Here is a 125,407-nt window from a genome sequence, read left to right as displayed (position 1 = left end):
CTCCACTCTAGCTTTTCTCCAGATATGAAAACAAAACCAGATTTCTTAAATTTACCACACGCTATATATGAATCCATATATTGAGATTATGTATTTTCCAGATAGGTGCTGAAAAATTAAACATTGATTAAAATAGCCTGGCAATATAAATTTAGAAGTTAATTAGGACCCTAAAAATGTTCAAACAGAAAATAGGGAAGAATTATAATAATATATTAAACTTGTATGTTGCCATTGAGTTCTGGATGGTTTCACAACAATCCAGCAAAGAAATAAAAACTGGGTAAAAAGAATACATTAAAATAAAATATCCCAGGCAGTATGAACAGGCTCCACCTCTTCAAAGGCCTGAGTGAAAAGCCACCTTACAGGTCTTCTAAATGACAAGGTGTCATGTGACTACTCTCTTATGTACCTCACTTTAGTGGTTGTCATTATGCAAATCACCCGAGATTGTTAAGCAAGACATTCTGTGACCTTACAATTTTACTACTGACTTCTTCTACTGACACTGCTTATCAGAAGCTGGCAATTAAGTGCACAAAGATTAATCATGCCTGTGGAACAGTGGACTATTAGTGGCAAAGCACACAAATTTTGCTCATGTGACTGCAGAGACACTGTGCCACTCATTAAATGCAAGGACTGGTCATAAAGTTTTTCAGTACTATTGTAATTTACAGTCATTATATAAGGACTACCTGTATCCTATCTGGATGGCCTACACACTCTTGGTAGGACTTAGCTGGAGACAGTTCCTCCCCATCCAAACCTGCATAATCCTTGTCTTGGGACTATAAATATTAAAATATTGTAATGTAGATTAGCAGAATTTTCTCAGCTTGGATTAGCCCTTTCAGCGTTCCTAACCTGGAACAAAACAGGTTGTTCAAAGATATGTTCTAACATCAGGACAAAGTGAGAAACTCTCTTCAACATAAACTGTTCTTATATCCCCAAATCATTTTTTAAAATAATTCCATATCATGGAGACTTGGAGTTCAGCGCAACAAAACACAGATTGGATCTTGTGTTATTTAATAATTCTATTTGTGGGCAAGGAGAATTAGGGAGAGTTAGTTAACTACGTGTTCTGAGTTTGAGAATAATTTTGAACTGTTTGCAGAGAGATGTAAGATGGGTTGAAAATCTGAGTTTTACAAATATGGAGTCAACTGTTATCTACCCAGGTATTCCCTCCCGTTTTGCTAAAGTTATTTTTTGCTATTGTTTTGATATAAAATAACCAATTTGGTATAGAGGTGAAAGTGATAGTGTAGAAACCAGGAAACTCTGAGTTTTAGTCCTACCTTAGACATGAAAAACCAGCTGGCTACTTTTGGGTCAGTCTCTTTTCCTCAGCTATATCCACTTGACAGGATTGTTGCTGTGGGAAAAACAGGAGGAGAAAGAAATAGGTATGTTTGCTGCCTTGAGTTATTTATAAGGTAATAAAGGTAGGATTCTAAAATTCAAATAAACAATGCATATTTAATTAATTAAGAATTATAGGGAGTATTAATAAGAGAAGAAAAAACCTTTTTATCCATACTTTCCGATAATAACTCGGGGATTAGAGGGAAAAGTTTCCTTTGCTTGATTCACAACAAGATGGTAGTAAAGGGTCCAGAATGCAATTTCAAATACATTATTGTATGCAATTGCTGGTGATATCTTTCTTGCATTTGGCCAAGTTATATGAGATATTTATGAATAGTAAGACATGACACCATTATGAATTTTATCTCAGTTTCAGTAATGTCTTTGTATTTTGCTTGTCCCATTTCATGGCCAGGTGGTGGAGCAAGAAAATATCTGCAAGTGTTTTAAAAGTTTTTCTGTATATGCTTAAGTCCATCACAGTTAAACTGAATCCAATTTTGGGATGTATTTTTGAACCTATTTTTTTTAGCTTAACCGCGAGTATATACAATATATTCAAAATAAAATCAGTATTATAGAAGTATACTTCTCAGTGAAGATCACAAACTGTTAACAGGTTAAAAAAGAAAAGGCAGAGCTATCATCTAGAAATGATAGGCTATATTTGATAGGTATTAATGTTTTGCAATAAGTGTTAGAAAACTAATCGTTTGATATAGGAATTTAAAAAATGTTTACAACATTTATAAAACTAATTTCCATGGCCTCTTTTCAGCAGTTGATAGTTCTTAGTACGTACAAATCCCTTATTTAATTTATTGGCCGTATTGTGTAAAATGAGGGATCAAGGGCTTGACTTGAACTCCATTGTTCTCTATAATGGAACACTTGAACCATTTCAAGTATTGTTTGATTTGAACATAGAACACTCAAAGTATTTTGATTTTTGTTCTGCGAACATAACCTACATGAAACATTCAAATGGAATGCTCCAGTAGAACTGTTTTTTTCTCAGCTAAACTTTTTTTCTCCATTTCATGCATGCTCTACTAAAACACTTTTTTACTTATTTCAGTAATCAAAAATGCAGAAGTTGTTAATTTGATCATACCTTTTTACTAAATGTAATAACTGTTCCATGGGATAACAACTACAAACATTTATTGCTTTGAAATGAGAAAGAAATGTTTATATTGTATATGTTACTATTTTATAAAATAATACATGTTTTGGACATGAAATATGTTCTCCAATGACACAAATGTTAACACTAAATTGTACTTAGAATTCTTCCCATGCCAGTTCAAACATCACATTTTTAAATTAAAGTAATTCATAAACAAATACTAATTAACTCAGTACTGTATCTGGTCTTCACTTGCTGATAAAACATAAGGAAAAAAGAATAAAGAGACACAGTAAACTAGTCAGAACATAAGAGTACTACTGGACTCACAGTGAATTCTGTTCTTCATAAAAATGTAAATACTTGTGTTCACATTTGTAGTTATTCGAAAGTTGGGTAAAGAAAAGAGGTTTTTGCATGCTTAATGTGGGTTCTAGATTTCTGAACTAATGAAGCAACTTTATCCCAGCTTGCAGCCCACTTAAAATCTGTCTTGACAGGGATCTGGCTGTGGGCCCTCATATAAGATGACAAAGTTTGGCGTTATAACTATGGCGCCCTCAAGTACCAACTGAAAACTTACTTTCTTACAGTTCATAATCCATAAGGCATGAATGTTTCTTATAACTTTAACTTCAAGAGAAGAAGTTAGGACATGCAAAGTTCGTATATTTGCAGTTAGGTTTATGTCCTACCTTTCTGCCTAGAACACAAAATGGTATGGTAATGCAGATCTATCCTTATCAGAAGAACCCCATAAACTAAGTATAAATAAATTCTCATGGAATAGCAGACATGAGTAAAGGTTTGTTCTACATTGACTTGTTGTACAGTTGTTTAGAGGCGTAAATCATGGGGAAAGATGAATATGTATATAGGGTTTTTCCCCAAGGAAAATTGGATTTATCATTCACAGATGGAATATACTTGAAAAGTTGTACTACAGAGGACAAAAGGCCATTTCCCCCCATACTGGCCAACCAAATGCCTTGGAAAAATGGCATAAGCAGGACATTATTCTAATATCTTCCCAGTTGTGTTTCATATCAACTAGAATTTATTTTATGGAATTATTGGATTCTATTAAAAATCCTTAAATTAAATTAAATTAAATTAAAAAAAATTAAATGTTCGGAGAAATGTTTCTTTTGACCATTTTCCAGAATACTTGGGCAGTACAATCGATAGATTTTGTAAGACAAGTAAGAAGGGCTTTTCCCCCCATATGTCAGATAGATAAACTTCTGGCAGTGGGGAATCTTCACAGAAGCTTTTCCTGCTGACTTAAGTAACTAGACAGGTTCATCCTGAGAAAAACAGGCCCTAAGCAGTTTGGGGTTTTACAGGTCAACAAAAGAGCCTTAAATTGTCCCAAGTAAACAAATGGCAACTAATAAAACACTTTTAGTATAGGCATTGTATGATTTTCTGAGCTTCCAATAATATATGAAATAGGTATTACAAAAAACAAAATGCTGGATTAATAGTCTAGAGTTCTTTTGTTATAAGATCTTCATCTTTCACTTCTTAACCTGTAGTAATATAAAGATATATTAATTCAAAGGATTCACACTAGAGCTTTCATGTATAAGGCATGTTGTAGCAATAGTTTGCAATTGTCATCCAGGGTCTTTTCAAGGGGAGCCTCATGTAAAGTGTTTATAGAAATGGAATGATGAAATGCCATTTAAAGATGAAGTTTTATTCAGCCAGTGTGAGATAATATTTTTTTATTTTAGAATGTATATTAATGAAGAATGATCATAAACCTAATTGTTAAAAATATGCTGCTGATCTTGATCCTATAATTGTATGCTTTAACTCAATTCCTCTTCTCCCAATTTTTCATAATACTTGTTTTCTATTTTGATGTTTCATATTTTTCCTTATTTGTTCAATTACAAAAGCCAAAATATTTTTAAAATTCCACAGAATAGTACAGTGTTCTTTATTGTACATTAACTATTTTGTTTCCACAAAATAAGATTATTTTTTTCCAATTCAAAATATGCTTACTTGACAAAAAAACATTACTTCATTAAATTGGTCTTTTGTGTAAGCTTAATATAGAATGATTTTGCATAAGTTGTCTTAAATTTTTACTGTAAAAACTGGTCTAAGCTTATCTTTATATAATTAATCTGAATGATGTAAATAACCAGATAAAATTATTTTATATGCTGTTATAAACGATGCATGCTTTGTTCAAGTAATAACATTAAAATTCACTAAGAGTGAGTGAGAAGCTTCAATGGAAAAAGAAGTGATAATGGTGGTGGTCGTGTATGGCAAAGTTTGGCCTTAAACAGTAATGATAAAGAGTAGCAAAGTATGTGGTATTGTTTCTGCAGATTTCTTCCTTATAGCCCTTTACAGATAACCCAGACTCTTTGTAGATATACTCATTTATGTTCACTCAACAGATACGATCACTTACAACTGCTCAGCATTAGATATCAATTGGGCATAACTAGAAGTTTATAGAGTGGCATATTGAAATCTCAGGATTCTTCTGAGCTTGTAGAACTTGCATATGGCTAGGATTGGTATAGTTAGCTGGATATGAGAAGTATTTAATGCCTCTCTGAGGTACAGTGATTTTATATTAGTGTTGAAAGACATTTTAATGAGATCATCTCTTGAGCTAACCAGACTGGACAATTTCTGCCTAGTCTTGAATCTCTTGTTTTTGAGGTAAGTTGTAAGGTGTGGTGGAGAGTTAATTATCAGACTCTTGCAACTACCCTGAACTGAAAAGTGATTCCTTCCTAGCATGATTATTGCAGAATTGTTTTTAGTAATATTTACTGAAAAGAAAGATGTGGTTCAGAAATTCCAGTCACTAAATGAACAATTTCTCATTTAAAGCTAGTATACCTCCACATTTGGAGCAGAGAAATATGATGTTTAAAAACACCTTCCTTTGTTCCGGCAAGGGACAAGTCTTTAATTTGCACCTGGCTGTTTTTCATAACAAGTCTCATGACTGGTTTAATACCTATAGCATCTTATCCCTCAAGCTTTCTTCCTCTCCATCTTAGGGTCTGGAAAGTCTGTATTTCCACACTCCAGGAAAAATTACAGTTGAACCATAACATCAATTGCAAATAATCATTAGAGGAAATTGATAATCTAAATGGATGGTGAGAGTATGGTTTGACTAGATTATTCAATTCTGTTTGATGCCATCAACCATTATGACCTTCTGACAGTTTTGGGGTTGGAAACACTGTTTCTGAGGAAGGGCCTCACTTGTATCTTAGTGGCCAACTATCAGATGGTAGTAATGGAGGAAAAGCAATTGAACTTGTGTTTCCTGTATCACATGCATTAAAGCACTGGGACAGGAGATCCCTGTTAGGCATTCTCAGATATACCAAGTAAAGAAGATGACCTTGATGGAAATACGCAGGAATTGCTGCCTAGGAACAAAACTAGAGCACCTCTCTAAACCAGATAACATATGGAAGAGGCTCAGACAGATGCTACCCTAATTCATTGAACTGTATTGATGTCAGCCCCATTAAATGGGTCTTGCAAATTCAGCTCCACCATTGCAAGTACATTTATTGAAATTAATTATTATAACAGACTCTTAGAAATCTGTAAGAGTGTCTGATTGTACAACCGCCTCCTTTTGTAAGGGACCTTTGTCTAACTTCAGCCGGTGGAATTACCAGCCCTTCTAGAACTGGGAGATGCTGGAGATACGTATGTAGGTGGATTGTTATAGTTGGATCTGCATGGTAATTTTTCAGTGATGCTAAAAAGTTACAATTGGTGGCCGAATGGAACAGGCAAACTCCCAATGGACAAACCCCTCCATTACAGATTAAACAAATTTAATGGATGAATTGATTTTTTTTTTTTTTTTGCAAGGAAAAATGTAAGGTTTTAACATTTCAAGAAATCTTTATTTTTCTACTTTTTCTGAGTGGCTGAAATTGTACCGTTATTTCTCTTTGGAAACAAATGTGTTTAAAATATATAATTTGATAGCACTGAAGGAAACCTGAATATTAGTTACGCATTTGTATTTTTAATACAGGTAGTCCTTGATTTACAACATAATTGACCCCAAAATTTCTGTTGTTAAGTGAGACATTAGTTAAGTGAGTTTTGTCCCATTCTATGATCTTTTGCCATAGTTAATGTGAATCACTGCAGTTGATAAGTTAGTAATCTGGTTGTTAAGTGAATCTAGCTTTCCCAGTGGACTTTGCTTCTCAAAAGGTCACAAAAGGGATCACATGATCTTGGAACACAGCAACAGTCATAGCAATAGCAGTTAGACTTACTCACAGTGCTTTACAGCCCTCTCTCAGGTGGTTTACAGAGTTAGCATATTGCCCCCAACAATCTGGGTCCTCATTTTACTGACCTTGGAAGGCTAAGACAACCTTGAGCCTGGTGAGATCGATCTGCCAAACTACTGGCAGCTGGTCAATCAGCAGAAGTAGCCTGCAGTGCTGCACTCTAACCACTGTGCCACTGCAGTTCATCTTTACATAGCCATAAATATGAACCACTTGCCAAGTTTCTGAATGTTAATCAGGCAATCATGAGGATGGTGCAAAGGTCATAACTGTGAAGAATGGTAAGTCACATTTTTCAATGCTGTTGTAATTTGAATGGTCACTAAATGAAGTGTTATAAGTCAAGGACTATCTGTTGCTGTTTTAAGTAGTACAGGTAATTCTCAGCTTATCACAGTTGGGACTAGAATTTCTATCATGAGGTGATGCAGTCAAATGCCACACACGGATGCATCACTTAGTGATCACAATCCCTTGTCTAAGTTTCATCTTCCAACTCACACACATCTCTTACACCATCTCTGCCTTTTTTTCCCACCCTGCCTTGCAGGGTGATATGCAGCTCTAGCCCAGTCCCAGCAGCAATTGCCTTGCAATTCTGCACTCTAAGCCCCCAGCCATCCTCAGCTGACCTTTGGCATCTTCTTTCTTCTGCTGCTGACCATGCTGGACTGGCTGCTGGGCCCGGACTGGGCTTGGCTTTGGCTGAGAAAAATAGCAGCTCCTATGCAAAGAGCTTCAGGTTCCAAAAACAAACCTCAAGCAGTCCTTTTACAAAGAACAAAGGCAGGACTGGAGCAACTTGACTCAACATTTATGACGGTTGAGGTGCCCTAGAGTTATGTGATTACCTTTTGCAACCTTCTGACAAACAAAAGTCAATTGGGAAGTCAGGTTCATTTAACAACCATGTTATTAACTGAATAACTCTAGTTATTCAGTTAATAACTGTCTCACTTAGCAATATAAATTTTGGGCTTGATTGTGATCATAAGTCAAGGACTACCTGTATTCTATCTGAAATTTCATGCTTCAGTAATATATTGTCTGGAAAAATAAAATTCTTAAGTGAGAGATGAGATAGGATATTTTAGTTATATATCTCCCAGTTTTTATTATGTGTTAGAAACAATTTTGTATGTTCTTTTTCTTTAAATAGGTTGAATCATTTATTTTGGACCAAGAAGATCTGGATAACCCAGTGCTTAAAACAACATCTGAGATATTTTTATCAAGCGCTGCTGAAGGGAGCAGATCTACTTGACAGTGGATCCAGAAACACAAGCAAGATTAGAAGCTTTATTGGAAGCAGCGGGTAAGTTTTAAAAAATTTTAAAAATTGCTAATACTTACAATGTAACTACTTGAAATTAAAGCTAGGAAGAGAAATTGAATTTCTGTAATTAAGCATTTTTTTCAAAGAAGTGTTTTAAGGAACACAAGAAGTAGGAACAACTAACTTTTAAAATAGATTTTCCTAAAAAAGAAAGATATATGTGATGGCGGGCATGGCACAAAGGCAACACAATCAAATAAGCAAGAAGAGTCCCTTTAATACCTCCAACTTTACCCCCAATGTCCAGGTTACCTTCGGTTGGAAAAAAACTCTCCCCCAAAACAGTCTTTAAGTGGAGGAAATTGATCCAAAACAAAGTACATACAAACTCTAAATAAAAAATCCATACAAACCATGCTGCAGCAATGAACTTGACAGGGCAGGACAAGGAATTGCAGACTTGAAAGGTCAACAAAACACACACAGTTGGGAAGATGCCAGGAACCCAGATAAGCCCTCACAATCAAATAACTCACAATTTGCTTCCAACAACTTTGCTGTGCTTAGCTTCCCTTTTTAAACACTGTGTTCCCAGCTGCAGCTAATGAAGGGAACTTAGGGCCCTTTCTTCCCCATAATCCACACCGTTGTTCTCTTCTCAGTCCCTCCTTGCATGCCCTAGGGATGAAGGTGAGGGTGGTCGAGTCTTCCTCTCGAATTCCCTCTGCCTTGTTCCCACCTCTCCCCTGCTCCGCCCAGCCAGACTTTGCTCCTTCCCCAGTTTCTTCCACAGCCAATGGAGACACACTCCCACTCCCTGTCAGCTGCTCGGCCTCCCACTCGGAATCAGATTCCGACAGGGCATGACAATATGGCTATCTCAATTAAAATGCAGATAGCATATTTGAAATAGTGGAAAATTCTAGACCATAAAAAAGAGACATTTAAGTAATCCAATAGTATTCTTTCTCAGTGCAAGGAAACATTGACCAGTGGCTGTTCTGCAACTGGTTGAAAATATCTAGTGAAAGGAAGCTCATTACTTCTCCTTATAACTGCTTCTACTATTGAATTCCTAAAACTTCTGGCAACCTTTCTAAGATTTGATTAGAAAATACCTTTCTGTAACTTAAAAACCGTAAGTCTATAAAGCAGCAGAAAGAGACAAGAAAGGTTTAAATGCAGAGACACTTTTTAGATAGGCAAATGGCATTTTCTGAGCTTCCAATAATATATGAAATAGGTATTACAAAAACAAAATGCTGGATTAATAGTCTAGAGTTCTTTTTGTTATAAGATCTTCATCTTTCACTTCTTAACCTGTAGTAATATAAAGATATATTAATTCAAAGATTCACACTAGAGCTTTCATGTATAAGGCATGTTGTAGCAATAGTTTGCAATTGTCATCCAGGGTCTTTTTTCAAGGGGAGCCTCATGTAAAGTGTTTATAGAAATGGAATGATGAAATGCCATTTAAAGATGAAGTTTTATTCAGCCAGTGTGAGATAATATTTTTTATTTTAGAATGTATATTAATGAAGAATGATCATAAACCTAATTGTTAAAAATATGCTGCTGATCTTGATCCTATAATTGTATGCTTTAACTCAATTCCTCTTCTCCCAATTTTTCATAATACTTGTTTTCTATTTTGATGTTTCATATTTTCCTTATTTGTTCAATTACAAAAGCCAAAATATTTTTAAAATTCCACAGAATAGTACAGTGTTCTTTATTGTACATTAACTATTTTGTTTCCACAAAATAAGATTATTTTTTCCAATTCAAAATATGCTTACTTGACAAAAAAACATTACTTCATTAAATTGGTCTTTTGTGTAAGCTTAATATAGAATGATTTTGCATAAGTTGTCTTAAATTTTTACTGTAAAAACTGGTCTAAGCTTATCTTTATATAATTAATCTGAATGATGTAAATAACCAGATAAAATTATTTTATATGCTGTTATAAACGATGCATGCTTTGTTCAAGTAATAACATTAAAATTCACTAAGAGTGAGTGAGAAGCTTCAATGGAAAAAAGAAGTGATAATGGTGGTGGTCGTGTATGGCAAAGTTTGGCCTTAAACAGTAATGATAAAGAGTAGCAAAGTATGTGGTATTGTTTCTGCAGATTTCTTCCTTATAGCCCTTTACAGATAACCCAGACTCTTTGTAGATATACTCATTTATGTTCACTCAACAGATACGATCACTTACAACTGCTCAGCATTAGATATCAATTGGGCATAACTAGAAGTTTATAGAGTGGCATATTGAAATCTCAGGATTCTTCTGAGCTTGTAGAACTTGCTATGGCTAGGATTGGTATAGTTAGCTGGATATGAGAAGTATTTAATGCCTCTCTGAGGTACAGTGATTTTATATTAGTGTTGAAAGACATTTTAATGAGATCATCTCTTGAGCTAACCAGACTGGACAATTTCTGCCTAGTCTTGAATCTCTTGTTTTTGAGGTAAGTTGTAAGGTGTGGTGGAGAGTTAATTATCAGACTCTTGCAACTACCCTGAACTGAAAAGTGATTCCTTCCTAGCATGATTATTGCAGAATTGTTTTTAGTAATATTTACTGAAAAGAAAGATGTGGTTCAGAAATTCCAGTCACTAAATGAACAATTTCTCATTTAAAGCTAGTATACCTCCACATTTGGAGCAGAGAAATATGATGTTTAAAAACACCTTCCTTTGTTCCGGCAAGGGACAAGTCTTTAATTTGCACCTGGCTGTTTTTCATAACAAGTCTCATGACTGGTTTAATACCTATAGCATCTTATCCCTCAAGCTTTCTTCCTCTCCATCTTAGGGTCTGGAAAGTCTGTATTTCCACACTCCAGGAAAAAATTACAGTTGAACCATAACATCAATTGCAAATAATCATTAGAGGAAATTGATAATCTAAATGGATGGTGAGAGTATGGTTTGACTAGATTATTCAATTCTGTTTGATGCCATCAACCATTATGACCTTCTGACAGTTTTGGGGGTTGGAAACACTGTTTCTGAGGAAGGGCCTCACTTGTATCTTAGTGGCCAACTATCAGATGGTAGTAATGGAGGAAAAGCAATTGAACTTGTGTTTCCTGTATCACATGCATTAAAGCACTGGGACAGGAGATCCCTGTTAGGCATTCTCAGATATACCAAGTAAAGAAGATGACCTTGATGGAAATACGCAGGAATTGCTGCCTAGGAACAAAACTAGAGCACTCTCTAAACCAGATAACATATGGAAGAGGCTCAGACAGATGCTACCCTAATTCATTGAACTGTATTGATGTCAGCCCCATTAAATGGGTCAGATTGCAAATTCAGCTCCACCATTGCAAGTACATTTATTGAAATTAATTATTATAACAGACTCTTAGAAATCTGTAAGAGTGTCTGATTGTACAACCGCCTCCTTTTGTAAGGGACCTTTGTCTAACTTCAGCCGGTGGAATTATAGCCCTTCTAGAACTGGGAGATGCTGGAGATACGTATGTAGGTGGATTGTTATAGTTGGATCTGTATGGTAATTTGTTCAGTGATGCTAAAAAGTTACAATTGGTATCGAATGGAACAGGCAAACTCCCAATGGACAAACCCCTCCATTACAGATTAAACAAATTTAATGGATGAATTGATTTTTTTTTTTTGCAAGGAAAAATGTAAGGTTTTAACATTTCAAGAAATCTTTATTTTTCTACTTTTTCTGAGTGGCTGAAATTGTACCGTTATTTCTCTTTGGAAACAAATGTGTTTAAAATATATAATTTGATAGCACTGAAGGAAACCTGAATATTAGTTACGCATTTGTATTTTTAATACAGGTAGTCCTTGATTTACAACATAATTGACCCCAAAATTTCTGTTGTTAAGTGAGACATTAGTTAAGTGAGTTTTGTCCCATTCTATGATCTTTTTTGCCATAGTTAATGTGAATCACTGCAGTTGATAAGTTAGTAATCTGGTTGTTAAGTGAATCTAGCTTTCCCATTGACTTTGCTTCTCAAAAGGTCACAAAAGGGGATCACATGATCTTGGAACACAGCAACAGTCATAGCAATAGCAGTTAGACTTACTCACAGTGCTTTACAGCCCTCTCTAGGTGGTTTACAGAGTTAGCATATTGCCCCCAACAATCTGGGTCCTCATTTTACTGACCTTGGAAGGCTAAGACAACCTTGAGCCTGGTGAGATTCGATCTGCCAAACTACTGGCAGCTGGTCAATCAGCAGAAGTAGCCTGCAGTGCTGCACTCTAACCACTGTGCCACTGCAGTTCATCTTACATAGGCCATAAATATGAACCACTTGCCAAGTTTCTGAATGTTAATCAGGCAATCATGAGGATGGTGCAAAGGTCATAACTGTGAAGAATGGTAAGTCACATTTTTCAATGCTGTTGTAATTTTGAATGGTCACTAAATGAAGTGTTATAAGTCAAGGACTATCTGTTGCTGTTTTAAGTAGTACAGGTAATTCTCAGCTTATCACAGTTGGGACTAGAATTTCTATCATGAGGTGATGCAGTCAAATGCCACACGGATGCATCACTTAGTGATCACAATCCCTTGTCTAAGCCATCTTCCAACTCACACATCTCTTACCATCTCTGCCTTTTTGTTCCCTGCACCCTGCCTTGCAGGGTGATATGCAGCTCTAGCCCAGTCCCAGCAGCAATTGCCCTTGCAATTCTGCACTCTAAGCCCCCAGCCATCCTCAGCTGACCTTTGGCATCTTCTTTCTTCTGCTGCTGACCATGCTGGACTGGCTGCTGGGCCCGGACTGGGCTTGGCTTTGGCTGAGAAAAATAGCAGCTCCTATGCAAAGAGCTTCAGGTTCCAAAAACAAACCTCAAGCAGTCCTTTTACAAAGAACAAAGGCAGGACTGAGCAACTTGACTCACATTTATGACGGTTGAGGTGCCCTAGAGTTATGTGATTACCTTTTGCAACCTTCTGACAAACAAAAGTCAATTGGGAAGTCGGGTTCATTTAACAACCATGTTATTAACTGAATAACTCTAGTTATTCAGTTAATAACTGTCTCACTTAGCAATATAAATTTTGGGCTTGATTGTGATCATAAGTCAAGGACTACCTGTATTCTATCTGAAATTTCATGCTTCAGTAATATATTGTCTGGAAAAATAAAATTCTTATGAGAGATGAGATAGGATATTTTAGTTATATATCTCCCAGTTTTATTATGTGTTAGAAACAATTTTATGTTCTTTTTCTTTAAATAGGTTGAATCATTTATTTTGGACCAAGAAGATCTGGATAACCCAGTGCTTAAAACAACATCTGAGATATTTTTATCAAGCGCTGCTGAAGGAGCAGATCTACGGACAGTGGATCCAGAAACACAAGCAAGATTAGAAGCTTTATTGGAAGCAGCGGGTAAGTTTTTAAAAATTTTTAAAAATTGCTAATACTTAGCAATGTAACTACTTGAAATTAAAGCTAGGAAGAGAAATTGAATTTCTGTAATTAAGCATTTTTTTCAAAGAAGTGTTTTTAAGGAACACAAGAAGTAGGAACAACTAACTTTTAAAATAGATTTTCCTAAAAAAGAAGATATATGTGATGACGCGGGGCATGGCACAAAGGCAACACAATCAAATAAGCAAGAAGAGTCCCTTTAATACCTCCAACTTTACCCCCAATGTCCAGGTTACCTTCGGTTGGAAAAAAAACTCTCCCCAAAACAGTCTTTAAGTGGAGGAAATTCAGTCCGAAAACAAAGTACATACAAACTCTAAATAAAAATCCATACAAACCATGCTGCAGCAATGAACTTGACAGGGCAGGACAAGGAATTGCAGACTTGAAAGGTCAACAAAACACACACAGTTGGGAAGATGCCAGGAACCCAGATAAGCCTCGACAATAACAAATAACTCACAATTTGCTTCCAACAACTTTGCTGTGCGTAGCTTCCCTTTTTAAACACTGTGTTCCCAGCTGCAGCTAATGAAGGGAATCAGGGCCCTTTCTTCCCCCATAATCCACACCGTTGCTCCCTTCTCCGTTCCTCCTTGCATGCCCTAGGATGAAGAGGGGGTGGTCGAGTCTTCCTCTGAATTCCCTCTGCCTTGTTCTACCTCTCCCCTGCTCCGCCCAGCCAGACTTTGCCCTTCCCCAGTTTCTTCCACAGCCAATGGAGACACACTCCCACTCCCTGTCAGCTGCTCGGCCTCCCACTCGGAATCAGATTCCGACAGGGCATGACAATATGGCTATCTCAATTAAAATGCAGATAGCATATTTGAAATAGTGGAAAATTCTAGGACCATAAAAGAGACATTTAAGTAATCCAATAGTATTCTTTTCTCAGTGCAAGGAAACATTGACCAGTGGCTGTTCTGCAACTGGTTGAAAATATCTAGTGAAAGGAAGCTCATTACTTCTCCTTATAACTGCTTCTACTATTGAATTCTAAAAACTTCTGGCAACCTTTCTAAGATTTGATTAGAAAATACCTTTCTATAACTTAAAAACCGTAAGTCTATAAAGCAGCAGAAAGAGACAAGAAAGGTTTATTTGGGGAATGCAGAGACATGACTCAAATATGGTGAGAAGGGGGAAGGTGAGCTCTGCCTCTTTGCAGTGTTTGAGATGTGTTTGTGTGTCCCCAAAAGAAGCCTTCCTCTTCCAGTGCTTTGAAAAAGGGGAAGAGGGAGTCAAACACACATCTCAACATAGCAATAAGGAGAAAGGAAAAAATTGGGGGTTGTTGAGTGAAATGGTTCACTTAACAACCACCACAACTTACATCTTAATAGGCAGGTCCATTATGGTCATAAATCAAGGACTAACTATTGATTTGTTAATTTGAGCAATGGTGCACAGTGGTTAGAGTGCAGTACTGCAGGCTATTTCTGCTGCCTGCCAGCTGCCTGTAATTTGGCAGTTCAAATCTCACCAGGCTCAAGGTTGACCGAGCCCTCCATCCTTCTGAGGTGGATAAAATGAGGGCCCAAATAGTTGGGGGCAATATGCTGACTTTGTAAACTGCTTAGAGATGGCTTTAAAGCACTGTAAAGCGGTATTTAAGTCTAAGTGCTATTGCTATTTTTCAAAACCTTTAAAAATGTAGGTTTTATCACCCTCTTTATTTAGCAAAATGAAGAGACAAATTTGTTAGGTTAGTTGTAAGCTGTTAGTTAGTCTGCCAGATACAGTTAGAGCAAACTACTGTCCTACCACTTGTTAATGTTTCTGTTGTGTTTGGATAAGTGCTGGCTACAAAAATTGTCACTCAGATTTGTAGCAGGAAAAAAGTGCTCGATCTTTGATACTACAGGTAGTCCTCGAGTCATGAATGTAATGGAGCCTGCCCATTCCATTCATAACCCGAGGATTCATGGGAATGAATCTTGTACCTTGAACAGGATCACTCCCTCCTTTCGCCCACACATTCAGTAATCAAATGTGTGGCTCATTAAGTGCACATGAGGTATTGGGGTGGGGGAGGCCATGGGGGCCTAGTGATGGAACAGGCCATCTACTTCAGACCACCCAAGGCCTCCCCGACCCACAGATACCATATTTTTCAGAGTATAAGATACCCCGAAGTATAAAATGCTCCTAGCTTTTGGGGAGGAAAACAAGAAAAAAAATCTGCCTCTGCCTCCCACCAATTTGCCTCCTTAGAGCAAACAGCCAGGTCAGCTTCAGCACAGCCTGATTAGCACAAGCAACTGATTGTTGGTTAGATTGGCCTCCCAATGATCAGCTGTTTCAGGCTGCAGGGATCGCCTATTGCCGCCTCTGCGCACCCCATTTTTGGCCTCCACATCCCATTTCAGCCTCTGTGTGTCCCATTTTCGGCCTCCACATGCCCCATTTTCTGCCCGTTTCAATCCCTCTTGCCCGGACCAGACCAAAAATGGGGCATGCAGAGGCTGAAAACGGGGCATGCGGAGGCGGCAATAGGTGATGGCAATCCATGCAGCCTGGAACCGCTGCTAATTGGCAGGCCGATCCAACCGAAATCAACTGTTTGTGCTAATGAAGCTGACCAAGATGTTTGCTGCAAGGAGGCAAATTGCTGGGAGGCAGAGGCCGAAGTTGGGGCTGGTGGATGGGCAGAGCTTCAGCAACATTCACTGTATCAGACGCGCAGACATTTCCACCCACTTTGGGGGGGGGGGGAGTGCGTCTTATACACCAAAAAATATGGTACCTCATTCTCCCTACCCTCCTTTTTCATCAGCAAAGGGCTTGACGAGGCCTCAGGTGATGAAAAAGGAGGCTTGGAAGTACATGTGCAGCCTTCTGGGTCTCCTTTCTCACCAGTGATCCATTTGACGAGGCTTCTGGTGTTGAAAAAGGAGCCCCAGAAGGCCGCATCTGGCCCTCCATGCGTTCTTTCTTGTTGCCAAAGCGCTTGAGGATTGCATCCCTTTGGACTTCAGCAGCCCTTTTCAGAAAGCCTTTGCCTATAGGAACAGAGTTTCAGAGGAACACGCCCATTCCTCTCAAGGTCCACTGGTGCCAACAAAATCTTTTTGCAAAGAGTTGTCAAAGCCTACAGGAACACAATCTCCCTGTAGGCTTTGGCAAGGAAACGACAAATGGAGGGAAGGCCTGAAGAATTGGAGCCTTCCATCCATTTCCAAACATCCAGACCTCAATTTGAAGAGAACAGAGGCCTAAAGTGCGAGATCACATGAGATGAGCAGCATGAGATCTCGTGCTACTGATCTCGCATGATCTAGCGGTACGTTAGGCCTCTGTTCTTTGCAGATGCACTGAAAGCCTGAAGAATGAAGCAGGCAAAGGAAGTTTGACAGAGACATAGGTAAGTAAGTCTCCACAGGGAAAGTCCTTGTGAAGACCCGGCCGGGAGGGAGGAAATAGGCAGAACAAAAGAGCCTCTGCGGTCATTCGTAAGGGTGAAAAACTGCCGTACTGCTGTGATATTCATAATTTTGGGACTTGTTCATAAACTCTAGGGGCTGTTAATCATGTAACTTCGAACCTTCCCTAAGGGCACACTCATAATCTAGGGATTACCTGTAGTATTTATTGGCAAATTGGACATTAGTAATTGGTGAAGTTTGAAATATGGAAAATAGGGGACTGATTAAAAAGACAGAAATAGCACAAGGAAACAATTGTTTAGCTTCATCCATAAAATATATAATGAAAAATGGAGGTATTGGATTTGTTCATATTGCAGAGGAGGAATTGGAAAGTTTCCCCTCCATCACGGAAGATTTTTAAGACTAAATTGGACAACCATTTGTCTGTAATGGTATAGTCTCCTGCTTGAGAAAGGGGCTGGGTTAGAAGACCGCCAAGCTCCCTTTCCAATTCTTTTACTCTTTATTTTATTTATGCTGTCATAAAGTCTGGTGTCACCACTTAGTGACAATACTGACAATTCTATTAGAAAAATATAACATAAAATTAACATAGTCATCAAATCAGAAGTTGTGATTATGTGAGTTCTTTGCTTAAAGATGGTAACAGGGAATCATCAGAATTGTCACTAAGTGGTGCCGTCTCATGACATCACACTTTATGACAGCATTCATTAGTAATAGAAATTCTAATTATTAAAAGTGTACTACCTGTACAGTACATCTTTCTTAATATGTTAACTATTCGTATAGAGCAGGGGTCGCCAACCTTTTGGACCTCAGGAACCACCAAACTCATAATTTTAAATCCTGTGGACCAGAGACCCTGGGAAAATCCCAAAAAAAGTCTGCAGGAAAATTCCCCACCCCGTTTTCCTACCGATCGATCATTATTGGGATCGCAGGATACTGTCTCCAGCTCTGTTCTCAGGTGGAAAGAGACTTGGCTTCATGCCAAAAGTCCCTCAAATTCCACCCAAAATGAGTCTTTGTGAGATTTGTTGCGCTGGCGCAGCCTCTTGGAACAGGATGGCTTGTAGGGTCCCAAAGACTCATTTCTGGCAGAGTTTGGGGGAGAGAAAGAAAGACTTTGGCTGCTTTCCTTGCGTGTGGCCAAAAGCAGAAGAAGAAAGAAGCGGAAAGAAGCAGCCCGGTGGTTAGGCACGTGGGGCAAGTTCTCCCCTCTTCCCATACCCACCTCCTCTCACTACCTCATGGTGTTCGCAATGCAAGTGACACAAGCCTTGTGTTCCCAGGAGCCATGTGGGCGGCGCAGCCTTGTGTCCCCGCACAGCCTGTATTAATTGCTTTGGGAGTGCTTTGGGGTGACATTTCTCTGCAGACCACCAAAATTTTCTCGCGGACCACCAGTGGTCCCTGGTTGGCGACCACTGATATAGAGCAGCAGCCCCCAACATTTTAAATGGGCATCGGACTGGTTGTGTGGAGACAGTTTTTTCCATGGATCGGAAGGGGTGTGATTTCATATGCTGTTTACATCCTGTGAATGGAGCTTCGCTTGTTTGCATGGCCCAGTTTCTGGCATACAGCAGACCGGTGCCAGTCCACACACAGCAGACCGGTGCCAGTCCACACACAGGGTGGGGATCCATGGTATAGAGCAGGCGGACTTCTGGCTGGGGAATTCTGGGAGTTGAAGTCCTCCAGGCTTAAAACTGCCAAGGTTGGAGACCTCTGGTATAGAGTATTCATTTTCATTTATGGTTGTCATGCTTTAATTATATCAGAAGTGTACTTTTGAAGTGTTATTTACACGAGCTGCCTTTTCTAAAAACTAATGAAGAATTGAGGAATTTGTTGTTCTCCTGATGCTGCTGAATTTCCCCTCCCAATATTCAGAATTAACCTTACTAATAGGAACTGCAGAGAATTGTAGTTCAATAACATCCAGAATGTCATATACAGACAATTCTAGTTTCAATTGTTTAGAATGCCATAATCTGCTTGTTGAATGGACCAACTTCTCAAGATGTGAGTCCTCTAAGAAAGCCTGCAAAAGTGAAGTGTCATTTTATAATTGGTTGTTCTTACTTTTAAGATTCTAAAAGGTTTGGGCCTGTATAAGAATGGATAAACCTTCTTAGTGCATATACCTGCATATTAAGATAAGGTGGTAAATATGAGTCACAATAATAAGAATGACAGATGGATTTTAGCAAGTAATAGGAATGTGAACCTGAAACAGATGTGGTTAACATAGTTGATTTCAGCCAATGGCAACAAGGATAGAATCTTTACCCACTGTTTTATTGGCTAGTGCACTTTTTCCAATTTCACGATTTAAATGAATGAATGAAGCAAGGTAGAATGAACATCAAATATATTGATCTAATTCAGAACATTTAAAATTGATTTTTCAAGCTTAGCACATTTTGTACAAAAAGAGACAACGCAATAATGCAGACCTCTCAGATATTTTCTATGTAATTGGGATTTCTTCCAAATTTGATAGGCAAGTTGTAGTATGGACTAGAAGGAAATGTGGGGTATTAGGATTCAGGTTAGGTTGCCATTGCTTACCAATTGGCTGAATGAGGTGCGAAATAAAAAGGATATTAACTTTGACTCCTACCATTTTATTTCATGAGCCATGCATGCATTCCTCACCATAGACTTCGACTTGCTAGAGACAGATTCTAGTTTTGATCCTAACAAGGTTTCTGTATATAAATAAATAATTGCATACTTGATATCATTGTTTGAATGTTTAAAAATATTCTTCCTCTAGGGCAACTTGAAATTTAGTACAATTCTTATAAAAATTTGGTCTGGATCCCTTGTGAGATACAAGTTCAGACATCTCAGTGATTACATAATTATTTTCCTGTGGTAGTATCTCTTGAAAAGTTCCTTTTATTATGAGATGATCTACTGCAGGGCTGTTAAACTCCCGGCCTATGTGCTGGATGCATCACGCACTGGCCATGCCCGGTTTAGCGGAGGGGAAAAAAGTCCCGATATGTCACATGCTGTGACACCCCTGATCTACTGGGACCAAGGGAAATTAAAAACACTTAATTTTTAAATAAATCTTAAAAGAAATTGTAATTGTTAAGTATAAAATAAATTTGCATTTGAAAGATGTAAAATCTATCTATATTTCACTACAGTGGAAAACTTTTAATGGTGGTACACGTATGAATGAAATAAATGTATCAATTAAGAGGGGAAAGGGATAAAGGAAAACAGCTAACATGTAGTACTGCAAAAAAAAAATGGATCCATAGTTAGTTCTCCTCAGGTTTCTGTAATTACTACATAAAATCACATTAATTTCTAGCATTCAGTGTAAGTATGGCTAAGTTTGCATCCAACTCATAGTGATCTAAAATAGTTCTGATCATCTTAAACTTCTAGGAAGTGGATTAATTTATATAGGTGCATGCAAACAACTTTTAATTTAAATCCTCACTTAAATCCTTGTATTACCTGAAAATGTGGGAAATCTGTTGTTGACAAAAATAAGTGAAGTCTTACATGCCACGACACTGAGCCCTTTTCCTTTTTTTTATTTTACTGTTTAGGAATAGATATCTATGGAGATTCTCAGTCACCTAAGTCATGGTGGTCCCAACAGTGCTTTTTCAAGAGGCGGCTGGACTTTCTGGTTACCAGAAAGTCCAGTTGCCTCTTGAAAAAGCTCCTGTGGGTCTTCAGGATGAGATTTTGCATAAATGTAGCAGCTAGAATTATATGCAATCAAGATTGTCTTAGCCAACTTTAGTATTTTTTTAAATAATATATTTAAACAATTGAACATTTAGTTATTTGGCATGTTTGCTACTGGTGCTAACTAATAATGCATGTGGTTGAAGTCTAAAATAGTGTCTTTGCATTTTTTGTGTGGCTTTCATACTAATCTGATTGATGAACACACATACGCTGAAGGGATTGGTAAATTGTCCACTGCCGATGGTAAAGCCTTCGCAGATCCTGAGGTGCTCCGAAGATTGACTTCTTCTGTCAGCTGTGCATTGGATGAAGCTGCTGCTGCACTGACACGGATGAGAGCAGAGAACAATCACAATGCAGGACAAGTGGACAAGTATGCATATTTATTTATTTATGTGTTTGAGGTGGAAGAGAAGCATTTGTGTTATATAATAGCTCAGGGTTTAGAATATCTTGTAAACTTATGGTTTTGAGTTCAGCAACTAAGAACTAAGGCAGATAACTAGATTTGAATTTCAGTATAGTATAATTAGAATTACAGTATAAACTGACTTAAGGGTCTCTGGGTCATGTTTATGGTTTCAGCCTGTGCAGAAGATTTGTTCCAGAACTATGTTTATGTCATAATTACAGATGTAGGTTCTTACACTGCCACAGTGGAAATTATAAAAAAAGACGTTATCTTTACTTTCCTAATTTATTTCCTCCTAATTCTTTAGTTGTTATTTCTTCTGTGTAATGTTTTAGGGTTTCTGAATTCATATGTGTTTTTGACATAAATTTTAAAACAAATGTACACAATTTAACTTTATTTTTCTTTTTGCAATAATGTGATAGGAACAGTGCTATTAAACAACTCTTGAAATTATACAGTAGGTAGTACAATTGTGCAAGTGGACAGTCAATATTTTGTGTTTTGAAGATAATTCCACCTAGGAAAAGAAGTCAGTGTAGTGAATTTTTTTTTTTACTATTGCTAACTGTATACACTGATTAAATACCTGCTGATTTTGTTTAATTATATTAAGCTGCTATAATATAATAGCTTTCTTTCATTCAAATAAGAGAATTGAGTAATTTGAGAAATTCATCTAAACGCGAGGTTATAGCAGGTGGCTATTCTCCCTCGAGCTGCTCGGATCATCCAGAGAGTGGGAGGTGCTCCAGTCTGCGTCTGTGTAGGGAGGTGCTTCAGTCTGCGTCTGTGTAGGCTGAACTTAATTACTGAGGAACGCTCCACCCTCAGTCACGTGGTCCCTTGTAGCATTCCCCAGTTTATGCGAAGTCGAGAGAGGAGGAAAGTTGTCTAACTCTCATCTAACTAGACTAAGGTATCATTGGCTGAAACAAGGTTCCCCCAGACGGAAAAAAATTAAAAAAGGGTGGGGCTGGATGATCCTCGCAGCTCGACTAGAAATGGCGTGTCAGGTAAGACCAATGCCCATTTAGCTTCTGGTTGAACACATTTAGCAAAGGGAAGCTCACCAGCTCCCTAGGAGATTGGTTATACAGATAGTCCTCAACTTAAAACCACAATTGAGCCCAACTTTTATGATGTTGAGTGAAAAAATTGCATTTTACGATTTCTCTTGCCACATTTGCTAGGTGAATCACTGCAGTTGTTACATTAGTAACACAGTTGTTCAGTGATTCTGGTTTCCCTATTGACTTTGCTTGTCAAAAGGTTGAAAAGGGGGATCACATGACCCTGGGACAGTGCAACCGTCTTAAATATGAGTCAGTTATCAAGCATCTGAATGTAAATCACATGACCATGCAGATGCTGCAATAGTGTGAAAAATTGTCATAACTCACTTTTCAGTGCTGTTGTAATTTTAAATTGTCACTAAATGAACTGTTGTAAATTGAGGACAACCTGTACTTTATCTTACTGTTGGAAAACGTTTTTAACATTTAATTGAAAACTGCCTTTCAATAATTCAAGCCCACTACTAAACCACATCTTGCAACTTGGAGTGATAGTGTTAATCATCATATGACATCATTTGAAGGATTATTTAAAAAACATTTTTCTCAGCCTTTTTCTAACTGTTATACATTCCAAATTCTTTCTTTTTCTCCTCATAAGGACTTTGTTTCTAGTCCGCTGATCATCTTTATTACCTTCCTCTGAACCTGTTATATAATTTGTCTTAATTGTACAAAGAATTAGATAGTGCATGGAATAGTTTCTGACCAATCTGAAATTAAAATAGAATAATCATTTCCTTTGATTTTAGAATTACATTAACATTGATACAATTAGTTGCATGCTTTTGTTCACAAGTAATCTTATTAAATAAGTTCTCTTCTCTTCTGTACCTGTGCATTTGATATTTACTTTCTAAATTCTTATTCTTCATTAAGACACCCAAGCTTAATCTTTTTTGGTATATCATATATATTTTGTGTGCTTCCAAGCCATACAAGTATTGATTAAAATATTCCCAAATTAAATCTTTTATTTCTTGCTGCCATTGTTAAATTTTAGGAAGGAAGGTACATTTCAGGAGAAGAAATTCATTGCTCAATTTTGTTCTGCTTAGGTGTAGCTTCTATTTCCCTTTCCTAACCCTTGCATTTATTTATTTGTATCTCTCCTTTATTATTTTTACAAATGATTTAAGGCAGCGAACATAACACACCTCCTTCCTCCTATTTTCTCCACCACAACCCTGTGAGGAGCGGTGGGCTGAGAAACCCTCCTTATCTACATTAGCTCTCACAGCTTAAATTCTTCATATTGACTTTGCACTTTTAGAAAGAGTCAACTAGCAAACCTGTCAACTTCTGTCCATTTTAGGAATCATAATAAATTGTAATTAGCAGGTACTTTAGAACTGTATATTTCTTATATTTTTATACATTTTTTATAAAATATTTCAAGAAAAAAATTTAAATTTAAATTTAGGACTTAATAAACAACACCCTTTATTTTATTTAACCTGCTTACTAGTCACATTTGTTTTTTAAATTGTCTTATGTGCATTTGCACTATTCTTCCATTGCAAGATATTTTCTTCCCCTGAGAGGAGAGTGAAAAAACAGTAAATTACTTTCATGAACTTAGCAGAATGAGCTAGAAATAAAGCTTTTTTTTCAAATACCTTTGAACTAGAACATTCTGAATGATGTGTAGACATATAAATCTCACGTATATGATTGTTGGATAGTCTAAAGGTAAGTTCTTATTCTCCCCCAGTTCATTTTTTTCTGAAATAGTATGAAACGAGGCACAATTCTATTTTGGCTGGGAAAACATTATCTAAGCTAATAGTTGCTAGGTTACTAAGCCTTTTAAAACTGTTTCATTAACCAATTTCTTAAACATATCAGCTGTTCTTAAATTAAGATTAACAGTGACTAATTTTATACAATTTTATTAAAAATATATCTTCTAGTCGCAGTTTGGCAGAAGCTTGTTCAGATGGCGATGTAAATGCTGTTCGAAAACTGCTTGATGAAGGAAGAAGTGTAAATGAACATACAGAAGAAGGAGAGAGTTTACTTTGCTTGGCTTGTTCAGCTGGATATTATGAATTGGCACAAGTAAGTAGAGTTTTCCACACATTTTCTAGACTTTTTGGTGCAAATGTAAATTGCACCAAATTGCTGAAGGGACAGCCATAGAAGTACAGAATACAGAATAACATCTATATTAAAGGCTGCGTTGATTTCCAGTAGCATTTTGAATCCCATACAAAGAGCTGGTGGTTAATTTTAAAACTATATACAAGTGCAGTTCTGGAATACATGGGACAATAATTGCCAGAATTGAACCTGCCTGTCCACTCTGATTTTAGAAAAGACTTATTCAGGGTCTATCATTTTGAGATACATGGGGCATGGATAAGATGATAGGCCCTGCCACTTTGTGGACGGCTCCTTCTCCAGAAGTTCTTGAAATCTGAAAATGGTAGAATTTGTATTATTTCATTCAGTCTTCAGCCCCTACTGATTGAAGGCATCTATTTGGAGATTTTGATCATGACATTATTTTTACATTGTTTTTGTTTTGTTTCATTTTGTCCAGTGTCCTTTGGGATTAAATGGGCTATAAGTAATGTAGATGAATAACTAAATCGTAACCTGAAAGGTATCTGAGCAGACAAAGACTATTCTGCTAATGATCAGCACAGAGCTGATGTCTTACAACTTTTTTTGTAGTTAAACTTCTGATTCTTTTGAATCATGTAGATAATAGCTAAAGCTTTGAGAATAGCAGGAAAGAAATAAGGCTAACATGTTTAACTTGTGCAGGTGTTGCTCGCCATGCATGCAAATGTTGAAGACAGAGGGAATAAAGGAGATATAACTCCACTCATGGCAGCAGCCAGTGGAGGCTATGTGGACATTGTAAAACTGCTCCTTGTTCATTGTGCTGATGTGAATGCCCAGTCATCTACAGGTAAGGTTTTATAAAATAAGTGAGAAACAATTAATTTTGGGTGCAAGTCCTAGTTTCCTATTTGCAGGCTTATATTAGATTTCTGCTAAAATAGAATCATATTTTAAAAAGTAACGCTACACATGAGAAATAACTTGTTTTAAAAAATAACTTCAGATAAAAGTTGAAGAAATTAAGTTAGTATTATCTAAAATATTTAAAAAACAGCATCACATATTTTGAGAAAAGATAATTGGTTACCATATTGCCACTACAACATTGCTAGTAATTTTATATTTATTATTTTATTGTAAGATGCCCAGAGTCGGCTCTGGACAGTAAGATGGGCAGAATATAAATTAAAAAAATAAAGCTTTCAAACATTGGAAGTAAATAAGCTCAGGAGTATATTGATATTAATGGGGAGGGTACTATCAAACAAGTAGGTATAGAATTATAGAAATAAATATAATTTATGGCAGTAAAATAATGCAAATGTTGCTAAATATACATGGTTTAAAATTGTAGGTGTATAAAATACATTAAGAGTTAGATGTAACTATTAGATGTTTCTTTCTCTTTTAGGGAACACTGCACTCACTTATGCCTGTGCTGGTGGATTTGTTGACATTGTCAAAGTCTTGTTGAAAGCAGGAGCAAATATTGAAGATCATAATGAAAATGGACATACTCCCTTAATGGAGGCTGCCAGTGCAGGTCATGTTGAGGTGGCAAGAGTACTTCTGGAATACGGTGCTGGAATCAACACTCATTCTAATGAATTCAAAGAAAGTGCCCTTACACTTGCTTGTTATAAAGGTATGGAATTTTGAAGAGCTGTATATATTATAATGATACATATACTTTAATTGAATCTATAACAGATTTCCAACCTTTATAAAGAAAAAGAGCACATTAGGAATTTAGAAAGCCCATTATTGCACTATGATGATGAGCACGTTAAAAAAAAAACATTGTTTACAAATAGGAAATTAGCAGTGTTTCATCTAGTGATACTTTCTACACCACTACTTATTTAGGTTTTTAAACGCCAAACAGTATTCTGGGCTGCAGCTTATTGTTACTTATATTTTCTAGAAATGCCAATAAGTATGTGCAAATCTCAGAAGCATTTTCAGAAATAAAAATCATGGATGACATTGGTGCCTTAGCACCAAAGTAGTTTTTCTTATAAAAAATAAAATAATAGTAAAAATGACAATGAAGGACTCTACAGGCACCAGGTTAGCGATTCAGGAATTTGTTCAGATGGCATGATTGGATTTCTTTGGCATGGAATTTATTATAGAATATACATAGTCCTGAACATACATCGTAGCACAAATACTTCGCATGTTTCTTTAATAACCTAGCCGTCTCATGCTTGTGATTCTAGGCAGCACACACATTTAAAATGACCAAAAACCAAATAATACAATTAAAAACAAAACTATAATAAAAAGGGGGAGTACATTCTGAACTTAAACATAATTCAACCTCTTAATGGACTATATGCTTCTATAGTATCACCAGTCTCAATGGTAGAAAAGTGTTTTTAGGGTATTTCAGAAGACGAGTAGGGTTGGCCTCCAGAAATAGTACAACCCAGTTTGGGCTAGTTGGCAGTATTATGATCAGAAAAGTACCTAAACAAGTAATTGTTTAATAGTCATTTGTTTAAGGAAGACTGCATAGTTAGGAAATCATTTCATATAACATATTTTATAACTAAGAATGCAGCTATCAAACTCTACTGATAAGCAGTTTTCAAGATTCATTGTGGAAAATATCTTCAAGGAATTGGTTTTCAAATTAGAAAATGGTAAAATTCATGCAAAATGTTAACAAGATATTATATTCTACAGCTAATGATTCATTTTTTTAATTTTGTATTTTGAAGGTCACTTAGATATGGTTCGTTTTTTGCTTGAAGCAGGAGCTGATCAAGAGCACAAAACAGATGAGATGCACACTGCTTTAATGGAGGCTTGTATGGTAAATCTCCGATGAAATAAATTATTTTGTTAAGGATCTATTCTCTATCTCTTCCTCTCTGACCCCCACCCAAGAAGACCTGATTGGAAAAGATGTTTATGCAGGATAATTCTTCAGAATTGTTCATTTATCACATGCATTTAGATGTAAATGTATTATCTTTTGTATTGGAGCTGTGGTGGCGCAGTGGTTAGGATGCAGTATTGCAGGCTAAGTCAGCTCACTGCCAGGAGTTCGATCCTCACCGGCTCAAGGTTGACTCAGCCTTCCATCGTCAGTAAAATGAGGACCTTGGTTGTTGGGGGCAATTTGCTGACTCTAAACCACTTAGAGAGGGCTGTAAAGCACTGTGAAGGGTATATGAATCTAAATGCTATTACTATCTCTAGTAGCATATAGTCTTAACACTATTGCTATTTTTCTTAGAAAGATAGATACATGAAAAGCATAATCATGCTGTCACTTATATAGGTAGTTCTCAAGTTACAAATGTAATGGAGCCTGCCAATTGCATTCATAACCTGAGGATTTGTAGGAGTGAATCGTGTAACTTGAGCATGATCATTCCCTGCTTTCGTCCACACATTCACTAATCGAATGTGTGGGTTGTTAAGTGCACAAGAGGTATCCTAGGGGGTTGGGGAAGGCCTTGGGTAATCTGAAGCAGGTGGCCAACCCCCTAGGATACCTCATGCTTTCTCGGGGTTCCCACAATTGCCCCCCCCCCCATCCTCTTGCGCCAGGTCACTTATCTTGTGAAGATCTGTCGTCTCTCCAGTCTTTCCCACAGTTTCTTTGCCTGCTTGCAGTCTTGATGTGAAGAGCATTTGTAAACCAACAAGACTTTGGGGTAGTGAAATCCCTTGCTTGAAGCATCCCATCAGCTTTAAATGCTCATTGCACCAAGGCTGGGATGGTGCGAAAGGTAATGGGAAGCTTCAAGCAAGGGATTTCACTGCGTCAAAGTCTTGTCGGCTTACAAGCACTCTTTGGTTGGATCTGGTACAGGTCAGAGGCCTAAACTACTTCAATGCAAGATCAGTAGCAAAGACCTCACAGTTCTCTTTGAACTGAGGCCTGTGTGACATCTGAGTCAAAAGGCTTTGAAAAAAAAAGGCCTTCCCTCTGTTTGCAAAGCCTTTTGACCAGGATCTCGTATAGGCCTTGGCTTGCAGAGAACACAGGCCTAAAGTACTGTGGTGCAAGATCATGCAAGATCAGTAGCATGAGATTTCACGCTACTGATCTTGCATGATTTCTCTATTTTAAGCCTCTGTTTTCTGCAAATGCACCAAAGCAAGCAAAAGAACCGATGGCTTGTTAGATCATTGTAACGTAAATCCCGGCGGGGTATGGTGGGGGAATAAGTAGATAGGGCGAATGCTGCAGCGCCTCAGCTGTTGGTTTAAGTGTGAACGATGGCCATGTTGCTGAAACATTCATAAGTTTGGGATTGGGTCATAAGTACTTGGGGTGGGCTAGGTTGTAACTTCAAATGGTCACTAAGTAAACTGTCATAACTAGGGGATTACCTGTAATATAAATAGTGGTTTTCAGGTTCAGTGAATAGGATTGTTCTTATTTGAAAGGCTGTAATAATGAAGCTCATCTCACTGTTCCTAGAAAATGAAAAAAAAATGGCACAAATGTGACAACTGCAATCCAGCATTTACTGTATGAAAGACAAATCTAAGTTCTGCTTTCTCCCTTCCTTCCAATCAGTAGATAGGATATGGGGTTGAAGAATGTCCAGTATTATCAAAGGACAAATCAAAGAATTTTGCTTTAAAAAAAAATCCTCAAACTTTGGCCTCCTAGGTGCCAAGCCCATGAGGCAGCACGAAGGGACCCAAATATTGGCTATATCAGAAGCAATCTATATTGGGGGGAGGGGGGGGTTGTCCTTAGGGCTACTAAAGTAGTGGAGAGCTCCTAGCTTCTGGAGCAGGGATGGGAGAGAATGGAAAAATTGGGAGAGATTATATTTTTGTATTTGAGGCTTTTTTTAAAAAAATGGGGGGTGTGTGTTAAAAATAGCTTATTATGAAATAGTTCTAAATACTCTTTAAAATAGTTAATATGTGAAAACATCTATATTTTTAAATTATGTCATAGTGTTTTTCTTCACTAATAAAAATTAATACATTTATGATTATTAACTAAATATGATTTGTTTGCTGGGGAGGGTTAGTTTTGTTTTTGTTTGTTTTCCAGAAATATTATTTCAATAGTTTCTGATAACATTTTCTGGCCCAAATGAATGCCTAGTTTGCCACCAAAATGGATTTTGTCAGGGAGATTATTGCATAACGTCACAAACTGAAAATTTGAGTTCCTGCAAGGAGTAGTAAAATACTTTGTTACTGTTGCTAATTCTTAAATTTTCATTAAATACTCATTAAAAATTGTGTTACTGTTTTACTGGAGAAGTAGTTCACAAATTGTGTTTGCAATTATGATTGAGTATAGTCTTTTTTCATTCAGATTATATAGAACAGTTCCTTAGAAAGATATTTGTGTCATTTTTAATTTTTTTTAATAGGATGGGCATGTAGAAGTAGCTCGTCTGTTGCTCGACAGCGGTGCTCAAGTAAACATGCCTGCTGATTCATTTGAATCTCCACTAACACTTGCTGCTTGTGGTGGTCATGTGGAATTAGCAGCTCTGTTGATAGAAAGAGGAGCAAATCTTGAGGAAGTGAATGATGAAGGGTATACACCATTGATGGAAGCTGCAAGGGAAGGTCATGAGGAGATGGTGGCTCTGTTACTGGCACAAGGTAAGAGAAGGTGACCTCAGGTATAACTTAATAATTTTTCTGGCTATTTTCAGTTTTTTAAGAAATAATATGGCTAGCATAATATTTTTGTTGCTAATACTTATTTTATGTACTTGCTCCATTTGAATATAACTTTCATAATATTTTTAAATTTTCTTTTATCCTGCCTTTTATTGTTTTTACAAATAACTTAAAGTAAATAACTTAAATATAATATTCCTTCCTAAATTTTCCAATGCAATTAGAGTGTGGGGGTTTTTTGTTGTTGTAAAATTATAGCTTAATGCATGGTCTGAATCCAGCTATAGGTAGTATAATTGTAATTACCGACTATCTAATTGCATGGATAGTTATTTGAGATTGGTTTATTTTGTTAATTGTAGTTAAACTTAACCAGTAATTCTAATGAATTCAAGTTTAAGCAATGATATGCTATGATTTAATTTCTAAACTGTTCAAATTTGGGCCATTAATATTGACTTATTGACAATATTGACCTTTCATTTGTAGTTTGAAGCCTAATACTATATCTCAGTACCATCTAGAAGCTTGAATTAAAATGGCTAATAACTTTGCACAGAGATAAGGGATGGTCAGATATGAGGGCACAAACATTTGTGTAGCAACAATTTCTATATAAAAGTGGGCTAGAAAATGTAAATTGTTCAGCTGAAATGGAAATGCATCAAAAATTGTATATACCATTCTTGCCCATTGTGCCTTTACTTACACTGAATGGAGTGGCATATGTCTGATCAGTGCTGCATGTGCTGTTCTGTTTGAAGGAATTCTGGATTAGCAAAAGAGAAGGGTCTCTAGAGGGTTCTTTGCTTGCTTTGGTAACTGAGTTTTAAGGATTGTAAGACAATTGGCACCTAGGTTGATGATAACAATTTAAGATAAAGATTGACAATCTATGCCTGTGGGCTAGATTTGACCTGCTACTTGAAGTTATCTGTGTTGTAGTCCCAAAAATGAAATATATCCACCTTGTCCACTGTGATCCTAAAAATGAAGGGCTACTACCTCAGCATGGACAGAGCAACAAGTCCTTTATCTGTTTATTTTTTTTAATTTAGTTATTAAAATAAAGTGATCTTTAGCTGTGATTAATGAGTGTGGACTCTGAGGTGGAGGAGGAAGAGGAAATTGCACCAGTGCATTAGTGGTTACTCTTAATGTGCAACTCACCTGAGGAGGTAGGGGCCAAGCAAAGGGCAGAAACCCACCTCCATCTAGTTTCCCCTTTCATAATCTCTTCATGCCCGTTTCCCTCCTTTCCCTCTTCCTGCCTGGAAAACAGAGGAGGAGGTAGCAGTCTTTGTCCAGTATATCTTTGATTGCTGCTTTAAGATTAAAAACTTCGCTCCTTGTTTAAAATATTATACACATACACAAAATACACAGCCTAATATTTATGACCACTGCTAAAGAAGAAAGAAGAAATGGAATGCAAGTGTTTTTTATTATTTTTAATAATTATAACTATTGTTTCATAGGTGCCAACATAAATGCACAGACAGAAGAGACACAGGAAACAGCTCTAACTTTGGCATGCTGTGGAGGATTTTCAGAAGTAGCTGATTTTCTCATTAAGGCAGGAGCTGACATCGAACTTGGTTGTTCTACACCTTTGATGGAAGCAGCACAAGAGGGCCATTTAGAGCTGGTGAAATACTTATTAGCAGCAGGTAGGTTTGTAGGTACAATTCAGAGTCTTGGGAAAAATGACTTTATGGCCTAGTTCAGTTTTATGGTTAGTACTATTCCTGGCATTTAGATATAATAAGGCACGAGGTGGGCAGCACACAAATCAAATCAAATCAAATAATAGCTGTCCTATTATGGAAATAAGAATTTGGGCTTGATTAAATCAGCTGGTGGCAACAACAACAATACATACATGGGTGTTTTTGTCTTGAAAGTTGCTTCAGGATCACAGTAAAACTACAAAAGAGTTGGATTAGGATCTATTGATGGGAAATAGAGAAATTTAAGCAATTATTGTAATTATTTTCATTTTAAGATTTTTACTTCTCTTTAATCTCACCACTTAAAAAATAACAAAATCTGATTTTTTTATTTTTCCTGCTCCAAAAGAATTCTTGGAATTTAAAAGGGATATTCACTTAACAATGGCTTAACAATAGCTTCCGAAAAAATCAGTTATGGTCTTAAATTCGAACTTAAGCGTGTCACCCTATCGCCATGGTCACAATTTGGGCACTTGGCATCCGACTGGTATTTATTTTGTAGCATCCTGCAGTCACCTGATTAGGATTTTGCCAGTTTGTGGCAAAAAATGCCATTGGTTAAGCTGGATTCACACTTACGACCACATTAGAAGAAAAATACTCTTCCAAGAAAAGCAATACACAATGGATGAATTGGAACAAAATGTTAGAAGAGTGCTTAGATAAACTAATATGAAATAACTTTACTTTGACCTTGCTGGTTTTTCAGTATAACAATAAGTTTTTATTAGATGATAGAGTTTATAAAGATCACAGTGATAGAACCACTGGAAAGTATTGCTATTTATTTATCTGTCTGCTTAATATTTCCAATTTTTTTCTGATATTTTTAATTCTGCAATAATACTTAGTGGGATTGGGAAATGAATATATATACTGTATAATACATTACAAGAATATCCAGCAGTAATACTTAATATGCACTCTCCTATTAGTGATAACCTTAAAATGTTTTTATAATCTGACAAATGGGTTTTTTAAAAAGTGGGACATCTTATGTGTATCTGAGTCATTTTAGTACATTCTAGCTGAAACAATTGGCAAACAATCTTTATTTACGGTTCCTAAACTCATTCTGATAGCAATTCATTGATTTTTATCAGGTGCTAATGTCCATGCTACAACTGCAACAGGAGACACTGCTTTGACCTATGCCTGTGAAAATGGACACACTGATGTTGCAGATGTTCTACTTCAAGCTGGTGCAGATTTAGTAAGATTTTAGCATGTTTTCAAAATATTATCAGTAATTCCCTGCTGTTGCTCACATTTCTTTGCAAATAGCACACAAATCATGTATAAATTACATTGTTATCTAGAAGAGCAAATGAAATGACGGTGGAAGGACACCATTAATGAAGGCTGCAAGAGCTGGTCATAGATTAACAGCCTATATTTTGCTGTGGCTTAATTTGTCCCACAATATTCCACCAAATATTTCATCATTTTGTAATCATTGTATCAATTTTCAAAATAGTATTGCTTTAGGTACATGCAATTTATACTTGTTGTTTTCATTTTCTCATATGCATTGCCTAAAAAAATCAACAGCACATCTTTTATTGATTGCAGTTTTGTCTTGTCCCTTCTTCTCCATGTATAGATAAATCCCCTTTTCCTTGAGGTTGTTACGTTCTTTGTTGGTATAGATTTAACAGTAGTTAAGATTCAATCAAAATAGCAGTCTTCACTGTTCTTGGAACCATCAAGTGGCTCAGAGGGCAAAAATATTTTTTTAATAAACCCTAGCTTAGGCATTGGAAAGCTTCCCTTTTGCTTCTTGATGCCATCTTTTCTTCTGCTTCCACATACTAGGAAGTAAGTTTTTGCTAGGGCAGTCTGGTTGAAAATACTTGAAACAAATGAAACATTGAGATGACAGCTGAGTTAATCTGAGTGTACTTCAAGAGGATCCAAAAATTTTTAGGTTTGGTTTCACTGGATTTGAGGCATAAAATAGATAAATAAGGGTTATTTTTACAAGCGTAGCTTCTCTTCCTCCTACAATATGCTTCTCCCAAACCTAGCCTTAAGGTTAGTATCCAATTTAAAAGATAGCTCCTGGATAGAGGAGACAGCTTCTTTTGAAAAATGAAAAAAATAGGAATTATCTCTAAAAAAGAAGTTCTCATGAACCAATTTTGTGCATACACCATTGTGTTGAATTAAGTCTTTTGTTCAGAATGAGATTTGCTATGGCAGAATTAGGTGATTATTATTGAGGTTTTTATTAGGATTAGAGATCATACAGGAAAACAGTAAATATTTTAAAAGTCATAGTGAGATGCAATAATGTTTGTTAGTCTGGTTACACTTTTTGATTTTTTTTAAAAAAAATAGGAACATGAATCTGAAGGTGGAAGGACACCATTAATGAAGGCTGCAAGAGCTGGTCATCTATGCACTGTACAATTTCTTATTAGTAAAGGTTAGTATGAATTAATTAATATGTTAACTAATTAATTAATAATTAGTTAATATGAACTGAGGGATTGCTTAATATATTTGAAGCTTGTAAAGTTTTATTTATTATGCTTATTATATATTTAAAGATGAGGTTACTGTCTAATTTTGGTGTTTATTTGAGATAAGTGTAACTTGCTATTTTATTAATGTTATTTGATTATATATAGTTATTTGATTATATCAAACTGCACTTTCTCAATGTTTCCCTTAACAAATCAATAATACAAATTAGTCTTACAATTGCTATGTAAATATAGCATATGATTGAAAGAAAGTACTTCCCTAAAGCAATAGATTGGCTGAATGCATATTATTACAGGAGTTTCTTTTGAAAATCTAACAATTTCATAATTGAAGTAATTGTTCCAAAATACCCACCTAGATTAAATTCAGAAAGAAGCCATTTCTAATCTGGCAATTATAAGACAACCTTACTCTCTCCTAAGTAGCTCTGAAAATACTTTAGGTTCAGAAGATCTTACTAAATTATATTAACTATGGTGCTAAAATTAGAAAACGATTATTTAAATTATGTTTTTTTTCCAAAAAGAAATAATCTGAGAACAGGCAATCCAATTATTCATATTTTTTTCTTTGGATGTAGCCTGCTCAGTGTAAAACTTCTAAAATATGTAAAACTCCCTCCCCCCTCCCTATTATTATCATTACAAAAGTAATGATTTCCTGTAAATGGTTTTAAATCTGAATGCTAAGTAAAGATTACCTGCACTAATTTATTAATTAGAACTTTCCTTTAATTGTATCTTCTGTTATAGGTGCCAATGTTAATCGGGCTACAGCTAATAATGATCATACAGTGGTATCACTGGCATGCGCTGGGGGACATCTTGCTGTTGTTGAGCTATTACTAGCTCATGGTGCCGACCCTACTCATCGTCTTAAGGTACTTCAAATAAGTTTATTATTAAATTTATTAAATATTAATTGTCTAAGAAGTAAACAATCCTAAAATATTCCAACTATAGCACTGGTTTGATAATATAATATTGAAAATCTGGTGCCATAGTCTTCAGTACTTACTATTTTGTATTTTCTTCTCAAATTTGTATCTTAGGATGGCTCAACTATGCTCATTGAAGCTGCCAAGGGTGGTCACACAAATGTTGTTTCCTACTTATTGGATTACCCAAATAATGTTCTGTCAGTTCCAACTACAGATATGACACAACTCACACCACCATCTCAGGATCAGTCTCAGGTCAGTTTTTAACTTTGTCACACGAAAACAACCTTTCACCTTTACAGATTGAGATTTTTAAGTAAAAATCAATTAGATAAATTGAACTCAGTTAAAATCTGGATATTTTAAAATACATCTGCAATTTCTTATATCTATTGACTCTGGGGAAAATTTCAGCCATGTATATGCTTCCTCATGTTTGCTATATTTTAACTATAGGGAGATTGGAGAGCCAACATAGAAGTAAAAGTAAAATAGGTATATAAATATAAAATTGCAAATGGAATATATTATATATGTATTACAGCTATGTGAAAAAGTCCTTCATGGTTTATGGTTTATGACATTTTTTGGATAGGCCATTGATTTTATGATATTTTATGCTAACTGCTATGTAAATATTGTTATATTTAAATAAATACTGGTGGTTTTTAAGTGAAAAGCACAAGCTTTTTTCAATTTGGTGCTGTTTGGATGGGGATTGTGAATTTTCTTGCATGCTTACAATGCATGCTTACAATGACTATGAAAACAGATTAACTGATGCATACCAAGTGGCATATATGTTGCAATTACTAAGGATAATGCTAGTGTTTTGTTAACATTTTTATTGTTTGTGGCCCTGAAAAGGACTGTTTAGGTAACCAAACATGATTGCTAATATGAAATTGGCCAGCCCTTATTGCTTATTACCAGGCAGCATCGCTTCGGCATAGACTGTATAAGCCTTTGCACATGATCTTTGGTGACAATGTGGCGCCAGGCTGCAGTAATGGATTCAGTCAGCTCCTGCTTGGTCTTCAGATGCTTCTTGCTTATTTCGTAACCAATCCTGGCCCACAAGTTCTCAATTGGGTTCAAATCCGGGCTCTGAACTGACCAATCCAGGAGTCGAACACCATTCTTCTTCATCCACTGCTGGACAGACTTGGCTCAATGACAAGGAGCGCTGTCATCCTGGAAGTAAAAGTCCTTCCCTACAAGTTGCTGAGCTGAAGGAAGCATAGTCTTTTCCAGGACTTCAACATACTGCTTGGAATTCATGATTCCCTGTATGATTTGTATCTGACCAATACCAGAAGCAGCGATACAGTCCCAGATCATCACATGCAGTGGATGCTTCACAGATAGATTCAGGTAGTACAGCCTAAATTCTTCAGCAGGAAATCTTCTGACATATTTATTGCACTGATTCCCAGTCAAGTAGAAATTGCTCTTGTCACTGAAGATGACCTTGGCCCACTGTTTGTTGGTCCACTTGGCATACTTCTTGGCCCACACATGTTGACGTGAGCATCTGTGAGCAAAGGTTTACTTTGAGCCTTGCAGCCTTTGAGTCCTCTGGCAAGTGTGCTTGTGCACTTTTACATCACATGTTTCACCCCAAATTCTTGTAATCTGAGGTGAGGTGAGCTTCCTGTCAGCCATCGAAATGCATTGCAGAGCCCGATCTTGCTATTTGGTTGACTTTCTTGGTCTTCCAGAGCGGAGCCTGTCATCTACTGAACCACGCTGCTCACTGTGGTACGATGGCATTTCACTCTCTTGGCTATTTCTGTACAGGAGTAACCTTCATGAAGCACAATGATGCGATGCCGCTGCTCAGTACTGCTGAAAGCAAAGGCCTTCATCCTTGCCCGCAGCCAGAGCTAAATTAAATTTCTTGATGCTTTTCATGCCTATTTATAGTCAGAGAGTATGACAACATTGATTGGCTCATAGATTTAGCCTCTGCATTTTGATTGGTCAGCCAAAGCTTGCTGCTGATTGGCTACTTTTGATCCTAACATTCTTGAAAATGCAAGTTGTGTATGTTTTAGCACATAAACTCACTCAAAACCTTTAAAAACTTTGTTTATATTAATAAAAAAATTGCATCTCAATCCGACTACAGAAATTTTCATCAAAGTACTAATTTTGCATGGTTTCTATGAGTGAAAAGTTGATTAAACATGTAAATACAGCTTAAAACTGAAAGCATGCAGGACTTTTTCACACAGCTGTACATCATAAACTCCCAATTTAGCACAGCTCGGTTTAGCAGATTTTGGATTGAACAGACAAAATCTATGTGCTATTTTATGCATCCGTGTCTGTTTTTATGAATATATAGAATCCTGTTTCAATATAATGGACTTTCAAATAGTGAAGGCTCCTTTCTCAATTGGTACATTAAAATGAAGGATTGTTATAATGGTAACAGAAGCCATTGATAATATAATGCAAAGATCTTCAATCTTTTCCTTTACTGTCTTCTTTTATGATGTGAGTTTAGGTACTGCATGCTGATTATAGATTATATAGCTTAGATCAGGTGTGGGCAGCTACTACAATTTTACAACCTGTGGCATAGCTAGCTCAGGAATTCTGGGAGTTGAAGTCAACAAGTTGTAAAGTTGCCATAGTTGCCCACCCTGGCCTAGATCTGTGGTCGCCAACCAGTGGGCTGCGGCCCACTGGTACTTGGCAAGAAAATTTTGGTGGTCCACAGAAAAATGTCATCCCCAGAGCACCCCCCAAAGCAATTAATCTAGGTTGTGCAGGAATACAAGGCTGCACCGCCCACATGACCCGCAGGAACCCTCCCCGCCCACTCCTTACCTGGCAAACTTGTCTGCTGAGTTGCTATTTTTCCTTTTTTCCCCCCCAACCATCAGCTGTTCTGCTGTGTCGGGAGATTTAGATTAACTGGAAAGCAGGAAACGGTTGGATTTCTTGCTTTCTAGCTTTAGATCTTCTGCTCTGCTTTTAAGCAGAGCCGAACCTTCCTTAGGACTGAAGTTTCTATTATTCAGTGCAGACTCAGATAGCCGATGGCAGAAAGATAGATCTCTGAGTGAATCTCTGATTCTGTGAGCAACTCAATCTGCCTGTCTGCTTTGCCTGATTTTGGGTAAAAGTTGCTCTTTTTATTATAAAAAATTCAGTATTTACATAAATATGTATAATATTTACATACAAGCCATGCCCATTCAGTCACATGATTACCAAGCCACACCACAAATTAGGCCACGCCCACAACCAATTGTTAAAACATTTTAATCCCTGCCTCTGTGTGTTTGTGTGTGTGCGGGGGGGGGGGTTGGTTTAGATCAGATCTCTCTCCCCTCCCACTCCCCAACATCAGCAAGCCACCATCAGTCAAAATTCATATTAGTTGTCCCCGGGATTTAATATTATGAGTTGGTGGTCCCTGAGGTCCAAAAGGTTGGTGACCCCTGGCCTAGATGATCACTGCATAATCTTTAAAAGCTAGCTCTAGCATTAAGATCATCTAACGTTGGGATAAGTTAAGTTATTTAGCAGCAAATAACGTATATTAATATATAATAGATGTTACAGTGAAAGATAAGTAAAATCACAACGAAACATTTGGACACATCTGTGCTTTGGAAATCAAAGATGAATAAAATATATTGACTTAAATCTTTACTTTGTATTTAGGATTGTGATGTCCATCATTTTACTTAAATTATTCTTTTATGTAACAATGATTGTACTCTCCTTCCCTGGCTGATAGAAACATAAAAAAACGTTTTAATGCTACTTCACAATTTCCTTTTTAAAATCCTGTTTCTCTCATATTATGTTAGGCATTGTTTTTATTATATAAGAAATAATGAGAAAAAAATATAGAGGTAGCTTATACAAAGACAGAAAAACTTAATTCAAATGGAGCAACTTTTATGATAGAAGTGAACTTATGGAACGACTTTAGTGCCGCTAAAAGCTAAACCAAGGGTTACATGAATAATACAAGTAAACATAGAACTTTAAGGAAGATTAAGACTGTTCTAAACATATTTAGAATTACATGTATAGATTACAATTTACCATTGACACGTTGGTTTTCTCATGAGTTGATTTTACAGGTTCCACGTGTACCAATGCATGCACTTGCCATGGTTGTACCTCCCCAGGAACCCGACAGAGCTCCTCAAGAAAACCCCCCTCCACTTTTGACTCTACAGAAAGGTTAGTAAATTATCTTCCTTACATTTTATGACATGTTTAACATTCTAATTTGGGCATTTAGGGGATGAGTGTACTTCTATTTGAAACCATACTGTACAAATTTATCTTAACCATTAATAATAGGATATACTGAAAACATCATGGCATAATTGTACTAGCTAGGGACATTGGTAAAATAATCTATATTTCACTGCATAGATTTAGATTTTAGAGGGTTTGTTTAAAGAATTTGTTCTACCATCCGTAATGATCAAAATAATGCAGTATACATTAAATGAAGTATTAGTAAATAGTGAAATAAAATCTGAGATCTGGCAGGATATATAAAATCACTTTCTGCAAGGGTAAAGTAAAACTAGAATGTTTAACATTAAGAAACAAAACATGTGATGTGCAGACATGGTTTTATGAGTACAGGACTAATAATGAATAGATGGGGTTGAATAATCTGGAAGTATCTTTTAAGCTGTTAATAAAATATGGAAAATTATCTCTCTATTATTTAGATTTATATAATGTTTTTATTAAATGCTCAGAATATTTGGCCACGCTATCCATACCTGTATATTCTATTCTTGAATTCTGAAGTCTTTTCTTTCAAAGAAAAAGTATATTTGGATCATGCAAATCCAGCATATTTCAATTATTTATTAATTTTATATGCTTTTTCAATTGTAATACAAACACAAATTGGGAAGGGGGACACTATACTCAATTACTTGAGTATATACATTATTAACAATCATGTGGGTGGGCAGCTGTAATAAACTATTAATAATATTTATCTTTAGAAACATGAGTAGATACTACTCATGATCTAAATATTACTTTTACATGAGTTCTAGAAATCTAATGAAATTGGTGAAGAAATGTGATCCTTTCCTAAAATGGAAAGGTTGCAACCAGCGTGCACTTATTCTGTATATAAATTTATAACTTAGACCGCATCTGATGTTGTTCCCAATCTGAAGATTAGCTTGTGGGCAATTAATATTGCGCGAGAAGTTATTTAAGAAGATTAAATGAGCTTCTTGCTTGACTTCTATCTCAGTCATTATGCTGCTGATTTTTTTAAAAAAAATTAAAATTATTCTAGCAGGCTTGTCAATAATTTGGACAAATGAAGACTGTATTCATTTGCTACTGATTACTGCAGCATTAATACATAGTGCTATAAAGCACTGCAATGACATGTGAAGTGGCATGAGCACCTACCTGTTGCATCTTAAAGCAGCTATGACTTTTCTGGGCAAACATACATTTGGTTTAATGAGGCCCAGGCAAATGCTACATTTATATTACCACATGCTACAGAACGTTTTTCCCCCTTCAGATCTTAAGACCTCTAATTCAGGAAAAGAATGGCTGAGTTTTGTTCTTCAGTTCCACAGTCTGGTATATTTCCCATGTTAGAGATAATGACAATTGTATTTCAGCAACAAGCTGGGAAGGTTTGATTAAAGAAATTTATACTCTTTTAGAATTGATAGCAGTCCCTATGTCTGAAGGTCTTTTATGTTTTAGTGAAGCAAGATTCCTTCCACCCTGTATGTAATAAGTATATTGGCTGGCATTTCTGTTTGATAACAAAATTTAAGCCAAGGTTTCCATTTTCAGTGAGAGTATTTTAAAAAATAATACTTCAAAAAATATACAAATATAAAAATAACAAGAAAAAAGATTTAAAAAAAGAATATCCACTTCTGTGTGGCTTAGATTTTCATAGGTCAGAGAGTTTTATTTGATTTATTATGAGTAAATGACCCATAAATATATTGTAAATAGATATTTTCTGGAGGGAGATAATGTGCTTTCAAATTTGATTTTGAAATATTTGGTTTTCAGCCAGATGCCTTCTTGTATTTCTGTAGCTAACAAAAGTGTCATTATATATTATATTTCCCCTCATCTCAGTAGTAAGGTGAAAGCTACCCATCATGCAGTCCACCCAAAAATTGCCCAAGGGACTTACTTTTAAAAAACTTTCAAAAATTTCTTTGGCAATGGAATGCATATTTTATGCTTTTTTGACATTTTAATTTGTCTCCTTTTAATATATTTATTATTCTAATATTTTTTTGCTGTATGCCACCCAGAATCATTTCGTAAGAGATGGACAGCATTTGAATTCGATAAATAAATAAATCATAGTTAAGCACAGATTTTCAACCTCTGCTTACACAAACAGCCAAGATCTGAGTTCCTGAAAAGAACGTACACAATATAATAGTGGCAAATAAACCCACTTCTTTGCCTGTTGTCTTGATTCTTTTGCCCAGTGCATCATTTTATATTTGGAAGACAAAAGGCAGGCAAAACAATATGATTTTTGCATTTGGCAGTCTGAAAACTCAACAGCAAAACACCTATATGCACAATCCACTGTAACAATGCACATTTGATTTCGAAATCTGCCTGGGAAGAACAGCCTGTCTCAGAATATTCAAAAATGACATATTATTGCTGAGGTTTTTTCTTATGCCCAAAATCATTTCTAATTTCTGGAATATGATTAAAGATCCTCCATGCGTTTCCATTTCTTCTCCTCAGTTAGTTACAGTATGCAGTCAATTGTTACAGAGATAAAATCTTTGTGTATCATTTTATTCTAAACTTTCAGTTGTTGGAAAAGTTTAAAGAACATAAAACCCAAATGCAGATGTTAGAACATTGGAAAAGACATAAAATTAAATAACCACTTTTGAGTATTTTGTTTTCAGCTTAAAATTGTCAAAATGATTGTTGATTTTTTAAAAAGTAGATCTTCACTTGCAAGCAAGTAAGATTATTGTGTGTCTCTATTAAGATCACAGCAGGTGGCACTGCCTAATTGAGTTTGGCTAATTTTGGGTATAATTTTGGATAAAAGCTAGACTTATATCTGCATTGCACAAAGATGTATTCATTGCTGTCTGTATCTATCCAGATAATTCCCATGTGCTAACTTGTATTAATCCAAATGGATAGAGATCAAGAGAGCATATGGTCCAAGTTCTCAAATCTACTAAACTGAAAGTAATTACGTGCAGTTAGAATGGTTCACTGAAAACTTAGTATACACTACGTCACAATAGTGCTCAAATCATCAAGAAAATAACAGAATAACAGAAGGGATCTTGGAGGTCTTCTGGTCCAACATCTTGCGCAGGCAGGAAACTCTATACCATTTCAGACAAATGGTTGTCCAGTCTCTTCTTAAAAACTTTGAAATGCCTCTAAAATATGTCACAGCAGTTGCTGAGGATCCCAAGATTGAGATCAAGATGCAGGGCAGGTGATAAGCCTTTGACTATCCTGAAGAGTTCTGTTGAACAACAACTAAGAAAGCAGTGGAGGTCACAGAAGAAGCTACCTTTGTGGTCTTTGTTGCCATATGAATGGGTCGATTATATATGCATATATTTGATGAACCATTCGCATTCTAGCTATGTCATCCTTACAGTCCCCATCAGAATTCATCAGAAAACCAGGGAGAAGCCTGGGCTGTCCAGGCCTGATGTGATATTTGCTAACTGGTTGCTTAGTAAGATATCAAAATGCAATTTTTGTATTGAATTGTGGGTTGCAGCTTTTTAATTAGTGCTAATTATTCTTATAATATAAAGATATAGTTATATTATTTTGTAGTATTATTTATACTACAAAAAATAATTTGCTTAGACTACTGATGCGGGGTTTGTGACTATACATTTTTGTTCTCTGAACCGGAATATAGGATAGCAGAATCTTAAACAGAAATATATGATTATAATGCATTTAAAAATAATAATTACCAGTGTTGGAAGCAGGAACTAATAAAATATGTTGATAGACTCAAAATCATTTTTTATTAAATGATTGAAGCATGAGAGGAATTGGCTACTAGGAGCCTTACATTTAATGATTTTTCTGATGTCAACTATGATATAATAAAAATGCTAATCTGTTGTGTAATAGAAATATTTAATATACCTCTAACAGAAAGAAACCCACAGATAATGGAACATTGTATATGTTCCACAGTTCTTAGAAGAATTAATTAATGTTTATGAAGTGAGAGGACCACAAGTTATAAAGTGATTAATAGAATAATAATGTAATAAGATAGAAGATGAAATGAGGATGATGAGAGAAAGGTATATATAAAAAACATGGAAATGTCCCATACGATAAGTTTTCAGTGGAACAAAATAATACATTTTTTAAAAGTTGATCATATTGGCCTATTCCAGATAACTGGATTAGTAATTCAAGGATTTCTGCAACAAATAGCTAGCAAAATTGGTATAGTTACCTATTATATGATTTCATTTTAGATTTCTGCCAGGTGTTGATTGTAGTTTTGGTACAATACTGTATTTGGATTTTGTGCCAGTTATGCAAACCTTCTTTCTGTTTGTTAATTTCTCATGTACTCCTTATCTGTATTGAAGAATTAGATGCTTATTCCATAATTCACTGTATTGATTAGTTTCCTGGGTTAGTCAAAGAATAAAGTTTGAAGTATTTATATATAATTTTAGATGTGAAAAATGTAGTAAAAGCACCTTTTTGTTTTGATTAGTTCAGTATGCTGTATTGTGAATAATTTTTTTTTAAAAAATAGCTCCCTGGTCAATGAGAAGACATTATTACTAAATTATTACTAAAGTTCCACTCTTTCTGTATTAGGTTCCCAGTATTTTTTTATAAGGAAACATCAGGTTTCTCTACAAGAGGTTCTATGGAAGGAAGAAGAATGAAGCTGCACACAATCTGATTTCATTAGTGGGAAATTAGTGTCTTGCAAGTAAGGTTGTTGGAGGGAAAGAAGAGGTCTCATTGCCTTGGCCTTCTCAGTGACACTTTTTCAGCATTCTAAAAGAGAAGACACAAGCTGCATGGGAAGGAAAATTTAATGCATGTGAACCATGTCCTGGAATTTTATTTTATTTTATTTTAGGGAACAAAAATATTTACCCATTTTCAAGTTTCATAAACAAAGGATTAAACTTGAAGTGGTTGTACACTGAATTATTTCTCTAGATAGCATTATTAGATTTTATTGTTATAAACTAGCTTTTTAAAAGGTGAGATGTGAGTGACAGTTATTTCTCATTGAAAATATTTTTCCTTTTTTAACAGGTGGATGCAAAGAATAGTACTATTTTTAGAGATCTTTATTCCTCCTGAGAAGTTAATTTTGCTTCAGTAGATTTTTCTAAAGACTACTGATTGTGAAATAAATGTGCACTTTGTGTTCATAATTTTGACTTGAAATATTCAGTTGGATTAAAAAGTTTGGACAGCCCTTGTTAAATTGTGTTTTGGTTGATCCTTAAATGAACAAAAATGGCACAATATATACATGATAGAAAATGAAATACATTCTTTTGCAAATTTGAATATATGTTTATGCTTTGTGTGCAGTTGTTTGCAGATTCAGGGTAAAGGAGCAGTAAATATGAACTTTGCAGATGTTTTGGCAGCCTTTTAGTTGATTTAGTGCTACTACTTTTAAACTGTTGTAAAGTTATTAGTAAGTTCTCACAAGGTGGTTGACCCATTAGAACAAGGGTGTCAAATTCTTGGCGTCACGTTGTCATCATGTGACGTATCACAACTTTTCCTCCCTTCGCAAAACTGGGGGTGGTGTGGCCAGTGCGTGATGCATCTGGGCCGCGAGTTTGACACTCCTGCATTAGAGAAAACACAGGGGGGGAAAATTCTCTGAACCTTCATCAGCCAAAATCTCCTCTAAGCAAGTGTGAAATGAAAATAAATTCATCCTTGTTGAGACATAGAAGTGATATGGAATTATCAAAGACAAAACCACAATTTGAAAAAAAAACCTCTCTGATAGACATGCCTGAAAATTGTTCAGATTTTCAAAAGAGAACTATAGACATAATTATAAACAAAGTGTGTGTAAAGGTTAGTTAATATTGAAGTTGCTGTCCACAGTGCGGCTTTTATTAGAGAACTGTTACGTGCATGAGAGAATTTTCAGAAGGATACCTTTGCTCCATCCTCATGATAAAAGTCACAATCCAATATTTTCAAAAGAAAATACTGATATTCCTGAGGTATTCATAAAGTGTATGAAACGAAATTGAACTGCTCAGTTGTATACATTTGGAGGAAAAAAAAAGGATGAAGCATGTTGGGTACACTTTGCTAACTTAAACAAGGGGATGTGTCTATTTTGTTTTGAGGATGTGTAACAACCAGTGGCATGGAAAATATTGCTAAGATTGGCTAGAAGTTAATGTCCCACAATCGGGGAAAAAACCTTAAAGTGTAAATTGGTTGTGTATTACTTTAAGATTACTATCTGAAATCAGCCTTGAGGCATTTACAAGAAAAAAAAGGTAAAAGTTTTGGAATAATCTTCACAATCCTGGAACTTGAATATTATTGAAAATCTGTGGGGAAATCTCAAAACATGCAGTATGTTGAAGGAGACTTAAGAATGCTCAGTTTTCTGAGTTAGAAGATTTCTGCAACTGAAGAATGAGAGTAATTCCAAAACCAAGAATAAAAAAGGGGTTTTGGCTGACTACAGGATATGTTTAGAAGCTGTTACTACTGCAAGGTAGTACTCCACTAATCGTTGCTGACTATAGAGGACAGTGCTTATCTCCATTTCAAGGCCATTGAGCCCGCGCTGCCCGAAGATATTTCTGTGTACATGTGGCCAGCATGATGTCATGGAGCACTGTTACCTTCCCACAGAAGGTAGTCCCTAATTATTTACTTGTATTTGCTTGCTGTTGAACTGCTAGTTTGGCAAGAGCTGGACCGAGGACTGCAGTTCACTCCGTCACATGACACTCAGGTCTCAAACCTAGGGCTGCTAGCTTTCCAGCTGACAAGCCCTGCGTCTTAACCATTGAGTCACCTCACCACCCTACTGTTGCAAAAGAGTTTTTTTTTAAAAAAAGAACTGAGTGATAGGCTATCCAAATTATTTAGATTGCTCTAATCACCATTTCCTTTTTGAATCTGTAAACAAATGCACATAAAGATATGTAGTATAGATTTAATATTAGAAACTTCAGCTGTAGTTTACATTGTAGGCAGAGGTCTATATTTCAGTTTATCTCTTTACATTGTCAAAGTCTTAGTGGAAGAAACAGTTAAGAAATTAACAGTGAGAACTGACATATATAAAAATATCCTGATTCAGTGAGGTTCTGTAGTTTGAGAACAAAATTGTTCAGTTTAATTGTGCAGTAAATCAAGTAATAGACTTTCTAAATCAAGAATATTACATAAAAAAGATACATACAAAAGACAACTAGATACTTTCCCCCACATAATAATAGAAAGAACCACAGAAGTATCTAATAGTCTTAATTATATATAATGAGGGTTTTGAGATTGCTTAGTTTGTGATATTTACACTTAAAAAAAAAAAACTCCTGTAAGAACATGGCTAATGGCAAAGTTTCTATTGACTTTGTATAATTAGTATTATTTTTTAATATGAATTGTTCATTTTTTTAGAAACATGGAACTCAGTATCTACACATTGATACAATTTTATATAACCTTGGAGCAGTGAAATCAAATACAATATATATTTGTTTTGTATATCTTGTGTATAATAATATAATTTCTTGAACATGTATAAAGGTCCTCCTAAAATTCTTGGTTTACCCTACAAAATATTTGATTCGTTACTATTTTTAAAATTTTTGGATATTAACCCAAATGTATTCACTTGTGAAAAATATTTAGAATTTGGACTTTTGCACAATAAAGCTCCTATCCTATAATGGCTTGCATTTGCATGGAGGCTGAATTGGCAGTAATTGTTAGATTACTTTTTATTGCATTTATAAACATGCACAATTTTTCCAAAATACTATATTTTTTTGCATTTATTTAGCACATCTCTAAAAAAAAAAAGATGTGTGAGAGTAAATATCTGAGTATTGCAACTGTTTTACAAGTTCTGTTTAAGTTTCCAAGCATAGTAAATGATTTCCTGGTAGCCTATATTTCAGACAGAATCTTCCTTTGAGTGTTAAAATTAAAGCAGGGGTCCATATTTAAGCTCCCGTTCAATGTTTTAATGTTTTTTTCTGTTTCTGAGTAACGGCTTTGATCTATTTTATCTTAAAATGGTTACGTTTGGGTGGGAAGAGGTTGTGGGAGATATGGGTGAACTGCAGCATGGCACTTTTTCAAACATTTTTCGTGTGCTTAGGTACATCCAAGCAGAAGTCAACTTCCCTTCAGGTAGCAGATCAGGAACTACTATCACCTTTTCACCCATACCAGCCTTTGGAATGTATAGTAGAAGAAACTGAAGGCAAGCTCAATGAACTTGGACAGAGAATTAGTGCTATTGAAAAAGCACAGCTTAAATCATTGGAGTTGATTCAAGGTGAACCTTTGAATAAAGATAAAATTGAAGAGCTCAAAAAGAACAGAGAAGAACAAGTACAAAAGAAAAAGAAAATACTGAAGGAGCTGCAAAAGGTGGAAAGGCAGTTGCAGATGAAAACACAGCAGCAATTTACCAAAGAATATTTGGAGACCAAAGGTCAGACAGAGGCTCCCCTTACTCAGCAGCAGCAGTGTCCATATACAGGTGACCTCCCAGAACTGGAAGGAAATGAGGGCCTTCCTGGGGATAACCTTTCAGGGTTGTCACAGGTTGACAGTGTCCTGCATAAAGATGAGCAACAGCAATCTCCTTCATCTCCTGAGCAAACTGAGTTTGCCCCTCTTCAGCCTCTCGCAACACCACAGTGTAACTTTTCAAATAACATAGGTTGTAATGGGACAGATTCTTTTGAACTTCAGAAAGTATTAGGTAATCAGCAAACTATAGGACAGCAGCAACCAATTGCTGGACATGTTCAGGGACTATTAGTTCAAGAACCAGATGGATTAATGGTTGCCTCGCCAGCACAGACGCTTACCGACACTCTTGATGACCTGATAGCAGGTGGGTTGAGAAATGTACCTTTTCTTGAATAAATATGTGTGTTATTAGTTTCTTTTGTTCCCATTATCTTTCGCAAAGTTTTCTAGTTTTCCCTTATTGTTTTTACAGTTTTTATTAGTTTTAATGTTGGCATTCAGTTATATCCAGCTTTTTAGATTGTTTAATCCAAAGCAAAATACTAATGTTTTGCTTTATTGGATTTTTACTATATTGATCCATTTGGGTTTCATTTCTGGTGTAATAACTACTATGGAAATCTTTTCAAGAAAATATGTCAGTTTATAGAATTATGCAAATACATATTTAGTTGATCAGGCAACATTTGTGAGAAGACAGTATTTTGGTGAATCTGATTCTTTGTAGGGGTTCTCTTCATAATCTCTACATAGTGATCTCAAGTTGACATTGTTTGATTCAGAGGAATTTTTAGTTGAATTATATATCAATAGAACTCAATCTGTAATGACTTATTTATTTTATGTAGTTGTAGAATGTCATAAACATGTACTCGGTCATAAGATGCAATAGTTTTGAAAAGTATTAGTCCACTAATTAAAGATAAAGACCAAAGATACTTGGAAGTGAGTGAGGGAATGAGAATAGGTTATATTTGGTAGTAAAACTTGAGCATTATTTACTTACCCATTTTGCACTATTTGCCATAGCTATCCCATCAGGCTAGCACTTCAAATTAGGGTATTTTGACTCATACATACAATAGTCCCTAGAGTTAAATAGACAAGCACAGGGTCTCTCTCTTCCTCCCTCCCTCCCTCCCTCCCCCCCCCCCAAACACAGAGGAACCGGGCTGAATAGATTCAAAATGCCCATCGAATAGCATGTTTTCTCATAGTAATCAACTAACATGAATGTGAAACTCCAAAACAAGAGTAAACCCAATCCAGAAGTGGATATTGCAAGACGTATTGCTTCTGTTACTGATAGTATATAGCTATTTTATCTGGCTAGCAATTGATAGTTTTATTCTCCATAAAATTTATTAATCCTCTTAAAGGATGTGTATAACTTGGTGACATTACTACATATTATGGTATCAAATGGTAGCATATTGTGTGCTATGTAAAGAAAAAAAATCATTTTATTTGTACTAAATCTATGGCCGTTCTTTTTCACTGGATGACTTTAGAAAGAGCTGTTCCCTATTTCTTTGATTGGCAGTAGCTTAATCAGCTGGAAAGTGATGGAAGGTAGGAAGATGGTCTGTTCACCCATTAAGACTGCCCCCAGCTGCTCACTTTCATGCATTAGTAGAGGCACTGTCATCCTTGCTGATGGGTGGGTAATCTAGAAAACTGACCTAAATAAAATGAAAATAGTTGTTTTAGGAGATGGATTAGGATGGCAGTGGATGGGTCAGCTTTTAGCCTCAATTAGTATTTATTTTGGGTTTGTCTTCAAAGTGGCTGATTGATTTCACCTAATGATGGGGTTTATTCTAATCAGTTTTCTTAAACTATTGTATCTGTTAAGTGGTAATTTTCCAGGTTTTTTTAACAATAAGCCACATTCTATATTTGGGAGGTTTTGTAACTGAAAAATGAAATTAAAAAACATTAAACAAATGAATAATTTTGGAAAATGGAAAAAATGCAGGTATTATCATACTGACAGACGGAGGATCCATAATTCCTTACATGAAAATGCTTTCATTGAATTCTGTTCTAAGTTTTTTTTTTCTGAGCAGCACAGTTAGTTCCTTTCTTAATGATGCTGATTGGGACCAGAAATTCTGCCCTTAAGCATCGTTGTAAGAAAAAAAAACCTCCCACATAACTGCGCCACTTAGTGATAGCAGTTCTGGGCAGTCCCAATTGCCATCATTAAGCGAGGATCCAATAATTAGTATATCAAGTCACGATCACATGAGATTAGAAAACCTTACCAGTTTATTGTTAGTGATAAGAAAACCTTAACTCAAAAAAAAAATTTATAAAGAACTTCAAAAGTACTAGTCCCAATGAAACTCTATCTGATAAAACCTGACCATTTATTCCTATTCACTAATTTCTGTCCAATCTCTTGTCGGATTAACAGGTGAATTTGGTTTAGATTATTGGCTTTATCAAAAGCCTTTGTATATCTATCATTACCCCATCCATATCTTGTTGAACCTTTCAGAAGAATAGTAAAGAATATGCCATGATTTAATTTACCAAACTTATGTTGGCTTTTCTTCAATAAGACTTAAATCTTTAAAATATTTTCAGTGGTCTCTTTTTAGTATTATAACATGTTCAATAATTCTAAAAAAATTAACTTTCAGAAAAATTTTAATTGAACTTGGATTAGAAAAACAATTCCATCTGTTGTCATTACTTTTGCATGAACTGTTCCGATTCCGTCCCTCAAAATAATGATTTAGGCAATGGTTTTTATTTCTTTCCAGCAAAAAGAACATAACAATTATCTGTGTTATTTAGTGTTTGCCCCTTTTTATTCCTTTAATATTCAGTAAACTATTCGTTGTTATTATGTGTGGGTTAATCTGGTGGAAAATTAATAATTTATCTCCTCACCAAATATTTAAGAATTATAAAGATAGCATCTAAAAATATAAGCAGTTCCAGGCAAGTTAGTTTAAAAAAAACAAAACAAAACTGAGATGTTCAAGTCCTATAAATTCAATATTTCTAGATATCAAGAAAGTCTTTTAGGTATCACTCCAAGGACTCCAATAATTAGTATACCGATTTTTATCCCACATACATTCAACTACGACCTGAAAGTCCTGATATTTTTTAATTTTTTTCCAGTCATTTTTCCTTGCTCCTAGCATCACAACACCAGTGAACCAGATAAGAAGACCTTAACCGAATAATAGTAATTATTATTTGCTCACAAGAATGTGAGGTCACAGTTGCCAGTAGTTTGCATTGTCCTTCATACCCATCACATTCTTTCCAAGAACTTAGGATGTTGTAATGTAGTGGTATAGTATATATGTGGATCCAAGCAGTGTCAGCTTTTATAATTGATGGGGAAATTTTGTCAATGTGCAGATTATCCAAGTGCCATCCAATAGTTTTTGCTGTGGTACCCAGTGTGCTGATAATCACTGGGACTATCAAGGCTGGTTTATCCGTAATCTTTCAACTTCAGTTCTCAGATCTTAATACTTTGTGATCTTTTCCAATTCTATTCTGCTATCCCCTGGTATTGCCATATCAATTATCCTTAATAATTCCTTTTCAGTCATAAGCATACCTGGTGTTTTATGAGTTAAGACTATCAGTCTGTATTTAGAAAGTTCACAATATCTAAATCACATTTTCAACTGTATGTTTCCACCAATTTTCATTAAGGGGACATAAAATTTTTTACAGGTATTCCAGTGAATCATTTTGATGACCGTGTTACACTTGTTTATAATCAGTTTGTGAAATCATTTTATAAGAGTTGAGCATATGATCTAATATTCTTCTCTTTCTTCTGCACAATTTGCACATGGTTTTTCAATTCTGACTTTGCATTAGTTTGAAACTTTGCTTGTGAGCGCCTAAAATCAAACCTTCAGTTTATTTTTTAATGTTATAGTTATAAACCATTGCCAGGTTTTATATTTATCTACTTTCCACTCATTTTTTTGTAGAAATTGGTTATGTATAGTAGTGTGTTTTCTTGCCAACATTCTTTTTGTGGGTTTTTATTACATTATGCAATATTCATTTTTATTTCTTCTGCATTTAGTAAATTCCAATTTTTAACTTGCATTAGTGGCTTTTTTAAATAATCCTGGCTTTTTTTCATAATGTACACTACTTCAATGCTCTTTTTACCTGTGCCTTATTTATTTATTTATTTGTTTGTTTGTTTGTTTATTTATTTAAAAATGTATTGACCTTAATATTCTTGTGGTATTGACCTTAAATATTTTATTTATTGCATTCCTTATTAGCTGGTTCCTGCATTTCTTCTGAAAATTTTCTATTTTATGAAAGTAGACTTTCATTTTTATAACATTCTTGAGTTGGGCTTATTAATCCTAATGATTTGTAGAGTTTTTCTCACTTAAGCTATACATTATTGCTAAGTTATTACTGTGGATTTGAGTAACTTTCATTGTTGAGATTTTTATCCCTTGGATTTTTAGGTTCTGTTCTGTTACTAGTAGTCTTTGAGTTACAACCATAATTGAGCCTACTCATTATGGTTGTAAGTTATAATAATCATAAAATGGGTCAGTCATATGACCAACCCAATTTAATGTTTTTTTGCGGCAGTTGTTAAATAAGCATTGCAATCTTAAGTGCAAACACTGCATTCATTAAGTGAACTCAGTATTTGAAAACCAGAACTACCAGTTTTCTGCAAAACTGTAATAAAATGCAGTCATGTGACCACAAGACCTTGCAAATGACCATGAATGTGGCCATGTTGCTGAGCACCTGAAGTACAGTCACATGACAGGGGAACTGTCGGAACTTCAGATCCAGATCATAAATCCCCATTTTCAGGTAAATCACTAAGCAATTGATCAAAAGTTGATGAAAGATTAAATTCAGAATCACTGCTCTTGTCAGTTTGCTGACTAACCTTTCTAGCACAAAACCATTTTGAATATCATGAAGTTTGGGGAAGAGATTTTATCTTGTCATTGTAAATGGAATGTGTGCCTAGTGTACCCATATGAAAGTCAGCATGGTTCCTCATAGTCCAGTATACTCTTCATTCTTCTTGATAAATTGGGGGACTCTTTGAGGAATCGGGGCTGTTGGTCTCAAGTCTTGACCATTAAAACAGTGTTCTCATCAGTAAGTAGGATTATCACAGCCTCTTGTCCAAGGCCTCAAAACATGTTTTAAGTTTTCGCGGGTACTTACATGTATGGTATTCAGCTTTGTTTGGGTATTTTCCCACGTCATTATAGTTGTGCTTTTAACGTTGTAGCAACGTTTCGGCAGAATCTCATCTGCCATCATCAGGCTTCAGGTGGGAAAATCGGGTGGGAAAATACCCAAAGCTGAATACCGTACATACGTACATACATACATACATACATACATACATACATACGATAACCCTCTTCCCTACAGACAAGAATAATTTCAGTAATTTAACACCACCTCCAATATTTCAATAAAAAAATAAGTCTCATTCATTGTCAATAATGACATTCTAAAAACTAGTCCTAATCACCAAAAGTCTTTTAAGAGCTCCCAGAAATAGTACTGTATATATTTTAACCCTAATAAAATAAATCCAATTTATCATGTTATTTAAGAAATAAAAGAAATATTTTCCCATTTATAAACAAAATTTTAAAGCCTTGTCATTCAGTCCTGGTCAAAAGAAATTTCAATAGCTATGAGACAACGTAACATATTAACCAAGATAGAATGACTCAAATTCTTTGCTTACTTTTTTGTTCTTTTTCCCATCATATAGTGTCCCCCAATCATTTTTATCATTTTCTCTTTTTACTCCTCTCCAAAACATATTATTTACAAAACACATCCTTCCCGCTTCTCTGTTCTATTATTGATGTGTCCCCTTTAATTCTATCCCATTTATTAAGACATCTGCTTGTTTTATTTGTTGTGCCATCTTTTCCCACATCAATCTTATATTCCAGTATTTTAAAATCCATTTTCAGATTCACAGAATCTTTTTCCATTTCACTTTTATAATCTGGCATTTTTAAAAAATCCAAATCCATATTCAAATAAGCTTCACCTCTGTTGTTTTTCTATATCCTCTGCTACAGTATCAGACTGTATCAGTAATTTTGTGAGTACATTCTTCCCAGACTTAATTCTTCTGTAGTCAGATAGTATAGTATGGTTTATTTTCCTTCAATTGTAATTCTTAGTGCTCTCTGATTCCCTCTAATCAACCTTCAAGGTCCTCTTTCATCAACTGTTTATCATCCAATCAGCAAAATTTTCCCACAGGAAGATTTCTTAAAATTAATTTCAAAATGAAGGCAAATATACACATACTAGTGTAATGTTGCAGGATCCAGTCTGAGTCGATCACCGGAATGAGGACCATTTTAATTTCAAAATCTTCAGATATTCCTTAAAAAGTGTTAAAACTCCCACAGGGTCTATCAAGTCCATTTAGCCTCAGAATCAACATTGTAACCCTCCTTTTTGCTGTTTTCCAAAAGTTTTTTTTCCCTTTTTAATCCTTAAACCTACATAAAACTTATTTCTTCTAAGATAGGAGATTCTCCCAGTACAATAAACCTTGCCCTTCCAAAAGTTCTAAACATCTAGAAAAAACACAAGCAGCGCCCTAAAGTAGTTAAAGGGGGGGGGGAGGGGGAGAGGTGAACCCAATGTCTCTTTAAAGGTGCTGAACTGCAGCTTAGGCAATGATTTTCCCTCAGTTCTCAGAGATGTCAAATATCTGGAGATCACTATTTGCAGTCTCTTGGCATGGGTGATTCCTTGTTGTCTTCTCAATTCAGAGAGGAGTTTCAAGGTTCACCAGTTCCTCATTTGCTATTGTTGGCTACGTGAAAGTGGAATCATGTTCCAAATGAGGAGCTCCCCCTTTATGAAGCATACCATTGATGCAGAAATACGTTCATGCCCCAAAATACATTTCTTATAAGATGTCATATTCCAATTTTTCATAATGAAGTCCTCCTTCCATGGAACTGTAATATTCTGTAAAAATGTCTCTAGATTGTCTTTGTTAAGGACAAGAACATTTTCATAATACCCAAGATTCTGGATAGTATGCAAAATAGGTCTTAGGTCAATGCTTGCTTTTATACTACCTTTTGCTTATAGTATTCATATAGTAAGGCAAATTATATGCTATGGGAAAGCATGGTAAATGGGCCGATTTTAAAGTATAAGGGAATATTAAGGGCAAAATGAGTCTTATAGGGCTTGAAGTATACAATTTGCTCATTTAAAATCTCCAACCTATAGTTGAGCCAACTTTGAGTTCTACCCATTTTGGGAGTGTGGCCCTTAATATGCTCCATAAACTATCAAACTGATGAAAGTAGGTCACTCTGGTTTATGAAATAAGAAAAATGACTCCCATCACATCAGCCCCGATTAGTGATTCACATAAGGCTATTCAGTCATTTTCTCCTTTTTTTCTTTAATTATACTAGAAAGCAATAAAAGTGTACATATCAAACTTTCTCACTGAATATAGCCACCTTCTTTGTGGTCTCTGCATGTAAAATATTTATAATGGTGCAGGGCCTTTATTACAGCTACAGATTATTTTCAACAGGAAGGACATTGCTAGAAATCTTTTATGTGCTGCATGGAATTTTACTGTGATAAAATTAAAAGTTTTACTGGTAGTCCTCGACTTATGACCATCGCAGAGCCTGGCCATTAGATTTGTACGGTGTGATGGTCAGTTAATGTGACCATCTCACTTAGTAACCACATTCCCTGCTCCCAATTGCAATATTCAGATTTTCTAAATGCTGAATATGGCTGCCAAGTACAACTCCGTAACTTTTTCTTTCAATACTTCTAATCTGGGAGTATTGAAATAAAAAGTTATCTCCATATGTCAGATAGTTGAGTCAGTACAGATATTGTTATAAGAGCCTTATATTAACAGCTGAATAGATAGATTCAAGAACAGTTTTCTGAATAGAAATTATTTTTTATTTAGGCAGTCCATTTTCTTGAAGAACTTACTATTTAATAGCAAATTTATTTTTATATCTAATATTTACTGGTTTCATGTTAGTGTCAATTTGGGAAGCCAGTATTAAATTATCGAACATAATTCTGCTTTATCCCTGGTTCTTAATTTTACAAAATGTGTGTTTGATACCATTCCCTTCCTTCAAATCTCTTGTCAGACTTCAGTTTGAGGGACTACCTACATAAGATTGATTGCAGCCACCTATATTCATTAATGGAGAATATGAGGGAAATAATTCCACAAGAAATGGCTGCAGATTGCCCATTTCCCGAAGAAGTGCAGTGAAAGAAAATAAAAAGAGATGATGCAATGAAACCATGTTATTAGGAAACAGATGTAACATAACCTATATGCATTCGCATTATTTGAACAAGATGAGTTGAGAAGAATTCATAAGACACTAGATTAAGGAAAATAGCACGGAAAGCTTTAGTGGAATGTAAGTAAGTGTCCAACAACCTTTTGTGACTCAATTTTGTGATGGGTAAATATCATTGATCTTAATTCTCTTTTAGTAGTTTTTTATTCAAAACTTTGTTAAAATAGCTCAATTTCTTAACTTTTTAAAGAAACATGTGTATTTAAATTTTAAAATAACTTGATTTAGAGATTTCAGTTTTAAAACGTTTGTATACATTTTGAAATCAAATGTGTGTGATCCTCTAAACTAATTGAACTCTTTAGGTTCAGCAGCATAAAACTCAAATAGGTATCAGTTACACATTGAAGTTTGTCCTGTTACTACTGTTGTCAGCCAATATTATGAACCTTATTTGAATATTTGTATATGCATTAGAAACAAAAAATATATAGACACCCTGTTATACTTTTATAACAAATCAGGTATGCTGTAACAGCAAATTTAATAAATAACATTTTGCCACAAATTAATTGGGTTCAGTCATATGTGTTGTAAACAGAGGTTTATCATTTAGCATTTTATATAAACTAAGTTATTATGCTTTAGTTCAGTAAGCTGTTATAAAACAAGCTGTGGTATAAAATAATGTGGAAGATGTTAACCTGTAGCTTTTCACATTATACAAGAAAAACTTGGTTTGTCAGTGGTAGAAAAAAAAATCAGGGTTCTGGTAACATTTTTTTCCAAGTAACAAATGAATATCTTTAATAAAATTTATTGGAAAAAGTGCTATCAGACTCCTGATTTTCTGCACTAACTGCATGACTTGGGTCATGAACTCTGTCTTAGCCAAGCTCACCTCATATAGTTGTTATGGGGAAAGTAGAAGGCAGGAATATTAGGTATGATTGCCACCTTGAGATGTATAAAAAACACTGGAAAATAATAAAGATAGCATATCTTGTATAGGAACTGCCCCTTTTAGTGAACATTCACAGATATGGTGATTAAAAGGTAATTTTGCGACCAATCCTCGTATTTACAACTTTTGCATGTTATAAACTGAAGGTCATAAGTAAAGTTGCAGTTTCATGTAGCAACTGCTTCATTTAATAGCTGAATTGCTAGTCCAAATTGTGGCTTCTAAGCAACTACCACTTGTAAAGAATCAGAATTAATAACACCTTTTAATAATAGTTATCTCTTTTAACTAGCCAAAATTGATCTTCCTTCTGTTAATTTAAGAATATAATGCTTTTAATCAGTGATTAAAGAAAAACATGGCTTTGGCTTCTTAAAAAGATTTGCTCTTGATCTCTATTTTAATACATTTTTAATGTTGACTTGGATACAAGATTATCTATAAAATCTTTAATCGATAGTTTATAGTTGAATTGCACTGACATTTATTGCTTTTTTCCTCATGCATTCCACCATATTCCAATTGAGTTTTAATTGTACAGAATTTTGGGTCATATTTTGAAAAAATATTTTCACAACTTTTGGGAGGAAGCAATGGATAAGCAATTAACACTTTGCTTTATCATGATTATTATTATATTAAGTTAAAATAATTCAGGATAATAATTTCATCAAATTCAAATCCAAAAATGTGAATTATAAAAATGTCTGCTTTAATGAACGTTATTTAAGAAATGAAGAAAATGCTTTGTGAGGAAATCTGCTGTGGATTTATAACAATTTGGATCTAAGCAGAACTTTTTGATGTAGTCCTTGAATTACGACTGTCCCTGTTATGACCTAGGCCATCTAGTAGATGCTGGCTTCAATAAAGTTCTTGATTGAGCTACTATCCCAGGACAAATTGGCCCTACAGCAGCCAGTAAAACTCTACCCTAGACTTTCCTGAAGGCAGCCACCCACAGTCAATGCAACAGTCCCACAAACTAAAGCCAATAGTCAGTCACCAGAGCTGATTCACAAAGCAAGGAAGAAATCCGTAGTGTAAAAACAAGATTCAAAGTCCACAAGGAAGGTCTAAGTCCACAAGGCAGAAACATGATCTGGAGCATAATTTACAAAGGCTGGGGAAGCAAAACAATTGTTCCTGACAAAGACATCCTCCCCCAGACTCAATAAATCATCTCAAGGCAGGTGTTCTTGTGAGGAGGGGTGGCGCAGCCTCCTTGCTAGCTGCCTTGCAGACCTATGAGCTGCTCTCCATGCCCTTGGATCCAGGGATGGGGAGCTTTTCCTCATCAGAGGGAATCTGCTGCCTCTCATCACCACTGCCTGCCTATAGCTGATCCTCTCCTGCATTTGTGAGGGCAAGCAGCTCCCTGTTTAGTCGATTGCCTTCCCTAAAGCCGGAGGAGCCTTGGACAGCATCGTCCTCAGTTCTTGGACTCTCCAGACATTCCAGGGAAGACATGCCATCCCCAACAGATGGTCCGGCTTCCAATTCTTCCTCCTCTGTACCTGGATCGAATGGGGTCATGATAGTTTGCTTAACAATGGTTCAAATTTACAACAACCTTGGAAAAAATTATTTATGACCCATCCTTGACGTTATGACTGTTGCACTACCCCCACAGTCATGCAATTGCAATTTGAGTGCTTGATAGCTGGCTTGCATTTATGATAATTGCAGCATCCCAATTGTAGTTATAAGTTGAGGACCACCTGTAGGTATTTTAAATAGTGTCAGGTAGGCGATGAAACTTCATGGACCTGAGCAGCTTGAATTGGCAGGCCAGGTGGCAAAGTGAGACTTCCATGGCTGGCTGTGGCTTTGCACCACACTGTAGCACCATGCAACTCATATGAGGCCTGTCAGATCTGCCCTGACTTGGTTCTTTAGGCAAGAAAGACTCTTCACTCCATTTGTAGTGAATGGTATTCTTTACTAAAAGCCAAGCGGTTTATAGTAGAGCAAACTCAGAACTGAAGTTCATGCACCAAGCTTTCCCGGTTAACTTTCTCTGTCTACTTCCTCTCCAGTTTTTCCCCCTTGCTGGTCCCTTTTTGTTCAATTATATTTGAATAAATTGTTTCAGGAGCTGTCTCTTCAACAGCAGGCTGGTTGGTGAACCATTGCATTCCACATTTCAGTTTTTAATAATTCCTGAAAGCATGCATTTTAGATGAAAAGTGTTTGGAAGTGCCAATGCTATGACAGAGAAACAGTGTCTAAGAGCTTATTCCACAAAAGTAGGTAATTATTAGAAGATTTTCCTTTGGAACTTCATAGCAGGCAGGTCAAAATTGGATGAAAGGCGAACCTGGAGATATCTCAGCAACAAGCAGGACTTGAACAGTCAAAAAGAAAACTTTGAATTTTACAAGAAAACTAATATGTAGCTGGGATATAGCACACTGATGTCACATGATCATAATACCAAGTACTACCTACAGATGTACTGCTGCATATGTAACAGCCATCTAAATGGATGGTGGTGAGAGCATGAGACACTTTAGCAAGATCATTTCATTGTATATAAGATTGCAAAGGGCAGTAGCCTTAACCTGCCTATCTAGTTGGGAGTCCAGGAAAACTCTTAATTTAAAAATTAAATTACATTAAATGTAAAATTAAAAAAGACCTGCTTCAGGGGCATTGTCACACCAATAATAGACAAAACTGGTGAATGAAATAGTAATTTCATCTTACTTGGGTTTAGCCTGTTTAGGACCCATTCAAACTTCATAGAGTCCAGAAACTGGATCAAGGTCTTGACATCATCTCTATTACTGCCTGGGATAGCAGTGTATAATTGGATATCATCAACATAGCTATACCACATAAATCATTAGAGAACCTCTAATAACCAATTGACCAGTCTAAACAAGGTAGTTGGGTGATAACCTATCAGTGCAATGAGGGAAGATAGTTTGGCTTCTCCTTCCTTACCACCACAGACTAAGCTCATACTTTAGCTTGTACCATGCTCGCTCCTGGATTCATGTTCCCTTAGCAATAATCTTAGGTGTGGCTTTCTACTGCTTTATTTTTGGGAAGACTTCAGTAAACCAAACATTTGCAAATTGCTATTTCTGGAATAAAGCTCCTGTTTATAAGTAGGATACTTTTTATTTCTATTCCCCCTCCCCAGTTGCATCTGATAAAGGATTTGAAACCCGGAAAGATAGATTTGTAAGAGGGAGAGATCATTACTTTCGCCAAACCTGGTTTTAGTAATACTAAATTTAATGTAAATGCAAAGCATAAGCAAGTCATGATGATGAGAGGTCTTACTGGAAACACACCTGGCATTTACTATCAATAGCCTGATTTTGTATTATTTGTAGTAAGTGAGCCAGGAGTTGGGAAATAAAATAAGTGGATGGCAGTGTTGTGTATATATAAAATATATTCTTTTATCTGTTTGAAATGTTGACAAGATAGTTTCAAAGTCACTAAGTATAAACAGGCATGGTCCAGATTTTTCTTACATCATTCAGACATTTTAGGATTTGTGTGACTTTTTAATTTGGACATTTGATTTAGTGTATTAAATTAAGATTCCTTCTTACACATTTCAGGAACAAGAGTATGGTTTTATATTTTCTTTAACATGATTCATGAATGAAACAGCAAAACATGCCAGTCTCTTGGAAGGATGCTCTTCATGCAAGAGATATTGAGCATGTTATTTTTCCTTCCCAGCTGTCAATAGCAGAGTGCCTACCGGCTCCAATTCTTCACATGTCATGGATTCGGCTACACCTGAGTCCTGTTCACAAACGCTCAATATGACTTCTCAGTCTGTGCTTCCTACATACCCTTCTGTTGATATTGATGCCCATGTGAGTAATGTTGATTAGTTATATCTTTTGAAAGCTATTTTGGTTAAATGATGCAATAACACAATTTAATAAAATTGAAATATATTTTTTCCAATCTTAAGACGGAGAGTAATCATGATACTGCGCTGACGCTTGCATGTGCTGGTGGGCATGAAGAACTTGTCTCTGTGTTGATAGCACGAGGTGCCAGTATAGAACATAGAGACAAAAAGGGTAAGCTATTAAAGTGCTGCTGTTTCTCATTGCTTTTATTTGGAAATTATGCATATCCAGTCAAGCATCCCATTGGTTTTTCATAACTTTCTGATGATTCAAAACATTTCTGTTTTTTCTTACCTGATGATAAGTATTTGGGCAGCAAATCTTTTTTTCTATATGTGATTTCAAGGATTAATTAAACGAAGGGTTAGGGTTTCAAAAACCACAGTGCTTCTGTTTCTCCCAAATGTTTGATCACAAACTCAGAACTTTTACTTCAGTTACGCAGGTACATGGTGATCTTCATTGCTACTCGCTATTGTGAATTACCGATTTTGAAACACTCTGGTTTTACTGTCAGCATAACTTAACTTTGATTCTTGTTTTCCAAATGGCTTCTAATAATAGAATCATTTCTGTTAGGGTTTACACCACTAATTTTAGCTGCAACTGCTGGACATGTTGGTGTTGTAGAAATACTTCTAGATAAAGGTGGAGACATAGAAGCCCAGTCTGAGCGTACTAAGGACACACCACTTTCATTAGCGTGCTCTGGTGGCCGTCAAGAAGTAAGTGCTAACATTTTTTTAAAAACTTTACATATGTTACTGTTTAACTACTATAGTCATAGGTTGAAAGAACAGGATCTAGCATCCTAATATGTCTCCTCATTTGGTACAATTTTTACTGCATATTATAGTTATTGCATTTCATAGATTATGAAAGCATGTATTGATTCTAAATAGTGTTTATTAAATTATTTTCATTTAATTAACATTTGGGATGGATGAACAATCTGAAATTTCATGAAGGAAGTCAATGAGCTGAAGAGGTTGGGGACTCTTTTAAGGAATAGCAAATGGCATTCTGGTTATTTAATGCTTTGTAATAAGTTATGGTCTCTTTGGAGCCATTTTATGATTTTGCAATCCCTCCCTTGCTGCCATATTGCAAGATTACAACAGTGAGTTCTCGAAATTTCAGATCTCCCCACCAATCCAAAAAGATTGAGAAACTTCACATAATTCTGAAATTACATGGAATGTATGAGCATTGTACATTCCATATAATTTCTCAGATTAGTTCATTCTATAATCATGTAAATGTAATTTTTTATTCATAGAATTGAAATTCAGTAAGGCAGTAATATGAAAAATGAAGATTTGACCTTAATCTGTTTGTTTGTTTGTATCCTGCCTTTATTATTGTTACAAATAATTCGAGGTGGGAAACAAACCCAGCACACCTTCCTCCTCCTATTTTCCCCACAACAAATCTGTGAGGTGGATTGGGCTGAGAGAGTGTGTCTGGCCCAGTCACCCAACTGGCTTTCATGGCTTAAGTCAGGACATTAACTTACTATTTAATTTTATATCTACATCATAATTTTTCTATGACTTTTCCATGCTTTTGTTATGCTCTGTAGCTGTTCGTTGCCAGATTTAAAACTCAATATTTATCCTGAGCATATTGGTGCTATTGTCAACTTCTGATAGTGTTAATAATATTCCATATTTCAGGTGGTAGATCTTCTCCTAGCACGAGGAGCAAACAAAGAACACAGAAATGTGTCTGATTATACTCCTCTAAGTCTTGCTGCATCTGGTGGATATGTTAACATTATTAAGATACTACTCAATGCTGGAGCAGAAATTAATTCAAGGTAATTGGTTTAGAAAGATTTTGAGTTCTCTGATGAATATAACATGAAGTAGGATTGAATTCCACAGATTTGTTGGTTTTATTCATTCACAACAAACTTTGTGATCAGTAGTGAGCCTTTTTTAAATAGTAATTTTATTTTTTTAAATTACAATTACAGTAATAGAATATTAGTGTAAACTACAAAAAGAAGAGTATGAAATAATAGAAGTTGAGAAAAAGAAAAATATAATGAAAATATATGAAAAAAATGAGTTTTCCCTTTATCACAAGTATAAACCATTTTAATAACTTAAATGCCTTCTCTGAAAATAGAACAAATGATCTCTTCTTCCCATATACCATCTCTTCTCTATAAACAAATCCACAAATCCTTCCATTTTAGTCCTAGTGTCAGCAAAAGTCTATTAGGAATTACCAGATATGATAACTTACTTATTTTAACCTTAATCAAATGAACCAATTTTATATTCCTTCCTTTTGCTTCTAATGATTCAAATAATGTCCCAGAACTTCTTCTCACAAAATTCTTTGAAGTTTTAACAAGCCTCTTTTGTACAGCCAATACAGGAAAAATTATCCAGGTCATTCTCTTGGTTTATTTGTATATCCTTTTCAATTATTAAGACACCAGCCAGTTGCTTTTGTATGTCCAGTGCAACATCTTTTTCCATATGATTCTTGAAGCCTGCCATTTTCAAATCTACTTTCAAATCGATCTCAGTCTTGCCAGATAAAACTTGTTCTTTTTCCATAAATAACTTTTTAATGCAGACTAGAAGCAGACACTCTTAAAATTAATTTGAGTCCATTGTTCAAAAATATTCTTTAAAATGTTCAACATTAAAATGTTTTGCTTCATTCTGTATTGATAAGTTGCATTTGAATGTTGTCCTTTAATTGTAATCATTAGATTCTTCCACTTTCTATTAGTGACTAATTTTTTTAAAGCATTAGTGTTTTTTCAAAAAAGAGTTCAAACAATTTTTCCCTTCATAGGAAGGATTCTTCATAATTAATCACAGTTTCTTATTTCAAATTTATCTTTAGTCCATTCATAACCTTATGAAATCAAATTTTAATCACCCTTTTTCTATTTATTCTTTTTTTTAAAATCCTTAGATTTACAGTTAAAACTTGTGTAACTAAGAATGGAAGAATATTTATCCACTGCTGTAAAACCTATTGATCGAAAGGTTCCAATTAGGAACCTTTCGATCAATAGGTTAACAATTTCCCAAAGTGATTAGAACAGAAAGTTTGTGAACCCAGTGTCCTTCCCAAAACACAGATTTCAGTTTAAGCAATATTGTAGTCTTTTCACAAGGAGCCAACTGCCTGAGTACCTCTGGGTGTTCTCTCCTTGTTCAAAGAGGTATTTTTGAAGAACCACTGCTACAGTTACTGGCTCTTCATTCAACTGTTACCCTTGACTCCACTTTCCATGGAGCCCTCTTCAGTTGCTATTGTGATTTGTAGATATGCTGTGCCAAGATTTACAGAATTCCATCCAGCACTTGTATGTGTTGCTAGTATTCTTAGCATATTTTAAGTACTTTTTGGTCTTTACATCTATTCCTTTATATTTTAAAATCTAGATGATTTTTATATAGTGCACTTTCCAGCAGTGAAATGAGGATGTATTTTATTACACAACAGTCAGCTTCTCGTAAAATAATTGTACTCAAGAAATATTTTCTTCTACATTTGTCTATATTATATCATTGTTATATTTGTATTTATTGTTTTCTGTTTTAGGACTGGGAGTAAATTAGGCATTTCTCCTCTGATGCTGGCAGCTATGAATGGTCATGTTCCTGCAGTAAAACTATTGCTTGATATGGGTTCTGATATTAATGCCCAGATTGAAACCAATCGGAATACCGCACTTACTTTAGCCTGCTTCCAGGGCAGAGCAGAGGTAGTCAGTCTGCTTTTGGACAGAAAAGCCAATGTTGAACATAGGGCAAAGGTAAGTAATCAATAGATTACTTTCTCAATTGAAGTTTGGTGAACATGATCTTATAAGAAAAATTAAAATTGGGGATTGTCTAAAGGAATTTGCTAGTCATTTTACCTGAGAGGTTCACTTATGTGACCTTAGGGACATGGAGTGATTTAGACTGGGCGGAAGGCCCATAGGCAGTTTACAAGATAAAACCAATAATATAAAATATTAAAGCAATAAATATTAAAATTAAAATTACCCAAAAGGTAGCTAGGAAAAGAACCAATATATAACAGGGTGAAGGTGGAGTCTTTTCTTAATCTACTAACCACCTACAGTATGGCATGCCCTTTCCCCCATAAGGACTCAGGCCAATTGGTTGAGCCAGGTTTAAAGCCCTTCCAGAAGGCCCAGGGGCTGGGGGTAGATTTCACTGTATACTGCACAATACCAATTGGGTTCAGCAGCAGGCCCGACAATGCACAATATATACATTTTTCATAGTCATCCTTTTATCGATAAAATGGGTGGCATACAAATCTAATCCATACATACTTTGTCCTCTAGCAATATTCATGCACACTTACGGAAGGAGATTGTGCACTTTTAGAAGCAAACATTATTTGGAAATGCTAGAGAACATAATCAAACAATGCCCAGAGCTTCGCACTAGTTGAGTAGCAAATGGTTTTCATATTCAATTTACCCACTGATTCAAGATCCCAGGGGACTTTCTTCTAGGAGATAACATTCGGGTTAAGGTCCAGTATTAAATAAAAGGCTGATAATTACATAATTTTGCTTTTAGTTGGAAAGGTCTATCAAGGTTCTGGCATTTTCAGTAGACTTGGGAATATTGTCCAGGTATATACTGAAGAGAGGGATTTCCCCTAATTTGCTGTGTAGAGGCTTTGTTTGGAAGAATGATTTTTCTGTTCTGTGTTGTAGATATTCCAAAACAAAAATAATATAGGTAACAGATAGAAAGTATTGTATATTATGAAAGAGACCAAATTGTAGAGAAGGAAAAGCCTCAAATTATAAACAAAATCATGCATGCTCAGCAAATAAATTATTTAAAAAGTCTAAACTGTCCAGGTGCAAATAGTTTGGTTGTAAAAAAAACCCAGCAATTTTGATAATAAAATCTATTTGTGCAAAGTTATGCTGCAGAGATATCAGACAATCTATACCAGGGATGTCAAACTGGCAGCCTGTGGGCTGCATGCATCATATGCAGGCCACGCCCACCCCACCTTCATAATGGTAAAAAAACATCAAGTTTGACACCTGTGATCTGTATAATGTATTGATTCTCATGTTGGCCCTATCTGTTTCTATGGTCTCTTCTGAATTAAGAACCACATTTGTAGAATTTTTCAGTCTTGAATTTTGAAAAGAAATTAAATGCCATGAGAAGTCCCAATTCGGTGTTGTATCGTGTCATTACATTAACAGGAGTTGTGAATATGGAATTGGGTGGAGTGTGAAGTATTTAAACTGGGCTTCAAACAGATCTTCAAATTTGAGTTCATATGATTCAGATGTCTGAGTAGTGAAAAGTCATCATTTTTTCTCCATTAAATATTTGCATGTGATACTCTTTTAATGTTGATTGGACTCAAGTGGCTTTGGACTTGGAAGTTAAAAGGGTTAGTAGTAATTTATTCATATAGGTTTGAATTTCAAGCACGTTATTTTAAACAGACTGGACTCACACCTCTTATGGAAGCTGCATCAGGAGGTTATGCAGAAGTTGGAAGAGTTCTTCTTGATAAAGGAGCAGATGTCAATGCTCCTCCTGTGCCTTCTTCAAGAGACACTGCTTTAACTATTGCTGCAGATAAAGGCCACTACAAGTTTTGTGAGCTCCTGATTAATCGGTATAGTATTTTCTGTTATATTAGAATTACATAATTTGAGCTACATGCACTTTCCCCAACCAGTCTGATCTGGCCCTGCTCTTCCCTTCCTTCTACTACTTAACTTCATTTGCATTTGTGTGTCCTCCCCCATGCTTTCTATCCTTGCCCCCACATCTATGTCATTACTGCTGTTGCCTTTCTAGGTTTTGCCCATTGATTTGTGCATCAGAGCAGCCCTGTACCTTGGCCAAAGCAAAATGTATTTCAGAAAGTATGTTCTGTGTCATCATTGGCCCAAAAAAACATTTGTATAGGGCAAATGCAAACAGATTTCTTTTTATTTAGAAATGAGTAAGAAGGTTAAGGAAATTTTTGAAATTTGCGTCAGCTGGCCTACATTCTGGGTTTGTTTCTGTGTTGTTGTAACTATTGGCCCTTTCCATTTAAGACCATTTCCCAGGTTTTTGTTTTCAGTGTAATTTGTTTAGTGGTTGTTTTTTTCCCAAAGGTACCAATACATACTAGGCACTTTATTCCTCCTTCGTTTATTCCATTTTTATTGACCTGCCTTATCACCTCATTGTAGAGTTGGATCATTTTAGGGAATTTCCCCTTACCCAATTTAATTTAAAACTGAGAGATGGTAGAAGAAGGGGAAATCAGTTTTTGCATTTCAGATTAATGATCTCAAGTTAGGAAGTTGGGAACTGCTAAGTGGAGAAAATAAGCTAGATATTATCCATTCAGAGTTTCAAATCCACAATGATTTTCCATTGTGGATACACAGAGATCTTAAGGCAGAGAATCCTTTTTACTAAATAAGTTTTATAACTAAATGGGGATACTGAGAATTTTATTATAGGGGGATTGTAGGAGAAGTGGGTTTTTCTCATAAATTAAATTTTCATTAAATCATACTCTTCATTTATTAGTTTAACCAGATCTAAATAATTTAAGTTATCATAATTTACTATTTATTTACATTCTAATACCCCAGTACTTTTTGAAGTGTAGTTTAGAGACAAATCTGAATTATTATTTGTATCTTGTCTTTATTATTTTTACAAATAACTCAAGGTAACAAATATATTTAACACAACTTTATCCTCCTATTTTTCCTACAACCACCACCATGTGAGATGGGTTGGGCTGAAACAGAGTGACTGGCCCAAAGCCAAGATTTGAACTCACCATCTCCCGCTTTCTAGCCTGGTGCCTTAACCATTAGACCAAACGTACAGAATATTCATTTCTAGTTTTCTCTTGTGGCATGTACATATTGATAATTAAAGGCAATATAAAATAACAGATGCCATTAATGGTTGGTTTGTTTTTTTGCAAAGTGAGATTTAATTTCAACTGGTATCTGAATTATTTGTTCCAATAAAATCTGATTTCCTTTTAGGGGAGCACATATAGATGTTCGCAATAAGAAAGGAAATACACCACTCTGGTTGGCAGCAAATGGTGGTCACCTTGATGTAGTGCAGCTTCTTGTGCAGGCAGGAGCTGATGTGGATGCTGCAGATAATCGGAAAATCACACCCCTTATGTCTGCATTTCGCAAGGTAATTTTATTTGATGATTTTGAGATTGGAATATTTGGAATTGAGGTAAGCTGCAAATACTTGACTTACTGCATCTTAATTACTATTACATACTTCTTTTTAGGTCATTGCATACATTTTATATCTCATTGGTTGTTAAATGTACAGGTAATCCTCAAACATACAATCACAATTGTGCCCAAAATTTCTGTCGTTAAGCCAGATAGTTGTTAAGTGAGTTTTGCCCCATTTTATTATCTTTCTTGCTACAGTTGGTAAATGAATCACTGCAATAGATAATTTAGTAACAGGGATGTTAAGTGACTCTGACTTCCTCATTGACATTGCTTGTCAGAAGATCACAAAAGATGATCGTATGATCCCATGACACTGCATGAATATAAACCAGTTTATATGAACCAATTGCCAAGCATCCAAATTTTGATCACATGATCATGGAAATCCTGCAATAATAATAAGTTCTTAGGTACTTTGTCCATATTTGGAGGGGGAGGGGGGAGGAGGAGGAGGAAGAAGAAGTAGAAATAATAATAACAATAATAATATGATTTGCAAATTGAAGTTGAGCGATTGTGTAAGAAGAAATCAATGGTTGCACCAATAGTAATAGGAGTCCTTGGAGCAATACCCCAGATACATGAAAATTTAAAACTTCTTAGACCTGAATAGTCTTGACTTTGCAAAAAACCACCTTACTCAGATATGACTGCCCACTCAGGTGTTATCTTAACAGCTCTTAGGTTCTTGGTCATGACTTGAACTGTTAGACTGAATTGAAGATTAAATCTTAAATAATAATAAATCTCCTGAAAGTTTTAATTAGGATCTTTCCCCAAAATTCCTTTCCATTTCCCCAAATCAAAGGCCCTCTTATAACTTGAAACACAACATCTCTTAATATTTGTTTTCCAGTTAAATATAATGTCCATTCCCCAATCTTCATCAGTCTTCTTCAAAGAATCCATTTCATCAGTCATCAGTTCTGCCAATTTTGAGTCTTTAAGATCCATAGCCCATTCATCTATCTCTAAGCAACCTGCCTTCAAACCAGATTCTTGCTTCGGCTATGCCAGCAACAAATTAAGTTCCAATGCATTCATAAACCTGATTTGAAGGTTGTTGCTTGCATCTTAGTATCATCTTAAAGTTGATTTAAAACTATTGTTGCATTACCAAACTTTTTGACTAAAATTTCAAACAGGTCTTGTAAGTTGCAAAGCATTTTATTTTCAAAAACTTTCCCAAACATTCTGTCTTTGAGGTAATTTATTGTTTGCATTTTGTTTTTGTTAAGATTTTTCTGTAACCTTTACAGGCAGTCATAAACAATTATCAGAGACAGGGAAGGCACTATAATAAAAGAACTCAAAGAGCATAGAAAAGATCTCCCATGATAAAAAGATACAAGGAAAAATAAAAAAATAAATAAAGATCAGAGTTTTTAAAAATAAATAAAATACAAAATCCCTGTAGTGAAAATCCAATAGAAACACAAATAATTACTTATCTCTTTCACCACCCAGAAAAATGCTATTGCTTCCATTCTGACAAAACAAAACTAAAATGATTTATGACAGTTATTAAGCGGTAAGAGAAAGCATGGGAAATTCATTTAAACACTGCCAGAGGTTAGAATAATACAGCATTCAATTAAATTCAGATTAGAGCTGGAAAAGACTTTGGAGATTTTCTAGTGCAACCCCCTGATCAAGCAGGAGACCCTATACCATTTCAGACAAGTGGCTGTCCTGTCTATTCTTCATCAGTGATGAAGCACCCACAACTTCTGTTCCACTGATTGTTTGTTCTCATTGTTAAGAAGTTTCTTCTTAATTCCAGGTTACTTGTCTCCTTGATTAGTTTCTATCCATTGTTTCCTGTCTTGCCTTCTGGTACTTTGAAAAATAAATTCTTTGTGGCAGCTCCTCAAATACTGGAACACTGCTATCATGTCACTCCTAGTACTTTTTTTTCTAGACTGGCCATATTTAGTTTCTGTAACGATTCTTCATATGTTTTTATCTCCAGGCCTTTAATCATCTTTGTTGCTTTTCTCTGCACTTTTTCCAAAGTCTCAATGTTTTTTTGTAATCCAAAACTGGATGCAGTATTTCAAGTGTGGTCTTCCTAAGATCACATTCAATCAGTATTTATAAATAACAAATTTATATCTATTAATACATTAAATCAGACACCAATTAACATTTAAAAGTATAAGTCAAAAAGAAATATTAAATCATGCTGTTAAAACCAAGTTGGGCTTAAAAACCAGAAAGCCAAGAGGAAATGGTGCTCCTACCAAGAATTGCAATCAATTAAGATTCCTCATCAGGTAGGTCCACAGACATATGAGAGTCATCTTGGGTCATTTCTAGTAGCTCCTATTTGATCTAGGGAACTATGTGTTGCAATTAAAGAAACAGCTTTTGCAGTAGTCAGCTGTCAGCAGGAAAAGAAACACTCCTAGCTGCTCAGCACACCAATTTTGGGGAGGAATTTCATATTTGCTTGTCAAAAAGTTGACCCCACAACACAGCAATCATTATAAATAGGAACCAGTTGACAAGCATCTGAATTTTGATCACATGACCATGAGGATGTTGCAACAAGTCATAAGTATGAAAAACAGTCATGTCACTTTTCAATGCTGTTGTAACTTTGAACAGTTACTAAATGAACTGTTGTAGGTTTGTTGAATTGCAAAGTTTCTCTGTGTATTCAGAGCCAGCCCGCGAAGGACAGTTGCAGTACTGATCCAGCCCTCAAGAAATCCAGTTTGACATCCCTGGTGTAGTGCATCAAAACAATCTGTTTCACTCTCAGATATTTCATACTTCTCATTTGAAATGTTTTACATATTGTTTTTATTTTGTATTTTTATTTCATTTGTTTGGATACGTTTAACTTGAATTGTACTATAGGTACTCCTCTACCTATGATAACAGCTGAGCCCAAAATTTCCATTGCTAAGCAAGATAGTTGTTAAATGGAATTTTGTCCCATTTTATGACGTTTCTTGCCACGGTTGTTAAGTGGATCACTGCAGACATTAAGCTAGTAACTGCAAACGTCATAAATACATGCCAGTTGCCAAGTGTCCAACTTTTGATCATTGTACCCGGGGATTCTGCAATGGTTGTAAGTGTGAAAAAACTATCATAAGTCACCTTTTTCAGTGCCATTGTAATTTCAGAGTCACTAAACAAATGGTTCTAAGTTGAGGACTACCTGTATTAATTTTATTTTATGTGTTTATTATACATTATTCCAGAAGCTTTATTTAAATAAACAGTAATAGGCAAGCTGTCTTTTGGAAAGTATTATGTGCCAGTGTAACCTTGTTATTGAGAAAATGCTGATATATCTCTGGGTCTTTCACTGGGAATGTCTGTTATGGCACATTATAGTATTATGTCCTGATAATCCATTTCTATATAATGTATGCAAATACTCTAATTTTGCATAATTCTCCAGTGCTTTATCTACTCAAGTTTCTACACATGTGTAGAACAAGAGACTTTAGTTTTCTGTAAAGTTGAGGTTATTCTTGCAGAAAAAAAACAGGAATCAAAAATGTTTTTTCTTTTTTGCTGGCAAATTCTGATCAGTCTTTAGTAATAAAGCACCAGGGAATTTTTGAAGATGGATTTCAAGAACATGTTATTGACTTGCAGTATCATTTCAACATTGTTGGGAATTTGGAATTAATGTTTTGTCCAGAGAAGAGAGAAAATTAACATACAGAAATACAAATACTCTGAATTCATTTTCTTTCACGTCTCTATTGTCTCTCATTTATTTTCATTTGTTTTCCTTGTTTTACAGTATTTAGTATTTAGCTGGTCATAAGGAAAAACAATTTAAATTAGATTAGTGGCGTTAAAGATTGCCTGCATTATGAAGTTTCCTAGGCATTACAGTACTCAAAATAAAAGAAATATATTAAATTGGCACAATCTAGTATGATATTATAAGTGTTACAGAAGAGCTCTTTCCAGTTTCATATGATTAAACCATTCTTTTTTAGGGTCATGTGAGAGTAGTTCAATTTTTGGTGAAAGAGGTTAACCAGTTTCCTTCGGATATTGAATGCATGAGGTACATAGCAACTATAGCAGACAAGGTGAGTGCCAAGGAGCTAGTAATTGTACTCAGATAACTTGAGACTTCATCTGTAAAATACATGTTTTTGTAGTAATATTTCTCAAAATGTAAGTTTGCTGCTAAGATAAAAAGTAAAAGCTCTTTCAAATGAAATAACAGAAGAACAAAATTGGAAGGGAGCTTGGAGGCCTTGTAGTCCAACCCCCTGGGCTCATGCAGGAGACCTTATCCCGTTTCAGACAAGTGATAATCCAATCTCTTCTTAAAAACCTCCAGTGATGAAGGACCCACAGTTTCTGAAAGCAAGCCATTCCATTGATTAATTGCTCTCACTGTTAGGAAATTTCTCCTTTTTTCTGGGTTGGTCCTCCTCGATTAGTTTCCCTCCATTGCTTCTTTTTCTGCCATCAGGTGCTTTGGAGAATAGGTTGGCCTCCACTCCCTCACTTTAGATATTGGAACACTGTTATGTCACTTATTATCTTTTTCATTAAATAAGACACATCCAATTCCTTCAACCAGTCTTCATATGTCTTAGCCTCCAGTCCCCTTCTTTTCTGCATATTTTCTAAAATCTCCTTTTTAATATTATGGCAACCAAAACTGGATGTGGTATTCCAAATGTGGTCTTACCAAGGTGGTACAATCACTTCACATTCTATAGCTCTTTTATTGCAGCCTAGGACTGTGTTAGCTCTTTTGGCAGCTGCAATACACTGCTGGCTCATATTTAAATGATTATCCATTAGGACTGCCAGATCCTTCTTACAGTTACTACTGTTGAGCCAGGTACCACCTAATCTATGCCTGTGCATTTGGTTTTTCTTGCCTAAGTGTAGAACTATACTTTTCTCACCAGTATTCTTACTCCTGTGAGGGGCTGCCACAAAGAAGAGGGGGTCAGCCTATTTGCCAAAGCTCCAAAAGTCAGGACAAGAAGCAATGGATGGAAACTAATCAAGGAGAGAAGCAACCTAGGACTAAGGAGAAATTTCCTAAGAGTGAGAACAACTAACCAGTGGGATAGCTTGCCTTTAGAAGTTGTGGATGCTCTATCACTGGAGGTTTTCAAGAAGAGATTAGACAGCCATTTGTCCAGAATGGTACAGAGTCTTCTGCTTGTGCAGGGGATTGGACTAGAAGACCTCAAAGATCCCTTCCAACTCTTGTTATTCTGTTCTGTCCATATTGACAACAATACAGAATTTGTATTGAGGTATTAATATTCTTTTGAGGTATTAATTTGTCCCATAGCTATAGAATTGCCTGGTTTTCTCCTGTACTAGTACTGATCATACCTAAAATTGCCCATAAAATAAATATCAATTAATAATGTTTATAGATTTTCTGTTTGCATATACCAGGGGTAAGCAACCAGCGGCTCCAGAGCCGCATGCAACTCTTTGGGCCCTCTGCTGCAGCTCCCCATTATCCTGTTGCGGCAGAGGGATAAAAGAGCTATTGCCCTGGCATGGCAGTGGCATGGCTGGAGCCTTAGTGTGGGAGCGAAGCGCCCCTGCATTTGCCTTTGCATGGCAACAACATTCCGCCTTCATTGCGGTACATTTGCTGTTGCCACCAGCAAAGAGGGCTCGGAGGGAATAGCGGGGGCAGATCTTGCAGGGTGGGGGCCATCCCCCAAGCCTGGTCTTCCTCCTCCCTTGTCAGCGGGGCCAAGAGAAAGAAGGGGGCAGCGTGGGAAAGTGTTCCCCTCCCGCACCGAGCACAACAGCCCAGCGGGAGGGGGAGATGGCCCGGCAGAAGCACTTCCATTAGCGAGTTGGAGGGCAGAGAGGCATGGCCCGGCTCTTGCAGTGGGACGCTGTTCAGATATGAGCTGCCGCCTTTGAAACGCACCGCTTTCTGTTGCCTGTGCCTTCCCTGATCTCAGCTATTTTGCCCCAGCCCCTGCTCACTTTCTTTTCCTGTGCCTTCCCCAGGCAGTGATGGCTGAGGCCGTGGGGGGAGGGCATCAGAGGTGTCAGGCCTGCTCCCTCCACCTCCCTCCCCAGCTGAGCCTTGAGGAGCATGGAGAGTTGCGGGTGAGCGCCGGAGGGTCAGAAGACACGCTCCAACATCGCCCCAATACATGTTTCCAGCGTACGCTCCTCTGTCCCGAAGTAGGATTGAGTGGGGCAAGGGAGCAGGGGAACGGGTAGGAGGGAAAGAGAAACCCGGCTGGTTTTCCTTTGGTGGGGGGGTGGGGAGTGGGGGGAAGACCCAATACCCCCTCCATAGTCTGCCCGCTGCTCTTGCACCACCTTGTGCAGCACAGCAGAAGCATGGTTCACAAGGGGGTAGACTGGATCCCCTCATCCTGGACTCCATTGCAACCCAATGTGACCATCCCCACTTGCCCCTGTCAACTTTCCTGGCAGAGAGCATGGCTGGGGGGGGGGGTGTCATGTGACTGGGAGTGAGTGGTGTCGAGTTGGCCACAGCCACCCAGGTTTTGTGGCTCCCAGTGTTTTGTTTTCTGTGGGAAATGGGCCCAAGTGCCTCTTTGGGTGTTTAAGGTTGCAGACCCCTGGCATATACCAAGCATTCTTTCTCAGAAACTGCTTTCACACACCAAACCAGATGTACAAACTTAGATTTTCCTTCTAAGAGAAATAACACAAAATGGGTGGGGGGAGAGATAGAGATATGTTGTAAAGGAAAGTATAGAAAAAGTAGAGATACTGTATATGTCATGGTAATTGGACTAAGATTCACTATTGAACTTAAGCTAATGAGTAATATATAGACCATCATCAACAGAGTATAAATTAGCAAACAAAAATGTACACCGTAGTTCTTAACTCTTGCTGCTAAACTATTCTGATTTGGATTAATCTCATAAAACTGAATCATAGATTCTATAAGTAGTTTAACCCAAATTTTAGATATGGTGTGAATCTAAGAATAGTTCCCTGTTTGAGTTGAAATCTATGATTGATTTGCTTTTAAGGTAGAAATCTGTATCAGACATGAAGGCATATTCCCACAGCTTGGTTAATTATTCTTCCATCAGAGAACCTTTTCAGTGCATATAATTTTGCTGTAGCAGTTACCATATATAAAGCTAATTTTTTGGGAGAGTTCTGGGTGCTGTCTTGCTGGAGGTTTTCAAGAAAATATTGGAAAACAATTATCTGGGATGGTATAATGATTCCTGCCTTGGACAGGAGGTTGGACTGGAAGATGACCTTTAAGGTACTTTCCATGATTCTATAAAACTGGACAATGGGGCAAAAGATAGGTGCCTCAACAAAGAAAGAAGAAAAATAAGAGAAACCTTATTTTAAAAGTTTAAGCCTTCTAATCAAAATCAACTCTTCATGACTTAATGGATACATCCATGCAGTTATCTTTATAACAGTGAAGACATGTTTTCCCATTGTTTTTTTCCACAATGCTTTCTGCATGTTAACTTGCTTATAACTCTACTATTCCTTTGCTAAACATTCCTCAGGTAGAATAGCTTACTTCCAAGAGGAGAGTTAGTAAAGTGTTACCATTTTATTAGTTTTATTTAGCAGCTGTCATTTATAAACTTTCTGGGAGGGCTTAATTGTACATCATCATCTGTAGTTTGCACTGAATATTAACATTCCCTTTTACACCACAAGAATGAATCTTGCTATCCCTTAGAGGGACCAGAGCATTAAAATGTACATTAAATATACAATACTCTTTTAGTTACTAAAGGTAATAATGAATAATTTAATTATTAAAAATAATAATTTTACCTGACTTTTAAGATTTTCATCTGCATCCCTTTTTGCAGGGAGGAGGGGGGAATCAAACCATACCCTAACTAGATAGTTAACATCATAGATTTTCATATCTGTGATGAGATACATATACCTCCTTCCATTTGTTAAAATGCTGTCATATTTCAGTGGCCCTAAGCAGCTTATTTATTTGTGGAGTAATGTTAATTGATTTAAATTAATTATTTGATAGTGAAATTTAGTTTCTTTCCTAATATTTCCTGGGCTTTTTTTTTTTTTTTTAATGTGAGGCCAGCAAACTAACAAAAGAAAAATAGAACCCTCAGACCAAAAAGGTTATGTATTCCTAACATAGATGGTTGTAGTGCAAGTTACTGAGAATATATTTTGAGTACTCTATCTTACATTTCTGCAAAACGTTTTTTTAATTAAAAAGGAATTGTTGAAAAAGTGTCATCAGTGTGTTGAAACCATTGTGAAGGCTAAGGACCAGCAAGCAGCTGAAGCAAACAAGAATGCAAGCATCCTGCTGAAAGAACTAGATTTGGAAAAGGTAAGATATACAATTACATCATCTTTCCTAAATAACATTCTGTTGACAGATACTTCTTGAGTTATGACTACTTACTTAATGGTTTGAATTAACAAAGGCCTTTGAAAGGGTGCTTCACAGCTTATAAAAACACTTCTGACCCTCACAAACCATTACCCAAACAAACACAAACACAGAGACAAACACAAGCATGATCTAAAGTGCTTGGCAACTTTACAGCCAGTTGCCAAGTGTCCCACAATCTCTGCCAGCTTCTCCAGAAATTCAGCAGGGAAGTCAGTAGGGAAAATTGCAAGATGCTGCTGCCTGCCAAGAGGACTCTCTCTCATCCCTGGGGGCTGACCGAGAGAGCTAATTCTTGAAGGTATTCAACTCCATGCTTGCTTGCACAGAGATGAAATTCTTCAGCAGGCAGTTCTTTCAGCCAGCCCCAGAAATTTGAGGGAGCTGAAATCCAAGCAGGATTTTTAGTTACTGAGCAGAGAGGCAGCTCAGTAGAGTTAGCACAGGCAGCCTCAGGATAGATGGAGGACGCTCTGGAGACCTTATGCAGGCCATTTCAGTATCTCTGGTTGACTTCGGGGAGCCGGGGAGGGCGTGGTCATGGTGGACATGGCCAGTTCCCACTGTTGCTGTGCTCACTCTCCTTGGCCAGGTTGCTCGTGGTTTGTGCGGGAGGGCAAAGTGTATGGAGGCCCACTCCATCTCCTTACGAGGAGACCCGGCTTTGTAACCAAAGCATCCTCAGTGATAAGAATGGGAGACCACCAGGAGAGATCAGGAAGAGGGGACAATGGGATGGCAAAAGGCAGCAGGGCTACTGGTGGCCATGTGCTAAGGCAGGATTTACCCCAGACCCTCACTCACTTACCCTACTCTTCGCCTATTTGTGTTTGCATTACCTTGAAAACATTAAGAAACAATTCTTAGTAACAATAAATACTATACATTGTCAATGTTTTTATAGTCGAGAGAAGAGAGTAGAAAGCAGGCTCTTGCCGCAAAAAGGGAGAAGAGAAAAGAAAAGAGAAAGAAGAAAAAAGAAGAACAGAAAAGAAAACAAGAGGAAGATGAGGAACACAAACCAAAGGAAACTCTAGAGCTTCAAGAAGATGAAGAGGAAGAGGAAAATGATGATGACGGTGAGGGACACAATTCATACTCTTTAAATCATAAATGGCATTCTGATATTGAATGATGATGCAGTTCCAAACATCTTTCCATTATTTGGGAACCAAACATTTATCCCTTGGTTTAAATTATGTGTTCTTAAATGTATACCTTGAAATGTAAATGGAGAGTCATTAGAATAGGAGAGCATGTATTTTTCATCATATTGCTCGCTAAACTATGATCAGTGTATTTCAGTTTATCCAGGTCTTTCAGGCAGAGATGTTTTGCTGTCTTAAATAATTATTTCCCTATTTGTGTGATACTGCATTCTCAAGATATTTGTGACCTGATAAAATTTTTATGTGACTATGCCTGGAAACCACCTTAGTAGATCTTTCTATAATATGAGTAAAGTGAATCCTTGTTGCAACTTTTCTGAAATTCTAAGAACAAAGGGATGTTAGAGCAGTTTCCCATTTTGGACTAAGTTTAAACAATACATCCAAATAATTTTTTTCCTCCCTGTTATGAGTTGTACCTTTTGCTATAAATTTTCTGGTTTAATTATTTCTTTATTTCTCACTTCCAGTAATATAATGCATTTTTAATTGTCAATTTGCATATTGTAAACTTTCACTTTATTTTAAATTTCTTACTTTTATATTGTCTTCTGATAAATATAAAACTAAGAAACACTTTCTTAAGTTTTTAAAAAAATGACCTTTATGCTTTCCATTTCCATTCAAGGTGATATTAAAAAGTGAAGATTCCCCCAAATCCACTAAATTCTCGTGGACACATCAATATAGTTTTTTTCACACACAATGTAGAAGTGATTTGCCATTGCATATTTTGGAGTATTAGTTTTTTTCAAATCAGCAGCCTAAATCACCACCTAAATTTTTGTGGTGGTTTCCATCCAGTTATAAACCAAGTCTAGTCTGGTTTAGCTATTTCAGGGTCAAGTACTTCAGGATCTTTAGAGTCTCATTTAAGTTAGAGAAAAATTATCCAGTTTGGACACTGGTACAAAATAATGCAGTCTGTATTATATTTCTAAAAGTCACTTTTCTAACTATCAAATGACTAAACTTTTATGACGTGCTTGTTTTAGTTGATTCAGAAATTCCTTTAGAGCCTCCAAGTGCAACTACTACAACTACTATTGGAATATCTGCAACTTCAGCTACTTTTACAAATGCGTTTGGCAAGAAGAGAGCCAATGTGATAACAACTCCGAGCACAAATAGAAAAAATAAGAAGAATAAAACGAAGGACACTCCTCAAAATGTGCAGATAATTTTGCCAGATCAGCATATAACTCTAGCACAGCAAAAAGCAGATAAAAACAAGATTAATGGTGAGCCAAGAGGTGGTAGTGCTGGTGGGAATAGTGATTCTGACAACTTAGACAGCACAGATTGCAATAGTGAAAGCAGCAGTGGTGGTAAAAGCCAAGAACTGAACTTCACTATGGACACGCATTCTTCAAGTGATAAGCGATATGCCTCTGTACTGCTCCCTTCTCAGGAAGATAAGACTAACTCCTCAGTTTCCAAAGTACAAACCAGGTAAGTTCTGAATCTAATTTTGTCAATTTCAATAATGCTGTAAAATGACTTTCTCCTCTTTACCACATTATGCTAAGACTGAGATTCCCAAACGTTCTTCATTCATGGCACCCTTCATGTCTCGCCACACTCAGCAGTTTTGTGTAATGTCCAATAAATGTTAAGTACAGATAGTCCTCGACTTATAGTTAACAACAGCACTGAAAAGGTGACTTGCAGCAACCCCATGGTCATATGATGAAAATTCAGATGCTTGGTAGCTGACTCATTTATGACAGTATGTTTCAAGGTCATATGATCACCTTTTGCAACCTTCTGACAGTCAAAGTCCATGGGAAACCAGATTCACTTAACCATGTTACTAACTTAACTGCAGTGATTCACTGGCAAGAAAGATCATAAAATCGAGCAAAACTCACTTAACAACTGTCTCGCTTAGCAACAAATTTTGAGCTCAATTGTGATAAGTTGAAGACTGTGTACTGCTGGGTTTCCCTTGAAATTTTAAATATCCTGTGGCATCACCATGAGTTCACTATACTGCTCTGGAATGCTGCAATACAGTTTGGGAACTATAATGCTTTAAAAAAAATTACAAATTATAATTACAATAGTAAAAACTAATGCAAATGAAAAGAGAAAAAAGAAAAAGTAAAAAATGCAAAGGAAGAGAAAAATAGGGAAGGAAGGAGGGAAAGATGGATGGATGGATGGATGGATGGATGAATAAATTCCAACATTCCCAACAGTTCAATCCTGGTGTCAGTAAAAGTCCACAAATGGTATCCAGAAATAACAACATATGAGACAATCTGTAATATATTTAAGTAATGTCATAGAACTTGATTTATTTTTTATCCCATCTCACAAGATTCATCCAAGCTGAATAATCAAATTTATTTATTTTTCCTGTTTTAATTAAAAACTTTAGTTCTTAATAGTGCCCAATTTTTAAAATTGTTTATCTTTCTGATGTCTTAGAAAATCGACTCCTACAGGAAGGATTTTTTTTAATGAATTCCTAAAATTTATTCTATATTTATCTGGAACTTTAATCCACTTGTAACTTTCTGAAATCTAGATCTTAATTAGCTTTTTGCTAATTTTTATTTCAATTTTTAAAAAATTTAAGATTGTAGTTTTTTCTTTCATTAGGGATTGAAGATAGACTCATCCAGTTGTCAATGCAAACAGTTCTACTGATTAGATAAACTCAATTTCCTAATGTGATTTGAAAAGAAAGTATGCAAACCTAAGTGTCCTTTTAAAGGTGCTGGCTATGGTTTGAGCAGAATGGCTATTACCTCATCTCCCAGTGCTCCAATCTGCCAAAGACTGCTGTCTTGTGGTAGTCTCATGACAGCAATTCTCTGCAGCACCTGTAGATGATCTCCCATCCTCTTCACCATGCATCGGCTCTACTTTTCACAAAGCCATCTTTAATCCATCATTTCTTCCTCTGGAACTCAAAGAAATTGTGATGACCTGGAGTGTAACACAAACGTAACAAAATCCAAAACATAAATAAATGTCCTTTAATGCCTCCAACTTGGCCCCACTGTTCAATAATTCTCAGTTGGAGATAAAACTTATTCAAAAATAGTCTTCAAAAGAAAGCAATACAGTCCAAACTTAATGAGCAGATAGAGGTGAAATAAAAAACAAAAACAAACTACAATGAAGGAATTTCCACAACTGACCAGAATAAGTAATTACCATACATATACCATAAGTAATTCAAGGAGATAACAAGGCACAATCTGTTGTAAGAATGCCAACCAAGATAACTTCAGCCCAAAATAAAACACGCTTTGCTTCTAGCAACGCTGTGTTTTAACTGTCTCTGTTATATACTATTCTCCCCAGCTGCAACCAATGAGGGGGATCATGGCCGCTTCCTCTCTCATAAGCCAAGTTATTTCCTTCTCCGTTCCTCCCTGCATGTCCTAGGATGAAGAGGGAATGGGCCTGGTTCTTTCTCTGACTGCCCAGCCAGCCTCTGCCCTTCCCCAGCCTCTCCACAATCTCCAGAACCACACCTCCACTCCCTGTTGGCTGTTCTTCCTCTCCCTCAGAGTCCGACTCTTAACACGGCATGACAGAACTACAGTGTTAATAACTTTTGACATGGCTAAAAAATCTACAGATAACCTGATATAAAAATGCATTTATGGTTAAATATTTCTTGCATTCCTGTCTGAAATATATTTATAATCAAAGGCCAAAATATGATATTATTTATAGTAATTTAGATCTCACCACTTTAGTATATGGTAGAAGGATACTTGATTTGGATATTCGATTGAATCAAGGAATCTTGATTACCTATTATTTTGATTTTTGTATTTTCTTGTGGCATTCAACAATTGTGTTACATTTTGTACAGTTTTAGAGCTATGGAATATTTATATCCATTTTAAAAGCCCTGCTTCATGTTGCTAACAAATCTGGGAGAAAAAATTCTTTATTCCATCAATGTCTTTATGAAATTTAGAGTCCTTCATGCTCTTCATCTTAAATAGATAAATACTCTGGTGGCCTTATTTGGGGTTCTGGGGTTCAAACCATCATTGAATGGCAGCAAAGAGATACAGAAAATTCTTAAAATTTGTTTTCATCTAATGTTATCCTGTGATTTTATAACCCATATACAGGAATAAAATAGCATTTGGCAGTCTGATTCTTGCCTCTTCATGCTCAGCATGATACCAGTTTGGAAAGACTAGATGAAAATACATCACTTTGTATTTTCACAATACGATCTCATGTATGACCACCAGTGGGTATTTTCTGTCCAGTAATCCTTCACATTTCCTCAGTATAAATATTTCAGACCATCTACACAAAGGGACCATTGAATTCTTGTGGAAAATTGCTTGGCAGAATTTTTTTTCTTTTAGATACTTCAGAATACCTCCAGTGATCTTATTTTTCAGCCAACACTGAATTTCTATAAAACAAGCATTACTGAAAAGTTTTCAGGCATGGGCATTTGAAATTTTTTAAAGAAGTGTAAAGCTACAGTACGTGTTTTATTATATTACAATTTTTATATTATATGAAAAAGAGGCATCTTATAGTTTTCCCCTATGGGATATATTTGATAATGATTTTGATAAGCAATGCTTTAGTGATTTGCTCAGTACTAAACATCTGGCATATCCATGGGTGTCACTGTAATCTCTTGTATTGATTCAGTTGATGCTTAAGCAAATTGAATTGATAGTTACTTAATCTAGTAAAAGTTTCACTATCAAAGTTTTGTTTCTACTTAATATGTCAGTATTTGGGTACACTTGAAGGCATGTTTTCTTTTCCATTTGAAAATGATTTTTACTTTTCATCTAGGATAAATTTTGGTGCTTGGTGTTCTTGGGAAATTATCATTCTTTTAAAGAAATATCTTTGAAATTTGCCTTTGCAGCAGTTGTTCATGTTCTATCTGAATGGTTTTGTGCTAGTCACATTGAATGTTCATCTTCATGAATACATTCGCAATTGCTTTCTAATTTCCCATCATTCCCCGGCTTAATAGCAGTAACTGTGAGAGGGATCTTGGAGTCTTAGTGGACAACCAGTTAAATATAAGCTAGCAGTGTGTGGCAGCAGCCAAAAAAAGCCAATGCAATCTTAAGTTGCATTAACAGAGGGATACAATCAAGATCAAGTGAGGTACTAATACCACTCTATAAAGCCTTAGTAAGACCACACCTACAGTACTGCATCCAATTTTGGTCACCACACTATAAAAAAGATGTTGAGGCTCTAGAAAAAGTGCAGAAAGAGAAACCAAGATGATTAGGGGACTGTAGGCTAAAACATACGATGATCCGTTGCAAGGAGTCGGTATGGCTAGTCTAGTGAAGAGAAGGACCAGGAGAGACATGATAGGATTGTTCCAGTGTTTGAGGAGCTGCCACAGATAGAGGGGATCAAGCTATTTTCCAAGGTACTCGAAGGCCAAGGAATAATGGATAGAAGCTGATCAAGGAGAGATTCAACCTAGAAGTATGGAGAAATTTTCTGATAGTGAGAACAATCAATCAATGGAACAACTTGCCTTCAGAAGTTGCTTCATCACTGGGAGCCTTTAAGAAGAGATTGGCCATTTGTCAGACTGGTATAAGGTCTCCTGCTTGGGCGGGGGGTTGTACTAGATCAGGGGTCGCCAACCTTTTGGACCTCAGGGACCACCATGTTCATACCTTTAAGTCCTGGGGACTACTAATATGAATTCTTTAAAAAAAGATAACATATTTAATATAATTTTTTTATTTTTTATATTAAATATAAATGTACTATTTATATTTATATATATATATATATATATATATATATATATATATATATATATATATATATATATATATACACACACACACACATTACATGACATTACATTACATTACATTACATATTTAAGTATAACAAGAAAAGCACAGGCCCCACACACACAATCTGGTCTCCTGTCATCTCATATCTCTCCCAAGTCAGAGGAAACCTCTCCCTCCTTTGCTAGGTGTGGCTGCCTGGAGTTGGGGGAGGGAAGGAGGCCTGGGCTGGAAGCCTCGCCCCCACCCTGGGTCTTTAACACCTGGCTTGCTTCTCCACTACTGCCTCCTTCTCCAGCACCTCCTTCTCCAAGTAGGGTGATTATGAACTAACTTTTTTCGCTACATTGATACTCCAGCTGCTCTCTTTCCCGTGGTAAGACTGGCATGTGGAGAAAGGAACTGGCAGCTGCTACTGGTGGTCCTGCGGGCGAGACAAAGTCATCCTGGTCCCAGTTAAGATATACCAGTCACAAACCCAGAGTCCAATCCGAGAGGGTGCGGGTGGTTCAGCACAGCGGGCAACCTCCACTCTGGGATGACGAGCCACATGCTGAAGACCAGATAGCCGTCAGGAAAGTGGGGCAATAGGGGTGATACTGGCTGTGGATGACTCATACATGCAAGAGATCGCAGCATAGGCCTGTACTATGAGGGGGTGGGGGGAAAGGAACCTCTGAACTGGTGTTACCTCCTGCCTCTTGCCTCCGCGCATCGAGGAGGTTGAGTGGCTGCCAGTGATGCCTTCAGGGGAAGATGTTGCAAGGGGAATGCTCGACACCCCCCCCCCACCCCCAGGAGCTTCTCTTCTTTCTCAGCAAAAGCGTTCACACGCAAATCCCCACTGCCCCTCTGGTCCCTGACAAGCCTCTTCCTTCCTGCTAGTGTGTGAGCGCTTCTGGTGAGTCGGAAGAGAAGCTCCTGAGGGCAGGGGTATGGGAGATCGTGGCATCGGAGTGCTTCCAGGGTGTTTACTGGCCTGCGAGGGGAGGGCACGATCTCCTGCCCCCCCCCTGGAGCTTCTGTTCCTCCTCGGCAGAAGCACTCATACGCAAAGCACTCACCGCCCCTGTGGCCCCTGATAAGCCGCCTCCTTCCCGCCGAACGTGTGAGAACTTCTGGCAAGGAGGAAGAGGGGGTCGAGCCTCCTCCTCACAACATCTTCACCTGAGGGCAGCTGCTTCCTGTAGCTCAGGAAGTCCGCGCTCTTCCTGCTGCTGCTCAGCCTCCTTAATGCGCTGAGGCAGGAGGTAGCATCCACAACACAGGTTTGCTGCTGGATTGCCCCACCTCAGCATGCTGCGGCCCACCAAAATTTTCTTACGGCCCACCAGTTGGCGACCACTGGACTAGATGACCTACAAGGTCTTTTCCAACTCTGTTAATCTGTATTACTCTTTGTAAATTCTACGAAGAGTAATAATGGTGATTGCATTTAGTATGAAGTAACTACACCATTTCAGCTTTCTTTAGTAGATACTTGGTGAGAATATTGTTGAAACGAGGTTTTTTTAAAAGAAGTATTTTGTTCAACTGCATTCCATATTAGAGTCTGAAAGTATGTCAGTATTTGTGGTATTTCAGTTACACAGTACTTTGTGATAGTTCTTTCAGTTAGACAGTACTAACTGAGGTACATTCTGAGGATTCTTGGTCTGCCTACACCAGATAAACTTTCTAGTGAACCATAAATGTCATTTATAGGCGGAACAGAAAAAAAGAGGTCATTTAATTAAAACCTTTTTTAATGGTCATTTGGGCAAATATTCAGTCCTCCCTCCTACTTCATCACAGGTTCTTTGCTGATTGATATAATGCATTACTAGGGCTATTGTGCCAGTTAGTAACTACAGAGTAGGTAGAAAGATGCATGCCTTTCCTGATACCCTGTGGTGGTAGAAAAATCTCATCTTTCGAATATTGTACAAGTAGACCTCGATTTAGAGCTGCAGTTGAGCCAAAATCTCTGTTGCTAAGTGAGACATTTGTTAAGTCAGTTTTGCCCCATTTTGTGACCTTTCTTAGCACAGCTGTTAAGTGAATCTGGCATGCCCATTGATTTTGCTTGTCAGAAAATTGTAAAAGATGATGACAAGTCCCTGGGACATTGGAACTGTCATAAATATGAGTCAGTTGCAAAGCATTTAATTTTTGATCATGTGACCATGGGGATGCTGCAACAGTTGTAAGTGTGAAAATAATCATGTCACTTTTTTCAATGCTGTGGTAACATTGAATGGTCACTAAATGAACTTTTTAAAGTTGAGGACTATCTGTACAATGGTATTCTTCACCAGAGGGGTAATCTCTATGTACAATAGCACTAACGATTATTTGAAGAAGGGAAAGTAAAAGTAAACAATTCTATTACATGTAAATAGATGTTTTCCAGGGTTTAGTTACAAATAGTTAATTACTGCATTATCTTTATGTTTAGAGTTGAAGGAGAAGCTAATTCGAGTTTAGCAACAAATTATAAATCGGTATCCTTGCCTCTGACATCTCCAAATATAAAACTGAATCTGACTAGTCCAAAAAGAGGCCAAAAGAGAGAAGAAGGATGGAAAGAAGTAGTAAGAAGGTATGTTTTCAGTTTCATGAAATGCAAGTCATATGCGAGTGTGTCATTTCATGTTGGTTGCATAGTAGCTCAGTTTCTCCTGCTAGTGGGTAAACCTAAAATATATACTTAGAAGCTCTAAATATATACTTAGAAGCTTAAAATATATTTAGAAGTGTAAACTCGATCACTTCTATATTGGACCAGGGTTGGTTGCTTCTGGCTAGCTAGATACTATAACGTACAATGCAGTTGCATGCTGGGAGCAATGAATTCTTTGCAAGAAGGGGTGGTCTCACCAGTTCTGAAGGAAGTCATTGCTGCACCTGACCATATTAGGTAACTTTTGTTGTGTCTGCATCCTTACCTTTCTAATGAAGGTTGCTGAGAAGATCATGCTTTGAAGAATTCTGAAGGAAGTGGATTAACTGGGCCTTTTGGGGTCTGGTTTCCTGCCTCCTATTTTCCCCACATCAGCAACTCTGTGAGATTCATTAGGTGGAGAGATAGTGACTGGCCCAAAGTCATCCAGCTGGCTGTCATGCCTATACAGTGGAACTTCCGGTCACAACCATAATTCCTTCCATAACTTCAGTCACAACCCGATTTGATTGTAACCAGAAGCAAGACTGAGTGCACATGCGCCTACAAAAAAAATGGCGCAGAAGGGGAAATCGGCACAGAAAGGGAATTGGCTATGGCCATGTTTGATCACTACCCAATTTTTGAATTGTGACCTGATTCAAAAATGTGGATTTTTTGGTCGGAACCCGATTTGACCGTGGTCAGAAGCGTTCATGACCAGAGGTTCCATTGTATCTGGGTTTTGAGATTAAAATCTATAGTTTATTTCTCCATTGCCTATGAAACTGCTTTTTTTATTACTTGACAGGCAAGTGGGCAGAGTTTTGAAAGAGACATCCCCTAGCAACACGCTACAGCCGACTCCAGTTGAACAATTTCAGTTGCAAAGGGGAGGACGTTGCTGTTCAGGAGCAAAAAGGTATACTGGAATGCACTTAATCTAAGATTGTATATTGGACTGAAAAGAGAGTTAAGTTATGACTGAAACATTGATGCTGTTTAGAACCCTAGCAATCATTGCAGTGAGGAACATGTCACTATATGAAAGTTGAGAGTAAACATTTGGAATCTATGAGAAATAGTTAAAATAGTTTAATAGGGAATTTTAACTTTTATAAATGATGGAAGCTTTTAATATATTTTTTAAAAATTGAAATGAATAAATGATTAGAGCAAAATATTTCAATAAATGAATAAAAGTAATATGAATAATTTTTAGTTTTGAAAGTAAGATTTAAGTATTCCTGCTTCTGGAATATTCCCAGCTATTGCTGGGATCAATAGCTACATAGGTAATCAAAATGATTTATAGCCATGATGGCAAACCTATGGCACACGTGCCGGAAGTGGCACACAGAGACATCTCTCCGGGCACGCCAGCTGTTGCCTGTTGTTCTTTTGGGTTCTGACGCACATAATGTGCACCAGTCAGCTGGTCTTAGCATGTGTGGAAGTGCTGGAAACCAGAAGAACAGCTCCCTGGAGTGCATGTATGCAGTGGCCAGCTGGTCTTCACATATGCATGTGCATTAGAAACTGGAAAACCAGGTGGCTGGCGTGCATGCGCACTCCAGGAAGCTAAGCTTCCGGCTTTCAGCGCGTGTGCGCTCCCATTTTGGCATTTAGTGCCAAAAAGGTTAGCCACCACTGATTTATAGCATTGTAATTATGCAAATAATTCCCTGACACGTGTCTAAAATATTTGCAGTTTCAAAATGTGTGTTTCCAGTTTGGTAATAATCCTTGATATATGTACGAAACGTCAGAGAATAAGAAAAATCTTGATCTGGAATGAGGGGCAAAATTAGTGTTTGAAAATCTCTTAGAATTCTTCTATCACAAGGTTTAGACTATGAAGTCTAACCAACATCATTATCACAATATAAACTAAACCATCTCAGACAAGAATCTACCCTGCTCCTTCCATGTTAATCTGAACACATTCCAACAACCAGGAACCCATCATCTCTTTAGATAATTAGTTGCATGTTGGATCCACTCTTATTGTTAAAAGGTTCACCTAACATTCAGTCAAAATTAGCTTTCCTTTAATTTTGAAATATTTATTGACATAAGTTATGGGCATTAAGGATCAAGCTGTTGTATTCTCTTACTTGAAGAGTGCTATAAAATTCCTCTTCATTTGTATTTTTGCAGCCTCTAGTTTCCAGTCCCTTAATCATTGTTCTTGTCCCATGTAATCATATAGAAATACAGTCACTGTATGTATATATTTCACAGCTGTACAGCTTTCAAATTATATGGTACATCACTATAACATTTGGTTTAAACTTACAGTAGTTATGCAGTTTGATCATTAACTGTAAAGATCCTGGCTGGGAATAAAGAAGAGAAGTGAGATGAGATGAGCTAGTCTTCTAAAATTTGAGTTAGCTTTAATAGTAATCACTAAAAAAAATTCAAATTAACTGAAGATTCACTTCAAAATCTAGAAACACCTTTGATAGTAATTACTAAGTTAAAAGAGCAGTACTTTCAGTTTTGCTCTGTAAGTTTAATAGATTGAAAAGTTCAACAGATTGTCCACTCCCTCCCCCATTGTGCATTTATCCGTAGTGCAAAATTTTTAATAATGAAGCCTGACAACAATCATAATTGCAACTTTTAATGCTTAGGTCAAAAAAGCTGTCTGTTCCAGCATCGGTTGTGTCTCGAATAATGGGAAGAGGTGGGTGCAATATCACAGCAATTCAAGATGTTACTGGTGCTCACATTGATGTGGACAAGCAAAAAGATAAAAATGGAGAAAGAATGATCACCATAAGGTAGAGTTCATAGATTTTGCTTTGATTTTCAGTTGGATTAAATTGTACTGCACAAAAATTGTGTTTTACAAAAGACATAACTTTCTCTTTTTCAGGGGGGGAACAGAATCAACAAGATATGCAGTACAACTTATTAATGCCCTTATTCAAGATCCTGCTAAGGAACTGGAAGATTTAATTCCTAAAACTCACATAAGAACACCTGTTTCCAGCACTAAATCAATCCATACCAATTTTTCATCTGGCGTCAGTACTGCTTCAGCTTCAAACAAAAACTCATTTTCTATTGGAGCTTCATCTCTTGTCACGTCTCAGTCATCAACACTATCTACTTTCCAGTCTGCTAACAAATTAAGCAAAAATGTCCCAGCAAACGTGCGCTCTTCTTTTCCAGTCTCTTTACCTTTAGCTTATTCCCATCCTCACTTTGCTTTATTGGCTGCTCAAACTATGCAACAAATTCGACACCCTCGTTTACCTATGGCCCAGTTTGGAGGAACATTTTCAACCTCTCCAAATACTTGGGGACCATTCCCAGTGAGACCAGTTAACCCAGGCAGCACAAATAGCTCTCCAAAGCATAACAATTCAAATCGCATAGGTAACCAGAATGGTAGTATTTTACAGTCTGAATCTACAGGTTTAGCTTCTAGCAGTCCTGGTAGTGTCTCTTCAGCAATTCCATCCTCTCAGCCACTTTGTGTGACAAATAATCGGACTCCATCATCAGTCAGGAAGCAGCTGTTTGCTTGCATTCCTAAAACAAGTACCATGACAACAGCAATCTCAACTGTGACAACAACATGTAGCACACTGCCTTCAACTTCCCCTGCACATGAAAATACTGGGAATGTTCCCACTACATTTCTACTTTCTAATGTTCCACCGGCACAGCAGTCTGCACTTAAAACAGATGTTATTCCTCCTGTTTCAGTATCCAAAGAAAAAACATCAGCGCCAGAACAATCTGTTGGCATTGCATGCGTGTCATCATTGATTGCTACTAGCAGCAGTATCACGTCTTGCAGCAGCCCAGGAGTCCTAGAGTCGTGCACATCCAGCAGTCCTGCACCTCCAGATAATGTCCCAAATGAAACACTGCCAGCTAATATGCCTGAATTAAGTCCTCCCATAACTATGCCTTTTTCTTCAAGTTCAGAATCCACTCCATTAACTTTATCATCGCCTAGATCGGTTGCTTCAGAAAATCAGGACAATGGTAACTTACCTCAGTTAGCTGTACCAGCACCAAGAGTTTCTCACAGAATGCAGCCAAGAGGTTCTTTTTATTCAATGGTACCAAATGCAAATCTCCATCAAGAAACCCAGTCTGTTTTTGTTACAAATGCCGTACCTTTAACACCGTCTCAAGGTCCATCTACTACAGTTCACCTATCATCACCCATGAACATTATGAATGGTTCTCAGATGCATATTAATCCATCAAACAAGCCTTTGCCTCCTACCTTTGGGCCAGCAACACTCTTTAATCATTTTAGTAGTCTTTTTGATAGTAACCAGATGCCAGCTAATCAAGGATGGGGAGATTGCCCACTATCCACAAGAGCAGCAGCAGATCAGTCTTTCACTGTCCAGTCTACTTTTCTGAGTAACTCTGTATTGGGGCACATGGAAAGTGTACATCCTGATAACTCTAAGGCTCCAGGGTTCCGACCTCCTTCTCAGAGAGTGTCAACAAGTCCTGTAGGTAAGTTGTTACATTTCCATATGAAAAAGAGGAGAGTTTGTGGTCTGTGCAATGTAATTGAAACTAAAGATTCTTAGTCATACAGGTCGTGGTTGTCCCAAAAGTGCTTTTTCAGGAGGCAACTAGGCTTTCCTGTTTTTGCTTTTTTTTTAAAGACATTTCGATTCTCATCCAAGAAACTTCTTTAGCTCTGACCGAATGGGGAATGGAAGGACTTATATTCCTTGCAGACAGCTGGTCACCTCCATACTTTTAGAGCAGGGGTGTCAAACTCAAGGACCACAGGCTGGATCCGGTACATGAGGTGGTTAGATGTGGCCCACAGGGCTGCTCTGGAAGCAGCGAAGGACTGGCCTGCAGTGATCTGGCTGACCAGGCATAGATCTACAACCTGCTGGCAGCTATCCAGGCCGGAACGTGGCCCGCCTTACATCCACGGGGCTGTCCTGGAGCCTGAGAGGGGGCCCCCAAGCCCTGCTCCCTGGGCTCATGCACAGGAGGTGGCGAGCACAATGGGGCCTGGCATCCCTGAGGCCTGTGTTGTCCTGCAGGCTGACTGCAGTCTGAGCGCTTCAATTTCATCTAGGACTCCAGCGCTCATTGCCTCCTGGGTGCATACCCAGGAGGCGGGGCCAAGATGGTAGGGCAGCCCCACAGGTCAGATATAAGGCCAGGCACAGGAAACAGCACCTTCTGTGGCCGGGATTCACAGCTCACTCACGTGTGCCAGCCTTATTGTTTGAGGCAAGAACGAAGTCTTCAATCAGACATGTCAAATATAAGGCTGAGATTTGGCCTGCAGGGCCACCTCAGAGACAGTAGGGGATTGGCTGCCCCTCCCGGACATCCCTAGAGTGCATACACAAGGCGTGCAGGGGCCAATGGTGTCCAGAAGTAGCCTGCTGGCTGAGAGGACATGCAGCGGTGGGGCTGGGGCGCTGCGATTGCCAGGCTGGCCCTAAGCAGCAAGCAGAGGCACAGGGGAGGAGGCATGTGATCCAGCCCATTGGAAATGCTGGGCAGCCACTCACTCATCCACATGCTCCTTCCCACTGTCTGGCTTTGCTTGCCCGGGGCCACCACAGCTGGGATAGGTGGGTCAGGCAGTTGCCTGGTGCATCTGGTAAGCTGGGTTGTATGTCCCCCCCCAATGCCTCTACCTTCTCCTCTGCCGGTACTGCTGCCAGGAGGCAGTTGGCAGGACGGGATTGGAGCTATCCAACTTCATATTTTAACTCTGCTGCATATGTGGGACGAGTCTTCTGCGCATCGCCCCACTCACGAAGACCCCGATGAATGGGAAAGGCGGGGAGTCCTCATCCCCAAGAGGCAGCTGCATAGTGCAGGTGAATCCAAGCCCGGGACTGCCGAGCTGATGCTCCAAGCAGCAGGCAGAGGCACCTGATCAGGCCTGCCAAATGCCCATCCAGTCACCTGGCCTGCCAGATGCACAGCTGCCTGGCCCCCCCATCCCCAATGGCCCCAGCGATTGGGCAGGCTTGCTGGATGATGAGGTTTGAGGGAGAGGGTTGAGTGCCTAGGGACTGCAGCATGGTGGTGACTGGCTGGGCTGCCTTGCTGCAACCCCACAATCTGTCCACGGGTGCCGCAGCTGGGACAGAGCAGGTGGCTGCACATTTGGCAGGCTGCATGGCCACCCAGGCATGTGGCAGACTGATCGGGTGCCTTGCAGAGCTTGGACCCACTTGAGCTGAGTGGGCTGTGGACTCCCAGCTGCCTCTTCGGGATGGCTCCCTGCCTTTCCCATTTGCTGGGGCCTTTGCGAGTGCCCAGGCAACAGGCTTGCTGAAGAATAAGATTTTTATATAATAATATAATTTTTATATAATAAGAGGGTACAGGGGTTGCAGTGTGGTGACCAGCTGGAGTACGTTGTGGCAATCCCTCTCTCTTTGTTCCTCTGGTGGATCAGTCCCTTGTCCAGCTCCTTTCTGCTGGAGATCCCTCTATCCCCCTCAGCCTTGCCCAATCTTCCAAACACCCCCCCCCCCCCATGCAAGAAATGTCAACCTGACTATGACCAACCTGGCACAACCACTCATTGGGCTTCTCTCCCCCCAGCCCCCTGAGAGTAGCCATAACGCTGGTGCAACCCTCAAAGAAATCAAGATTGACACCCCTATTTAGAGGGTCGTTGAAACACTTGGAGGTTTATCTGTGTCCTCAGGGTTTCCTGAGTAGTGCTAATGGTTCCTGTAGTCTGATTTTTCTGGAAATCCATTCATATTTGCACACCGTTCAAAGCGTGTTCATCCCAAGTAGTGTGACAGTACGAACAGATTTCCAGAAAAATTGCAGGCTACAGGAACCATTAACACTACTCAGATAAGGACTCAGATAAACAGATAAACGTCCAAGAGCTTTAACGACCCTCTAAAAGGATGCAGGTGACCAGCTGTCTGGAAGGAATATAAATCCTTCCATTCCCCACCGTCCAGTCAGAGCTGAAAAAACTTCTTGGATGAGAAGCAAAACGTCCTCAAAGAAAAAAAACAAAGTTCAGTTGCCTCCTGAAAAAGTACTTTTGTAACTGAAACTATTTGCAGGAAATTATCACTTATCCTGAGCCAAAGAAATATGAAAACAGGTATTATGCTGGATCTTTAGCTACTTTTAGTTGGCTGATCTCATTTCAGATGATTTAATTAAAGGATCTGGAAATTAAGTTGAAACCCATGAATTGATGAAAATTTTGACTTGTAGAAATTACTTAAATCTTTTTAGATTTGTGTCTAACTTTGCTATTGCCTCTTCAGTCTGATTGTCATTCTCTACTTATACATTGTGTTAATAATGTTAAGCTGTCTCTCTCAAACTAGAGCTTTCCAGCTGTTGAATAATTCCTAGGAAGCAGCCCTTAGTGGTTGCAGTAATAGTTTTAGTCCAGCTGGTCTAGTATGGAGAAGGATGCCTTGAGGCCGATTTCCTGTTTAAAAAGTTCACAATGGTGGGGGGGAAAGGGGGGAGGATAAAAATCTGCTGAACTGTTGCTGGAAAATGGAAAACATCATGGTCATCTGAGACCTGCAAGAAAATGTTGCTGCATAAAGTCCACTGATCATTCAGCCATACTCTATACTATATTCTTCTGTGTAATTTTTCATATTTTACACATACACATTCTCTCAGTTGTTAATAGTCCTCTTGCAGAGAAGAATTATTATTTTGGCTAGTGGCATCAGGACATGTGTCCTTGAAGCAAGGGCGGGATTCTACCTGGTTGGATTGGTTCTATAGAACCAGTTGTTACGATTCTGCACAGTTCGGAGAACTGGCAAATCACTCCACTGGCTGGCCCCGCCACTCCCCACCTGCCCCGCCCCCTCACTCCTTACCTGGTATGCACACCATCCAACTTGCCTACGTTGTGCCTTCGCCTAATTTTGGGTAAGTTGTCATAAAATCAAAAGATGCTTTAACGAAGTATTAGTTTAAAGGTGTGCGCACTTACGCAAGCCATATTATTGTAACTTTTTTGTTGTTTTTTCCCCCTAAAATATTTCAGTTTGTTTTTCAATTGAATTGTGCAGCTTATAAGTTATATTAAAAGTGGGGGAAAAATTCTGAAGTGTTTTATCTTGGTCTGATTTTTTTACATCTTAAAATCCTGGTATTTTAACAGGAGTATGTAGACATTTTATGTCCACTGTAGATTACAGAGACACTTCAGAAAGTGCTTAGCAAAGGGGATAGCCAAAACAGATAAACCTGTGATTTAAAAGTAAAATGTTGCTAGAATAGAATAGAATAGATTAGATTAGATTAGATTAGATTAGATTAGATTAGATTAGATTAGATTAGATTAGATTAGATTTCTTTATTGGCCAAGTGTGATTAGACACACAAGGAATTCGTCTTGGTGCAAATGTTCTCAGTGTACATAAAAGAAAAGATACATTCATCAAGAGTCAAGAATCATAAGATACAACACTTAATAGTCATAGGGTACAATAAGCAATCAAATCATACTAGGAAACGAACAGTATAAATCGTAAGGATACAAATGACAAAGTTACAGTTATACAGTCACAAGTGGGAGGAGATGGGTGATAAGGAGTGATGAGAAGATTAATAGTAATAGTAGTGCAGACTTTGTAAATAGTTAAACAGTGTTGAGGGAATTATTTGTTTAGCAGAGTGATGGCTTTCGGGGAAAAAACTGTTCTTGTGTGTAGTTCTGGTGTGCAGTGCTCTATAGCGTCGTTTTGAGGATAGGAATTGAAACAGTTTATGTCTGGGATGTGAGGGGTCTCTAAATATTTTCACAGCCCTCTTTTTGACTCGTGCAGTATACAGGTCCTTGATTGGGGGTAGTAATTGTTTTTTTCTGCAGTACTAATTATCCTCTGAAGTCTGTCTGTCCTGTTGGGTTGCAGAACCACACCAGACAATTATAGAGATGCAGATGATAGATAAGTGATGTGAAGAAAAGAGCCTAGCCTCAGATCTGACAAACATGATTTTGCTGCTTCTGCAGGAGGAAACTTTAAGGGCCTCCATTGTATAAACAGCAAATACACAGAATTGTTTATATTTCACCCACATTTTATTTTTATTTTTTTTAACAAACTTCATTCAATTTTTTCCAACAATTAAAAAAAACAATTACAACGTTGAAGACATCATTAACATTTCTTTACCATATTTCTGTACTTTATTTTCTATTACATTATGGTTATTACATTAATTTTTCTATTAATTTTCTATTCCTTACTCCTTGCTTATATATATCACTTGTTACATAATACATTTTCTGTTAATTCTACATTCAGTACATATAGCTTCATATTCTTTAATTAGTTACAGTATTACTTTTCTTTCTATTATCAAACCATATATACCAGGCATCCCAGACTGAATAATACATCAATTCCTCTCTATCCTTTAACTCTAGAGTCAGCCTGTCCATTTCCATGCAGTCTAGAATTTCTCTTATCACTGCTCCCTCTTGTGGTATATCTCCCTGTTTCCAGTGCTGTGTGTAATCCTAGCAGCAGTTATTATATGTAAAATAATATACCTGTCTGTCTTGCTATATTCTCCCTTAATTATGCCTAGTAGGAACAGTTCTGGTCGAAATTCAAATTTTTCTTTTGTTATTTCTTCTAACCACTTTCGGATCTTACTCCCATACTTTTTTGCTTCCGAGCAGGTCCACCACATGTGAAAATATGTACCCTGTTTGTTCTTACATTTCCAGCATTCTGGGTTTTGGGTTGCAAAGATCTTTGCCAATGTGGCGGGGGTTAAATGCCACCTATAAAACATTTTGTACATATTTTCTTTATATCCTGTAGATAACGTTAATCTATAATTCTTCCCCCACATTTTTCCCAATATTCCAATTCTATATTGTGTCCCACATTTTTTGCCCAGACTATCATTGTTTCTTTGAATACCTCTTCTTCCATTTTGAAGCTCAAAAGAAAATAATTATATAATTTAGATATCATCTTTTTCTCTGTTCCTTGAATAATTTTATCTAATTGTTGTTGGTTCATGTAAAATCCATATTCTTCCTTATCTTTTCTGTACCTTGCCTGTACCTTGAATAAGTGCATCCCTCATCTGATGCCTTTGAAAGTGTTGTTTATTTTTCCCTTCCCATAGGAAACTATGCCACCCTCTTTGCAGGTTGTGTCCTTCTATTAGTAATATCCTTTTGTTCTCTAGGTTGATCCAATCTCTTATCCGTACCAGAGCTGCTGCCTGATAGTATGTCTCCAGTCTGGAAGTCCAAAGCCACCCTTCTTTTTTTTTAATCCTGCAACAATTTCATTTTAATTCTAGATTTTTTCCCGGCCCAAATGAAATTAGCTATTATTTTATTTAATTCTCTCCCCCCCCACACACACCCCAAAAATTCTCTAATTTTACCGGTACACTTTGGAATAGGTATAGTATTTTTGGTAGTACAGTTATTTTAACTGTTGCAATTCTTCTCATTAATGAAATTTGGAATTTCTTCCATGTTTCCAATTCCTTTTTTATCTGCATCATTAATTTATTATAGTTATTTTCTTTAATTGAGGGACATCTTGATGTTAGCCAAATACCAAGATATTTTACCTTTTTAACTATATGCATTCCCAAATGTTCCTCTAATTCCTTTTTTTGTTTGACCGTCATAGTTTTGGTTAATATCTTTTTTTTGTTTCTATTTATTTTAAATCCCACTACTTTACCGAATTCTTCAATTTCTCTTATTAAAGCAGTCCTAGTTTCATCCGATTCCTCTAGAAAAACTACTATATCATTGGCAAGTGCTTGTATTTTATACTCTTCTTTTCTGATTGTAACCCCCATAATTTCTTTATTTCTTCTAATGTTTGTTAATAATATTTCTAAGGAGAGGATAAAGAGTAAGTTCACCCACATTTTAAATAGACCTTTTATAGGGTGTTTTTTCTGAAGCTTCCCGAGTACACAGATATTCTCAACATTGACTGTCATGAATTCTCCCATGAACTCCTTGGCAACTTGTTCAGTTAAGTAAAGTAAAACTGTATTTCCTGCCAGAAATTGTTTGAATTGGTAGAGGAGGGTGGCATGGACAAAGCAGTCCTACTTCCTAACCATTCTTTCATGCTAGAGTTCTCGGGTGTTTTTGCTCAATATTATCATACTTACAGGAATGTCGTTATTATAAGCTGTAACATACATTGAATTTTCTCTAAATAGGGCACCAGAGTTTGGGAAATCTGAAGCAATGTTTATATTTTTTTCAAGAGAGTCAGGGAGCACTAAGATTTCCACATCTGCTTTTTCTAGGCAATTCTATGCCTAGTTCTATCTTTATCAAGTCATGGATAAATAGCCACAAGTGGTTAATACTGCTTTTATATTTAAGAAAATGGCAATTATAGTTGCCTTTGAAGGTAATTTTCTTTTTTAAGATATTTAGGGAGTGCTTTCTTGGTTCCAAAATGTGTCTTGAGCTTCACGGGTGGTATTTTGACTCACCACTATTCTTTTTTTTTCTTTTTTTTGGGGGGGGGTCAAGTTTTTTATATTACATACATCAGTGCATGAACAGTGTGACACCTGGGTGCCATAAAATTTTGGTACAAATAAAAATATTATTACTCATGATTATTACATTTATCCAGCTTATATATTTCTAATAATAATACACATTTATAGTAGATTATAATATTTCATTATTTCATATTATTTAAACATACCTGATACTATCGCCATTCAATTTCTAAACCTCCCTCTTGTTATTACATTTATCTTATTATATAAAAATGGGTATACTGTTATTCCCTTTTCTCTTATTTCTGTCTCTATTCTAACTCATTTATGTCACCATTATATTAAAAGACGTTTCCTTTCTGGTTGTCATCTCTCAGCTGCTTTAATAGTTTAATTCATCATTATTTCATTATTCAGTATTGCCCTATTCAATTCAGATACCATTCACAATATTATTTAAACATACAGAATGATTCTATTCATATTGTATACATTCATCCTCTGTATGATTCTGCTATTAATATACCTGTTTATATTAAAATATATTCATTATTTCATTAGTACCATCATTCAATCTCTAATTTTCCAATTTTTAATACTTAATTCTTATATGTCTTGTAATTCCACTCTTCACATCTATCTATATTAAAATATTGTCCTTATTTCATCATTATTATTTCATTGTTCAGTATTTCAATATATTATTCTAATACCTATCACAATACATACAAAATAATCCTATTCATATTCTATATAATTCTAATGTTAATACACATGTTTATGTTAAAATATGTTCTTAAATAAAAATCTTTTTTTTTCTTTTTTATATCCATTTCTTGTCTGCATCAGTATTTTAAATCTTATTCTCTTTTTGACTTGCCTCCCATATTCTTCTCTTGGATCTTTGACTCTATCTACATCTATGTCTATATGCTGACTGTTCAATCTAAATATTTGTCCCATCCCTACCTTCTTCCATTCTCTAACTGTGACTATTTGCTCTAACCCCTATCTCCATTCCCAAAGCATTTCCTGCTTTTCCAGTTCTCTATTTTAGATCTCTTGAAGTGCCCTCTGGTTAAATTCATCAATCATTGTTAATGTTATTGGTATCTCCTCCTTGTTATCTTCTTTTCACTGATTTCCCGATTCTGCTTTTCCCTTCATTCCTTCTGCTGGCTTCTCCTTTTCCTGAGTATCTTGGTTTTAATTCATTATCTCTTGTATAATATTTTCCAGTTTTTGATCTATGCCATCTTAATTCCCCAGTCACCTTATGTTCTTTCTGTATAATATCCTTTATGCTTTGAAACATCAGCGCCATTGCGTTTAATGTTCCGCTCATTTCCTCCTTGTGTTGCATCTTATCCTGTTTGAATGAATCCCACTTTTGGCCAATAACCCAAGAACCCTTTATTCAATTTATGGAAAGGCCTTCATGAGCTTAAATTAATAAGATTTGTTAGTGGAAAATATGTCACCAGACTATATCATGCTTTAGACAGTCACATTATGTATTCTAGTAAACACAGTTAGAATTGCCCTGGATAAGATTAGGAGTTGCAGGAAGCCCTCAGAAATTTTGATGAAATGTCAAGAAAACCACTGAATGCAAATAGATTTTCAGAAAGGAAGAATAACCAATCATTGGTGTGAGGAAAAAGTACAATAATCCTTAAAAATGGATGTGTAAAACAATTACTGTATATTCTTGAAATTCTGGCAAGGATAATGATTTTAAATCTTCTGGGAATCAATAATGACTTGATCAGATGTAAATTTAAAAATAGGCAAATCTTGAAGTGTCTACAGGCAGACTTTTTGTGTAATTACTCAAATACTAACAAATATTTATAATCAGAATCGAGTGATTTTTGTGACAGTCCTGACAAATCTGCAGTTACTGTTTTGCCCAATACAAGGATCTAGATATGTAACCACAATAAAATAATTACATATATTCAAGAGCAGTTACGCGATAACATAAATCTTTGTTGACCCTATAGACTTGCACTGTGTATACCATTCAAGTGATTCCAAAGACCTCTAGAAAAACTTCCACTCCAGTTTCAAAACTTTACTATAAATACATGAAAATCATCTATAGATCTATGTTATTCCAAAATTCATTTGACAGTATCTACCTTAAATCAGAATTTTGAGTTTTTCTCCCAACCTTTGGCATGAAATCTTTGATCTGGACCATAAAAGTTATATTCCTTATTTCTGAAGTGAATCACATTCTGGCATTTTCAGTTTATTTATTCTGCAGACTGCCAGATCATTTCAGCCTGTGATAACTTTGTTTGGTATGAAATGTTTTTAGTGCTAGTAATAAATTTTATTTGCTAAATCAATGAACTCTGTGCTTGATTCACTTTTTCAAACTGTCATGAAGACTCAGAACTGAAATTTCTTTCCAAAAATTGGATTCCTCTTGAATATCACCCAAGAAATTATCCTTCTCATATAGATGACCTACAGCAAAAGTTTCACCACTTAAATGTTTATCATATCCTTTTAATCAGATCAAATCTTTTTGCATGTTATAGCTTTTTTATCATGTTTTTGTTCCATACTAGAAAACTAATTTCTACCTATTATTTTCCTTTGGTTATGGACACAAATTAGTAGTTACCTTCTGATGCATTAGTTCCTTTTTTCTATGCTTAAGTGCCATTTGAGAGCAGCTACTGTACATGCTGCCTTTGCCAAAGGTGTAACCACAATACATCTGCCAGACAGCTGTATGGAGTATTCCACCTTTTTTCATTTATCATTATTATATAGCTGTCCATACAAGCACTACTGTTTCCTTTCATAAAGAGATTTGTTCTTGATCTTATTATATATCCCCTTATGTAAGCCTGCGATCATCTGATGTATGATCCTCAGAGATCATGAAAAATAATCATGTTAATTTTCAATAACTCTGGTTCCTCAACCAGTTTATGCATTCTCACAATCCTTGCTAAGTGGTCGATTTGTTATCTTTATCCCACCATATCAATATTGGAACTGAAATAATTGGTATCTCTCAGGGTCCTGCCAGACTCTTAAAACATTCCTTAATGTATATGCTTTATGTAAGCTCATGTTATTTTAGTGGCACAAACTAAATTTTGAGAAAGGACAAGCAGCATAAAACAGGCATTAATGCTTTCATCATATCAAAACTGAGGTCCTCTTTGTAGAATGTTCTCAATGTTTCATTCCCAGTAGCATGTGAGAGGAAACAGGTAATTATTGTTCCTAAAATCTAATAGGCCCTTATTAATTATGTCATTCCATGTGTATGTTTTTATAATGTATGTATCATCACAGTCTTCCTTCTTGAATCAGTCAGTACTTCTATAAATGCTCACATAATGAAATAAAAATATCCATATATGACTCAAGGTATAGAAGGCTTATGTACATAACACTCCCCAACTCAGCTTGATATAATTCATATAAAGTAGAATTGCAGAATTAGTTCCAAATCTTTCTAACATTCACCTTGTGCTCATTTACAGATATTAAAAAGAACAAACAGCAAACTATGCTGAAAATTAGCCATTTAGAGTTTATTTGTTTCTGGTTTAATATGAAAGCAAAATATCTTAGTCACAGATTGATTATATTTAGCCCAATCAGTGACAAGAAGGTGTACTTTTGGGGGTTAATCCCCCTTTTCAAAAGGCCAAACAATATAGACACATTTCTTGCAATTATGTCAAAGCTCACTTAGATTACTTTTGGTGGTCCTTTATGAGATTGGAAGTTGAGTTGCAGCTCCCAGCTTCTGAAATAATGTCTGCTGTACCATAGCAAGAAATGTAATTTTGAGCTGATCTTTCTCCATACGAACTCTGTAATATTATTATTTCTATTAACTTATTAATATGTAGACTGAAAAATGTGAATGTATACATCAAAATATTTGCAGTTAGATCTGATTAATATAACTGTCCCACTATGAAGAAAAGTTAAAATTGCAAGTTGCATGCATCTGTGTCTTCTCAAGATCAATGGTTATTTAAAATTTTGACTACAAACTTAATACCAGTTTATTTTTTGTATCTTAGCTTGCCATGTACAGTTTTGTATTGTATACATATGTTTCTTTTTATATCTTAAATGTAACTATGAGGGATATAGTATTTTGGTAAACAATTCAGAGCAAGATGCTTCTTAAATATCTTTCTAAATGCTCTTTAAGTAATTAAATTTCAGTGAGAGAGATTAAATTTGTATACCACCCAACTCACTGTTCCAAGATTTGTATTGTGTTCTCTCAATATTTTTTTCCTGAACTTCATGTAAGTTATACAACAGATAATGTATTCTTGATCTCTGGATTTATTTTCTCAAATATAGTTGAACTAATTTTCGATTTTCCTTCTCTAGATCCATCCAGCAGTTCATCAAATTCTTCTTCAACACCTATGGCAGGTTTTTCTGCAAACATTCAAGGGGCACGGGTTTATCTTCAAGGACCTGTTGGGACTCCCAGTTTTAACAGGCAACATTTTTCTCCCCATCCTTGGACAAGTGCTACAAATTCATGTAGGAGCTTTGATGGTTTGTCTGATTCTGTTCCTATAGCCTTTTTGCTTATTGTGTGATTTTGTTTGATTGATGAGGGAAACTGGCAGCTAAAAGAGAGAAGATTTCTAAATAGAATTAAACTGTTATCCTTAAATCTGAACTCTGCTTGAGACTGAAGGGCTAGATAAAGCAAATCCTTTATTCAAATATTGTCTTTAAAAATATAAAGGATATGCTTTCTTTAATTATCCTTTTTTGCAGGATAGTTAAAGCTTTAAAAACTAAAAGTAATGGGCAATTCTATGGATTTTTCCTTCAAATTTGTAAGTTACTACTGGAGCAAACTTAATCTTAAAGTTATACATTGAGCCTATGAACTGAAGCTCAAGTATCTTGTCACTGAAGAATGTATAATCAGAGATATAATTAGTGAGTTTGAAACAATCTCTGGCTTGTCAACCACCTCTTCTTTATTCTTCTGTTTTTGCTCAGTTATTCACTGACCAATTAAAGAAAAGGAAAGGTTAAAACCTGATATCACCAACACAATCATGAAGAATTGGTGTGAATGATGAGAAGAGGTGGGGCATCTCTGCTGGTTTGGCCTCCAGCCCCATCTGCTACTGGCATTGAAATTAAATCAAAACATAGGCTCCAGCATAAATGCTATCCACCCCTGAAATAATGCATACAACTTTATTGCCTGATAAAAGCTATGAATTGCATTGTGGAGGCCTGTTCCATTCATTAAACAGCTTATCCTTATGTTTGCTAAATTAGAAATAAAAGGATTTTTTTTAATTTCCTTCAAAATACTTCAGTACTAGCAACAGTTGTAAAATACATATCTTTCCCATAAGGAGAAAATTAACTATTTTTAGATAAGCCTTCATATTTAATAAAGCAAGAGAACTGTTTTTCCATCAGGTGAATCACCTATTCCATCAGTTTCCTCGGGATCATCTTCTCCTCTTTCAGCTGTATCTGCACCTTCTAATCTGGGACAGCCAAAATCAGGGAGCACAAGTCAAGATCGAAAGGTGCCACCACCTATTGGAACAGAACGACTTGCTAGAATTAGGCAAGGAGGTTCTGTAACCCCTACACCCCTGGGAAGCAACTTCACAGCTCCTGTAGGACACAGTGGCATCTGGTCATTTGGCGTTAACAATGTTTCAGGTGAGATATTTAAGAAGAAGGGAAAGGCTAATTCTTGGAGACTAATACAAGTAGCCCTCAACTTACAATCAAAATTGAACCCAAAATGTCTGCTGCTAAGTAAGGCATTTCTTAAATGAGTTTTGCCCCATTTTTGACCTTTCTAGTCACAGTTGTTAAGTGAATCACTGCAATTGTTATTAGTAGGTGAATTGGGTTTTCCCATTGACTTTGCTTGTCAAAATGTTTCCAAAGGCACAAAAATGGAAGGACACTTTGATCCCCACAATGGACAAATGGTTGCAAAAGTCAATGGAGTTTGCAGAGAGGGCATAAATTGTCTGCTTTGATAAAAGCAAAAAAGCATAACTACTTTTGGTTCTATTTGGAAACTGCTTCTGGATTTTATGCTTGAGGTGGAAAAAAAAATGAAATTTTGATTTTAGGTTTTAGGTTTTACCAGTTAGATAGATTTGTTGATATAGATGTGACTAGTTTATACTATTATATAAAAATAAAAAGTTGAGGTTTGATGTAGCTATATTATTTTACTGCACCAGAGGGAGTCGGAAGTCAATACCTTTTCTTACTTTTCCCTTCTTTTCTAGACTCTTCCCTTCCTTTTTCCCTTCCCTATTTTTCCTATTACTTGTTTTGTATCTTTGTATTTTATACTATGAACTAATAAAAGAATAAAATCAGAAAAAAATATTTTAAAAAAGAATGTTGCCAAAGGCATTTACACGACCCTGGGACACAGCAACCATCTTAAATATGAGTCAGTTGCAAGCATCTGAATTTTGATCACATGACCATGGGGATGTCAAATTGTCATAAGTGTGAAAAATGAACATAAGTCACTTTTTTCAGTGCCAGTATAAGTTTTGAATGGTCACTGAATAAAGTGTTGAAGTTGAGGACTACTTGTACATAGAGAACCAAAAATATTTTGTGGATTTTGAGTTTTTCTCCCAACCTTTGGCATGAAATCTTTGATCTGGACCATAAAAGTTATATTCCTTATTTCTGAAGTGAATCACATTCTGGCATTTTCAGTTTATTTATTCTGCAGACTGCCAGATCATTTCAGCCTGTGATAACTTTGTTTGGTATGAAATGTTTTTAGTGCTAGTAATAAATTTTATTTGCTAAATCAATGAACTCTGTGCTTGATTCACTTTTTCAAACTGTCATGAAGACTCAGAACTGAATTTTGATCACATGACCATGGGGATGTCAAATTGTCATAAGTGTGAAAAATGAACATAAGTCACTTTTTTCAGTGCCAGTATAAGTTTTGAATGGTCACTGAATAAAGTGTTGAAGTTGAGGACTACTTGTACATAGAGAACCAAAAATATTTTGTGGATTTTGAGTTTTTTCTGTAACTGCAAGATACACTTAAGCATCTTGCAGGGCTTCATTATATTCACTTGCACCATTTCTTTCCAAGTATAAAAAGGTGGTGAAAAATCCCATAAGAGACTAGAGGAGTGTTCCTTAGAAAAAGAGTTGCTGAGGTAGATGAAGAAATGTAAGTGTAAGAAAGTCAGCTTTTTTAAGAAGTTAGGACACAACAGAAGATGACACAAGGAAAAAGGTTTTGGGAGATGGAAGAAAAACCACATTTTGGATTTTTAGATAACAGGAAAAGAAGGAAGACTTTGTTTCTTTGAGGTGCAATAAAGTAAGACAAAGAAAGATCTGTCTGCTGATAGCTGGAGTTTTTCTTTTTTAACTACTACAAACATTTTCACTAAAGAGACAAAGTACTGTCTTTTAAGCAGCAAATGTGCTCCTTGACAGAAAAGATTGCTGCATTGCAATCAAGAAGCTATTTTTAGCTGCTAGTATGAAATCTCAGCAAAGATTGGAAAAAGTGACATTTCTATTTTCATAATAAGATTACAGATGAAACTACAAAAGGATTTCCAGGCTTTTGTCCAATTTTTAATGTGCTTTTTTGTCTTTTTAGAAGGCCTATCCAGTTGGTCCCAGCCTGTAATGGGAAATCACGCAGTGCATCAGCAACTCTCTGATCCAGGCACTTTTTCCCAACATCAACCAATGGAGAGAGATGATTCTGGAATAGTGGCTCCCTCAAATATTTTCCAGCAGCCTATGCCAAACAGTTTTGTGGATTTCTCTAAAGTACATTTTAGTGTATTTTTCAATGTATTTTTAATTATATTTTCTCACATGCTGCATTTTCTACAAAATGTCTACAGTAGAGTTAATAAGTTTCATTTCATTTCCATTCTTTTTGTGACAGTATTTTCATTGAAATTTTCTATCTCAGACAGTTACCTAAATAAATTTTAAACTTTTCCTCCAATCATTACATTTACGGAGATAATACAATATTATCCAGTTTAAAAAGGGCAATCAGGTGTTATGAGTTAATTCTAAGAAAAGGCAATGTTCAAATCCAAAGTGGGCAAGGATGCTCAGAAAAATAGGTGTGTATTTAAGAATGCATTGATGGGGAAAGATCATTCATTGCTGTCCTGTCCCCAAAAGTGCTGCAATTCTCCAGAATCCTTTTATTATTAGAAATAAAATTTTCCAAAGAAGCTTTGGAATCTTAGTTTAGAGGAAGGAATTGGGGAATCAGCCAAATGAACAGGTCTTTATTGAGTTATATTAGTTTCACAAAAATGAAAATAAATTGGCCCTATATGGAAAATGCATCTCCATCTGAAACAGGTTTAAAATGTACCTTTAAATTGTATGAAAATCTGGGGAATACTCTTAGCCTTTTTGAGTGTTTCCTAACCTTTTAGAATGTTATAGACTTCTTCCATTGTCTCATTCTGTTGTAAAATGCTTTGGAATAAGCTTATATCTTTGTATCTTTACTTACTTATTATAAATAATTGTAGGCCAGGTTCTGTCCTGTTAGATGTAAATTAATACTTCTTTCCTATTCCAGGGCCTACCAATTTCCATGTATGGAGGCACTATAATACCCTCTCATCCTCAGCTTGCTGATGGACCAGGTGGTCCTCTTTTCAATGGACTCCATACTCCGGATCCAGCATGGAATCCCATGATAAAGGTTGTTCAAAATTCAGCAGAATGTACTGATGCTCAGCAGGTGCAGTAATCATCTTTTAAGTTCAAAGTTTTGTCTGAAATAATAAAATTGAACATGAGAGAGCAGAGATTTTCTGTTTTCCAAGCTCATGCAAATTAGTACAAATTAAATGTGAGCCTATGAGATGAGAAACTGGGAGATTTCACATACAATGCCAGCTTGGTGACCTTGCTCAGCCCCTCTTTCTCAAACCTAGGAAGGAGGCATTGCCAAACCAGTTCTGAAAACTTGCAAAGGAAACTACAGGGACTGGTCTGGGTAATCACCAAGAATCAAACCTGACTCGGGTGGGGGTGGGGTGTGTGTGCGTACACACACTCACACAGCTTAGATCCTTCCAATGTGATTATTTAAATTATATTTCTGGATAAATGTACTGAAAGCCATGTCCTCTTAAAATGAAGTCACACTAAAGGGTAACAGCTGGTAGGAGCTACTTAAAAGTGCAATATTAGTTTATGATGATTAGGTCTCTAAAATCTGGTCACTTTTCATAGTTTCATAGGGGTTGGAAGTCTTCTAGTCCAACCTCCTGCCCAAGGCGGGAGTTCTCAAACTCTTTGAAAGCCTCCAGCAAGTGAGCACTCAAAACCTGGGGAGGCAAGCTGTTCCACTGCTTAATAGTTCTTGCTGTAGGGAAATTCCTTCAAATTTCCAAATCGGTTCTCCCCTGACAAACTTTCATCCATTGCTTCTTATCCTACTCTCAAGTGCTGTGGAGAATTAATCAACCCTCTTTCCTGTTAGAGCAGTTAAAGTATTGGAAGGTCTTTATCATGTCTCCCCTCAGCCTTGTCTTCATTAAGCTAAAAATACCATTTCTCATAGGATTTATCCTCCAGACCCTTTATCATCTTTTTTGCTCTTCTCCATGTGCACTTTTTCTCAGTACCTTTCTTGTATTGTGCTGACAGATCTGGAAGCAGTTCCCAAATATGGCTCCACCAATGTGATATAGAGTGCTACTATCACCTTCTGTGATCTTGATGTTATCCCTCTGTTGATGCAGCCTAAAACTGCATTAGCTTTTTTGACAGCTGCAGCACACTGCTGACTCATACTTAAGCAATACTGCATCAGGACATACAGATCCCTCTCATAGACTCTACTCTTAAGCCAGGTGGTGTCTTATCCAGTACCTGTGCATTTGGTTTTTCCTGCCTAAGTGCAAGACCGTACTTACCTTGCCACTGAGTTGCATCTTGTTGGATAGGGCCCAATATTCAAGTCTCTCAAGATCCTTCTGAATCTTGAGTTGATCTTTTGAAGTGTTAGCAGTTCCCCAAGCTTTGTTTCATATGCAACTTCAAGAGTTCCCATTCTGTTACTTCATCTAGATCAGGGGTGTCAAACTCATGGCCCGGATGCATCATGTGCTGGCCTTGCCCCCACCCGGTTTAGCGAAGGGGAAAAATGTCCCGATATGTCACATGATGACGCCGTGACACCATGAGTTTGACAACTCTGATCTACAGCATTTATGAAAATGTTGAAAGAGTACTGGACCTGAACAGAACCGTGAGAATTCCCTACTGCATGCTTCCCTGCACTTAGATGTTTTTTCTTTGAGAACCACATATTGAGGGCAGTTGGATTAGCCAACTGCAAATCTATCCGTTGGTGTGGTATGGTCTGTCCCACATTGTTCTATCTTGCCAAGAAATAGGCTTTTCAAAATTCTTACTGAAATCTTAATCGCACTGTATTCGTATATCCTTGGAGTTTTGAATTGGAATCAAGCTTAGTTAAGCTGGGTACTTGGGGTTGGGATCTTCTAAATGTAATTTTCTTTAGTTCTTTGCAGTGCTGTTCCAAGAATTACATGAAATTAATACCCTGTTTTATGTTGTTTTTCCCATTTTAGATTTGGCCTGGTACCTGGGCACCTCACATTGGAAACATGCACCTCAAATATGTCAACTAATCTAAGAGGGTCTATATTTCCTTTTCTTTTACTTTTTTAAAAACTTTGTTTGGAGAAGTCTGACCTTGGAAGAACTTGGGATTTTTTTTAATGTGCCTAACTAAACTATTTTTTCCACTGTGGGCTATTACAAGGGAAACTTGTTGGCCCATTGTTATAAGAACAAAATGAGTTACCTATTCAGCTGATTCTGTTCTCCAGTTAGTTTAGCCATTTGAATTCAAATCGGATAAAGCTAGTGCTTTTGGCTAAACACTACTGAATGCTACTTGTATGCAACAGAGAACTAGGTGATTACATGATTTCAACCTTTTAGGGTGGTAAATACATGTATAATTGTTTACATACTTAAAAGGAAAAATGTTGAGTAAATTTCATGTCGTATAGTGGCTCTACTTTATGTAGCCTGTATTAATGTGAAATATTTACCTGAATATTCAATAAAAAGATGAACATTACAAGATTTTGTGTATTAATCTTAATAATATATTGATTGAATGCTAATACTCAGTGGTGTATTTACATTTGAATCTGAGAATTACAACTTTTTTGCCTGGATAAGTTAGTATATTTGCAAATTTCTTAAACGTTTTCCTCAATTCGTCACTGTTAATTATATTAACAACTATTGGATCTTGCTAAATGAGGCCATCAGATTGAACTATGAGTAAAATATATGCAGACGTCCCTGTTCGTTTAATAGCATAATTCTAATGAAAGCATTGTTATATTCACCAGGAAAAGATGTAGAAAACAGATGCTCAGAACACTGAAATACTTCAGATTAAGGTACTTTTGAAATGAAGTAAAAAAAATTACAATTATTTTAAAATATTTCTCACTTTTACATATAATAAAAGTGCTTGAGCTTTTTTTAAAGATCTTTTAAAAAAGCTCAAGCACTTTTATTATATGTAGACCCGTGATGCCAAACCTATGCCATGCGTGCAGGAAATGGCATGCAGCGCCATCTCTGGGCACACGAGCCATCACCTGTTGCTCTTCCGGGTTCTGGCGGGCCAGCCAGCTGGTCTTCACACAGATACGGGAGCTCCAGAAACCAGAAGAGCAGTCACCTAGTGCGCATGTGCGCACCGGGCGGCTGGTCTTCTGGTTTCTGACACACACTGCACTGTGCAGCTGCTCTTCCGGTTTCCAGCATGCATGCACACACATCAGGGGTGAGATTCTACAGGTTCACATCTATTTGCTAGAACGGTTGTTAACATTCTAAGCAGTTCGGAGAACCAGTTGTTAGAAGAAATTAACTCCTAATCCTGCAAGGAAGGCAGGAAGGAAACATTCTGGTGCCTCTCCATTAATCTTTATTACATTCTTGGCAGGACTAGATTTCCTGTCTCTGGAACTTCTCTGGAGTTTTGTTTCCTCCTTTGCTGGTACTTTGCTTGTGTGGAGTGGCCATTCAAAGTTACAGTGGCACTGAAAAAAGTGACTTATGACCATTTTTCACACTTACAACTGTTGCAGAATCCCTACAGTCATGAGAGGCCAGGCGAGGAGATGCGTGCCTCAATGTGAGTGATGTTGAGTTGGTCACACCCTCCAGTCACATGACCAACTAAGCCACGCCCACCAACTAAGCCACGCCCACAGAAGCGGTTGTTAAAAAATTTGAATTCCACCCCTGACATACATTGCCAAAAAGGTTCACCAATGCTGATGTAGACCATTGTAATGTTTACACAGACATGATGCAATTCATTTTACAGTGAATTCTATGTAGCTGCAAGGCTGCTATGGCAAAAATAATCGCACTTTTAGATGTCAAAAACATGATAATATAATAAAAAACATTTTTGTACTCAACACAGTTTCAGATATAGGCACATCTAAAGAATCATCCAGCACAGGGCAATTAATCAATCTAAATTTTAATCTTTAATTGGCAGCATAAACTATTTCTTGTGCAACAGTATCTTCTATGGATCACTGCCATTTACAGTTCAAAAAAATCGGGTGTGACTGCAGTTTGGTGAGATTCTTTTTATTCACAACAATGCCACTTTCAGAACTATTAAGGTGGTTATGTCCTCCTAGAGTTTCCTGTAGCCACCTTGAAGGCTTTTGTCAGGTTGTCAGGACATGCATGTGCATATGCAAAGAAATGCTACCATTGGAATAAGTAGCAAAGCATGACTTCAGCAGTAGTCCAGGCAGTCTTCTATGCATTCATAGCTACAGAATAAGAATCCAACATGTCTTTAATTTGACTCCAGGATCCTTTATTGTTCACTATTGGCCAGGCTAGTTATAGCTGCTGAGAACTTGAATTTCAAAATAGCAAATTTCATCAAACTATAAAATGGTGCTTAAGTCACATGGTGATTGTTGTACTGCAGTAAAAATTAGAACATTTTCTGTGCTAAGGGGCAAAATTATGAGGATCTGTTCCTTAGTTTTAATTCTGAAACAGGTTTTTAATCCATAAAAGCAGCTTTGAGATAAAAAGTGCTGATTGCCCTAGTGAATGACTTGTACTTGATGAAAGAGAAATATAACTCTGCCAATTCTCTTGGACCTCACAGCTTCATTCAGAACCTTATTTTATTTATTTATTTAACGTTTGGCAAATACATGGACTTATAGTAGTTGAAATGTTAAAGCTCTTGATGGACATTCAGATACAATGTGATGGATATTTTGTCGAAGAGCACCACAGTCACACTGAGGGTTAGAGACAAGTCCTCACTTAAATGAGTCCTAGCAGACACCATGTTGGGTATGGATCCTATTCATAGTTGAGCAATGCTGGTGAGTAAGGTCAAAACCTGGCACCTTTTGTCATCTACGTAGGGTCATCTACCTAACTGCCTGTATCTGGGTGTTCAGCAGCCCATTTGGCTTTCCACTGTGTGTTGATGTCAAAGTTGTTAGACAGCTGTTGAGCGAGTTGTAATTTTGTTGTACTCCTTCACTAAGGCTTCCTGGTGCAACATGGCTCAGGATTGGCAGCCATTTTGTTTATTTGTTGCCATGTATTTAGAGAGCCAGGAGTTCTAGAAAGATGTCTAACTGCCAACTGTTATTAACTGCCAAGTCTTCAATGTAGTCTGGCTGCCAATTGTTGCTAGTCGTTTGGTTCACACTTCACTTTGGTGCACCATGAACGAACTAGCATCACACTCCTCAGAACCATAAATCATGGGGATTTATATTACTTACACTGAGCTGGGTTCATTCATTAATGATAGAACTAAATCATTGTCTCACAGCTGTAAAAAGACTAGATGATCAAAACAAAATTTAATTCTCATAGAATAAAAGTATTGTTGGTAGTATTACTTGATTTGGGGATTAGATATGCTACCTTTGAGCATTCTTGGAGATAGAAGTGATATATGTTGCAAGGAGTATTGTGATAAAACAATTTTTGAACATTGATTTGCTAATTACCTCAGGCTAAATTATACTAACATGCTCTATAGAAAGCAATTGGTGAAAATGGTACAGCTGGACCACTGATGCTATACTTCTATTAAATTAGTTTAGCTTAAGGATATTTAAAGACTTAAACAGTTTGAAATTTGGATCCCTTAAAAATCATTTTCTAACCTAACTTTTTGCCTGTGTGTTTCACTTGTCATCTAGGAACTATTTCAGATCCTTTAGCTGGATAATATCTAAAGCTTTTTTTATAGCTGTTTACAGTGCGGAATACTTTGACAAGACTGAAGAGGTCCTGACTTTTGAGAATGTGAAAATTATTCATTTTAAAATGAAAAATTAGTTAGTGACATTGCGGTTTTAGGGAAGCAATACAAGCAGCCAGGTACTGGCACCATCTCCTCCAGGGCAGCATCTTCCCCCCAACTGCCCCCATGCCTGATAGTCTGAATGGTCAATTCCAACTGAGGGAAAGAGAATGTGACATCTGAGGAGCAGCACTGTGCTCCTTGTCTCTCAGCTCCAGCCACTAAACTCACAGCACAGGGCAGCAGGTACAGCTGCTGCCAGAGGAGAAACTGCACACTTGGGCTTCCTCTCCCCACAGCCGGTGCTCACCAGAACCTGCCGCCGTTCTTGAGGGCACACCATAGTAATGCCAGAGTGTGCCTGCACAGGGAGTCCTCCCGAGTCCCAAGTGGCTGTTGGCTCCAGGTTGCCATGTGCTCCTTAATTGATGCTCTCCAGCCTTTTGGCCACACTACTTGCTCTACACACACACACACACACCATGGCTTCAGCCTGAGGAGGATTGCAGTAGCCTGGCAAGCATGGCGCAGTCCTCCAAGGCCCCTTCCAACTATTCTGATTCATTAAAAAAAAGTTGTTACTGTATGTGAATGCTAAGAATTTGTGAATGAGTCATATGCCCGCTGATTTGAGGACAGTAAATGTCTTTAACAACATCAGAAAAAGAACCCAAGTAATTTCAGACTAATAGATCCAATATCAGTATCTGGACTAATTTGAGAGCAGAAGATAAGCTCATAACTACAATAACTGAAAACAGTACAGAGCTGTTGCCAATCAACTATCTTTGACAGCGTAAACAATTATGGCAAGTACAATCCAGCTATTTAAGCAAAAGTTAAAATAAAATCTGTCACTAAATTTAATTTGAATTCCTGGCATCAATAGAAGTTCTGTCTTTCAAATATGATCAAGGGAATAATAGGTTGAGCAAAGTAGAATGACACGATAAAACCAACATATATATTAGAAAAACAATATAAGGGTTTTGAAACAGTGATGCATAAGGTTCAGCATGGAAAGTACTGTTGCATCTGTAAAGTTATCTTACATGACAAGCCTTAGCTAAAGATCGGTTTCACCCATTTTGCAACAGCACTATTTCAGAAGTACCCCAACTGAGGCAAATAACTACCTTCCCTGACTGGCATTTTTCCTGAATGTCCATCATAAGATCCTGAATGCACGACCAGTTCCCAGCAGCCTCACGATGATTTCCCTGTAATGCGAATGGAAATAAGCTACTAAGCCTGAAACAGATTCTAAAAAGCAAAAAGGTTCATAAGCTGTCATCGCCCAGCTGCAGCTTTGGTACTGCTGCTGGTTCCAATACCAGCCTTTCCTTTATCAATCAGAAGTGTCTGCAATGTTGGTTCCAATACAGTCTGTCATTCAGCCCTTCATTTATCAATCAGATATGAATACTACAAAACTTTATAACTTATGGCAGTTTACAGCACATCAAAATATAGTAAAAATATCCAGAAAATAAAATATTAAAATATAATAATTATTGTGCCTAACAAAAATAGACCAGCAGAATCATGTCCCAAAGACTCCTCTGCAAAAACCCAGTCTTTAAAATCTTCCAGAAAGCCAGCCTACTTTTTTAGAAATAGGCTGTCATATTGTAGGTAGCATGATGGAAAAGCCACTCCCCGCACACTCCAAATCACAGGCATGCACTATATTACAAGCAGTGTCTCCTAGAATAAGCTCTTCCCTTCAACTAAATCTAGAGAGTAGGTTGGTATCTACTTATAGTTCTTATAGAATCACAGGGCTGGAAGGACTTTGGAGAAATTCTACTTCAACTGCCTGACCAAACCAGAAGACTTTATTCCATTCTGGGCAAATAGCTGTCTACTCATTTTCTTTAAAATCTCCAGCAATGGCACACACAACTCCAGGAAGCAATTGGTTTTTGCTCTGAGGAAATTTCTCCCTAGTTCTAGATTGGCTCTCCCTTTAAGGAATTTCCACCCGGTACTTCTTGTCATGCCTTGAGGTGCTTTGTTAAATAAGGACCCTGAATTAGTTCGTATGCCATGATCTGTTTTTAACAAACTTATGCTGGGTTTTAGTGATCTTTTTGTTCATTTCTAAGTGCTTACAAATCCGCTGGTTGATTGTCTTTTCCACGATTTTTCCAGGTATTGATTTCAGGCTAATTGGATCTAGTTTCCTGGACTCACTTTTTCCCCCTTCTTGAAAACTGGAACCACATCAGCTCTTTTCCAGACCTCTGGAAGTTCCCCTGTGCTGCAGGAACTCTGAAAGATTTTGTTCAGTGGTTCCACCTGGCAGCTTTCAGTATCCTGGGATGGCATTAAGTGAAGGACACCCAGGAATCAAAGAAGCCACATGGAGTCAATTCTGCCAGGAGTTTGAATCAGTTTCTATTGTCAAAGGCTTACCCTGTCCACAGAAAAACTGCTTATCAGATGTTTAGGAAAATCCTCAAGTGCCCTCTGGAAATAACAGATCTATCAGGCAACTGAGGTGAACTCGCCTAACAGCTAAATCGTGCAGAGCTCTCAGGTGACAGTTAATTTTAATTGGATCAAGGAGTACGGTAACTGTCTAGATAAATGATGATCTGAATATGAAGGACACTATAACTCCTACGCAAGCATGGGTATAATTGCATGAAAGTCTTCGAGCACAGATTACTGGAGTCAAGCCTATGGAGGCCAAGACTGGAGTATTGCTAGAGAAGCATAACTGAAAAATGTATCTATAAATCAAGAAGAATCCAAGAAATGATTCAATCATCTAAGGATGGCAGTAATCCGTTGTCATTATTAGAAATTTATCATATACCTTGCAACTGTGTGTGTGTGTGTGTGTGTGTGTGTATTTGAACTTCTTGAAAACTTTGAAACATTTGAACACTTGGCTAGAAAGAACATAAAAGATACTTCTGGCTAGAACAGAAAAAAATAACAGTAGCCATACCCTTATTGATATATAATGGGCATAAAATTACATTTACACATTCAGTCTACGCATGACTGAAATAAAGTCTAGCAATAAAGGGATTTTCTAACATTTATTTCTTAATATCTGTTTCTAATCTTAGTAATCTTTAGTACTGAGCCCTGTTCAAGAACAGAAAACAGGTTTTTTTTTTTTTCAAGAGGTAAACTTTAGAGAACAGAAGGTGAAGTGAATTTTGCAGGCAAACATGGAACAACACACTTATCAAGAAAAGAAAAATAAACAGGAAGACTTTAAATAGCTATATGAACAAACTGTTTAGAATTGATTTAACACCAGTATGGCACTTAAGACTCATTATACAATTTAAAAGTAGTATTTGCAAAATTGCTATTTTTAATCTGTCATCTTCAAAAAGTTGCACTTCTTTAAAAAGTGGTGTTTTTTTTAATTCAATCAAAAAAGTGTTCCTTGATCATAATGTGATCAACTTGGAAAATGCAACTTTGATTAGACAACTGTTAAGGAAATAAACTTAGGAAGTCAACTCTCCCTGGCCCAGGTTGCCTTCCAGACAGGGTCCACTTTCATATTGGCCAGTTCCTGAGCAAATCTTATAAACATTCAGATCCAAACAGGTGACTCCTTGCTCATGCTCTACTGCAATGGATCTCCTCCAGGCAAGTTCTTTGTTTCAGCAATAAGCCTTTTGACTCCAACCATCCACTGGCTTACTTCAGCAACATGGTCCACCATTAGGGAGCGATGAATCTCATCAGCTTCATCCCAATGCTGACTCTTGAGTTCTGGAAAAAAATAGGAAAGCATTCCAAATCTTATACAGTTGCTTTCAATCTATAAAATATAACCATAAATATCCCAAAACAATTTTAAAGCAACACATCACACTTGGAATTTCTCAAAGGTGCATAATCGTATCACCAATTATTGGCTGATATAACAGCTTGGTTCACTGCATTACAGAAGAATCAGGTCTTCAGCATCTTTTGAATGGCCATCACTCTGTCCCAATCTCAGAGGATACGTTGTACCAGAGGACAGGTGCCATGACAGAAAAGGGGCATTTCCTGGATCCCATCAGATGACACTGTTTGACAATAGGGACACGGAATACACTTGCCTTGTCAGATATTGTGGGATGTGCAAAAATGATTGGAGACAAGCAGTCCTTCAAGTAATGAAGCCTAACAGCTTTATAGGTGATAACCAACAGCTTGAATTTCTCCCAGAAGCTGCTGGAAGCCCATGCAGCTCAGGAAATGTGTAATATCGGTGTACCACACAGAACTATCTGCACCACTGCATTTTGCAGCATTTTGCAGCATTTTGCAGCTTTTAAGTGGTTTGCAAGGTCATGGCAGAAGATGGCCAAAGCATGCATGGCCCCATGAATAGGACCTCTCAGTCTAGAACAGGTATACTTTGCACACAAGAGGATTCTGTACAAAAGCAGTAATCCTTCCCTTTGGGACCCTCTGAAGTTTTAATCTGACCACCAACTCAAAAACCTTCCTCTTAAAGGGAAGACTGGAGACAACATTAAAATTATCTAGTATCATTGGGTCCAGCAACGGTTATTTGAGAAGCAGATAGATCATTGCCTCCTTAAGTGCAAGTGGATCTAACTCCTCGCTATTGCCAAACTCTGTGTTGTCTTCCATTAGGCCTTAACTAGGCAGGAGAGATGTAGATCTAAAACTCATAAACTGAACCATAAGGATTCTGACCACTTCCTTAAGATCAATTGACTCAAACTCTTCCCAAATAACTAGATAAGATCAATTTAACTGCTCAGAGCAGACCTAAGGTCTTATATCTGCCCTGCAGGTGTTTCCTGGCCACTCTCTCCCCCAAAAGGTTTGGGTCAACTAAAACAGGGTCTCTTAACAGTAATTGAGGAGACCGAATAAGAGTAGAAAAAAACAGTGACATTTCCTGGTCTGTTGGCCACAGAAAGCTTACTAAAAGCTCTTATTCAACTTCACTTATATTCACTTCCTCCAGTGGCATTCTGAAGCCATAGTCGTACAGTCTGAGCCAATGCTACTGTTGCCCTTCGATTACAAACAGTGAAAAGTTGTCAAAGAGCTTGAGGGACAATTCCAAATTCTCTCTAAAACCCAAAGGTTCATTAGGAACCTAAGGCAAAGTAATAAAATAAGTTCTGCCTCCACAATAATCAATAGTTAAAAATACAGGAAAAATGGTCCTCGTCAACTATTCTCTAGCAACATCATACACTACTAAGAAAACTGCCTTAGTTTAAATATGTACAGCGTTCCCTCAGATGGAATTTTGGCAGTTCTATCAAAGCAGTATTTCTGCTACCTCTAGCATAATACACAGCTGATGCTGAAGATTACAAAAAGAAACAACTACTGTGGTATAGCAGGCCATAGGTATATTCCTTACCTTCTGTTAGAATTCCCATCCTTTTTCTTACAGGGGAAGATAATTTGCCTTGTGTCCACATTTCCTGAAGAATTACCAAGCGTTTATGGATATCATCACAAACCTGTTTCTGAAAATAGAAGCAAATTCTTATTAACAGGTATCTCTTTTGGGGGATCATATTTAAAAATTCTAGCCAGAGGGCTGTTCCGGTTTGAAGGGCTTCAGCGACAGACAGAAATCCACGATCGTGCGCGGTTTCTGTCTGGGCTTGCTGCTGGCTTGCTGTTGGTGATCTTTGGATTTTTGGTTATTATATTAGAATGACTAAAATCAATTGGGTGGTTGTTTAAAAATTTATACAATGGCACCACTTATGGATGAATTGAAAATGGAACTTAAAAAGTACAAAGAAGATGCACAAGAAGGGAAGGGTTCTTTTGGCTTCGTGTTTCAATTCTTAGAAATGGAGATTTGGAACTATGAGAAACAACAAGAAAAGACTGCAAAACAAGAAGACTGGGACAAAGAAGCAACCATCTTTAATGAACAAGTAATTCTATGTGGGGAAGAAAAAGGAAAGGGGGGAAAGAGAATGGAGAATTTAAGACTTAAAAAAACAACCAAAGAAAAGAAAAATAATTCAAAAAATAAGTATAATACTGGAAAGCAACAGAAAAGGGGAATACAGAAGAGAGAAATAGAGGTAGAGAGACAAGGGGGTAAAAATGGGGGAGAGAAGAAAAGAGGGAAGAAGGAAAGGAAAAGAAGTTACAAAGGACCGGAGAAAGATATAGAGAAACAGGACCTATTTAGAGATAATGGGTGAAAATCTAACTGAAAAGGGATTCTGTAAAGGTACATAAGATTGTATTGTTATATTAGTAATAGAAGTAACTTTAGAAAATTGGAAACAACATATGATTAAAATGAGGGATAAAATAAGTGTAATTTAGTGAAATGTTTGTGAATAAAATAAGTGAAATAAAATAAATGAGAAAATTGAATTAGGAAGGAACGGGAACATTTTAATTAGTTAACGTTTTATAAAATTTAAGTGAAGGGGGGAATTAACTATGGAAAGCTTATAATTGTTCCCATAGAAGTATGATATTTAATTGAAAAGTAATGTTAAAGATGTTAAGACTTTAATGAATATTAATATTAATGATAGAATTGAATTGGAATGGAATGTTGTTTTAATTATATACATTTATAATTTTTTTTTATTTTTTTAAGAATACAGTGTGTATTTTAAGAATGTACGAAGCAGAATCCGAATGGAAGTTATGTATTATATTGAATGTTACAACTTTAGGGAAAAGATATAAAGGCGTCATACTCCAATCAGTAACTACAGGAGAAATTTTGTTTAATGAGAAAAGATAATAGATAATTGAAACAGGACAGACAAAAAATATAAATACAATGATTTGAATTGAGATGAGATAATTAAAATAAAATTGAGAAAATTAAAAGAGGGGAGAAGCTATGCAGATAATGTAAAATAGTAATAAGATATGGAATAGCATATAAAAATGAGCATGAACCTTAATTTGTGTCTGTATGAAGAAATGTAATCCGGGATTATGCTGCTTGCAAAAAAGATGTTTTATTTGTATTTTTTTTCTCTTTGTGAAAACTCAAATAAAACTTACCAAAAAAGAAAAATTCTAGCCACAGCAGAAGGCCATTCTCCTTTCTTTTTTAAGATGTGAGAAAAGAAAAGCATTCAATGTTATCATCCAACCAAATCAACAACTCTGGAATCATTTGCTTACATACATTGTTACCCTCTCAGCTAATTCCACTGCACCTTCCTGATGTACAACCAGTGCCTAAAGCTTATCTATAGAGACTTTATGACAATTGAATTAAAACATTGTAAAGATCTTTTTAAAAATTCATGTTGCGTGCCACATTTTAAGCCAGCTGTCACAAATTTTGAGATGTGGGTTTCTTTAAAATTGTGTAAATATGTTGTGGAACTTTTTTTTTTTAAAAAAAAAACTTTTTATGTAACAATATATAGAAAACTGGACTTTCTGGGGTTTTCTTGAAGACATTTTGCTTCTCATTCAAGAAGCTTCTTCAGCTCTGACTGGATGGTGGGGAATGGACTTCTCTGCATTCCAACTACCAAAGCTGTCACGATAGTGAAAAAACAACTGCTACAAGACAGCACCTTAGGTGACAGAACCAACCTCAGAACACATATGTGCCATGCTGGACCTCTGCTTGACCGCTACTTATTTTAAATACAATGAAGACCTCTACAGACAAAAACATGGCTGCACCATGGGTTCACCAGTGTCTCCCATTGTAGCCAATCTCCACATGGAAGAGGTAGAAACCAAAGCCCAAGACTCCTTCACAGGAATTCCACCCACTCACTGGTATAGGTATGTGGACGATACTTGGGTCAAGATCAAAACACAGGAATTGGAAGCATTCACCAAACATCAACTCTGTGGACAAATAAATTCACGGGAAGATGTTAAGGAAAATAGTCTAGCCTTCCTGGACTGTGCAGTACACATCAAGGAAGATAGAAGCCTTAACGATGAAGTCTACAGAAAACCCACTCACACAGATCAATATTTACATTTTGATTCCCACCACTCAAATGGGGGTCATCAGAACTTTACATCACTTGAGCTGAAGGCCTGCCTACCAGCAAAGAGGGAAAGAAAAAGACTATAAACACATTAAGAAAGCCCTCAGAACATGTGGCTATCCAAGTGGACCTTCATTTAATCTCAAAAAAGACTCTATGGGAGCTCCTCTGTAACAGACTATGACGAGAACAATAAATGAAGCAATATAGTCATTCTGTACATTGCAGGCATATTGGAAAAGCTCAGGACGATCTTCAGCCAACATAATACACGTACATACTTCAAAGCCAAGAATACACTAAGGCAGAAGCTTGTCCACCCTAAGGATAAAACACTCAGACAGAAACTGAGCAACATGGTATATGCAGTACAATACAGTGAGCCACGTGCAGATCTATACATTGGGGAAACAAAACAACCACTTCATAAACACATGGTACAACATAGGAGAACAAACACATCAGGACTAGATTCAGCAGTCCATCTGCATTTAAAAGACACAGGCCACTCTTTTGAAGACAACAAAGTCCATATTTTGGACAGAGAAGATTGCTGATTTGAAAGGGATCAAAGAGGCCATCTATGTCAAAACTGAACATCTATGTCAAAACTGAAAAAGCCCTCTCTCAACAGAGGGGGAGGGATACAACATCATCTATCTCCAGTCTACAATACAATCCTTTCAACAATTCCAAGAAGGCTCCACACCAATTTGCATCACTCAGGTGACCCTGATTACACAAATAACCTCCAGGCGACCTTAACAACCTGCTAAAAGAATACAAATGTCCAGCTGTCTGCAAGGACTATAAATCCTTCCATTCCTCACCATCCAGTCAGAACTAAAGAAGCTTCTTGGATGAGAAGCAAAATGTCTTCAAAAAAAACCCCAGAAAGTCCAGTTGCCTCTTGAAAAAAGCATCTTTGAGATAACCATAACCTGGATGACTGAGAATCTCCATAGACAATAGATAGAAAAGGCTCTCCATTGAGCTGCAAATACTAATTTTCTGGAAGACTGATATTCCAATATAACCCTCCTCTAAGGTTATATAAATGAACTTTGGTTTTGCCTTAATTGCAATAATCCCTTTCAAAGATGAAACTCACAGCATCATTAACATTGCCAACTGGGTTACAAAAAAGGGAAAATATTATTTTAATAGGAAAACAACTACAGACAACTTTAGGTTAGCAGGGAATGAAATGGAGATAGCATGAGGACATCTGCCTTAAAAACAGTTACAGAGACAACTTAGTGTTACAGTAAGTAGGACATGATGATGAGACACAAACAACTTCATTCTACAATAAAATCCTGGAAAAGCTGGTAGCTCTCACCTGCACAAAGCTCCTACAGTTGTTCAGAGTCTCATGCAAGGAAGAAAGCACATCATCTATCTCATATTCCTTGTCAGTCTCTACAACAGATGGTGTTGTAACATCTGCTCTCTGAAAAGAGGTTGGTGGTCCAGGAGGAGGCAGGTTCACAGACTGTGGGACAAGCAATCCAACTGAAAAAGTAGACACAGATTGTGTTAAGAGAAAGATGTGTACACTGTTAATTCACTTCAGTGCATGGAGAAAAAAATGGGCCTTAAATTAAAAATCTGGTAGATAAATTAAGCATAGTTGCTTTGAAAATATTAACCCCTTAGAATCAGATACAATTACCCCAATTTTGGCCATTCTTGGGAACTGCACATAAATAAAAACATTGAAATGGAAACCTCAGGGCTGTAGATTAAATCAGAAAATCAGAAAATAATCTAGGAAGAGGCACTGCGAGGTCTGTTCTGATGCCCAAAAAGCTACATATGTTCACGAAGTCGCCAAGACTTAAATTTCCAAGCATGATCCGGCAGACCGAAACCAAGAATCAGAACAAAATAAGGAGAATGGGGAAAGTAACCATCTCTCTCCAAGCAAAAAAAAAAAAAAAAAAAGGCCATCCACACACTTAAAAATAAAATGCAATACAATTATAGCACAGTATTTCTACAGACTTTCAAACCGTCCCCAACCTGGCCTAGAGACTATGGGGGCGTGCGGCACCGTTTCGGGCTCCTTTCCTTCACTTGCCGCCGCCACTCTTCTCCGGAAGGGACCCCGCTGGGTCAAGCCGCTGGAAAGAGCCGGACGCTGCTGCAGCCCGTAGGAGAATTGCGGGGGGTCATTCCAGCCGCGCTGCTGGTTCCCTGCAAAAGACACAGGCGGTCAGACGCCAGCCTCGCGCAACAAGCAACCCCTTTTCTCCGCCACGCAGCTTACCGGGCTTGACATAGAGCTCCGCCATCACCGCACTTCCGACCGGCGCGCTTGCCTGAATAGCGAGCGGCTCTCCCACAGGCCATTTCCCGTTGTCCGTGGTGACGTGGCCGCCTCCTGTCAGTCTCCGGGCGGAGTTTGTGGGGGAGGAGGGGGCGGGGCCCTGCCGTCGACTCCGAGGACGCTGACGCTCCGTGACGGTTGATACATCCGGAAGTGGGGCATTGCGGCTAGGGTGGCCTTGGCGCGTAGGGAGGTTGCAGGCGTTCTTCTGAGGGGCGAAGACCCTTTTGGAGGAAAAGACGGAGCGAGAAAAATTTTTTCATCCATTTCGTTCCGTTTTTCATAAAAAAATGCAAAAGTTGGTATCGGGGGCAAAACAAATAAGAATTTGTTACATTGTAAGCCGCCCAGTGTTACCTGTGGTAAGATGGGTGACCAATAAATTTTACAAATAAATAGGAATAAAATACAAAACAGAGAATTTAGCTCGTAAGCGTGGTCCTGGAAAAATGTTATATGAGACTTTGCGACAAATCTATCAGTTGCTTCCTGGGAGTGGGGAGAGTGTTTGCAGGGCAGGGTCCAAAAAATCAAGGTGCCACAACAGTGGGGTCGAAGTTCCATCTGTTTTTTTAGTTATGTCACAATTATTTTTTAACACAACCTGCAGACACCCCTTCATTCATCTATATACCTTGTTTAAAGAAACATATTTTACCGTGTTTAACACAGATACTGTAACCTTTAATAGAACATTCCATAATTCCTCTCATCTTTGGGGAGTCTTTGTCCCATTCACCTGTACAGACTGCTCTCCTTTGCCAGACAATTTTTTATTATCTTTGACCAGCATAAGATAGAAATCTCAGTACAACCACAGAACATAAGAACAATGTCAGATTGGGCTGAGTGAAGAGGCAAGACGAGTCAATAGTAACAACAGCTCTTTATTGAGTAGACCAGTACAACGAAGTGGTCTGGCTGCCCTACAGCTCTCTTTATAGAGAGCTGTCTGACAGCTCAGCCACTGAGGTTCCTTGTCACCCAATAATTTTAAATCTTATTTTCCTGCCTTGGAACTAAACCTGAGAAGTCCTGTCATTCAGCTTCACTCCCTATTACCATATTCAACACCCCTCCCCTCCTGGAAGAGCATTATCCAATCACTGAAGTTTATTTAACATAGTCATGTAGGTAGTGGGGTGACGGTGGGGTTACCTGATCTGTGCAGTTCAGTCAGTTCAGCAGCAGTGGCCTGGACAGTCAGGCCTGCTGCAGCTCTAGAGTCAGCTAATGGAACTGGCTGCAAGTTTCTGTGGGGTGTGGCTGGCTCCACCCAGATTAGATTTCCAGGGACTCCTTGCTGGACTCCTGGTTCTTCAGCTATGTGTGTGCATTTGAGATTTGGGTTTGAGCTTAGGTTAGTTGGAGTTTCTGTTTGTGGTTTGTCTTGTATAGAGACCTTAGTTGTTAGGGCTGCCCCCCCTTCTGGTTGTCTTAGTACCAACTGTCCTAACTGTCCCCTGAGTTGATCAATGTGTCTTCTCCATATCTTACCATCTTCTACTTCTATTTAGTAAGATCAGGGACCCGTAATTGCAATTATTTTGTCAGGGACCCAGACCACACCTGTATAATTATGGGCATACACTAAATCTCCTGGATTAAATGACCAGCGCTGGCTGATCGAATCAGTGGGTACTTCTGTGTTGTAATTCGGGTGCAGTCTGTCTAGTTTTGATCTGAGTTTACGGCCCATTAGTAATACGGCTGGGCTCCGATTTGTGGTGGCGCTAGGGGTTATGTGTTGCACTAGGAGAAATTTGTCTATTTTTGCTTACCACTCTCCTGGTCCCATTTTTGCTAGGGCCTCCTTGGTTGACTGCACCATCCATTCTGCTTGACCATTCATTGCTAGATGCAATGGCACGGACAAGGCATGACGGATTCCCTGTTCAGCTAGAAAAGTTTCAAAGTAATTAGCTGTGAACTGGGGCCTTTTGTCGGAAACTAGAATGTCCAGTAGTTTCATTGGGTCTACATTATACTGAATGATATGACATGGTCACTCTCCCACAAATTTTCTGCAACTTCAACCCCTCTATCATTTCTCCTGTCTTAGTAAGAATTCTACTTCTAGTAAGAAGTATAGTTCTCCCTCTACTTCCCTCCTCTACCTTTTGGATGACAAAGTTGTCAGCTAGGTTATTTGTTACACATCATTAATAAAATTATTACTTTTAAAAATAATGCTTCTACAATTCACAATGTGAATTGTGACAAATGCCTCTGTGGTAATTATATGTCTGTTGATGTATTTGTCCTGAATAAAATCATGAAATCATTATTAAAAACTGAATAAGAATAAGCCTTGTATCATTATGTATAGTTCAGGCATAGAATCAAAATCATGTGAAGTATTAGTACCACTTCATAAAACCCTAGTAAGGCCATGCATGGAATATTCAACCAATTTCAGTCACCACACTACAAAAAAGATGTTGAGACTTTGGAAAAAGTTCAGAAAAGAGCAACTTAGATAATCAAAGGCCTGGAGACTAAAACGTATGAAGAACATTGCAGGATTTGGGTTTGGCTAGTCTAGAGAAAAGAAGGACTGGGGAGAACATGATAGCAATATTCCAGTATTTGAGGGGCTGCCACAAAGAAGAGGGGGTCAAATTATTTTCCAAAGCACCAGAGAGCCAGACAAACAAATGGTTGGAAACTAATCAAAGAGAGAAGCAACCTGGAATTAAAGGAAAACTTCCTAAAGTGAAGACAACCAGTGAAATAGCTTCCTTTCAGAAATCATGGGCGTTTCATCATCACTGGAGATTTTTAAGACGAGACTGGACAGTCACTTTTCTGAAAGTGACAGGGGGTTGGACAGGGGGTTGGATTAGATGACCTGCAAGGTACCTTCCAACTCTGTTAATCTGTTAAACCACTGTTAAACCTCCAAGGTCCCTTCCAGTTCTATTCTAATATTCTATTCTAATAGCTTTGTCTAAAACTGTTGGATCAAGTCAGCAAAACTTGGCTCA

General features: G+C 36.9%; 2 protein-coding genes across 2 annotated transcripts; one reads left to right on the top strand and one right to left on the bottom strand.

Annotated features, from left to right (window-relative positions):
* The first annotated feature begins 8,785 nt into the window (after positions 1 to 8,785).
* On the top strand, positions 8,786 to 108,866 carry ANKHD1 (ankyrin repeat and KH domain containing 1). The gene is made up of 35 exons (XM_087930390.1): positions 8,786 to 8,791; positions 13,355 to 13,508; positions 20,888 to 21,044; positions 24,073 to 24,220; positions 24,932 to 25,079; positions 25,644 to 25,877; positions 26,959 to 27,053; positions 29,596 to 29,833; positions 31,333 to 31,524; positions 32,691 to 32,800; positions 33,928 to 34,015; positions 34,830 to 34,957; positions 35,129 to 35,272; positions 39,127 to 39,229; positions 47,403 to 48,149; positions 60,791 to 60,930; positions 61,032 to 61,143; positions 61,552 to 61,697; positions 62,649 to 62,791; positions 64,549 to 64,762; positions 66,446 to 66,621; positions 68,009 to 68,171; positions 72,199 to 72,294; positions 76,428 to 76,544; positions 77,512 to 77,686; positions 78,772 to 79,228; positions 85,997 to 86,140; positions 87,012 to 87,122; positions 88,840 to 88,989; positions 89,085 to 90,697; positions 102,086 to 102,259; positions 103,154 to 103,405; positions 105,360 to 105,535; positions 106,317 to 106,481; positions 108,346 to 108,866. The coding sequence occupies exons 1-35, from the start codon at positions 8,786 to 8,788 to the stop codon at positions 108,403 to 108,405; spliced, it is 7,476 nt and encodes a 2,491-aa protein (XP_087786516.1). The 3' UTR covers positions 108,406 to 108,866.
* Positions 108,867 to 115,157: 6,291 nt separating this feature from the next.
* On the bottom strand, positions 115,158 to 122,469 carry SRA1 (steroid receptor RNA activator 1). The gene is made up of 5 exons (XM_026700940.2): positions 122,361 to 122,469; positions 122,114 to 122,287; positions 121,431 to 121,603; positions 117,493 to 117,601; positions 115,158 to 115,865 (listed from the first exon to the last, which is right to left on the bottom strand). Exons 1-5 carry the CDS (start codon positions 122,383 to 122,385, stop codon positions 115,717 to 115,719), a joined length of 630 nt encoding a protein of 209 aa, XP_026556725.1. The 5' UTR covers positions 122,386 to 122,469; the 3' UTR covers positions 115,158 to 115,716.
* Positions 122,470 to 125,407: the final 2,938 nt, after the last annotated feature.

Source organism: Pseudonaja textilis, chromosome 3 (assembly GCF_049901715.1).
Source record: "Pseudonaja textilis isolate UNSWEBS1 chromosome 3, rPseTex1.2, whole genome shotgun sequence".
Lineage (NCBI taxonomy): Eukaryota > Metazoa > Chordata > Lepidosauria > Squamata > Elapidae > Pseudonaja > Pseudonaja textilis.
This window is presented reverse-complemented; position numbering and strand designations above follow the sequence as displayed.

Coding starts and splice junctions, on each gene's coding strand:
- SRA1 (XM_026700940.2), bottom strand. CDS start 122,385: ATGGCGGAGCTCTATGTCAAGCCCG. Junction 122,288..122,360: donor GGAGCTCTATGTCAAGCCCG/GTAAGCTGCGTG, acceptor TGTCTTTTGCAG/GGAACCAGCAGCGCGGCTGG. Junction 121,604..122,113: donor CCCCATAGTCTCTAGGCCAG/GTTGGGGACGGT, acceptor CTACTTTTTCAG/TTGGATTGCTTGTCCCACAG.
- ANKHD1 (XM_087930390.1), top strand. Junction 103,406..105,359: donor TGGCGTTAACAATGTTTCAG/GTGAGATATTTA, acceptor TTGTCTTTTTAG/AAGGCCTATCCAGTTGGTCC. Junction 105,536..106,316: donor GTTTTGTGGATTTCTCTAAA/GTACATTTTAGT, acceptor TTCCTATTCCAG/GGCCTACCAATTTCCATGTA.